The following is a 134,318-nucleotide window of genomic DNA, read 5'->3' on the forward strand; positions in this document are numbered from 1 at the left end:
GGACATGCTTCTTTAGACTCCCCCTATCTCCCATGCCTTTGCCCGACGGTGTTGGACTAACCCCCGCAGCGTCACGCCCGATCTTCCATCATGTCGACTGATAAGATCACCTTCCTTGCCAACTGGTAAGAGGAATCGGGCTTTCGTGATGCCGTGGACTGCCCGTTGACCGTGTGTTTTTACAAAGGCACGCCACCCCCTACCATGCACCATTGTACCTGGCGCAGGCCAAGGGCTACTTCAAGGACGAGGGCATCAAGGTTGCTCTCCTCGAGCCCAACGACCCCAGCGTGAGTTGTCTAAACTGGTATCAGGTCGGCGATTGACAGTTCGTTAATCATGGTTCACCTGTAGGATGTCACCGAAATCATCGGCACCGGCAAGGTCGACCTCGGTTTCAAGGCCATGATTCACACTCTCGCCGTAAGCTGTGTCGCCTCTTCCGACCCTCCCCTCCATAACTGACACAGCCTCCTTCCAGGCCAAGGCTCGTGACTTCCCCGTCGTCTCCATCGGCAGTCTCCTCGACGAGCCCTTCACCGGCGTCGTGTACCTCAAGGACTCGGGCATCACCACCGACTTCCGCTCCCTCAAGGGCAAGCGCATCGGCTACGTTGGCGAGTTCGGCAAGATCCAGATCGACGAGCTGACGTCGCACTACGGCATGTCGCCCGAGGACTACACCGCCGTGCGGTGCGGCATGAACGTCTCCAAGGCCATCATCCGCGGCGACATTGACGCCGGCATCGGCCTGGAGAACGTCCAGATGGTCGAGCTCGAGGAGTGGCTCGCCGGCCAGGGCCGCCCCAAGTCGGACGTGCAGATGCTGCGCATCGACGAGCTCGCCGAGCTCGGCTGCTGCTGCTTCTGCTCCATCCTCTACATTGGCAACGAGACGTTCATCGCCGAGAACCCGGAGCGCGTGCGCGCCTTCATGCGCGCCGTCAAGCGCGCGACCGACTACGTCCTCGCCGCGCCCGAGGCCGCGTGGGCCGAGTACGTCGACTTCAAGCCCGTCATGGGCTCGGACCTCAACCGCAAAATCTTTGAGCGCAGCTACGCCTACTTCTCCAAGGACCTGCAGAACGTGCGCCGCGACTGGGACAAGGTGACGCGCTACGGCAAGCGCCTCGGCGTGCTGAGCGAGAGCTTCGAGCCCAACTACACCAACGAGTTCCTCGGCTGGAAGCTCGAGGGCGAGTCGAGCGATCCCACCGGCGACCAGAAGCGCATGGTCGAGCTGCAAAAGGACGTGGCCTGCTGCGGCGGCTTCCGCCGGCTGCCCATTGAGATCGCTGCCGTCAAGGCCTAAAGAACGGGATAGAATCACCGTCCCGCTTCTCGCTTGATCTGGAGACTGTCGCTCGCTTCTTCTTCGTCGCTTGCAGATCTTGCCTTGCGCTACAGATAGCGTCCTTCTGAAAAGAGGATGTTGGATGCCAATACACGATGAGGCTCACTCTTGACACGCATTGGTGATGTTGAACCAGGTGATCGTGCTGAATCCGTGAGGTTGACAAGTGCAGGACTTGGAAGTGAGGAGTCAACTGCCTGTGCCTCTTATTTATACCCCAAGCATTCCTAAATATGACGACACGACAACATTTGTGCTGCTGTGTTCCCTGCCATCCAGCCTTGATACCACCACCAACAGTCGTCACTTAGCTGGATGACTGCTTCGGTAGATGCTTCAACGCCATGTTCTTAAGTTCCATGACTTGTTGATGTAGGTAAATCTCCCATAACAACCTCACCAGGGCATCATAAATGACCCGCAGCACTGACCGAAACGTCATGACGTGAACACAAGCGATGCAAAGATGGCCAGGGCAAAGTATGTTCTTTTGAAGATATATACGTCAATCGTGTCGGATGCTTCCAAAATATGTACAAGAAGTTCCAGCACCAGTGCTGTCTCAGCTCCAATCTATCTAGCCACCCATCAAGAAGGGCAGGGCAACCGCAATTTTTTTTTCCTGTTCGTCTGTCCGTCTGTCGAAGCGAAGCCTTAGACGCGAGGATGAACCGCTTAGAAAGAGGGGTTGGCGTTGCGCAGAAGCTGCTCGAAGTAGGCCTGGAACCAGGTACCGGCCTCGGGGGCACTGTGTCACTGTCAGCTACATGGTTCATCGTCAAGATAATGGAACATCAGGAAACTCACGGCTTCATGGACGAGGCGCTGCCGCAGAAGTGGTCGTAGCGGACAGCGGTGGTGTCGCTGGTGCCGTCGGCCTCACCACCGGGCTTGACCCAGACGAAGGCGTCAACGTCGGGGTGGCCGGTGTTGGAGGTGGGGCGCAGGCCGAAGCCGGTGCCGAGGGCGTTGCACCAGTGTCCCCACTCCTGCTGGCCGGTGGGCTGCTTGCCGGAGCGGCCCTGGTCGATGATGAACTTGGCGTCCCAGCCGTTCTGGCGGAGGAGGGGAGCGAAGGCATCGACGTAGTGCTTCTCGTCGTAGTTGGGGTTGGCTGGCAGGCACTGTGTTAGCTGAGGGTGCTTCAGGGGCCAGCAAAGGTCCTTGACTCACGGCTGGTGTAGGGGGCGGGGCTGGTGGCGTTCCAAGCGTTGTAGTTGGAGACGTTGGTGGCGAGGCCACGGAGGGACTTGGGCTTGCCGGCTTCCTTGTAGATGTCGGTGAAGATGGTGGCGGCCGGGCCAATGTTGGCGGGCCAGCCGAGCCAGCCAGCGTGGCCGGCATCGAGGTACTGGGCAACGTGGGGAAGGTCAAGCTTCTGGACGGCGTACTTGGTGCACTCCTTGTAGGCGGCGGCAGCGTTGGAGCACTTGGCGACACCCATGTTGGTGACCATGTTGGCGAGCGAATCGGGCTCTGTTGACCTGTTAGCTTCACACACAGCTGTATCTTTTTGCACGTGGACACATACCAATGACAAGCAGGGTGCGGATGTCGTTGTACTTCAGGAGGACGGTGCGGATCGAGTCAATGTAGGCCTTGTACTTGTTGATACCGTCGTTGGCGATGGACAGCTCACCGTTGGAGGCGGCGGCGGCGCAGTCACGGTCAGGCAGGTTGTAGACGACGAAGATACCGGCGTAGTTGCCACCGGCGGCGTTGGCGCGGCGGATGTCGGCGAGGGCGCCGTCGATCAGGGGAACCTTGGCGGTGGTGTCCCTACGGAGTGTAAGTCAAGGGACACGAAGACAGGCAAGCATCCAACACAAGAAAGAGAAACTTACATCCACTGGAAGGTGGGAACATCGGCAACCTTGGCGGCGGCGGTGGCCAGGGGACCGCTCAGGCTCGGAACGGCGAGGGAGGAGACCTCAGACCTGTAGTAGGCGTTGGCCCACTGGTTGACGCCGGCGAAGGGGTTGCCGGAGTAGGTGGCGCCGCCGGGGGGGGGAGCGACGGTGGTGCCGGGAGGAGGGGCAACAGTAGTACCAGGGGGAGGGGCGACAGTGGTCGTGGGGGGGTTCACGACGGTGGTGGCGGGACGGGTGGAAGAGGCAGCGGTTGTGGCCGGGCGAGTGGTGGTGACGGCCGGGGGAGGAGCGGCGCCGGGCAGGCACTGGCTGTACCAGGCGTTCTGAAGCTGGCACGTGGTGCCGGAAGGGCAGCAGGTAGGGCCGGACCAGCCTTGGCCACCGCACTGGCCCCTGAGAAAGGGTGTTAGCTATGACCGTCTCGTCGGGCCTTGCGGGCAAAAGAGTGCTTACCACTGGGAGGCGCAGGCCTGGCGCTCCTCGAGAGGGGCAGCGAAAGCCGCGGTGCTCAGGAGAGCAGCGGAGAGGAAGAGACGTCCAGCCATTGTGAGAGTAGAGAACGGAAGTCGTAAGAGAGATGATGGGGCTGAGGGCAAGAGAAGAGTTCGTGACAAGACGACCGAGATGCCACCGTCTTATACCAGCTCGCGAGGGTTTGCTCCCCCTTTGCTTTAGCTCGAGCCAAGCCTTTGGTCGACGGAATCACGGGAAACTTCACATATTGAGCTCGATATGGAATGAAAGCTTCTCCACGATGGCGGAGACGGAGAATAGCCATTGTCTGGGGTTCCTGGCTCCATCGAGACAAGCGGAGGGGATCCGAAGAGCCGAGAACGGCATATGGCCCATGGGGTCTGGAGGCGGCATGCGTGCCTGGTGTCGCTCACGGGCGTGGCGGCGAACATGCCGAGCCGTCACGCAGAGCCAGACTCCCCCAGTGCGAAGACATATGCGGAGGCCAAGGCACACGAGTATAGAGACAGTCGAGGGAGGGTGAGGTGAGGCAGATCCCAGGGGCAACCTTGCTCAGGTGGCCGACGGTTGCTGACCCCCCAAGCGAAGCGCAGCCCCGTTCGTCAGGGTCGGGTTGCAATATCAGACATGCCGTCGAGAGACAGCTGCCAACCAAGGAACGGCCAAGCGCTGCGTAGGCTAGGCCGGAGCTTTGGTGTAGTTCGGAGGCATGGCTCCTCCGATTTCCAGATTGGGAAGGGCGCCATGATCCCCGGGGCGCTTCGTATGTGGGGTATAATGAGGTTGTCAGGGGTCGTACTCTGGGTGTGTGAGGGGTAAAGAGGGCTCAGATGAGGCTTTAGGCTCGTGTCGTACACAGTCAAGCGAAGAGAAACACGCTCAATCATGTCCTCGGAAGTGCCGTCCGACGATGCGTGGCGACAATGTGAGGGGGGACAGCAATTAGGCTTCAGGTTTGAGGCCTCGACATTGGTTCACCGAGTACCGACTCAGCCGATCAGTGGCGTACGGTTGGATCTCGGGATAATAACCAACAGCATAGGCAGAGGTACAGAACATATGAAGTCGAGATTGCAAACCGGAGGCGTGGGAGGAAACACGGCAGGGAGAGTGTTTGCCCCTGCAATCAAAGGGGCACAAGCCACTAGGCCACTCCATCCACCACGGTTCTCTGAGGCAATCAAGAGGCATCGGCAGCACCGACAAGCTTCGATCGCCGGATGTTCAACTCTCTTGGACGACGGCGATCGACGGACGAACTGGACCCTGAAGAGCAACGGGCTTTTGGTGGTTGTGGCCATGATGGACAGGAGCCTGCCACTTTGCCATCTCAGGAAAGGCAACACTATCCAGCAGAAGCTGATCGTGTCGGAAATAGCCCATGGCGCAATTGACAGCAAGCGGTTCAGAGGCAACTTAGCCCTTCCCGGAATCGTGCATTGAGAGGCTCCGTGTCCGATGCAGCAGGAAATTCGCCGTGATGCCTGTTCCGATGGGCATGATGATCTGCGTCGTCTGTCAGCAGACAACAGGACAGACGGCTGTTCGTCCCGACTCAGCGCCGGGCAATGATGAGACAATGGTCTCTCCGTCATCTTGGTCACATGCCAGGTCAGGCCGTCGAGTCAAGGTCCCCCTGCTCTGAACCTGGATGGATGGATGGCCATTGGTTTCCGCAGGTGCTGGTGCCGGTTGGGTTGGCGAAGGCTTCACTTCCCCAGATCCCACAAGAGCTGGTCTGTGCATGTCGTCGGTCACGTGAGTTTATGTCCGATCCACAGTGGCCGAGCACCAGATCTGAGCTATCCCTCACCGCCTGCTTCATACGCCCCCTCAGGGTCGCGGCAGAATTTCCCCTGACCGAGTTCCCCGCCAGGAGCTCCAAGACGGCGACACGACGGATCACGGATCATCGTCGCCGAGCCCAAAGACGCACGCCCTCGATCCGACTCCTAGTCACGCCCCCGCGCCTCCGGCTCCTCCGACAAGATGCTGTCCGGCATCCTCGTCTTCAACCAGAAAGGCGAGAACCTCATCTTCCGCGCCTTCCGCAACGACTGCCGCCCGCGCCTCGCCGACGTCTTCCGCATCCAGGTCATCTCCAACGCCCAGGTCCGCTCGCCCATCCTGACGCTCGGGAGCACCACCTTCAGCCATGTCAAGCACGAGAACATCTATCTGGTGGCCGTCACCAAGAGCAACGCGAACGCGGCGCTCGTGTTTGAGTTCCTGTATCGCTTGATCGCCTTGGGTCGCGGCTACTTTGGCAAGTTTGACGAGGAGGCTGTCAAGAACAACTTTGTGCTTGTCTACGAGCTTCTAGACGGTAAGCCTCATCTGCATTGGTTCACGCAAAGAAAGGAAAAAAGATGGAAGAATCCGGACTGACGAGAGGACGGTTCGCGCACACAGAAATCATCGACTTTGGCTACCCGCAGAACACGGAGACGGACACGCTGAAAATGTACATCACGACCGAGGGCGTCAAGTCGGAGCGCGCGGCCGAGGACTCGGCCAAGATCACCATGCAGGCGACGGGCGCGCTCTCGTGGCGCAAGGCCGACGTCAAGTACCGCAAGAACGAGGCCTTTGTCGACGTCATCGAGGACGTCAACCTCCTCATGTCGGCGACGGGCGCCGTGCTGCGCGCCGACGTCACGGGCCAGATCGTCATGCGCGCCTACCTCTCCGGCACGCCCGAGTGCAAGTTCGGCCTCAACGACCGCCTGCTCCTCGACAACGACGGCCTGCTGTCGCTGCCCTCGGGCAACCGCCAGGGAACCAAGGCCACCAAGGCCGCCGCCGGCAGCGTCACGCTCGAGGACTGCCAGTTCCACCAGTGCGTCAAGCTCGGCAAGTTCGACAGCGACCGCATCATCTCGTTTGTGCCGCCCGACGGCGAGTTTGAGCTCATGCGCTACCGCGCCACCGAAAACGTCAACCTGCCCTTCAAGGTCCACGCCATTGTCAACGAGGTCGGCCGCACAAAGGTCGAGTACAGCATCTCCATCAAGGCCAACTTTGGCTCCAAGCTCTTCGCCACAAACGTCGTCGTCCGCATCCCGACCCCGCTCAACACGGCCAAGATCACCGAGCGCTGCACCCAGGGCAAGGCCCGCTACGAGCCCTCGGATAACGTCATCGTCTGGAAGATCGGCCGCTTCGCCGGCCAGAGCGAGTTTGTCCTCAGCGCCGAGGCCTCGCTGTCGAGCATGACCAACCAGCGCGCCTGGAGCCGCCCACCCTTGAGCCTCAACTTTAGCCTTCTCATGTTCACGAGCAGCGGCCTGCTGGTCCGCTATCTCAAGGTCTTTGAGAAGAGCAACTACTCGAGCGTCAAGTGGGTGCGGTACATGACGCGGGCCGGGTCTTACGAGATACGCTTCTGAGCCAGATGCGTGGGTGCGAAGCGGAGCCCGCAGGCAGGGGGGGGGTTAACGACGTGACGGAGGCGTGTTTGTCGATTGGTGTATCACATAGCATTGTTTGGCGTAACGGGGATTTCTGGCAGCCGGCGCTGCCCCAAAAAATATACCGACGGTTTCAATCTCGCAGTCCCTGTCCCACGGCTGGAAGTGAGGCAGTGCAGTTCGACGACCGGCAGATGCGATTCGCCAAAAGGGGTCCATTGGCTGTCCTCGAACCCCATACTCAGGTCTTTTTCCTCTATTCCTGGCGCTTACACAACAGCTCTACATGCCATTACTTCTGATTACAATTCGACCGTTTGTCCACGGAAAATCTCATGCAAACTTTTCGTTTTCCACCTTCACACGACCATGGCGTAAGCCCTGGGTCCATCGCTCCTGAACAGTTTCGTGCAGACAATTCAGATCTTGTATCGGTAGCCCGGATGCAGCCAGCCAAGCTGCAGTTCGTACTGCTCCTTCGTCTGCCCAGCAGCGACCCATCGCGCTTCGTCAAGTCGGTAATCCCGCTCACCTCGATCGCGCTTGTGATTCTCAGAGCGCATCCAGAGGGGCGTGATAATACCAATGGCTAGCAGGCCTGTTAGGCAGCCAAGATTGATAGCGTGTCCCCTGACGTAGCTGTTTCTGTTAGCAGGGTTCCACGACTGCTGCTCAAGGTGCACTTACGCCGGTGCTTCCGTCTTGATGTACGTGAAGGAAGCAAGGAACGCAGCGAGGTTTCCGACTGTCAGAACGAATCCTAATGCGATAGCACGAACGTAGTGAGGCCTTGCGTTGATCGTCATCCACGTCAACGCCAGCGGGGGCAGCGCATTCACTGACATGGCAACAAAGAACGTTCCGGTATACTGAACTGGCGCTGAAACCTTCATCAGTCCGGAGTCCGTCTGTCCACCCACGAGCAGCAGAATGAAGCCGATAATACCAAGGATGCAGCACACGTTCAGAGGAAGTGCGGTACGTCTTATGCGGCGGCTCCAGTAGCAGATACCCAGGGTGAAGAGGAAGCCGACAAAGTTGGGGGGCACTGTCATGAGACTGGCTTGAAGCGATTTGAAGCCCATAGTTTGGACAATTGTCGGAAGGAATAGGGCGTATGAGTAAATGGCTTCGATAGAGAAGAAGGCTCCGATGCTCATGATAAGGGTCATGAAGTTGAAGATTGCGCGCTTGACGGTCTTGAATTGCAGATGGTCTTTTGCTGGCTTCTCGTCAGGGTTGACTGTCGATCGGAAGTCAACATCGTTGGCAACGGACACGTTCGAGTAGTATTGGTGGTCCTGGCTGTGCATACGACGCAAGGCAAGGGTACGTTCCCGATCGGTGAGGAACCTGGTGTCGCGGGGCGTATTTGGAAGGAAGCAGTAGGCGACGATACCGAGGATCACGGTGAGGGCGCCTTCGACGAAGAAAATCCACGGCCAGCCGTTGTAGCCGCTGAGTCTTACGCGACCGAGCCCGCCGGCGAGGAGGCCACCAACCGAACCAGCGAGAGGGGCGCTCGAGTAGAAGATGCCGACCCGTGAGATCAGCTCGTCCGGAGTGTAGAAGAAGCCCAGGTATATCAGAACGCCGCCCATGAAGCTGCTTTCGGCAAGGCCTAGGAAGACGCGGGTGACGCACAGGCCGGCGAAGTTGGTCACAAAGCCGGTAAGGGTGGTGACGATTCCCCAAGAGACAATGAGCAGAGGCAGCCAGTTGCCGCCTCCGACACGCCGTAGAGCGAGGTTGCCAGGGATGTTGAAAAGAATGTTCAGAATGAAGAACAGCATCAGGGCTATGTTAAATTGGATCGATGTCAACCCGAGATCCTCTTCAAGGCCATTGATCCGAGCAAGGGCGATGTTGGCTTTGTCTAGGAAGAAGAAGAGGAAAGTAGTAAAACAAACGGGCATCAAACGGATGTCGTACTTGCGGACAAGTGATTTTCGGAGGATTTCGGCAGTGGCAGCGACTGCGTCTTCTGTGACGAGGATTCCGGCTAGAGACTGATCGAGGTGCCTGTTTCGATCCGCCTCGCGGCTAGACTTGGGGTTCACCTCGCCATGGGTCGGAGGAGGAACGGCAGCAGCATCACTACTGCTACTTTTGTCACTCTTGGGAGCATCTGCGCCGTAGGCCATGCGTTCCGTTGTCGACATGGTGGTAGCGATGATGATCGGGACGCTGCGACAATTCGTTCGGCGATTGCCTCTTGAGAAGTGAGTATGCTCGTGGCAGTCCGTATCAGATGAGAACGGGTTGGAATAAAGTGCCTATTTTTGTGTCTCTGTAGAATATGTCGCGTTGTCTCCCAGGTTCGTGACAAGGGGGAAGAAAACGGACGGCATCCAGCGCATGCTGAGTTTGGTCCGATCGAGGGGTCACAACATCAGGCGCTCAACCCGATTGCTGCCTCTTCTGATTCTGGCTCTTGCTTGTCCTACGATACTTGCTTGGCATTGGATCGTTCCTACCTCTTGCCCTGCAGTTGGCGCGTACGGCAAGTACTAATCCCACTTTGCCCCGTTCCTTCCTCCCAGCACATCCCTGGTAAACACCCAGGCAGTGGGCGTTGGCCGTCCCGAAGTCTGTTGGCACTGATGATGTAAGAGATTCCCGTCTCTTGATCTCACGTGGAGCACTCAAATTCGATTCGCGAGGTGGGCACTGGCCGGTGTTGGACAAATTCCTCGTCGGGGTCCTTTGAACGCATCATGGCATTTTGGCTCGGTGCTCCTCGACTTACATTTTCTCACAGTCGCCATGTTTTGTCTATTGGAACATAACACTTTCATCTAGATATATCCCTCAGATCTCCAGAAGCACAATCATCGTTCTAAAGAAAGGTTGCCAAGATCAACCCCAAGACCACATATCCAAACGACTGTCTGTACCCATGTCAACGGCTCCTCGCAGTTAGACCCCTGGCAGCTCCCAAGCACGACATCGGGCCCCAAGAAGTCGATCGAGTCTGTACAATAACATGGCTAGACCCGGCTGCTTGCATCTCTCGCTCGAAGGGGCGTTCGAACCAGACAGAGGACACGAGGTGGTACGACGCTTGGCGAGGAAGCTGTGCGGCCTGAGAGCCTGGCTATCGTAGAGAGATACTTGGCAAGCCTCTACACGATGGAGGACGCAGTACGGTTCTCGCAGTCGGAGGCAATTGGTTCAACACGTCTGAAACAAGGCAAGCAATTTCAGGACCGCTTGTTTGCGTCCGACCATCAGACGCCGGCACTTTTGTCGCTCTCCTTGGTTCTCGTCGGCTAGCGGCCTTCCCCCCCTTCTTCCCGGAGTTGAAATCGGGAAAGACAATGTCTCTCACAACGTACCACGACGATGTGCCTGTCTTTCTTAAATATGGTACGCCAGTGACTTGGCAAACTGATCACCTGTGAATAGTATGATCGTGCGCGGCCACGTTTCCTTGACAGGCCTCTCGTTCAAGGTCATGAGGAATCTTTCGATGACAGGACACAGCAGCTTCGTGCGCAACGGGAGATGCATGTACAGTCGTGGAGGCTCGGGACGACGCGGTAGGCAGAAGATATTAGTGCACTTCAGCTGTGATAAGACATGCTGTGGCAAGGTGCCTTGCCGCTGTCACAGGAGATTCTCAGGCTTAACCTTCCCTCCTTCTTATTTCCTAGTTTCTGGAAAAGCGGGTTAAACCCCTATCTAGACCTATCTATTAGCTAGTAACCGCTATCTCCCCCTATCAGTATATCCTCTGAACTCGGGGAGTCTCCCCTAGAGACTCCTACGAGATGCGTAGACGCCCTTAGCGCCGCGTAGAGGACCTTATAGTTTAGAATCCCTAACTAGACTACCTCCGAAGGTCTACCTTTAATACCCTTTAGATTACTAAGAAAACGCGTCGTAGAGAGCTCTCCTATACCTCCTATTATATAGAGAAGAACCGCTATTAACGTAATTAGTAGCTAGCCTTAGGCCCTAAAGTAATTACTAGAAAACTCTATACTAAGCGAAATTACGAGGCTCTAGAAAGTATAATTAATATATATATATATTAGTAAAGCTTTTATCGATAATATCGAGAAGACCCTAGAAGACTTTAATTATAACGAGACGAATAATATTATTATTAAATACTATAGTAACCTATTTACTAAGACGCTAGAGGATATTATAACTAGAAATTATAATAAACCTTAATAATAACTCCCCTTTAATAGACCGACCTATATTAATATTACTAGGAAGAATAATTATAACCCCTATTATAATAAATAACGAGGATAATATAGTATCTCCTATAGAGCCCCTAAGGCCTAGAAATAGAGTATAAAGGCTAAGGACGCTTAGAAGGCTATAATAAGTAAAGGAAATATATAAAGTAGAGATATAGTTCTTAAACTTAATAAAGATATTATTATAAATAATACTAATATATAGCTATATAATAATAGAATCCTTATCTAACTCTTAAATACTATTAGAAATATCGACTTAGTAATTATCTATTATTAAATTATTTAATCTTATTTATTCTAAGTTATAGATATTATCTAAGTAATTAGGATTTCGATTAATATTATAATTACCTTAAGAATTAATAGAATTAAAGAGGCTATATTTACTCGTAATACTAAGTTACTTAAATAACTTAACGTAATAAGTATTAAGAGATCCGAGATTTAGATTATATATATAATTCGTAATATCCTTAGAACGCTAACTAATTATAATAGCGAAACTATCGATATTAACTCTTTTATAAAAGAAAAAGTAAAGATTATTACTTTTAAAGAACTAATATAATATAGAATAATATAAATAACGATCTTTAAAGAAAAATAAATATAGATTATCTCCTTTTTTATTAATAATATACTAAAGAAACCCTTTTAATTCTTTAAAAGCTTAATTTTATATTAATTTAATAAAAATAAATTACTTTTATAATATAGTAATTATTATAATTAATATATAAGGATTTATAATAGATAATAATTATATAGAAGATATAGAAATAAATATCCCTTTAAGGGGTACTCGGGACCCCTTTAATATATTAATTATTTAAGTTTATATAAGAGTAATTATAATAAATACTTAGCTAAGCCTATTATTAAGAATAGTAAGCTTACTCGATTAACGAGGACTAGAAAAAGATAGATCTAAAGATAAAGTATTAAGATTATTAACCTAGCTTATCTTTATATTAGAGCCCCGAACCTATAATTAGCAACCTTTATAATACTAGCTCCTAGAAAGGATATATATTTTAAGATTAATAAGGATAAAGCTATTACGATCTTAAGTAATATATTAAAAGACTTTAACTACTCTTATAATATATTCCTAGGTACGTTATTAATTACCTCGCTTATTTAATAAATAGTAAATAATTTAAGATCCTCTAAGTAAATACTAGTAAAAGTAATAAGACTTATAATATTACCCTAGGCCTCGCTAAAGCTAAGGAAGCGGATATTATTATAATCTAGGAACCCTAGACGTTAATTACTAAGAACGTAACGAAAACTAACCCTTATTATAATACTTACTCTTTAGTTATAAACTAAGACTCCTTTAATATTAGACTTTACGTTATTATATATATTAAGAAAACCCTTAATACCCCTAAATCCCTTTACTTTATAAATACCTTATATTAAGATATATACTATATTAAAGTATAAGGTATTATAATCCTCTATATTTATAGGGATATAAGAAAGAGTAATATTATAGACTTCTTAGAATCCTAGACCCTATTAAATAGATACTTTATACTTAGAGACTTTAATATATAATATATTAATTAATAATTAAAAGCGCCCCTATACTTAGTAACTATAATTATAATTAATTAAATCGATAGATATCTCCTCTAAGTCCTTAATACCCTAAGTATTATTATATACTACTAATAGAAGCCTAAACTTAATACTCTCTTATTAGACGATAATATATATCTAGAAAGATTAATAATCGATCTATATATTATAAATATCCTAAGAGCGAGGATATAAATTACTCTATACCTCTATATATTATTAAACTATATAATACTTATTATTACGATCCTATATAATAAAAGACTAAATTAACCTTTATAAAGAAGACTTATAGTAGCGGATACCCCTACCTTTATAGAATATATTATAAATAATACTTAGACGCTATTAACGGACTTCTTAACTTACTAAGCCCTAGATATAGTAATTAATACTCTAGATATACTACTATAAATAGTAATTAATATAATATCTATAAATAATAAGCCCCTATAATATAAACGCTAATAAAACGAATAATATACTATATATTATAGAGACTTTAATACCCTCTAAAAGAATAAAGCCCCTATTAAAGAAATTACTATTACGAAGAAAGCCTTCTATAAAATAATTATAGAAATTAAAGCGAAATTCTAGTTTACTTAGATTAAAGGGATAGAGATAGACTAAGATCTCCAAAAATTATAGGCTAAGAAAAGTAAAAGAGCTAATTTAGCTTCCCCCCCCTCTATAATAGGGATACCTTTATATTAAGACCTACTAATAAAATAAAACTCCTATAAAAGAGGCTAATAAAGCGGATAGACGTATAAGCTAATATTAGCCCCCTCGCCCCTATATACTTATAAAGAACGCTAAACTAAGATAATAATATTACTAAAGAAGCTATAAGAGCGGCCTTTATAAGGGTTAGTAATATATCCTTAGGGTATAATACTATTACTATTAAGATATTATAAGTAATTTAACCTATAATATAATACTTTATATATAGACTATACTAAGCTTACTTTATATAAAGATACTACCCTTTATACTATAAGTAAGTTAATATAGTAATAATACTAAAGCTAAATAAGGACGCTAATAGCTATAAAAGATAATACTCTATTTTACTCCTTTCGATAATTAGTAAGGGCCTAGAACGCTTTATAGCTAGGAAAGTCGTATAAGCTATAATTAGCTAAAGTATCTTTAACCTATAAATCGTTAATACTTTCCTAAAAAGATTAATTAATAATATAATAATATTACTAATATATAATATCGAAGCTATATTTATATAGAAATAGGTTATAACCTTTATTATTATAGATATAGAAAGCGCTTTCGATATTATTTTAAAAAATAAACTATATTATTAACTTAGAGAATAAGGATAACTTAATAACCTTATTTAATAAGTCTCTTACTTTATTAGCTATAAAGTAGTATAGGTCTACTATAAAAAATATATAATAAAGATACTCCCCCTATAATATAGCCTATTATAAGGGTCCTTAGCCTCCCTAATCCTCTTCCTCCTATATATAGAGCTAATATATAATATCGATATAAGGATATATAGGTTTAGCTATATTAATAATTATATAATTCTCTATATTAGTAAAATATTAAAAGAGATAATAAAAGAGGTATAAATACTATTAAATAATACCCTCTAATAGGGATAAAATAATAATATTAAATTCGATCTAAATAAGATAGAAATTATATACTTCGCTAAAGGGTAGACTAATAATCTATTAATAATATAATATAATAACCGAATTATAACTACCTAGGCCTTTATATAATAGCTAGGGATATAGCTCGATAAATCCCTCTCCTTTAAATATTATATCGAGAAGAGAGTCGCCTCTATACGATTAATAGTAGAGTATATCTATAGATTTAATAAAGTTATAAAAAGTACCCCCCTTAAGGCTATACGAAAAGCTATTTATATTATTATACTCCCTAAAGTACTATATAGCTTAGAAATATAGTACCTAGAGCTTAATTAACCCTCTACTTTCTAAAAGAATAGGGAGTTCTTACTAGTATATAATAGCCTAATAGAATAGATTAATAAGATCTAGGTTACTATTAATATAATAATTAAGAGCGTATTACTTATCTAGAAGATTACTCTAGTCCCTATTTTACTTAGAGAATTTAATACTTTATTAATATATATATTACTAGATAAAGTATATACTTAATATATATTTAGAATTAGCTCCTTTAATATAATATACCCCTTAATCCTATAAATAATATAATATAAAACCCTTAGGAACTATAATAATACTTTATAGTCTACGATCTTTATAGCTATAGTAAATATTATCTTATAATTCCTATAACCTATTCTCCTCTTTAAAGAGTTTATAGCTTTACTAATTATAGACTTTAAGGAAGAGATAATAAAACGATTTAATTACTAAATTAATAACCTCCCTTTAATATATCTTCTTATCTTAATTAATAGATTTTAATTTATAAAGGCCTTAGGCTTTAAATATATTATCTTTAAAAGTAATTATAAAGAATATATATATAAAAGGTACTAACTACTACCTAAAATAGAAATCTTTAATATAGAAGTAGAAATAATTAAAATAAACTTAAGAGAATACTTAATACTCTATATTAACTATAATACTATTATAATTATAATATACTTAGATAATATATCTACTATTTAATACTTAAACGGAACCCCTTTAGTCTCTTTATAAGAAGTAACGATTAACTTTCGCTAATTAGTACTTAGCTTATTAATACTAATTAACGTAAAGTAATCCCCTAAATATATTAGAATATATAGAAACGAGCTAGCTAATACTTTAGCGAAGAAAGGAGTAAATAAGATACCCTTTAGAGAAATACCTTTAACCTTTAATTATATTAAAAGACTATTAAAGAAATAATAACGCTTAGACTATAAATAATAATAGGAACGAGAATAACCGCTTAGCTATATAGAGCTCGATCTTATAACTATTATAAAACCTATAAAGGAACTCGAAGCTCTAAAGAGGATAGAACTTTACTATCTTATAGCTACTAAAATAGGATATAATAACTTCGAGAAGTACTATAAACGATTCGGATATATTAATACGAAAAATACTTATTTATATAGTAAAGATAAAACCCCTAATTACCCTTTATTTTATAAGAGGATATACTTAAGAACGAGCTTATTATAGATAGGCTAGCGATAATATATTAACGTAATATTTAGTAACGATTAAGAGTTATTTATAAAGATTATTAAAGATACTAACTTCTTTAATACTATATACCCTAGATACTAAATAGCGTATATTAGACCCTTAATTATACTTTATATAGCTCTCCCGAGGCGCTAACGCTTAGTAGGGAGCTAACTTAATACTTACCGATAACTTAGTACCCGATATATTATATAATATAGAAAAACTCGAGATAGAGTTATTAGAGTCCCTAAGTAATTATAGCTACGGGGGGTCTCTAATCCTAGTAGTAGCTAGAATATAGGATTTTATTTATATAAGTAGTATATAGGGACGTATAGGCGCCCGTTTACCCTTAGGGGATTTTTAAGGCATTTAAATATATTATTATTATTATTATCATTATTATTATTAAGAGATTCTCAGGTATATCAGTATTATTAACGATATTCTATTAGCTTTAATAACCCGGTTTATCGAGACGCCTATAGTTTTTTCGTACTCTTCCAAAGGTCCCTCATCCTGCAATACTAACCTCATAGTGCTATTCTGGGGTATCAATCCTCCTGATGCATCGCTAGCAGTAAGAAAAACAGAACCCGCCCGGTTTGGCTGACTTGGAGTCATGAGTTAGTTCTTCACCAAACAGCCCCTCTTCCTTCCAACACGTCCATGATCTGCTGCTCCTTTCTCGACAGCTAAGCGGTCCTAGAGCCAACCTCGTCATCAGCCATCCATTCTTCCATGAGGATGACCTGGTTCAACGGTGTTTCCTTCATTTCTCTTCCTCGAATCATGCCGTTGACGCAATACGCTGTGCTCACGAGGTGCTCAGCTCGTTCCACCTCTTCGGCGTGGTTCTTCACGGCGCGGCGTACCCAGCGCTTGTCGCAGAGGGGAAGGCGGAAGCGCTTCTTGAACTCGTCGGTATCTTCAAGCTCAGAGCGAGCCATCTCGAGAACTGCCTGAACAAATTTCGGCGGGTTCATAGCTCTCATGTCTGCGCAAAGGTTAGAGTCGAATTCAGGGGGGCCGATCTCGACAGATGGTAACTTACCAGCTTGCTCCTTTAGTGAACCTTGTTCAGCTGCTTGGTGGGGATCGGATGGACAGCGGGCTGATGCTCCATCATAGTGAAGCGAGAGTTGACCATTGGCGTCAAGAGGTAAGTCGACGCATCCTTTCTGTACCGGGCTTACAAGATCCTGGATCTCGATTGTTGTTTCTGTGCTGGAGGGCTCACCTGTAGAGGGAGTTCTCTCCATGTTGAGATCCTCATCAGATGTCACCTCTTCCTCCTCGTCCTCGTCATCGTCTTCCGAATCTTTGCTATGGTGACTTTCAAATGTGTTTTCATACTCAATGTCACCAAGCGCAGGATCGTGCTTCTCACGAATCTCTTCTGCCGCCGTGTTGCTGCTGTCGCTGCCGGTGTGGTATGCCGCAAAGATGACCTCGTTTGTCATTTCAATCTCGTGCATCTTGTTGGCGTCCTCATCGACCTCATCTGGCCAGCCGTCCTCGGTTGTGACCCACCCCGACGGCGACGCATCGGGCACAAAGAGATTCTCAAACTCCACCGGCTCACCGACGTCCATGTTGCAGGCGAACCTATCTTCCCAGCCTTCGACATCGTTCTCTCGCATCGTCACGGCCTCTTCCATATCATCTGCCCAGTCGAATCCTGTCGTTCCGACAGGCTGCGTACTGAGCTTCTCCAAAATGCCATCTCGAATCCTGGCGGCAGCAGCAGCCTGCCTCTTCTGGCGTGCAACGGCGGCGGATCTGTGCTCCACGAGACGCTCGATTCCAGCTCGTACATTGTTACGGTTCACTCGGTAAGCTCGGGTGTCGGTGAACACACGGTCCTCGTACGGCAACGTCTTGAGGTCGTTCTGCTCGTGGCCTTTGAGGAGTTGGCGCCAGACACTATAATAGTTCATGGCGTTGTGGTGGTCTGTAGCCTCTTCAGGGGTGTCGAACAGGTCAAAGATGGCCATGTCGGTGACGCTCGGTTGCTCCGCCATTGCTTCGCGCGCGAAGAAAGTCTGGCCGATGAGGCACAGTTTGTATGTGGAGCTGCTGAAACGATGGAAAAGCGAAGCCGACGTCCTGAAAGCGCAGGCTGAATATGACTGCAGCTGCGGAGAAGTGACAGAGATGTTGAGCCAGGTATGTTGCAGAAGTTCATAAACAATGCTCGTAGCTTCGATTTACCAGGGGTGAAGATCTGAATACCAACAGCGTATGATGTGGTACGAATGGTTTGGAATTGACTCCAGGCCAGAGCGTTGACCGCGAGGGTCCTGAGGAAGAAGTTCGATTTCGAATCCAGTGAATGTCAAAGATACTGAATTAATAAGTCATGTTCCATTCATACTGGCTGCTCTTGCCTTCCCAAATGCCTGGTGATACTGGGGGCGAGGCTTTCCCAATCGCGACTTCCTCCGTCATTGCAATCTGCCTTAGACACTTGGCCGCTCGAGCAAGGAGCATGAACATGCCATCCCAGCAGCCGAGAACCGGCTTAAGTACCTGAGGTTGCTACATCTCAGAGTGGAAGGGCAATGGTCCGACCACAACAAGCAAGGTGAGGTGGGTAGGTTTCTAAAGTCATTAGTCCGCAGCCAGACTTTGCATCGCTTGTCGCTTGGATGCAGTTGCTGTATGCTTAGCAAACGAATTCCAGATGTCTCGAGAACCACCTTTCGCTTCCCGGATTGCAGCGACGGTCCAGGCCACTCCAGCAGCTTCGGCATCGTGAAGTGGTTGGGTGACGTGATCACCTGACGTGACTCAGCTTCGTCTCCATGTCGTCGGTGAGACCACTCGAGATCGGGCGACAGCTCGGAGGGCCCCACGTGACCTAGAGCACTGGTCACATGACCAAAATGGTCCCACCAAGTTTATCGCAACAATAACAAGTTGGCTTCATAACTGCGTTGCTTCGTATCAACGGCTGCTGGTGTTTGTGATCCATGGGCTTTGTTTGGCAGAATGTATGAGAACGTTGAGTATTCGATCGAGATCAATGCATCCTTGCATACGGCCTAGCCCTCCACGATGCCGGTCAACATCAGACGTGTTGGGCAAGCGTGCAGCACAAACCAGCGACCGCTGCTGGAGCAACTCGTTCAGCGAGCCTTCTTCGGATATGGCTAGATCATGATCTCCAAAAGAGAATTTGTTCATTTTGAATCATGACACACTGACTGTGCACTCACAATTTTGCCTCCGGCCAACTCGACGCTGTCGGTTGGTGACGGATGTTCAAAAGAACGCTACACCAAGAACCGTAATACTCTAAAGTATTTCGGATAAAAGAAATCATCTCTACAAGGTATCAAGGCTCATATACAAACACCACATCACGTCCTCCTCCTCCTCCTTCTCCTCCAGTCCCATGCCCCTACATCGCCTGCCCAGGTGCGACCGTACTCCTCTCCGACCTCATCTCGAACCACATGGTCTTTCGAATACCACTCTCCGGCCGCCCTTCCCTATGCTCCTCCTCCTCCTCGCCCCTGCCCTGCCCCGTCAGCGGCCGCAGGATATACTCCTCGCTGTCGCCGCGCGTGGCGCGCACGAACGCCGCGGGGTTGTCTGCGCCCTTTTCGAGGTCGCCGCCGCGCGTGGGCATCGGCTCGAGCGGAACGTCTGGCGCGCCCTGGGGCTGTTCGGACGCGGATGTCGCGTTGGACGGTGACGTCTTGGCCGTTGTGCCGAGGATGGAGGGGAAGAGGTAGGCGAGGGGCAGGCGACACATGGGCAGGCAGGCGCAGATGATGGCCACGTGAATCTCAATCATCGTCCACAGCGTAGAAGCTATGTCATCTATAGTTTCACAACGTGTTAGCAACTCGTCGCGTGTGCCGGAGCGGACTGAAGGGGTACGGGGCCACGAACATGTGGGGTCCGGGCTGCGGGTGGAAAAGTTGAGAGTCGTCATGCGCAGGATGCTCGTTACCGTGACGAATACGCCGAGGCCGAACACGCCCATGAGGGCCCGCTTGTGGCTGGTGGGCAGCTGGCTCTTCCAGATGACTCTCTGGGGCAGCAGGATGATGGCGACGTCTGTTGAGATGGAGAAGATGGCGTTGGCGTACCAGTTGTACGTCAGTGAAATGCACGTCCCCGGAATGGAGCGGTTCCAGGCACGCGGGATGGGCGTGCACTGGAAGATGGAGGACGCTGTGGTGGCGATGCAATAGAGGAGGATGACCGTCAGGAGGGCGATGCAGGTGATGCGGAACGGTCGGTGAAGGGAGAAGAGGCGGAGGTAGAGCAATAGGATGGAAGATTTGGTGAGGTTGATTGTGAGTTTGTAAAAGATTTGAGCAACGTAAAACAGCTACGGTTGATGTCAGTCCATGTTTGCACGAGAACACGTTGGTAAGTACAGCTGAAGGTACCTTCATTGCCATGATGCGATTGCTCTTCTCAATATTAAAGATGTGCTGGCCAAAGCCGTAATGAACCGAGGCCATCATGAGCACCGAAACCGTCATACAGCAGGTCTACCTCTGTTAGCCCGCTTCGTTGATCATCTCAGAAAACACTTACAAACGAGACCAGGATGGTCCAGTCATCCCACCCAAACCCTGAGCGCAGCTTGAGTCTTGACCAGATGCGCACCGTGAAGAAGATAGGCGTCAACACAAAGAAGACCATGCACGGCACTTGCACCATGAGCGCATTGCTCTCTCCGGGAATATTGCCGGGGGCGCCCATATTGGCTATGTCACTCATGTGATGTGGCTAGCGAACGCTGGCGGCAGTAGCCTTCTTGACGCTTGGTTGTGGGATGAAGAAGTATGGTCGTACGTCACGCATATCGGGACACACTGGTTTCTTGGGGCGGAGACAGCGTTGGATATATGTCCTTCACGACGTGCCCTCACATGAAGTCGGGCCCAAGGTGCTGGGCCTTGCGGAATGCATGTCGATCCGAGTTCGGACTGGGGTGCTGGGCGCTTCGAACGGGAGAAGAGGGCCAGCCAGGGTGGCGTGGGAGAAAAGACTTGGGGGAATGAACACCGGGCTTGAGCGGCCTGTCTCAGTCGACACTGGCGAAGAGAGACGAGCGGATGGTTGTCTTCGGACAGCGATATGAGTGAGGGCCTTTGATCTCCAGGGTCCAGGTCTGCAGCTGACGACGTTGTCGATCGGCTTGCTCCGGCGCAGAAGCAATTATGAGGTTGTGATAATGCACAATATGGTTCGAGGACGCGCAGCGCTTGCTATCTGCCTTCAAATGAACACCAAGACGCGCCGCACAGTCCCGACACACGAAGCAGGCAAACAACACGGCGACGTTGGTTGACCGGTATTTGCAAGATGGTGTGAGGAGGCCAAGACCTGCATTGCTTCTACGAAACATAAGACAACCCATCACATCACATCTCAGCTGTCAGGAACCTGCTGGATCGAGGCCAGTAGCTGGGGCTAGCAGAAAGCTGCCGGTAGATAGTAGTGAAGAATCAAGAGGAAAGACAGATTGTGAGGGATCAGTGGCTGGGTTGTCGGTCAAGGCATTCCTCAGCCGCAGGGAGAAGGATGGCACACTGCCGGCGTGGGACGCCTCGAGGTGGTCGGTCGGTGGGCTTAGCTGGGCCGTCCCGTGGATTCGCGTGTCGCGCGGTCAGGAGGAATGGGCAGCAGAGGGATCACTCAACGTGAGAGGCCAGCTGCGAGCGAGGTTTCGTCGATCAGGTCGGCAGTGCCGCAAGAGGTAGTGGGCGCGGAGAATGAGATAGATAGACAAAACGGGCGATGCAGTCGATGTGGGCAACTGTCTCACCTCGAGCGAAGGCGTCCACTGAACGACAGAGCAAGCTAAAAAAGTGTGCAACATTGCTTCTGGCACAGAACAAGACATTGCGAAGCTACCAATGAACCGGCGTTCAATAGCTTGACCCCACGTCGCTCAAGTTCATCTCCTCATTGAACGCCCTGTTCTGCTCATGTTTTGCTTCCTGCCTCCCAAATCAACAACTATAGAGCTGAAGGAAGACCAGAAATGGCAATTGCGCGATTCCGAGCGAACCGGCCGTGATCCAGCGCTGCGCAAGCGAAAAAGCAAGCATTCGAGTCACGTTGACCCGAGACCCAGTGTTGGTTGGACAGAATAGCGAGGTGTGCCAGTGATGTCTTATGTTTAGGTTCCGAGTGCTTGGATGTCGTGATGCAACACAGCAAGGGAATGCGGGCGAGACGTCAGGACTCGGCAAACGAAGGGAGGGATGGCCTGCAGCATGCTTCAGCATCGACATGAGAGAACGTGAGGTCCACGAGAATCTGCACTTTAAGAGTGGTGACCGAGATGTCACTCAGTCATACCCAACGTATGTGGCAGATGGAAAGTCGATCGGCACGAGGTTATCATCATTTCGTTGGCACGCATGCTTGGGGCATCTGTCTCCCAACCTTGACTGGGCTTCTTCCCTTTCAGTTCCCACAGGGCCCCCACGAGGGCCCTTTACTCTTGGCCAGTGTTGAAGAAGCAAATAAATGCACTGATCAATAGCCTAGAGTCCGTGGTCGCGAGAAGAAAGTCGGGACTTGACGAGACCATTTGCGGCGTAGGTCCCATATCGCCATTCTAGACCTGGGTGACTGCGATAGCCTGGACGACGTGGTCCTCCACAGCTGCAGGGGCAACTCCCTTTATTTTTTGTCCATCAAATAGGTAGGCAAAGGAGGTTTTTTGAATTAGCAATGTGTTTTGTTCCTCCTCCCAAGGCATCAGTGGGATTTACGCTTGAGTACTGCTTCTGGTAGGCGAATCGATCTCTGACGATTCTTCTTGTCTCGATCCATCTAAGAAATCGCCAAACTTCATTGCGAGGTCTCTCTCACAATCCTGTCCTTTCCGAGTTCCTATGTAGGTACCACTACAGTTTTCTAAGCGAAGCCATACACAGCTGACCACTCAGACATTCTCCATTTCACCATGAAGCTATCCATCCAGTCGATCATGGGCCTGATGGCCATGGGAGGCGTCGTCACCGGCCTCACCACCAACAGCACACCTGCCGGCGTCATCACGACGCCTTCAAACTTGCCGCTGGACCTGAACGGCTCCAACTTTACGTACCCCTATCCCATCAACCTCTACTCCTTCACCTCTCAGTCCGCCGCCCTGGAGATGGCCTTCCTTGACGTCCCTCCTCGTCGCCCTCGTCACGGCTACCCCCCGGTAGACCCTCCCGTCGCGCTTCTCCTGCACGGCAAGAACTTCTGCAGCGTGACCTGGCAATCCACAATTCAGACCCTCACCCGCACAGGCTACCGCGTCATCGCCCCGGACCAGATCGGCTTCTGCAAGTCCTCCAAGCCAGACGACTACCAGTTCTCGCTGGCCCAGCTGGCCCTCAACACGCGCAACCTGCTCGACGCCCTCGACATCAAGAGCGTCACCCTTATTGGCCACTCCCTCGGCGGCATGCTGTCGACGCGCTTCACGCTGCTGTACCCAGACCGCGTCGACCGCCTCGTGCTCGTCAACGCCATCGGTCTCGAGGACTACATCGCCGCGGGCGTCCCGTATCCGTCCATCGATGCGAACCTCCAGCAGGAGCGGGCCCAGGACTACGGTGCCATTCGCGCGTACGAGCAGGCCGTCTATTACCTGGGTAAGTGGAAGCCCGCGTACGATGTGTGGGCGCGCATGCTGGCGGATATCTACGCCGGCAGCCGGCGCGAGGCCTTTGTACGAGCCCAGGCGCGCGTCGTCGACATGGTGTTCACGCAGCCGATCGCTGGGGAGTTTGAGAGCATCGCAGCCAGGACACTCGTCGTGGTTGGAGAGAAGGATACCACAGCGGTGGGGAAGCCTTCGGCGCCCAAAGAGGTGCAGGCGCGACTTGGGCGGTTTGATGTGCTGGGGCGAGAGGTGGCGGGGAGGATCCCGAGGGGGGAGTTTGTCGGATTCAAGGAGCTAGGGCACTCGCCGCAGGTGGAAGATCCGCAGAGATTCCACAAGGCTTTGCTGAAGTGGCTGGCCAAAGCCTGAGGGATGAATTTGATCCTGTACGATAAGTCTCGAGGGGGTTAACGATGGCATGAAGACCTTACATATACAACAAGGTCAAAGCGGCTCTACGATATTAGCATGTCAAACATGGATGAATGGATCATGATGAAGCTTCGGCGGCCGGGCTTGTCGAGAGAAGTCGTCCATTACTTCTAATGCCATGCAATGCAATCCGGAAAGACAAGCAACGCCATCCTCAGCCCCGAAGGACCGGTTTGTTGGTTTTCCCTTTCCCTTTTGGTTTTTCCTCCCCGAGCGTTCATCATGCCTCCCCGTAACCATAAAACAAAACACAAAAACAGAAAACGTCACCGCCAGCCCGGCCGATCATTCCACTGTTGGGGTGGTTTTTCTTTCTTCTTTTCTTCTTTCACTCTCACCGTCATTTGCCTCGGAGCGCGGTCTCTTTTCGTTATTCATCGTTGTTCTTTGATTTGGTTTTGGTTCTGTATTGAGGATCGACCGACGGGGTTCCGGAGAAATGAAAATGGGCAACGAGGCACCCACCCACCCAAAGCCGGCCGCCCCGTCATTCCCCTCCCAAATGAGACCACCAGACCAGCCCTACCATCAGCTTTGTGGAGGGGCATAATTCCCTAATCGAACCGCCACGCCAATCTAATGTCGGAGGAAAAACGTGCAGAGAACGAAAACCGAGGAAAACACGCGGAAGAGTTCCCGAGACGGTGGGATAGCTGTCGAAAAAGTCCCTGTCATGCCGACCGGAGGGAGAGAGAGGGAAGAACAGCCGCGCGGGAGGTAAGGCTACCGTTTTGGGTATGTTTAGTAGCCAAAGGCCTCGAGAGCCTTCGTCGTCTTGTCGTCCACCTTGGCGCTCTTCTTCGAGTCGGCGAGCTGGCGCTGGGCGACCTTCTTGCGCTCGTAGTAGGCGGCACCCTTGGCCTTGCGGCGCTCCTCGAGCCTGCGTTGTTCAAGTCAGCACGTTTGTTCCCTCGTCTTGCTGTGATGGACAGAGAAGAGGAGAAAACCCACCTCGCGACCACGTCCTGGTACTTCCAGCCAACCTCGTGGCTGAGACGGCCGACAGTGCAGTACTTGCGGCCGGGTTGCAGCCGCAGGACACGCAGGGCCTGGGGAACAACCATCTTCTTCTGCTTGTCGTAGGGGGGAGGGACACCCTCGAAGACCTTAAGGCGCTCGAGAGCGGCGGCACCGCGGGCGGTCTTGTGGGGAATCATGCCACGGACGGCCTTGAAGAAGACCCTGGAGGGAGCGCGGAAGTGGAAGGGACCTGTAGTCGGGTCAGCGGCTGGATCGATTATGATTCGTCTAGGGCGTTGGAGGACTCACCACCGCGGGTGGGGTTGTATCGGGTCATCTTGCGCAGGTAGGCGTGGTACTTGACTGTGTGGCTGTCAGCGTCGTGGTCTTCCCATGTTTCTCTGCCGTGATTTTTCCCAGTCTAGTCGCTCGTGCTGATGACTTCGCCGTTCGACTGGGTTGATGCCACGGCATCGAGTGTGTGAATGTGTGTTAGACATACGCTTAGCGCGGAAGAATTCGCCGGAGATGTTGAGGGCCTCGGCGCGGACGACGACGATCTTCTGGCCGTTGAGGAGTTGCTTGGCAACGATAGAGGCCAGGCGACCGAGGAGGTGGCCCTTGCCGTCAATGACGACCTGTGAATGTTTGGTCAGCCATGTGTGCCGGGGGAAGAGGGCAAGACGTTGATTTCCAAGCGCTCTCGACAATCGTGGTGCGGGCGCAGCGGCGCGAATGCAAGGTGTTGCGAGACGCAGAAGCAGTTGTGTCGATGATGCCTCCCACTTTCCTCCTCTTGTGTGATCCTGCTCTGCTCTGCCCTGCCCTGCGACCCGCGCTGCGTCGCCCACGAATTGACGGATTGCCGAATGGGAATATGGCGGTGCAGCAAGACTCACCACAGACTCGAAAGACGACATCGTTCCCGTCCGTCACCGCTGAAAAAGTAGAGACGAAGAAGGTTGAACGTTCAGCTCGGAAACAAACCTCAGGGGCGATGATGCCGCGTGGAGATTTGGTGCTGTTGAGCTGGGTGTTAGTAGCGGTCGTTGCTGGGGACAGGAAGTTCGCGATCAGGGCGACGAGTCGAAATATTCCATCGACCACAGGAGGGCGGTGATTGTGGAGCCCTGCTTGGGGTTTGCGGCAAGCGAGGCACTGTTCCTGCCGGCCTTCACCTTAGGGCTGTTGAGACCTAGCAAATTCATCACGTGGAAGCATAATTCGGTGGCCGCCTCTTCCAGCTGGCACCACCTAGGTGGGGCAGCACAGAAGTGGTCACACCTGGTAAAGCCCGGCTCATCACGTCATCAACCACCCCGACAGGCGACCTCGGAAACAGGCCCGCCTCTATCAATTGCGAGAACGCAACGTGGGTTGGACAGAACCGCTCCTCGTAGGCCTAGGCTTCATTTCGCACCTGGAAAGACCAGACGAATGTCCATGTCGCGCATCGCCTGTGACGTTGATTGATCTTAAGTGCTTCGAGGCCGGAGTAGCAACATGGAGAGCCTTGTGTCCGAACGCTATCGATCAGTCGGCTCTGAGCATGGTTCTGCCGAGTTACGCCGTAGAGCATAATACGTGTGGCTTGTGCTGAGGTCAATTCCGGTCCTCATGGGATGGGTACCGTGCAATGTAGTGCAGCAGGTCGACATACGAAGAGATCAAGTAGACAACTAAAAGGCACGCGACACGCCGGATACCGAATTATAACGATTCAGTTACGAAGGGTACATCGCATGCCACCGCCTTTGCAACGGAAATCGGTTGACAAGCTACCGATGAGTTCGTGGTCGCCGGTTGCATTGCGGCTAACCGCGGAAAAATTATGTACAAATGAAACATCAGGGCTGAAAGCTTTGCATCCGTCTCTCTCTCTAGGTGTTGTAGATGCAAGTTCACGCCATGCAGTTGCGCCAGGAGTACTACCGCCGTCGTCTTCCTCTTGGGAATACATGCAGACAAACATATCCATGCCGCGTCCTCGCCTATAGGCAGGATATGGCTCACTTCTTCAGTCTCGTGTCCAGGTCCTTCAGCACGTTCTGCACCTTCTGGACAAGCTCTTTCCTGCGCGCCCGCGCGTCTGGGTCACCATTCGTTTCTACAGCGTCAAGCTTGAGGATGACCTGCATCATGACCGTTTCGGTAATCTTGCGGTGCTCATCCTCCAATTTCTTCGCATCTGTCGGAGTATTCGCCATAAAGTCCTGGCATAATGGGTACAGAGTCGTCATGAAGTGATTGTCGAGTTCATTGAGAGCCGCAATGGGGCCTGTCGCAGCAGCGGGCCGAGGTGACGACGGCGTATCCGAGTCGCGACCCGGCAGAGAGAACGTTGAAGCGCTGTCGCGCGGGCTGCCCTCGGTCTTTGACTTTCTTGACTTCTTCGACTTCTTCTTCCGACGCTTCTTGTCATCGCCCGTGCCCCCGGCACTGCCTCGATCGTCGGCAACAACGACCATCTCCTCATCTGAAGTGGAGCCGCTCTCCTCACCAGGAGCAATATCGGGTAGAACCACCATGACTTCGCTATTGTTCTTGACGCCATAATCGCGGACGGGTGCCGCCGGCTCCTTCAGCTGGCGTCCTTTGTAGAGAATCTTGGCGCGACGAGCGCGGCGGTCGGAGAGGTCAAGCTCGACGGCGATGCGATCGCGAATGTCGCAGACACGAAGCTTGCCGTCACCAATGGTGTAGGCGGGGAAGTGTACTGGATAAGTCACGCCCTTGTTCTTGAAGAGCAGAATATCATCTTCGGGCGCGGGAGGGACCGCATTGTGGGTGCGGGGTTGGTATCTTGAGCCGCCCGCGGGTTCGTGGAGGTCTTCGGAGGTGATGTAGCTAAAGTCGTCGTCTGTGATATTAGGGACGCCGCCTAACGAGGAGCCATAGGGTGAGAGGGATTCCCGGTTTATAGGCCAGCCGTATCTCGACATGCTGAATGGAACGGCCAGCAGGATGCAGCCAATGGTGGTGTACAAGACGATGTGAGGGTCGACGCCTAGTTTCTCCGCGACGAAGCCGGACGAGATGGTGATGGTCTCAGCCAGGCGAGTGAGAGACTTGTCGAGATAGACCTGCGCAGAGGTCGGTAAGAGGGCGGTGATGCTCGAGAGGGCACCGGAAGATGCGAGAAGTGGTAAGTCGGAAGCCACCTTGGCGAGATGGTGCGGTCCTTAAAGCTAAGGACGCTGCAGACTGGGAGGGGGGGTTTGAGGGTATATAGGGGCGGGGGTATGCGAGACAGCGCAGCGAAGCGAAGCGAACCGGTGCGAGGACGTCAGCGAGGCCGAACGGTGGAGGTAGGAGGTGTCGTCGTCGTGGTCGCGGGGTCTCGGCGGACAGGGACGAGCGTTCAAGGCTTCCTTTCTGGGTCTTTTTTTTTTTGCCCCTTTGAACTAAGACTTTTGCCGGCGCCTGGCGAACGCAAGTGACGATGGGCGAAGCGGGCTGGTTTGCCTCGCAGAGACGGGATCGGCGACCGTATTGGCAGGGTCAAGGGTCGAGGAACGGACCGGTGGGGGAGGCTCCTCTCGAAGCGTGAGGCTGTCGGGGACTGTCTGGAGCGGGATGCGCTGTCAGCGTTTCTCGCTTATCCAAGTTTGGAGGCAAGCTGACGGCGTCAGGAGGGGGGATGCATGAGAGATGGGGTGATGGGAGGATGGAGCCCACTGCGAATCGACAGAGGCAAATGTTCAAGGCTATTGGTGACGAATGACAGAGCGCTTGTCGTCGGACTTGTTAATTGGTCAGGTGGGGGAAGGACGGTGTTCACGACGTACCTGGGGATGGCCTATCACGAGGGCATTCGACGAAGTAGCTTGACTCAATGAACCGACTGGGCAATCTGGAGTGACGACTGATGGCAAGATGATGTGAGTTGGACGGCGCAGGTTGCAGGCGGGTGGTGCAATAGGATCGGAGGCGTGCGGTACAGGTGTGACGAGATTCGCGAAATTTGCATTCGAAGACGAGAAAGTAACTCCGGCGTGTTTCGTTTCGAGTCACCGAAGAGGCAAGATGGCCAACGCCTGCGAGGACCCCTGGGCTGGCTGCTGTGCTACAGGTAACGAGAGAGGTGGCTTCTGGAACGATCCCGCACGGCCAGCCAATCGTGCACATGACAGCCGGCTGTTGCCAGCGGTCATATGCCTTAAAGATCTGACAAAGCCCATCACCCTTACCAACAGTAGCAGCCAGTACAGAGGGATGGAGCAGAATTCTAGGTAAGCTCGCAAGGCTGGGTATTTGGAAACATCATTTGAAATCGGAATTGCTTCCCTGATCATTCAGCGTTGTCACATGTTATCAATATGCTCTGATCCCGATGCCGTCCATTGCGAGGTGAGGTGGCCGACAGCGGCAACTTGCTATATCCTCCATGCCCACTAAAGCCTGGCCATTACAGTGGACTTGCCTCGTCTTAGCGTCCTCAGCACAGCTTGGGGACAAGCTCATTACATCATCAGCATATCCGAGGGCCGGCATCTCGAAAAATGGAATCCCGAGCACAGGACCCTAAGTACATCATCTCCGTCGCAAGCCCAGAGTTCCCAGGAGTTCCCGGGTTCCAGCCTTCAAACACTCCCATTTGACACCATTTGCAATTACCGGTAAGCGCCTCTTGCTTCGATCCACTCTCCGGCCTTTGTGTGCTTCGGAGGCTCAAGGGACCGATTGCGCCATCCAAGCTTCAAGCCGAGTCGAGACGAGTACCTGACAAATCCCCGTGCAGCTCACCCTCCCATCGCCGTCACCACCTTCGGAGCCCCTCCACTAAGAGACTTGTGCCGCATATATATCCACCGTACCGCGGCCACCTGCGTCGCCAACAAACGTACCCCTCCAAACCAATGTCCTTCATCCGCCGCTTCTTCTCCGCCGCACCAGCCATCAACATGTCGCAAGCCAAGGAAACCGTCCAGAAGTACATCGACGACAACGCCGTCGTCGTCTTCTCCAAGACCTACTGCCCATACTGCAAGGCCACCAAGCAGACTCTCAAGGACCTCGGCGCCGACTTCCTGACCGTTGAGCTCGACACCCGAGGTATGTACTCCTGCTTTGCGGCCCTTTCGTGTTCTCTCTGCAAGACAATTGTGCTTACAACCCATACAGACGATGGTGCCGCCCTCCAGGACGCTCTCGAGGAGATCTCCGGCCAGCGCAGCGTGCCGAACAACTACATCTCCAAGAAGCACATTGGCGGCAACTCCGACCTGCAGACCCTGTCCAAGAATGGCCAGCTGAAGAAGCTCGTCCAGGCGGCCAACGCCATCAAGGCGTAAGAACGTCTTTCATAGCCGTACAGTACTTGGGTCGGCGCTGATGGGAGGACCAAAGATCGAGATTATAATATGAGCGGTAGAGAGCACCTCGCTCCTCGTGGCAGATGCTTGAAGTGTGTGGAATAGACTTAAGATATCCGTCAACCATGCTGCCACGCCATTGACATGTTGTACATTTCTTTCACCTGGTTCCCGTGCAACCTCTTTCTGAATAGGTAAATACTCCATACATCCACTTTTACAGCACCTGCGTCGCAACAGTACCGACCGGCCGCTCCACAAACTCCATGACGCCCTCGATGATGTTTTTCCTCGCCACCTCGGACGCAACCTTCTTGCCGGCGAGGTAGTTCAACCACAGCAGCCTCGACACGCGCTCATCCTCGACCCGTCCCACGGGCTGTCTGCCCTTGCCGTCGTCGTACAGCACGTCCAGCGCGCCCCTGTCGTCCCGCAGCATCAGCAGCTCTCGCGTCTTCGGCAGCTTGCCGCGGTTAAAGATGGCCTTGAGCGTGCGCACCGACTCGCCAAAGGCCTCGTCGCCAAATTCCTGCGGCCTGGGGTTCGAGCGCGTCTGCACGGCGCGGACAAAGGCGTCGCGTAGGTGGTGGAAGTCGGTGTCGCGGACGGGCACGATGCGGAAGGCACTGCGGCACTGGAGGTCCTGCAGCAGGGCCGTCCACGTCGCCTCGCTCTCGGCCGGATCGAGGAGGGACTGGCGTAGCGTATCGCGCTCTGACGGGATGAGAGTCGAGGCGATGGGGTTCACCTTTTTCACGAGGTGGTGTTGCAGCTTGGCGATGTCGGCTGTCGCAACGTAGAAGCCGACAATGTAGACGCCGATCGAGAGGAAGCTGACAGTGCGCAGGCCAAGACCGACGAGGGTGTACTCGACGCCGGCGTCGTCTTGGACCGTCGCGGCGATGGGCTGAGCGGCCTGGCTCGCATCGCGGGAGGAAGGCACGTCGAGGTGGCGCGGAAAGTCGGGCACAGTGCTGTTGCCCGTGGGCACAATCTCATATCCGTCCTCGTCGTGCACGACCACCTTGCGCTTGACGCCGCCGTCGGTCGTGAACGTCTCCGAGGGCACGGTGGGGGCGTCAAGTTGTGTGACTCCCGCCGCGGGCTCGCCGGCGGCCTTGCGCTTCTTGTTGTTCTCTGCCTGAATGGCCTTGTAGAGCTTTGTACCCGTGAATACGATGCCAATGGCACCGGCGAGGGCGCCAGCCGCGAGGAAGTAAGTACGGTCGCGGTCGTAGTCGTTGCGAGCGCGGGATAGGCGACCAATATCCAGTCGTTCAAGGGGGCGTGATGGGTCGCGGGCACGGAGGAAGGTTCGGCGAGGGGCACTCCGGGTATTCGTGCGAGCGGTAGCCCGAGGAAGGGCGCGGAGAGGGGCGCTGCGCATCATACTGGGCTTAATCGGAGGGTGTCAAACAAGGTGTGAGAAGAGAAATATTCCGGTAACAGTGGGCAAGAAAGATCCCAAGGCAGGTAAAGAGGTCCGTCGTGGAATCCCGAGCCGCATCGGAAACTAGGTGGAAAAGACCCGCTGAGGTGGTGTGACAGGCGTGCTGATGGACGGCGATTCGAAAGCTTGGGCAGACAAGCTCTTCCCATGGTTCGATGATCCACGCATCGTCGAAGAGACGGACCCTTGCCGAATGACGTCGTGGTCATGTGACCTCTAGTAACGTTTACTACCCTCAGCCCCCCAACATCATCAACATCGCTGTCGAAGCTTCCCTGTGACGTGGGCAATGGACTGAAAAAATACATTCCCTTTAGGAGGATTATGGACTTCAATACTATTATATTCTTCTTGGGAGGAGGTGTTCTCGAAATATTCGAAATCTCAAGCGATACCCAAATCTCCTGCATATTCAACACCCATCGTGAACACATCAAAGAAAATGACCCTTAAGAAACATTCGGAAGCAGCACGCATTCTTCTTTTTCTATATTTTCAAAATCTTTCCGTGACTCTCTTGTGGTTTGACGATTTCCCTGCTTCTCTTAAGGCCAGGTGCTTGGAAGTGTACAATCCCGACAGATACGTACGAGTTGTGGAGGTTGGCTCAGTATACAGCTATCGTCTTGCGTCCTGGGATGACCACACCAACTGCTGCATTTTGCAATGACTGTTAAATTATATTAAGTCTACTCAATTGTGCTACTAAACGAATTTCCCCGAGCTTCCGGTTAAAACTCGCCTTGACAGGTGAGCAGGACCGGGCAGTATGAGGTCGCTGACATCTTCCCGGTGTTCAACGTCTATGGTAATTTTTATGATAGACTGCCTGACACAACTAAATAGATAGTAATCTTTTTTTTTCGGTTTCCCTTTTGCCAGAGCTATCATTCTTCAGTTGACACTTGAAACAACCACAACATATGAACAACCGTCATATGTGTCGAGCAAACAAGGGGCTTGGAAACAATGAGCTTTAAACACAGCCATCAGTCAACTGCATCAGATACAATAGGTTTGACGTTCCTGCAACTTGAAACGAGACTAATGCTGGCTTAGTCAAGCACTTGAAGGAAGCTCGGAGTATAAGTCTTTCATGTCTGGCAGACGGTCAAGTTTTGGATGACGAGGATTATGTGATCCAGGCCATTGATTGTCATCCTCGTTACACATGAGGCATGAGAGACTATGAAGATGTCATGTTTGCTATCTATTTTACGGAACTACTATACTCGACGGCCAAATTACGAAGCGGTCTCGATTTTACGTGTCGATGCTGCGAAAATATTTTTAATCAAGAACACATCGGCTACCTTGATTCAATCTGATCTCGGGAGCATGGTGTGTAATACTTAACGACTAGGTGTATGTAGTGTAAGTTTGAAATCAAATTCTGACGACAGACTACGCTTTCATCGCTAAAAATCGCGATCTCCAGCAAAGCGATATTCGATCACAGTCCATCTCTCCAGATACCTGTCATGGCTTCGACGGGTTAGCGCATCCGTAAAAGGCCTAGCGTCGCTGATTGCACCGCATAGTCATCTCACGATGGAGTCGCCGGTCGGGAAGCGCAGGTGTCGAGGCCAATAGAGATGACCCCTCATGTGGCTTGACTGGTGGCGGTTCGTCCCGGCCTCCACGGCGTTGCATCCAGGTAACTGGGCTGGGCTGATCGCAATGTCGATCTGGCCGGCATTCTGCCTGTAAACATGCCTTGCAATCCCCAACGGATACTGAAGGCGAGACAAGAAAAAAAGCACACTCGTCACTCGAAGTGGTCGCTGGAAGTGCAGTCATCGGACTCCGGGGGTCAGAACGGCGTCTTACTAAAGTCTACCTACCGCGGATGCATGTACGCCATTCGAAGCAAGAGTCGCATTAAAAATCGCCATGGAGATGCTGACATACCCTGACGGCTTGAATGCTTCGTCTGCACTCTGGCGGGACGGCATGAACTGGAACAGTCGTCCCAAAGCAGAGACTCGTGATGTGTAGCCAGGTGACGGCCGGATTCAAACATGACACCCCCTCTTGAGACATGGGCCCTTCTTCCGTCATCGTCAAAATGCTCAGCAGTCTGACTGCCCTGCTGACGGATGCTATGGTAGGTACCTAGATAGTCACAGTCCTGATGCGCTGCGAGCACTTCTTGTGGTGGTTCTCATTGCAGTCGCGTCCCGTTCCTACCTAGGTACGCTGCTAAGTAGGCCGGACCGACCTGCTTTGGCCAGGTGCGGGTGGCCAGTGTGGAGCGCAGTTGCTTCGATCCGACGGTGAGGGAGCAGGCGCCCTTCCTGTCTCGGCGTGGCCGGTGCCACTGTCATTGCCCCTGCCCTTCCGCCGCTGACCCAGTCCCTTGCCTTTACCGACTCGTCAATGTGTACTTCTCGTTGAAATCTAGACTGCACTTACTCGCTGGCCCCGGAACTTGGTACCGATCGTATCATCCACATCTTTCGCGAGAGGAAGGAGTGAAAATGAGAACAATTATCAGAAAATCCGTAGCCATGTAATTCGCTCTCCGAGGACCGTGGCCCTCTTCTCCTGGCCAAGCCAGATGCATCTGCACTAAGGGCACCACTGATTGTGATTCACTGCGTTCCAGCCCGCACCTCAGGAGATCAACAAAGAGCACATAGTGTACGTACCACCTATTAGTGGACGCGAGGCTGAGGAGAGCCCCACGTGTGTCGCCCGGGCGTTTACCCACTGACTCCGCCAGGTTTCGCCTGCCGTCCCTCTTCCTGGCAACACCACACAGCCCAACCCACGATCTCTCCCGTACGACTCATCTTCTTTCTGAACAGAGAGCTCAGAAGCTTCTGGTCCCGACGCCTCTGACCACCGATAATCCAAAAGCACCGAGAGATAACCAACCTCGCGCCCGCTGCTTCGTACGTGCAGCTATCCCTGACGACAAATACCGATTTCTCGATTCCCCCTCACCTTGCCTCGTCTGGACACCGACAGCCCCGAACCATCCACAACCTCGACATCTTCTTGGCGCGTTATCCTCACCAGGACGTCCTTTTTTCTCCGGCTTTCGGATCACTTGTCGAGTCTGGCTGGCATTTGATTGCCGCCACCCGAGTTTGCCCATCATGCGGCCATCGGCTCCATCCCTCGATATGATAGCCGCCCAGTCGTCGGGCAGCGGTGGCGCGCCCCTCCACCCAGAAGACTCTCGATCTTCTTCATCGACAAACTCGCCTGCTCCGGCTGATAACGAAGAATCCGACTTTTTCCATGGCGGAAACGATTCTGTATCCTCCCTCGGCGTACCAAATATCGAGGACATGCAGGTCAGCGACGTGGATGACGAGTGTCTCACTGGCATAGCCCTGCTGCCCAACGAGATCATCATCAGCGTCTTTGCCAAGCTGAACACCACATCCGACCTATTTCATTGTATGCTGGTCAGCAAGCGTTGGGCCAAAAATGCTGTCGATCTATTGTGGCATCGCCCCGCTTGCACCAACTGGAGGAACCACTCGTCCATCTGCCAGACCCTGCAGCTGAAGAACCCATTCTTCGCATACCGCGACTTTATCAAGCGGCTGAACCTTGCTGCCAGCGGTCTCGCTGATAAGATCAACGATGGCAGCGTCATTCCGCTCTCCGTCTGCAGCCGCATCGAGCGCCTCACGCTGACGAACTGCCGCAACCTGACCGACCAAGGCCTTGTGCCTCTCGTTGAGAACGCCACGGCTCTCCTGGCTTTAGATGTTTCGGGGGACGAGAACATCACGGATGCCTCTATTCGAACCATCGCTCAGTACTGCAAGCGACTTCAGGGCCTTAATATTTCCGGCTGCCGTCACATCACGAACGAGAGCATGATCGCTCTGGCAGAGAGCTGCAGATACATCAAGAGAGTAAGCCTACCCTCCTCTGCCCATTCATCGCTTCCCCGCCCGAGACGGACGCTAATCTCTGTGTTTCACAGCTTAAACTCAACGAGTGCGCCCAGCTGCAGGATGTCGCGATCCAAGCATTCGCCGAAAACTGCCCTAACATCCTCGAGATCGACCTTCACCAGTGCAACCAAATCCAAAATGAGCCCATCACTGCGTTGGTCGCCAAGGGCCAGTCCCTCCGCGAGCTGCGCCTGGCTGGCTGTGATCTGATTGATGATCAGGCCTTCCTGAACCTGCCCCTCGGCAAGACATATGATCACTTGCGCATCCTAGATCTGACTTCGTGCGCTCGCCTGACTGATGCCGCCGTAAGCAAGATCATCGAAGCCGCGCCTCGTCTTCGTAATCTGGTCCTGGCCAAGTGCCGCAACATCACCGATGTCGCCGTACATGCCATCGCAAAGCTGGGTAAGAACTTGCATTATCTGCACCTGGGTCACTGCGGCCACATCACAGACGAGGCAGTAAAAACCCTCGTGGCGCACTGCAATAGGATACGATATATCGATCTCGGATGCTGCACGCTTCTGACCGATGATTCCGTCGTTCGCCTCGCCCAGTTGCCCAAGCTCAAGCGTATCGGTCTCGTCAAGTGCAGTAGTATCACAGATGAGTCCGTATTCGCGCTTGCCCGCGCTAACCACCGCCCCCGGGCTCGCCGCGACGCCTATGGTGCTGTCATCGGCGAAGAGTACTACGCGTCCAGCCTGGAGCGTGTGCACCTCAGCTATTGCACCAACCTTACCCTCAAAGTGAGTTGATATGGGACAACCTAAAAGAACGATACCTGTACTGACAGTTTGCAGAGCATTATTAAGCTACTCAACTACTGCCCTCGACTTACCCACCTTAGTCTGACGGGCGTCACCGCTTTCTTGAGAGAGGAATTCAGTAAATTCTGCCGACCTCCACCGTCAGGTACGTTTTTTTACCGTCATACTTGTCAATCAGTTTGCTGACATTTTTTGGCTCTTTCAGAATTTACTGAACATCAGCGTGGCGTCTTCTGCGTCTTCTCGGGCGCTGGCGTTTCTCGCCTCCGCGACTACGTCAACACGGATGATGAATACGCATCGTTGAGAGAGTGGCCCCTTCGGTTCCAGCGCAGCCACGCGCCGTCGGCCTCCCGCATGGCAGACTCTCATTCCAATTCCCTGATGAGGCCCAACGTCGGTGGCAGCTCCACATTACTTGGTATCGAGGGTCCCTACGGCGAGATTGACGAGCAAGAGCGTGAAGGTACTGAAGAAGAAGAGGTCTTGGATGCCGACGGCAACGAGATGGGGGCGGATAACCAGCCTCCGACGATGAACGCGCAAAACCTGGTCAATAGCAACGCTGCTGCTGGCGTTCCTCCGGCTCCCCCCAGTCATCCCGTGCCATCTGCCAACATGCCGACCCCACCGCCCAGCTACCAACTCCCTCCGCACAACCAAGCCAATCCGGCGACGTTTCAGCACATCATGAATGCGGTTGCCCACTCGAGACCATCGCAGCCAACGGCCGTTTCTGGATACGATTCCGCAGGTCTCAGCTCGGCTTCATCTTCACTCCCCGCAACGATGATTTCGCCCCAGGGCACCAATGCCGGGCAGAGCGATTCGACTGGTCGGCAGGCGTCACCCCCGGGGGCAAGCACCGCCTCGTTGACCAGCCCTCACAACTACGGCAGCGGAAGTGGCTCTCAGACTGGACCTGCTCCTTGACCGGTGCGCATCAATGCCTAGCAGACTGGACGAGGAGCGACATGATGTACGATTTTATGCGAAATGCTTAGTCTTTACGGCGACTTGCGCGATGAAGCCCCCTTCAGAGGGAGCAGACTTTACAGACAGAGATACCCGGATTAAGAGGCAATGAAAGGTTTACGGAGACAGGGTCCGTGGGTAGACGGGCCTCACAAGGACACGGGGTGGAGTGGCACGAAGGCAACACGGGAGACATGCACTCGCGCGAGCGTTGAGCGCAGCGATATTTGGAGCAGCACGAACTGCTATGGCGTTATCGGACGGGGTGTGCTTGGTCTGCATGGTGATGACCCGATTTAGCGTTTGTAGGACCGTTGTTGTATCCCTCAAGGTTGATCTCGCTTCAGCCGAAGGAACGCCTCGACGGGAATGCCTCGACGGCAGTCTGGTTTTGTTTACCTGATTTTCTTTACACTAGCCAGAGGCTGTCGCCAGCGGTCTTTGGCTTGACGAAGATGGCAAGCTGATGCGGACGTGAATCATATAGTGATGCGGGTGCCGTATGGCTGATTCGACGTGCGACCTGTTCATATCAGTTCTTGGTCACCGCTGTCATTTAGTCGCACAAGTCTGTATCATGGCACTGATGTGGGAGACCGCATAGTGTAATTCTAGTCGGGACGGCAAAACACGACCCACTACTTTCGCCACAACTTGTCTTCCGCCCAGCAATCCCTCTCACGCCCCCAATACCAACCAAGTTTGATCCACCGGCTCTATTTGTCCCGTTCCAATGCTAGCCCTCAAGCATGTCTCCTAATGGGCCTGGAGAGAGTGCGAAATGCCACAGTCCAGCGTTCTTCATGTTTCTACCGCACGAGAACAGACTTTCAGGCGCCTGCGCCCGCAAGACCCAATGCTCGGCCTTCGACGACGTTGGCCAACACTCCTGTGCGCAAGCCAGCCAATGGGGCCGAAAACGTCTGAGGCTGAGAGCCTGGAGGGCTATCACCCGTTGCACCCATGTTCTCTCGAGCTGCGATACCGCGGAGGTCTCAAGCCTGGGCATGGCGGACGCGCGCCGATGCGGATTGATAGCGATAGCTTCTGACCGAGATACGTCGCCGCCAAGGCGGACACCCAGACTCACCAAGTCATGGACTACCCAAGGAGAGCTGGTTGCCGCACACTCGAAGCCAGTGGTTCGCGGACAGTTTGCAGGAGCGGCGGCATGAGGCAAATCTGGTCTTGTCTGGAGAGGAGGGAACGGCCAGTATGCTCAACATGGTGAGGGCACGACGCCTCTTCCGACTGAACAGCGGCATGGTGCTCAGCAGTTTTTGAATCATGCTGGACGAGGAAACAAGTTGATCAAGCTTGATCGACTACACCCCCGGAAGCGGCCGATGGCATTTCTCGAATCCCATTCGAAGGCATCGTTATCCACCCAGTTGAGTCACTTCGTCAGCTGTACGAGAGCTGCCTGCCAAAGCACCTCCGATGCCGTATTCCAGGTGCCACCCAAGACAGTAACGATCTGGACTGACCATCACATCAGCTACAGCACGCAGCAGCCTGAGTACACGACCACACAAAGAACGAGGGTCTTCGATGAGAGCACCTATCTTCGATTGCCATTGAACATAGACCGTCCTATCAGCGATCCGATTCAGCTGCAACACGCTCGGCATGCCAATATCGAAACCGTGTGCCAGGCATGTCACGCCGAGCAACCTCTCACAACCCTAATAGGTACAATAACCGCAGTATCCACAACTCTCTGTGCATGCAGTGAAGTCGTCGTCATTCTCAACCCAGCTTAATTCAACCCCCTCATCATCCGGCCCGTGAGCGTTGTCTTTTTTCTCGATTCCGCTGTCATCGCCGTCGCCGGCCAACCAGGCCTTCCATCGCGCCTCGCAACCAGAGGACAGCACGCCCGGCAGCCCAGGCGTCTGTTCCCTCACGTGTATGGCCGTTTCTCCTTCGCCGCGCGTGAGCTCGAGTCTCCCATCGTGTCTCTCGCGGGCGAGGACGAGCACCCGACGCAGCAGCACGGCAAGGAGTCCCAAAGGCTCTGCAGACGCAGCCTCCCACTCGGAAAGGCGAGAACGGACGTCGAAAATGGTCACCTTCTTGAAGACACCACTCCTGTGGTGTGCAAGGATGAAATTCGGCGTCTGGGACAGGTAGAGGCGGGGCAGCTCTTTAGCGAGATGGTCCACATCGATGCTCTTGACGGAACGAGTTTTGAGATCAAACAGTGCCCTTTGGGGGATGGCCCGGCCGGCTTGTTTGACGGTCAGGGGTCCATCTACGGGAATGGCGGGTGAGATGGCTTCTGTTGAGAGGCTCGCAGCTAAGTCCTCCACGGGCGAGTGCCCTGAGGGGACTGTTGTCGACTCCTCGGCAGCCAGGCTGGCTGGCCCGGCCCTTGTGGCTACGGCTTCGCCTGCGAGCGCGGACAGGTAACCGTCGCCTTCGTGTCGTACGAGACAGCGCAGACCGCCGAAACAGTAGCCCAGTATCCGCTGGTGCGATGCCGAGCCTCGAGCCTCGCGGTCCAGGGTTGTGTACGCATCAGGAAACGTATGTCCGTACCCACGTATGCCGTCAATGGTCTCTTTGGGTGAATTTTCACGGCGGATCAAGTGAACGGTGGAACCCACGACGTTGACAAGCATGCGAAACGCCTTATCATCACCACTCGTAAAGCGGAGGAGGTTGCCCAGGGTGCTGCCGCACGCGACGATGTCGATGGGCGTCGACGAGACGGCGGCGAAAGATGGCCGTGTAAGAAGGATGGACTCGATGGCTGGCTCCATCGGGTGCAAAGGCAAGCGACTGGCATTACGATCTCGGTAGAAGACCCCTGAATCTTCCTTGAGTTGGGGAGGCTCGGAAGGGGGATTCCACCGAGGAGGCAAGCCGGGGATGATGATCGTAGGTTTGGGTTTGTCGAGCCAATTGTACGATGCGACAAGCTGACAATCGGATACTCGTGCTTTTTCGACAGGTATGGCATCGTCTTTGGCTAGTTTCGCGACCGCAATGCAGGCGATCTCGGGCCCAAGTGGAAGGGGGGGATAGCTTGGTGCTGGTGAGGCGAGCGGCATGGATGGACCCCGACGCCAGCCATATCGGCCGCGGTTTGCTCCCCGACCTCTGAAGTTTGAGCTGTAGCCTCTATGATTAGCTGACATTGTGATTGAGTAGACGGGGATAAGATGACGGGCGACTTGAGGAGGAAGAACTTGGAGCTATTTCTCGTGTCCTCAGTGACCCTTCACATCCGCAATTACACCCAAGGTTGACCTTTTCTCTTTCTTCGTCAGGCTGCCTGCGCCGACGGACAGCACTCATGGCGTTCGTCTGTTGGCTGCAACATTCTGCCTGTGATGCGCCTTGCGGCCATTCAGGAGGCCGAAATTCATGCGGGAGGCCTACCATGATCTGCTACGTTTGGTGTAACCCGCGCCCAAGTGGCCGATGCCTGACCACCACCCTGCCGGCCAGTCGACGACCAACGGACCAACTTGTCACGCAATGCTCAGGATGGAAGGTCTGGTCATTGGCCACACATATCTTCACCTACTGGTCTATTTTTTCCATTCAGACATTGGCGGGACTTTCGATCCCCAAGGCGTTTCCTTCATGAATTACTTCTTCTCGGAAAGCCATCAACAACGATAAGATCAACACATCCTTTCACCGTCTTAAAGAAGGACCTTCCCCACCAAAGCGAGCCATCTGTTCGTGTTGGACGTATCGATTTATCGATTGCAAGGCCTCTGGCGTTTTCCTTATATTGCCACAGTCCTTCTCTACCAGAAGTTGCTATCCACCACCGTGTTGACCAAGCATTTCAATGTCCCATTCGGTCAGCATGAAGCCTGAGAACATCGACCCAGCTCGTACGAGACGTCTCGCAAAGACCTTTAAAGACATCGTCGCGGGGCACCGTACCGTCTCAACTGCCACCGACGCTCGCCTCTACCTGGAAGCTGTGAGGGCTCAGCCGGACCCATCGGCTTGCATCGAGACCATTGTGGCCAGCGAGCACGGCATTCGTGGTATAAGCACAAGCGTCCGAACCGATCCCTCACCCGTGTTTCTGACTGCCCATGTCGTCCCCTTCTTGGAATACCTGGCAGATCCGGGCATCAGAGCCATCCACGAGGGCAGTCTTCTACGCCAAATGCTTTTGGCGATTGTGAACCCCCCGATTGCCTGGAACTCTCTCCTGACGCTATGGCTTGATGACACGCTTCAGGACGGAAATGCCGAGGTCTTTGCCTGGCTGTCTCTCGAAATTGTCACTCTGCCTGGGCAGGAACTCGTCTCCATTGTCGAAAGCTTGGTCGCCGCCGTGGAGAAACGCTCATTCCTCCATGACACCAACCCCAAAGTCCGCGAGCTTGGATATCGGATCCAAAGGGCTCTCAAAATCAACTCTGCCGTCGAGTCAGGACCCATCGGGGAGGCGCCGGGCGGCCGGCATGACAACGACTGCGCAAATTTCAGAGATATCTCCGTCTATCCGACAAGCGACGAGTTTGCCTCTTCCCTCCGACCTTTTCTAAGGCTTGCAAGCGTTGTTGCTCAAGCCGAACCCGCAACTCGGCCACAAATACACCTCGACAACCAATATCGCCTTCTGAGGGAGGACATGTTGGCCGAGCTCAAAGAAGACATACATGCTGTGATGGGCAAGACGAAAGGCAGGAGACGTCCACAAGTCTTTGGCATGCTTCAGCCTATCAACATCGACACTGGAACCGAGAGGCGAGCCCAAAAAAGTACACTCCTCATCAAATGCGGCCTAGGACTTGAGATGCTGGATAAGATGGATTCACAAAAGCGAAAGAAGCTGCTCAACGACGACAAGAAGATCCTAGGTCATCAAAGTTTTGGTGCTCTATGTAATGAAAAGGAGATCATCGGCTTCGCCTTCACTGTACGTGACGTCGACCAACTTGCAGAGAAGGTACTTGGTCTACAGTTCGCTGGCAACGACACGCTGTCGAAAGCTCTGTCAGCCTTCCGAAACCCTCAAAACCTTCGGTTCGTCCTTGTAAACACCCCTGTGTTTGCGTATGAGCCGGTTCTTGAGAGACTCAAGACGATCAGGGACATGCCTCTCGAAAAATACCTGCTGGTACTTCCTGATGATGACACTTCCACGAACGACTCTTTCACTCCTAGCCCAGAAATTGCAAAATTGTTGAAGACTCTTAATAAGTCGAGCGCATCCATTCAACTGAGTTTCCCGAAGGGACTCAAAAGAATCCTACTAGACGAATCACAGACGGCATCGTTGAAAAACGCCTTAGAGAGCCCACTCTCCATCATTCAAGGACCTCCAGGTGTGTGCCACAGGGAAGCTAACGTCTCATGTATGCCACAAGCCAACTAATAGTATCTTCCCTAGGCACGGGAAAGTCTTTCATCGGGGCCATAGCAGTTCAGTTTCTCTTGGCGAATAGAAACTCCCGGATCCTCATCATCACCTATACCAACCACGCTCTGGACCAGTTTCTGGAAGACCTCACTAATGTTGCCGGAGTATCGCAGGAGAAAATGATCCGTCTCGGTGGGAAGTATACTGCAGCGACTGAGCCAATCCGATTCGACTCCCTCTATCGCAATAGCAAGCATTACTTGAGCAATCATTGCCGCGATAAGATCAGAGGGCTGCAAGAAGAGGCTATGAGCCTTCGAGCGGAAATCGAGCAAGCCTGCCGAAGCATTGGGCGCAATGCTATTTCTGCTGATGACGTGCTCTCTTATCTCGAATTCTCGGAACAATACCAACCACACTACGACGCATTCCTCATGATGGAGCGTGATGACGGCTTCGTCACGGCTAACCATCAAGGCAAGGCCGTTTCTAGAGACTATCTCCTCCGACGGTGGAGCACAGGGGCTCAAGCTCCAGAGCCGAGATCGGCGTACGTGCCGCCAACCCAACATCTTGTATGGGGGATGCCTGTACCCCAAAGAAAGGTTCTTTACAGCACATGGACCAATGCTGTATACAGAGAAAAGATCGAGAACCCTCAGACACTCACCGACCAATTCGACGATATTCAGAGACAAGTGGATTATCTCTTTGCCGAGGCAAAGCGTAATTTCATCAAGACGAAGCGCATCGTAGGCTGTACGACAACTGCAGCTTCTATGCACTCATCTCTGATTTCGGCGTTTGCCCCTGATGTTGTCATGGTCGAAGAGGCCGGAGAGATTCTCGAGGCACATATCCTTGCGGCTCTCCAGCCTTGCGTTCAGCAACTCATCCTGATTGGGGATCATAAACAGCTGCGGCCCAAGGTTAACAACTACACTCTCACTGTTGAGCACGGTGGCGGTTTTGATCTCAACCGCTCTTTGTTCGAGCGACTCATTCTACAGGGCCATCGGCACACTACTCTCTGCAAACAGCATCGCATGCACCCTGACATCTCGCAGCTTGTACGACAGATGACGTACCCAGAGCTGCTTGACGGAGACAAGACGAGTGAGCATCCTATCATCCGAGGTCTCTTGGGTCGAGTTATGTTTATCAATCACGACAAGCCCGAGCTTGACGGAGCTGGTGCCTACTCTCAAACCGATGTGGACTATCGTGCAAGCAAACAAAATCCGTTCGAAGCAAAGCTGGTTCTTAAGTTGGTCAAGTACCTGGGCCAACAGGGGTATGGAAATTCACACCTGGTTGTGCTCACTCCCTACCTCGGCCAGCTATGCCTTCTTCGCGACGAACTGAGCAAGGAGAACGACCCACTGCTGAACGATATGGACTCTGCTGAGCTCATCAGAGCTGGTTTGATGACGACCGCGGCGAGCTTGGTTGCGAAGACGAAAATCAGGCTCTCTACCATTGGTAAGTTGGTGAAGGATACGCAATTCTTGATTCGGCGAGACACATGCCCCTAGATTTTGGACCTCAGCTGACGCGACTAAGATAATTACCAAGGAGAAGAAAGTGACATTGTCATCGCGTCACTAACGCGTAGCAACGCCAGAGGCGATATTGGGTTCATGAAGGCACCCGAGCGACTGAATGTCTTGGTATCTCGAGCACGGAATAGCCTGATCATGATTGGAAACTTGGACACATTTATAAAGTCTACCCAGGGTCAACGTGTGTGGGTGCCGTTTTTCAACATTCTGCGCGAGAAGGAATTTCTCCAAGATGGTCTTTGGGTTCGCTGTGAGCAGCATCCCTCTAGGATTGTCATGTTGGCTGGACCTGAGGACTTTGAACTCAAGTGTCCGGATGGCGGGTGCTCCGAGCCGTGCGGAACAAAGCTGAAATGCGGATTGCATACGTGCCAACGGCGATGTCACCGTCTGTTGGACCATAGTGAAACGCCGTGTCGCCAATTGGTGACCCAATTTTGCGGCAGGAAGCATAAATTCGAAGCTCCATGCGGTTCTGGGACCGAAAGCTGCCGGAAGTGCCTGAAAGAAGACGAAGAACATCGTCAGAAAGAAAAGGAGTTGCAGAGAAGGGCGCAACGCAACTTTCAACTTGAGAGCGAACGACTCGTTCGAGAGGCCAGCTATCGGGCCCAACTTCAACAACTCGACGAAGATATCGAGGCTGAGCGTCGTATGCTTCAATTCGAAAAGACGTCGCAAGAACAAGATAAAACGCTCGAGCAGCGACGCGCTGATCTCCAGGCCCTGAAGCAGACGCGGGCTAGACGAGAGGCCATTGTCGAGACCGAACAGAAGAATGAAGCCGCTTCTGTGGTAAATTTAGCGTCATCCAGCAAGCCTAAAGCTGGGTCTGAGATCGAGAACACAGGCGCCCAAAAGGAATGGGAGGGAATGAAGCGGGTTGATCACGCGAGATGTGATGCTTTGGACACATTGATGAGCCTAATAGGTCTCGAAGGGGTCAAACAGAACTTCCTGTCTATCAAAAACAGGGTCGACACATCAGTCAGACAACAGATATCTCTCAAGGTTGAGAGATTCAGCTGCAGTCTGTTGGGGAACCCGGGAACTGGTGAGATTTTGCAGGCCGTCACAAGACCTAGAAGCCTGACTGACAACCCCCCCTCAAGGCAAAACAACTGTGGCCAGGATCTACGCTAAATTCCTTACCTCGCTGGCAATCATTGCAGGCAGTGAATTCGAAGAAACCACAGGCTCGAAGCTGGCTTCCATGGGTGTGACTGGTTGCCAGACTCTGATTGAAAAGGTTCTTGAAAACGGAGGTGGCGTCATCTTCATTGATGAAGCGTACCAGCTGTCTTCAGGCAACAGCCCAGGAGGTCGCGCTGTTCTCGACTTCCTCCTCGCCGAGGTCGAGAATCTTACAGGAATGATTGTTTTTGTCCTTGCTGGCTACACCAAGCAGATGGAGACTTTTTTTGCGCATAATCCTGGCTTCCCTAGTCGATTCCCGCTGGAGATGAAGTTCGAAGACTACGATGACAAAGAACTCTTGAGAATATTGGAGCGTCAAATCAGTAAGAAGTTTGGCGGACGAATGACAGTCGAAGACGGCCTGCAAGGGCTGTTCTGCCGGATCGTTGCCCGCCGACTCGGGATGGGCCGTGGTACGGAGGGGTTCGGCAATGCTAGAGCTGTCGAAAACGCGTTCTCCAGGATTTGCATGCGACAAGCCGACCGTTTGCTGAGCGAGAGACGCAAGGGACTGCGACCAGATGACCTTAAATTGAGTAAGGAAGACCTCATTGGGCCACAGCCGACCAATGCGCTTGAGAACTCTACAGCATGGGGGAAACTGCAAGGTCTGGTTGGCCTTTCTTCGGTCAAAGAGTCTGTACAAATGCTTTTGGACACCATCCAGGCGAACTATCAACGTGAAATGGCTGAAGAGCCTGTAATACAGTTCTCGCTCAACCGCGTCTTCTTGGGCAGCCCAGGCACAGGGAAGACCACGGTGGCGAAGATTTATGGTCAAATTCTAGTCGACCTGGGGCTGCTCTCCAGTGGAGAGGTTATTGTCAAAAACCCCTCGGACTTCGTCGGTGCTGTCATGGGCCAGTCGGAGCAGCAGACTCGAGGTATCCTCGCAGCCACGGTTGGCAAAGTCCTCGTCATCGACGAAGCATACGGTCTCTACGGCGGAGGTGGTACGCAAGGTAGGGGAGCTACAGACCCTTACAGGACTGCCGTCATCGATACCATTGTAGCTGAGGTCCAGAGCACCCCTGGTGACGATAGATGTGTCTTACTCCTCGGATACAAGGATCCACTGGAGGAAATGTTCCAAAACGTCAACCCTGGCCTCAGCAGACGCTTCCCGCTGGCGTCTGCCTTTGTGTTCGAAGATTTTGACAATGACGATCTTCGAAAGATCCTAGATCTTAAGTTGAAGCAACAAGGGTTCAAGGCCACGGACCAAGCAAAAACTGTCGCCATCGAGGTGCTGGACCGGGCCCGCAACCGACCCAATTTTGGCAACGCTGGCGAGATTGACATACTGCTTGACCAAGCCAAAGGGAGCCACCAGAAGCGATTGTCTCTCGGCCAAACAAAGCACAGAGTGACTCTTGGAGCTGTCGACTTTGATGCGGGCTTCGAGCGCATGCAACGTAGTCAGACAAACATCCCAATGCTGTTTGAGGGCACTGTGGGCTGCGAGAAGATTGTCGCAATCCTACAAGGCTATCAAGACATCGTTCGTACGTCGAGACTTCTGGGAATGGATCCAAAAGGGCAAGTTCCATTCAACTTCCTATTTCGAGGGCCGCCAGGGACAGGCAAAACGTCGACGGCTAAAAAGATGGGGAAGGTCTTCATGGACATGGGCCTTTTGGCTAGCGCAGATGTCCTCGATTGCTCTGCCACGGATTTAATCGGACAGTATGTTGGGCAGACAGGGCCCAAAGTGCAGCAGCTCCTTGACAAAGCTCTGGGGCGCGTCCTTCTGATTGACGAAGCCTATCGTCTGGCAGATGGCCAATTTGCAAAAGAAGCTCTCGACGAGTTGGTCGATGCCGTCACCAAAGACAAGTATGAAGGAAGGCTAGTAATAATTCTGGCCGGCTACGAGAACGATATCAACCGCTTGATGAGCGTCAACCCTGGTATGACAAGCCGCTTCCCTGAAACCATTGACTTTTATAGCCTCGACCCAGGCAGTTGCCTTGAGCTATTGACGAGAACGCTTCAAAAGCAGAAGCAAAGGCTGAAGGGAACCAAGGGTGATCTCAATCTCGGCTGCTTCGAGCGACCGTCAAGGCGGTTTGAAGTGGATGTCCTGCGCTTGTTTGACGGTCTGTCAAAGCAAACATCCTGGGCGAGCGCACGCGACATCGAGACCCTTGCCAAGGCTGTTTTCAATGTTGGCCTCCGGGGTCTCAAAGAAGGCGGCGGTCACTGTATCCTAGTCTCAGAGGATGTCGTTCTCGGCCAGCTGCAGAAGATGCTGCACGAACGTCACAGCCGTGAAAAGCGAGTGTCCCATCAACTCACCACAGGATTAGCAGATCTCTCTCTCCTTTCTCCACCAATCGCGGAGCCGACGTTGATGCACCAGCATGAAGAAAGGACAACGGAGACATCGCAACAGGGCGCCAAGGAGGACGACTTGACCCCTCCTTCGAGCCCAGAGCCCAACCTTCGCTTCCAGAATGACAGCATTCGCGATGCTGGCGTGAGCGATGAAGTTTGGGAGCAGCTGCAGAAGGATGCTCAGGCGGAGGGCGACCAGGAAGAACAGTACCAGTCGATGCTCGAGGCGAAGAAAACTGCAGATGAAGGAGAATTGGACCGCATCATGGGTGAATTGATTGGAGCAGAGAATCGCCGCCGGCAAGAGGCTGAAGCCAGAAGGAAATTAGCGCTTAGTGGGCGTTGCCCTGTTGGCTACGCCTGGATCAAGCAGGCCGGAGGCTACCGATGTGCTGGGGGGTCGCATTTTGTGCGTGATTTGGAGATGGCATGATCCCTAATTATTTGACCCGTTAATGAGAAAGCAGGAATAAGGTGGTTAGATCACACCATACTGCTGGATGTGCAGTGCCAGTGTCATCGGCAAGGCTCTTTCTTCCTTGGCGAGGCGGGTCATCAGAGTTTGTGCTACAGGCCCACGCGAGACGTAAGAATAACGAGTCTTGGGTTAGAAGCCCCCGTAACGATAGTCTAGACAATGTCTATCAACGCCACCCGGAATGAATGCCAGGCCCTTGCCGAGTGCCTTTCCTCCTGGGGCTCGGGGCTCTCGGCTCTCGGGGCTCTCGGGAGTCGGAACTTCAGAGCGCGGTGCACCCACATAGGGCCGGCCGGCCCAGTCATACGAAGCGCACCCAGGGACTGGATTGATGACTTAGTAGCGAGCATCACCATTGTGTGTTGCCATCGCGCGCGTAGAAAATTGAATAAAAACTTGCGGGGGACCCCATGGGGAACACCAAAGGCATGTGCATGCAAGACACCTTCTGTCAATATCACAAGAGATATATTTGAGACACGATTGTAGAATGGCCACCAACGCGAAATGGCACGAGCTGCCTAGTGAGAACCCGCCCATACGATGTTTATTTGACGCGGCTTGTCGCTGACTTATTACCAGACAATACCAACCCCATCTGGTACAAGGATGCAGGCCTACGTCGCAACGTAGCCTTTGGTTTGGGACTTTGTCTCGTTATTGCCACGAATGTAAGTTGGTAATGCGACTCTCGGTAGCTAAGACTTGGGACTGACTATTATCGCTGTTAGGGATGTAAGTTTAAGTGCCGTATACGCACTTGCTCTGCCCATCACTAATCCACTTCGAGATCAAGCAAGTCTTTTGACCGGCTTTCAGGCCATGCCCTCTTGGCAGAAGTAAGTGCTTTCTCTGTGCGCTGTATTCAATGACATCGTGCTGATACTGTTCTCAGATACTTCAATCGGCCAACTGGTGCCCTGCTTGGTATCTACGCTGCATCGTTCTTTTTGCCATCAATTTTCACTTCATTCATTGGTGATTATCTCTCCACCAAACTGGGCCGACGCTGGTGCATCCTTATTTCTACGGTTGTTTTGATCATTGGGGCTCTTGTCAACACATTTGCCAATTCAATTGGCATGTGGTGCGGCGGTGAGATCTTCTCCTGTATGACCCCCTTGTTCACATCGATACTGATTGTTCAGGCCGTGCGATTATGGGAGCCGGTGTCGGAATGATCAAAGTCGCGACCCCCGTGCTCATCCAAGAAATCAGCCACCCGCGTCTCCGTCCAATTCTCGGCTCTTGTTACCAAACCTTTGCGTATTTCGGCAGCTTCTTCTCAGCTTTGATGACTTGTGAGTAGGAATGAAGGCCTTTGTCAATGAAGTGAGGCCTAATTCTCTTATCCAGTCGCTGGCCTGTACGTTCCTGGCAATTGGGGATGGCGCTTCCCTTCGCTGCTGCAAATCCTTGGTCCTATCGCCGTCATGGTGGTTGCAATTTTCTGCCCGGAATCACCACGCGTAAGCTCAATTCAACTTTTCATTGTACCATTCTAACATCAGAAACCAGTGGCTCATCAAGAACGATCGGGCGGAAGAAGCTCGGAAAATTCTGGCCGACTTGCATGCTAACGGCGATGAAGACGATGCCCTCGTGAAGTTTGAGGTGGAGCAAATCACCACGGCTTTGCAGCGCGAAATGTCCCAACGACAAGCGGGTCTCTTGGACTTTTTCCGCTCTCCTGGAAACAGGCGACGACTGGCTACGCTCGTTGCTCTCGCATGCTCTTTGAACTGGGTGGGAAATGGCATCATTACTTAGTAGGGTTTCCCAGAGTTCTATCATGTTCTTGGCTGACCCTTTAGTTATCTCGCCCCCATTCTGAGGTCTGTGGGAGTAACTTCTCCCGTACAAATCACGCTCATCAACACGGGTCTTGGTATGTCTCCCTCCATCACGGCTGGTACATTCACTGACTTGTCTACAGCTATATGGAATCTAATACTCGCTGGTATGGCTTCTGTTTATTGTGATAAGGCGGGTCGTCGACCTCTTTTCCTGATTGCTACTGTCGGCATGTTAAGCTCGTACGCCATTGTTATGGGGTTGTCTGCTGGTTTTGCGAACACCAAGCAGCGGTCGCTTGGGACAGCCGTTATCCCATTTCTTTTCATGTGAGTTGACTCAGAAATCCCGAGTAAGGATCTCCTGTCAAGCTATCTTACGCTTATACCGCCGCTAGTTACTTCGGATTCTATGACATGGCATACACCCCCCTGCCCATCGCTTACACAGTCGAGATCTTACCCTTCGACTTGCGTTCCAAGGGCATGGCTCTATTCACTAGCACCGCCACTTTGGGTAATGCCTTCAACCAATTTGTCAACCCAATTGCTCTCAAGAGCATTGCATGGCGCTAGTAAGTCTTGCACCAGCTCAGTCCGTGTTCGGCCCAGACACTGATCATCTCGGACTAGCTATGGTGTGTATATTGCCATTCTTATCTTCTACTTTGCTTTTATCTACTTGATGTTTCCGGAGACCAAGCGTCTTTCTGCCGAGGAAGCTTCAAGAGTCTTTGATTTTGACAGGAAGGGCCGCCCTCGCGACAGGACCCTTGATGTTGAAACCGTGGCCAAGAACGACCTTGACAACGAGAAGCTGTCCAAAATCACATCTGAGGCGGAGAAAAAGGCGTGAAAACTCAAATCCAGTGACTCTCCACCATAGTCCATGGGCTCTGCAGACAACATCAAGATACAGTTAACAGCTGTTTGTCTGCGAGAATGCAGGCACCAGCAGCATTAATTAGTTGAGTACGAAAGCTTGCTTTTCGAGTCATTTGACTATGGCTCCCATCAGTTTGAAATACACTTCATCATGTCAAGATTACCGCAAGATAGAAATGCATCTTCAAAGTGCCGTACGGCATGACGTACAGTAAGCATCATCGACGTTGTTGGTCACAATGGCGGAAGTATGGAATGTACATCTTAACACTTCTATGGTGGATATTCTACTGGTAATCATACTGCATGGTCTCATGAAAATGATATGCGGGCAGGTGCTAAACATACCACGAAGACTGCCGAAGTAGCGGATGCTCCTGAGCGATATGGTAGCCTCTTGGGACATGGCACTTACTGCTGTTGCTCCTGAGCGATATGGTAGCCTCTTGGGACATGGCACTTACTGCTGTTACGGTCGGCCCCAAAAGGAGCTCAGTGGCAGCCCTTACACGGTCGTGAGTGCCTTGCTGGCAAATATCCAATTGAGCTAAAAGAATACGTGTGGAATCAACGTCGTTGATTCAACTGGGCTGCATTCGTAGAGGTATAGCCCACAAGGCTATACAACGTCACCGGGTCTAAACCGTAATAACTGCGTACAGCCCAGTCTGGCTGCTCCGATATTGCTATGTCCGGCAGTGACTTTGATGCTGAGATTCAAGTAGTGACGGCTGAATCCTCCCCGAGACGAGTGCCACTGCTAACGCCTTGACTAATCTCAACTCCTTGTTATAAGACCATTTTCAGGCCATGATCCAGCCGACGACCTGATGCCATCCGATCCATCGTCGAAGTGCGTACTAGATAGTCAAGTTCATTGCTGTCGTGTGACACGATTACTAACGTACCTTAGACAAGGTGCAGTTTGATTCCCATGGACATGACGTCTCGGGCGTAAATTGCGTCGCGAGACCCACGCCACTCGTCTCAAAATCCTGAGCCTCAACGAATAATGATACCGGTTTGGGATTAGCTTTCGGACCTACCTGCAACGCCACTTATTCTCGGCCAAAAAACGGGGAGCTTGTGGAATGACTAGGCATCGCTGATACTCGCCTCTTCGTCTCGGTAATAGACCAAGCTGTGTGACAATATTGTAAGCGAAGCTGGCGGGATAGTCGGGGCAGTCGGGGGCCAGGTCCTATATGTGGAGGAATCCCGATTGACTTCTCTTCCCCCACTTCCCCAGACTCACTCAACACAATCTGTGGTCTCCGGCAGCCGCTCACCTGCCCGCCATGGTCAACCAGATTCCCGGAACGCACCAGCGTTTGCAAATCTGCTTCCAATGTCGGAGTCGCAAGGTAGGACAGGCTTCCTGACCCCGCAGAGAGTAGGATAACCGCAAACTGAAGCCAAATTAAGCTAATGCAACCTTGCCTCGTGGCCGCAGGTTCGATGCGATGGAACTCTTGGCGGATGTCGAAATTGCAGCCGCTTGAATTTCAAATGTTCCTTTACTGAGCCGACGGCTTTTGAACATCTGGCGCAAAGGTCTTCCGACCAGTCGCATACCCCCGGTGCGGTCCTTCGACGACGAGCTCCGAGAGCTTGCCTTCCCTGCCGCCAGAAAAAGGTTCGCTGTCAAGGGACTCGACCTCCTTGTGAAAGATGTCATAACTTTGGGATCGATTGCGTGCCTAGCCCTAGTCGACGCGCGCGCCAGACACCTGCAGGTAGTGGATCCCGCGAGCCAACTGTGATCACTCCACCACACGATGCTTCGATCATGATACCTAGCTCCATACCCGCTGTCTCACCAGAGCAGAGAGAAGCTTCTACAGCAACTGACAGCGAGACATCTCGTGCTGGAAATCATGTGCTCAATGAAGCAACCAGCGTCACCGCCGAGACACCCCCATCATCCGAAGCTTTGACACCCCCGGGCAGCACGACGCCGTCGCTGACCACGATCATGAGGTCAGTGAACTCGACAGAAGCAACGAAAGCCTTTCTTGCGCTGCGATCACATTTCAAACTGACAGGTGACCAGCAAATCTGGACTCCATCATGCCATCATCAAGCAGCACCTCGACGTGTTTTTCGAGTATATACACCCCATACCCGGTTTAAGTTTCATACATCAACCTTCTCTTCTTCAGACGTGGCTTGATGGTAGACATAATCCTAAGCTCTTAAAAGCCATATGCGGTGTCGCATCACGATTTATTATCCAGCCAAACTCACATACGCCTTCAGATGGCCAACGGTGGATCGAAGAGGCCGAAAGACAGATACTTCAGCAGGACTGCAGCCCTCTGCGAACAGACATTGCTGCACTGATACTCATTGCTTTCGATCATGCCAGTTCTCGCAGGTTTTGTAGGCTGATTGGCGTCATCTCTTTTGCTACGAGACTAGCGTATACTATGCGCTTGAACCACGAAGAGGCATCGAAAGGCTTTTGCATACAAGAATGGAGACGACGTATCATGTGGGGCCTCTGGATGATGGACCTGATATCTCTTGATGGTAAGACTGAGCTTTCGTGTTGCCGCAGTGAGAGTATGTGGTTGAAGTTGCCATGCAACGAGCGATCCTACAATTACGAAACGTCTGTTGAAACTGGCAGCCTCCGACAGCCGATCAGAACCTTGAATAAGGAAGGCGCGGGGCTATACACCTACATTATACGGCTTCTTGATATATATCGACGAATTAAAGAGTAAGTGAATACTTTTTCCAACGGTGTCATTTACTTTGGAACTAACTTAAGAGTCAGGGCTGAATCAACGACTGGCGAAGAGTCCTATTTACAAGCCAATGCTGGTGGGTTCGAGCACGAGCTATCGGAGTTCATCTCATCACTTCCCGAAGGCTATTCAATCAGCGCACGAAACATCTGCCGTCGGATATCCTCACCCTCGCGGACCACCTTCATTATGTTGCATGTCTGGTGGTACCACGTGAACGGCCGTCTCTACGACATTCTTGACGCCCAAAACAGGCGCGAAGACAATGTTTCGGGGTCGCAAGCGTCACTTGTCACAGAATTGAATTACTACAGCGTTCGCGGTCTTCAACAAGCTATTTCCTTGGCGTCTTTGATCACAAGCGTTTTGGAAGTTGATGCCGGCGTCTTGATAACTGATCCAATGCTGGGATTTTGCATCTTGTCGGCCACTCGGCGAATTTATCTGCATCAGCGAGTGCTATCACAAGTCCCAGCATCATTCCATGCAGACCTAGTCTCTTGCCTACAACCATATGTAGACATTCTTCGCTGCCCTGCCGAGGTGTATCCAACAGTAAGGCTCGCGTATGAGAAAATTTCCAATCTGTTGAACGAGCAACAAAAGGATCAACGGGAGCCTACAGAATCTACCTTGTAAGTGATCATCTCCCTCAACCCGATGATGTGATCATCTCAGCTGCTGATTCAAAGATCTGTTTGACAGTGATGGCTTCGCCTTCAACATTGACGAAGAGCTTGCGAGTATCAAGTTCTTAAGCGAAGACCCCGATAGAGCCCACAACGACAAGGAATCTCGTCAAAAAACCGTTGTCCTTCACCCAGAAGTAGAGAAGCGAAATCGGTCAGATGCCCACAATACGGACACAGAAGCCCATAGGGCAGATGGTCCCCAACGGATGCTGCAACGTGTGCCGACGGTAGCAACATATGGTACCTGGAATGCCAACGACTTCACCATAACGGATGTTAATACGCGGTACGCACGCATGGACTCAACTACTCCCTTGATTGGGGATGCCGCAGACACTGGCTATTACGACGAGAGTTTGTGGTCGATGCCCGGGACCGAATATCTGCTGGGCGCTGGCACTGAAATGTACCCCTTGAATGTATTTGAACACTCCATAGTTCAGGACGACGCGTAGTCATTGCGGTGAATGATACGACAGTTTCCATACGCTTGGCTGTTCTTACTACTTCCTCGAGGTGAAGGCTGTCGCTTGATATTTTTGCTACCTAGGCACTACGCCAGGATGATGTTTGCAGCCATTTTAAAAAAATGTATATTTGTATGTGTATCTGTTCCACGTTTGTGCTTCACGGGATGCACTGTGTCATAATGGAAGCTGATCCTCATTCTCGAACTTCAATATCGACCTCGTCAAAGTCGGCGGCGGAGCTATTGCCGATGTAGCAGCGGTACGTTCCAGGGTCGACCCTCCAGGATCCTTCCTTTATATCCTCCATGCCATCACCAACATCAAACCACTGAAAGACCTCACTTGAGATTTTGATGTTGACTTGTCGAGTTTGACCTGCTGCGACAGATACCTTGTTAAATCCGCCGAGGGCCTTGTTGTATGACTGCAAACCTCGGACTGAGATTTCTGAAGATGGCGGCACGTATACTTGGACAACTTCCTGGCCATCACAGGGCCCAATGTTTTGGACGCTAACCGTAACTATAGCCTCGGAGTTCTGCGATGCTGACACAAATCCAGAAACTCGTGCTCCAAATAAGCGGAATTGCGTGTAGGACATGCCAAAGCCAAAGGGCCAAAGGGGAGTAATTTGGTGCTTGTCGAAATGACGGTATCCAACAAGAACCCCCTCACCATACTCGGTACGGTTATTCTTGGCGTCTCCAGGGAAATATGGAGAGGACCCGTGGTCTTCAATACGTACCGGGAAAGTCACAGGAAGCTTTCCCGAAAAGTTGTGCTTCCCGAGCAGAACGTCAGCAAGAGCATTACCGTTCTCCTGGCCCTGATACCATGCTTGTACGATGCTATCCACCTCGTGGACCCAAGGCATCCCTACAGAACAAGCCGATTGTACGATGACCGCTACGTGTTCGCCTCTCGAAGCAACTGCCTTGATCAATTTGTTGACTCGCTCTGGCATCTCAAGAGACGAACGATCCCCACCTTCCTTTTCTTCGTCGGGATCTAGACCGACAACGACCAGAGAGAGATCAGCTTTCTCTGCTGCATCACAAGCTCTTGAAAGCATTTCGTCTTCGTCTTCAGGTGCCAAAAGACCGATGCGGGCTCCTGAGACCTTGTGAAAAAGAGTGTTATCGTAAGCCTCGACCGGGGGTGGCGTAGCGATATAGTCAACCCGCAAGCGGTAGACGCGACCGTTTTCCAGCGACACTTGAGCAGTCTTTTCTCGGCTTGCGCAGCCCATGAAAAGCCCTGAAGTCTCTGTCCATGAAGTATTGTCAATGACAACCTCGTCGTTCAGGTAGAGTCTAGCCTGACCGATGTTGGCCAGGCTGAATGTGTGCATCCCAGATACGTCAGGTACCAGGGCGCCAGAAACTCGGAAACAGTAGTCTCTGTCAGCCAACTCTGCAGGCACATCACCATCGCTCATAAGATAGACAATAGAGTCTTTCCAGTAAGTCGTTTCGATGATGTTGCCTTCAAAGTTATGCCCGGCGTAGAAGTCTGCTCGCAACCCTTGGCCTGCAGCATTCTGGAGGCGGTCTCCCAGCAGGGGAGGAACATCGGAAGTGCGAATGCCTTTTTCATATTGGATATGAATATTAGGATTCTCTGACAGTAGGGCTTCGCTCAGAGATTCATATGGTGAAGATACGTAATACGGGTTGACGGCAGCGCTCCCGGTACCCCCCGCTGTTGGCCTTTTCGCTTGGGGTCCCAGAATGGCGATCCGTTTCAGGTTCTTCGGTTTTATCGGGAGAATGGTCTTGTTCTTGAGAAGTACGAGGCCCTCTCTAGCAGCTTGACGAGCAATCCTTCTGAACGAAGCGTCTGAATCATCCTCGTGCTCCCCGGCCACAGAGTCGTGATCCTCCGGTCCATTCACTTCAACTCTCGAAGATGAGGTTGGTGAAGAGGGGAGGACGCCAGCCCTTTCGATAGTAGTCAATATGCGACGTACAGACTGATCAATCTGAGTTGCTTCATCAACATCTCCTTTCTTCACTGCCTCGAGGAGCTTTTTACCTCTCCGGACTGCAGGACCGGGCATTTCCAAATCGGTTGTGGCAGCCAGGCTTTTGATGGTGTCGTTGAGTCCTCCCCAGTCGCTCATTACAAGTCCGTCGAACCCCCACTCGCTGCGAAGAAGGTCCTTGACAAGACGAGAGCTTGCATCGACATGCTCACCCAAGATCTTCTGGTAGCTCGTCATGACAGTCCACGGGTGGGCTTCCAGAGCAAGCTTGAAGGGTCTAAGGTACACCTCGCGCAGGGTTCGGTCATCAATCTTTTCGTCCACATTGTACCGGTTGGTTTCGGTGTCGTTGGCGACGAAGTGTTTCATACAAGCCCCAACGCCCTGGCTCTGGATGCCGGAAATTATAGCAGAAGCCATTCGGCCTGTGAGCATTGGGTCTTCGCCGAAGCTTTCGAAATTTCGACCGCCAAGTGGCGACCTGTTGATGTTCATGGTAGGTGCTAGGAGGATAGAGCAATTTTTAAGTCGCGTTTCCTTACCCAGCACCTCACCCACCTCTTCGATCAAGGATAGGTTGAATGTTGCGGCAAGCGAGACGCCACACGGGATGAATGTCGTACGTGAGCCGCCGCTCCAGATCTTGCCCCTAACACCAGCTGGTCCATCGGTAGTCTTGAGGCTTGGAATACCAAGTCGATCAATGCTGGCTGTCTCCCACATATTTTTTCCGGCGAGAAGATCAATCTTCTCTGGGAGCGTTAACTCCTCTAGAAAGGAGTCCAACACGCCCCGGTTTCCGTTCATTGTTGGGATGCTGCGGGTTGTCGTATATGGCGATTGGAAGGTTTCGAGTACGTGAAGAACGGAAAGATGCAAAGAAAAGCGTGTACAGATAGTGCACAGCTGGTTCTGGCAGAGTGCAAAGAGGGTTCGACGAAGCTATGCCAGCTTTGGGCCTTGCTGCGGAAATTCGGGCTGTGAGATAAGAGCAGTGAAGGCCATAGATCTTAGAGGAGGCTATCAGGAATGTGTTAATCTCATCATGGACATATATGGTCACGTTACGATATAAAAAGTGCATGGATATTTTACAAGTCGGCAATCAAATGCCAGACTTTACCTGAAGTAAGAAGTTCGCTAGGCCCCGACTGCCCCGACTGCCCCGACTGCCCCGACTGCCCTGAGGGCCGGAGGCGAATGGTCACGCAGGATACTTGTCAGTCCACTCAATCATGATGAATCTCTGCATCGATGTGAATTTGTCAACATCAGGTGAAGGTCTATCGTTGCGCTTCTAAACGAGGCGGCGCCATCCAGAGAACTGGGCCGACGGTGCCCTTGTCTGGAGTCGAGGACTGTTCAAGTGCGGAGGATACTCTGCGCCCCGGAAGAGGAATCTGGGGATTGATTTTACACGAGCCGGGGCGCCCTTGACGCCACCCCTATTTGGTAAGTTCATTTGCAAGGTTCTCCACGTCCTTTCTGCTCCCGACCTAAGGCGGAGAAGAGGGGGTATCGTATATAAGTCACAGGTGAATGGAGGAACAGCCGCTCTTTAGACACTCCTTCTTCAATGTGCTTGTGTTCACGTAGCTCAGCATTTCGCATTGATGAGACTCTGATATTCCATCTGACCCTTCTTCCATCATGTTTATGCTTTCCAACCACTACATCGTCAAGCATTTTAACAAAACTTTGGCCCTCTCATCTCTAGTCATTGCCATTTCGACACTGAATTATGGCTTCGACAACAATGGTTACACAACAACTCAGGCGATGGAACCGTTCATTCGTCATTTTGGTTCATTTGATACGAGAACCGGCAAATATGAACTACCAACCGCATGGCTTTCAATGTTCAACAGCTTGAATTACATTGGTTTCGCATTTGGTCCGTTCTGGCTTTTTGGACTCGTGAACATGATTGCTGACGGCAACCTAGGCGTGGTGCTTGGTAGTCTAATCAGTGAACGCTGGGGTCGACGATGGTGCATGTTCTCCATGAGTGGTCATGCTGTCGTCTGCGCCGTAATAGCAGTGACATCAACTACCAGGGAGCAAATCATGGCCGCTCGGGTCCTAAATTGTATGTTCAACTCGCTTTGATGATGCCCTGCCAGTTAAGTGGTAATTTTAACCCGAGTCTTGTCTTCAGACATATACATCGGAATGGAGCTAGCAGTCATCCCTGTCTACCAGGCAGAGATCATACCCACACCAATTCGGGGGTTTGCGGTAGGCTCCTACCAGTTCAGCATGATGGTAAACAGCCAATTTCCGAGACTTTGATCTTGGACCTCCGCTGACCTTGTCCTACCGTAGTGTGGAGGACTTATCATGAATTGCATTTGTCGCGGGACAAGTACTCTATCCACAAATGCAGCCTGGAAAGTCCCCTTAGGCTTCTTCTTTATAGTCCCCATGATCGTTATGTCGACCGTGTGGTTAATTCCGGAGGTCAGTCTACTTCTTTGTAAAATCATTTACGTACAGGACTTTGCTCACCTATCATCCTAATTTCAGTCTCCTCGTTGGCTCTTGACGAAAGGCGAAGTCGGAAAGGCTCACGGTGCGTTGCTTCGTTTACGCTCCGGAACCTTGAGCCCTGAAGAGATCGAATCTGAATTCGCCGACCTCCAACTTGCCCTTCAAATGGAAAAAGAGCAGGGACGATACATTGAGATATTCCAGGGTATCAACAGGAAGCGGACTGCTATTATTGTGGCACTTAACTTCCTGCAGCAGGCAACGGGCCAAGCGTTTGCAGGCTCCTATGGCGCTATCTTTGTGCGGAGCATTGGAACCGTCAACCCTTTCAACATGACCATCATTAATGCATCAGTCAACCTGCTGATGTGTGGCGTCTCACTGTTTCTCAACGACCGGGTTGGCAGACGGTAAGTTGTGACCGGCTCCCTGACCGCTTGGTCAAACGCTGTGCTAACATGTAAATCGTCTGATAGGCCATTGCTCATGGCTGGCGCAGCCTGGCAGGCAGCTGCCATCATAACCATGGGTGGCTTAGGTACTATCAGCAATCCGTCAGTCGCTGTCAAGAAGGCCACAGTCGCGATGCTGCCGCTCTTTGGCGGTGGCTTTTGCCTGGGATGGGCACCTCTAGTATATGTTGTGACGACTGAAGTGACGTCGCTCCATCTCCGGGACGCATCCCAGCGTACTGCTGCCATTGTTAACGTTGTCACTGCGTGAGTTGTGCTCTGTAATAACCTGCCGAAGATGCTCCGTGCTAACACTACCTGTCCTCATCAGGTTTGCCGTCAACTTCTCCATTCCTTACCTCCTCTTTGACCCTGTGAATCTCGGCAGTCGCTTGGGATTCATCTTCGGCGCGGTTGCAGTCGTGTCTGTATGCTTCACGTGGCTGTTTGTCCCCGAGTGCAAGGGCAAGTCCTTGGAGCAGATTGACCTTATGTTCAACCAAGGCGTTCCCCTCCGTCGTTTTGGGTCTTACAAACCAGCGGATGTCGAATTCGTCGAGGTGGAAGCAAAGCACGACGATTAGATCCAGGTCACGGCCAGGACATTCAGTATTTCAAACACGCAGGGATATTCCTTGACATTTACTCAACATTCCATGAATGTGGCCGCAAGATGCAGGGCTGGTATCAAGCTAGTGGTGCGTCGAGACATCGCGCTGCAAAAGAATTGCATGACTGAATCACAAGGTCCAAGTAAATATTAGGGCATGTGGCCAAGATCATCAGCTGCCGCCAGGAGCAGCTCATCATAACGCTGATCGAGGACTGTGGTCAAAATCTCTCAACGCCCATCACTTTTCGCAGGAAACATGAGCAAGCACGAACATCACACCAGATCGCGGGGCCTTGCTACTACATCGTTATTTCGATGCACCAAACGAACCCCACCAACTTGGCGTTTTAGCTCCGGTGCGCGTCCGAGCCAGCGTTCAAGCCAATAAGGAAGCCATCTTGATGAAAATCCAGAACGAATCTAGATCACTAATACTCGCCGACGATGACGTCGCTTGGTCAGCCTCCGTACCTTAAGCTTACTCAGTTCACCAGCAGAGATCGAAAGACGCTGACGCCGCTGATCGGAATTGTTCACTGCTGTGGAAAGTCCGCACCAAAGTCCGCCGCAGACCCCACCAGCTCTTGAAGGCAGTGAAATTGATAAAAAGCCCCGCGAGTTGATGCAGCATTTCGTTGCAAATGCAGTACAAATCTGAGTTAGTATCATTTCCAAAACAGTCATGACGATCCCAACCGAAGCCAAAGTATTCAGGCGGACACACGGTGACCTCCCACGGACCGTCACGCAGGTCACTGAGCCTGTTCCCACCCCGGGCGATCTTGGAGCGCACGATGTCCTCGTAAAGATTCACGCCGTATCGCTCAACTTTCGCGATGTGGCCATGTTAAATGGCAGATACCCTGTCGAGGTCGAGGATGAGGGCATACCATGTTCCGACTGCGCCGCCGAGGTTGTTGCTATCGGTTCCTCTGTTGGCGACTTCGCCATTGGAGATAAGGTGGCGCCCATCTTTGACATCAACAACTTTACAGGCCTGGAAGAGGATGAGAACTGCGCGCTTGGAGGCTCTACGGCCGGCGTCTTACGGGAATATGCGGTCTACGAGGATAGAGTGCTTGTTCATCTTCCGAAGCATCTATCCTGGGAAGAGGTGAGTCAAAGGCCCGGTGGAGCCCAGTAGCGATGCGAGAAACGTGCAAAGCTTTATGGGACTTACTGGTGCTGTACAGGCTGCCACCCTCACATGCGCCGGCGTAACGGCATGGTCGTCTCTTAACGGCCTTGAAACAAGCCGAAAGGATCCCGTCGCTCTGATGCAAGGTAGGTCAAAACCTGGCGAACGTTTTGGATGCAACACATCAATCTTTTGTGATTGATGCTGACAAGAACGACTAGGAACCGGAGGTGTTAGCCTGTTCGCGCTCTTGTTGTGCATCGCCAACGGCTGGAAGGCTATTGTCACGTCTTCGTCAGATGAAAAGCTTGAGGCCATCAAGAAGATGGGATCCGATGTCCACGGCATCAACTACAAGACGACCTCCAGCCAAAAAGAGGAAATTCTCCGCATCACCAATGGGAAAGGTGTCGATGTCGTGGTTAACAATACAGGTCCGTCGTCCATACCCGACGACATCAGTTCCTACGATCGAAAGGTGGCACCGTCTCTCTCGTGGGGTTCTTGGCTGGGTTTGGGCAAGGATGGGAGCCAAGTGCCCTGCTTGCCTTGATGGGAAAACTAGCCAAGGTGCAGTAAGTCGCCCAATAAGCATAATGAAGGTCCATCGCTCGTCCGTTGCCAGGTCTAACACATCATAGGGGCATCGGCGTGGGCTCGAAGCTTGATTATCAGCGCATGAACCGTTTCATTGAAGAAAATAACATGTCACTCACGCCCATCATCGACAAAGTCTTCACGTTTGAGGAGTCTGCTGCTGCTTTTGATTATCTGTACTCAGGACAGCATGCTGGCAAGGTCGTCATCAAGATCTAAGCTGGTCTTGGGGTTCGTGCAAGTGTGACTGTACACTTGCGTGGGAGACACGAACTCATAAGAAAAGAGTGCAGACGAATATAGGTAGATCTTTTCTTTCTCTTTTAAAAAAAAAGACTGATCGAGCTTGTCCTGATATAGTCCCTTCATCCGTCAATAAGCGTCCAAAATGTTTTGTTTTGAGGTGAAGTCTCGGTGAGGCTCGGTCAGCAGTGAACCCACAGGAAATTTCAATCACGCAATTGATTGAACTTCATCCGCCATCGTTCCTCACAATCCCAAAACCACCGACTTTAAGAGGCGTCATGCCCCCGTCTTTGCTGGAGCCAGAGCAGCCGAAATTTTTACTTGACAGGCTACTGACCCTAATCATCACGACGTCGCCTACTCCGTCAGCTCCCACGACAGATCTCCTGTCGGCCGTGATCGCCTCCTTCCACGCTCACTGCACGGCTTTGCTCAATTGCCCCGTCATTGTCGTATTCGATACGTACGACCATGTCGTCGAACGAGCCCGCCTGAAGAAGGGTCAGGTCACTCCCGAAGGCGCACGGGTGTACGACGCCTACAAGGAAAATGTGAAGGCTCTTGTCACGCGCGAGTTTCTGAGCCAGACGCTGCCCAGCTTGCCCTCCCTCGATTGGGAGGTCCGTCGTGCCCGAGCAGAATATGGATCGCCCGGCGGGCGCTCCAGCGGCCATTTGGTTGACATGAACATCCACTGCACCAGGGACCGACGCATTACCTTCATGGAGCCCGAAAAGAGACTCGGTTTCGGCCTGGCTGTGCGTTCAGCCCTCCGCGAAGCCGACACACCGTATGTCTGGATTCACCAGCACGACTGGGCGCTCGACTCGCACATTCCCATTGCGAATCTCCTCGACGCCATGCAGGCTTCCACGTCAAGCACGACAGCTCCAATCCGCTATGTCTGTTTGCCGTCGCCACGGACGGTCGAATACGAGGCTTCGATGCATGTCGCCCGGTTCCCCGTCCTGCGAGACCTGTCAGCCGCTCTGACGGGAAGGTACTCGGCGCCAACAACTGGAGAAGTCGTGCCACTGACGCCCTTGTACTTCTGGCACGACAAGCCACATGTCGTGGAGAGGAGGCATTACCTCGAGAGAGTATTCCCGAGCCAACTGGCCATTGGGAGGGGCATGTTCATCGAGGACTCTATCGGCCAACGCGCAAGGAACGGTATGAAAGAGGGGCAGTGGGCGCGATGGGCCTGTTGGCTTTTTGCACCAGGTGATGGAAAACAGGTTTGCGTAAGGCATCTCCATGGCAGGGTATGGAAAGGAGAAGAGGACCGAAGGGAGAATGAAAAGAGGTGGGATGCATTGAAGAGCGGGAAGCTGGAGGAGGTTGCGAACGAGGAACCATACCAAGATGAAAAGGAGTGGAACGCGTAAGAGATGCATTGTCGTGGTCGATGAACCTTCCGCGGCATTTCGATGATCGCAATTACTTACGGCACGGCCATCCGATGTCAAGCACGTCAGTATACTATCGACGTCAGTGAAGCCTGACAAGCCAGACCACGGTACGAAAGGATCACAAACAAGACTGACCAACAAATCTTTCAAGTAGGTTCTCTCCTGGTCAGCCATTCGCGCGTCTGCAAAGTCCGGGGGAACATGTCCTCACAAACAAGCAAAGGCATCACATGGCCATCAAACCACGCTGCCTCGGTCCACGCGACAGAGGAGGTAACCTGGGGACCCCAGATATGAAGATCGGCGCTTATTACAGCGCAATTCGGCCGAGCTCAATACCCCGCCCGGGGCATTCTTTCTGTCCGGGGGTGAAAGATCGGAGTGATGTCCTGGCCCCCGAGGACATGAATGGCACGGCAAACGACAACAACTCACCTGGACCCGTCACCTCGCCTCAAGGTACGATTCCTAGACACATATCTGAGAGTAATGGGCAGGGCCGGCTGTGCTGACTGTGGTGCCTACAGCAACAACGCAAGGTTGCATCATGCTTTTGGTCTTTTACCCCGGACGTGCCGCCGTCGAATCAAACTGGAGAGCGCCCAACCCGGGCCTGGCACCTCAGGAAGGTTGTCGGCCATCCCACCCACCAATATGCAGGATCACCTTGGCAACTCGGCGCTTAAAAGCTGCGCCGCACGTCGAATACGACGGCTAAACTCGTCCATGGAGGATAGTTCACGGGAAACAGGAAATGCCAGTTTTGACAGTCCATCACAAGACGAGATATTCATCACGATTGCTGTTGTCTCATGGACAGACGCATTAACATTATTGTATCAGTCGGTGTATTTGCGAGACAACTACAGGTCCGAGTGAAATACTATTTTTTGTCCAACACTGGAAGGACCGCCGTCCCCGGTCGGAAGACCGATGACGACGAATCCTCATGCCATTACCACAAATGAGTTGTATACAATCCTTTGTGCTCCCATTCGTCTCCGAACAGGAGAACGTGTTGCCGTTGCCAGCAATGCTGCCGCCGCGAGCGTGACTCTTTCTCAGTGGAGAAGAGAAGACGCTTACAGGGCAATGGCGGCGAGACCGACCATGGCGGCAACGCCCATGAAGCCGAGGGAAGCGGCACCGTCAACCTCGACGTGGGTGGGCGCGGGCTCGGTGGCGTTGCCGGTGTGGCTGGGAGCGGGAGCCGCAGTGGTCGAGGGGTGGGGAGCGGCAGAGGAGACCTCAGGGACGGGGTAGCCGGAGGGAGCGGCCGACTCGACAGCGGACTCGACAGCAGACTCAACGGCGGACTCGACGGCGGACTCGACGGCGGAGGGAGCGGCGGTGGTCTCAGCAGCGGTGGTGGTGGGCTCCTCGGGGGAGGTGGGGGGGTTGGCGCAGAGAGCCTCGGTGGCGGGGATGACCTCGTCTGGAAGCGCTTGTTAGCATGGACGACTCGGGAGCAACGTGGACGCAATATGGGAGCACATACTGAGGGCAACGTCAACACCGCAGGCGTCAATGACGCAGCTGGTGGCAGCGGCGCGGATGGCGGCGTTGTTGGCAGGCTCGCAAGAGCAAGAGTAGTCGCCGAAGGTGCAGTCGGTGGCCGAGGTGGTGGCGTCGCGGATGCAGGGAATGGCGCACTCAGGGAGGCCGGAGGAGCTCTGGGCGGCCACAACGGCGGCGAAGGCAGCGATAGCGTAGACAGACTTCATTTTGATGGTTTTGGGGGGGGGTGGTTGTTGTGGTTGGAGGAAGGATGAACCGGTATTAGCGAGGTATGGGGATTATTGGTACAAGAGCGAGTGTACTGTATGATGCCAAGCGAATGTGGATGAAGAGAGAAGAAGAGAAGGGCGGAAGAGAAGCTGGAGGACGAGGCTTCTTATGGACGACGGAGGAGGTGCGGGCTTGGTGCGATATTGCTCCGGGGGCGGGCGAGTTGACGGGAGCGCGAAGCATCGGGACATCGAACAGACGCCCCAGGAACCTGCTGGAGAGGCTGGCAAGGCACAAGCTTGCTACCTTCCTTCGGATGGGTTGCATGGAGATGGGACGGTTGCTGGTGCTGGAACTTGGACCTGGACCTGGACTGGGCGTGGCACCCATCCTTCCAGCGGCGACGGCGACCCCCTGGCCAGGTCTCGACTGCGTGAAGAGCAAGGATGAGGAGACATGATGGCGAAGTACCCCGGTTCAAGTCAGGGCCCAGATGTGTCCGGGGAAGGACGGCGGGCCAGAGTGACTGGGCGGACACCAGGGCGACAACCTGGCGATGTATCGGCGCGGGCCTGACTGCCAGAAGCGGACGACCAGTCACCGGGATGTCAGGTTGGTGCAGCAAGCCACTTCTGCCCGTGCGGAGCTCTGAGGGGGGTGTGGACTCGTCAGGATTCGCTTTGTCTTTGCTAGTCTACGGCCTCTAAGGTTGTCTGGCTACGTCGTGGGATTGCCCGTTGCAGTAGGCGGTTCGGCAAAGCAAGGCAGAGGCAAGTCAGGGCCAGGGGCCACAGGGCCGTCTGGTGTGGGAGATGTCACGGCATGTGAAGATGGTCTGTTGGATGAGCCACGTCGGTGGCTCGACAGAGGTAATTTCGGCTGAGACGCTACTCAGGATTCTAGTCGCTCTATTCAGGCCCTTTGTGCTTTCTGGCAACGCTCCATGCATTGTGCTGCCGTTCGCGGTTATTGCTGCAATGGAGAAGTCAATTATCATTCGAGAAGAGGAGTAATTGACCGACGCCGGCGCTGTAATGTCTCTCTTTTCCTTCCGTCCCACCCCATCTCCGTGCTGGTGCCGTCTTCCATGGGCTTTCCTGCTGGGGCCCCCTTCGACGCTCCTCAGCGGGTTCGAAAATCCGGGGTTGGGCGGCCGAGCTGGTTCTTGGCAAGGCGAGGTAAGGAGAGGCCTGGCGAATGACTGCGGGTACAGTACTGACTGGCCTTTGCTCTGGTCTCCCCAAGGGACCTGGGGAAACCAGGAAAGACAGCTCCATAATGGCAATCAATCAACAAGTCAATCCATTTCATCCTTGGTAGCTTCGGGGTCTGCAGATACGGTTCAATACTCGTATCTTTGCGTGACTCAATAAGCTCTTTCTTATTACTCCTCGAGCACTGCATTCGGGGAAATTCATGGCTGTGCCCCCTTTCCCTGGCCTGTTGCATTGTCCACTACCTTGCCTTGCCTTGGGTCCTGGCATCAAAAGCACATGACAAAAACTATTCGGAGGGACGCAGGAACGCTGGACCAACCGCGACGCACAGCCGAGATGGTGTCCTCGTACTGGACGCAACCTGACGATCGCCACAACCATACAACTTACCACTCCGATGACAGGGGTGGCTCAGCAGCCATTTCCGTTGGTCACTCGCCCGTCATGGGCGGCACCCTTGGCCGCCTCCCAGAAGCAGGACATCAGATCGGGCAGAAAAGAAGGGGGGAAGGGCCCACGACCAAGGGTGTCCCCTTGCTGGGTCAAGCAACTTAGGGCGCCAACGGCGACGCCCACCCTCTCCCCCTCCTTTCCTAGGTCCTACTCCTCTCGATTCGCTGGGCATAGCAAAGTCTGGGGGTGGGCGCCCTGGCTCAATCTCCCCCGCACCAAGCACCTCATTCACAGGCTGAACGGCAGACACGGTGGAATGAGACATCTGACGCACTCATTGCCTGGCGCTGGGAGCTGGCGTCTGAGCAAAGCCGAGGCCATGATCAAGCCATGGGGCCCTTGTGTCGGCTGTCAAGTGTCAGTCAGAATTTTGGCTTGTGAAGAATAGCCTGTAGCGCCACGAAATCGATCGACCAAAAGAGCCTGCCGCGATCAATACCGATTCCTTTGTTGTTGGTCAACATGAGGATGTACCTGAATCCTACTGCGCCGGAAGCGCATTTCGAGGTCAATATCCACTCTTCATTTCATTGCTCCCCAGAAATCTGCACAATCTGATCCGATATCCGCTGGTGCATCAATGCAACTCCACGAAAAGGGCATGGTCCCAATTGCCTCCTATCTCTTTGCATTCTCCATTCGCCATGACCCTGTCGCCCAGTTTCTACCTGTAGCCATGTGAACCCGCGCGCAGTGCACCGTGACTCCATTGAGACCAGTCCAGAACCCAGAACCGCGCAGCTCCGCCAGCTGCGCCGGGCCCCCCCTCCGCAGCCTTCATCTCCGACCGCGAATCTGGTTGGGCGTCCCATAAGCTTGTTTGGGCGGAGGTGAGCAGCCGCAAAAAGCGTAACGAGTGGGAGGGGGGGGGGAGCCACACCGGACACCACCCTCGTTGTCAACGACCACACCGGATCGCCAAAGCGAAAGGAGGCTCCACGGGCTGACATTGCATCAGCGCGCATTGGGTGCTGTATGCATCCTTTCTGCACGCAGGTACGTGTTCAAGGTACACAAGTGGATTATTGGCGGGCCATATTTCCCATTCCCCTCTATCGACGGGTTCAACATCCTGGGGAAGCGTGCTCGTGAGCTTGTGGGATAAAGGGGGTTAGGCGGGTTCCGTCCGACGGCGGGTCACCCAACTGAATGAGGAAGGCAGGCCGGGTGGAGGGCGTTTTTCTCGCCCTTTTTTCACATGCTACTTTGGGAATGCCTTGTTTTGGGGGTCGTTATTTTGATGGAGCATTAGTCGTTGCAGTGGCGCTGAAAGGATTGACTCAGGAAGTACATCTAATCTCCATGCGACGTCTACTTTCATTTCCAACGCGCGCGTCTTGACGTTGCTCTACATTTGGGGCGCTCAGTATGAGCGATCTTCAGGGGATCTTCTGTCAAGGCCCGAGGCAGCGCATGTGATGCCTTCGAAGAGCCTCTGGAAACACCGCCAGGATTGTTGTCATGAGAGTGCTGATCCAGCTTGCAGCTCGATGCACGCTATGGAGATATTCTCGTCCGATAATATGTCGATCACTCTGACGGCAGTTTCATTGGCGCCGGTGAGCATACCACATCGAACCGATATCTTCCGTGCTATAGGGACGAGCGGTGAATGAAGAAGATCGAACGACATGGAGAGGCCCCCAACCAGTACAAACTACCTTGAAACGCACCATTGAGCATCAACCAGCCCGGCACTCGATCATTTTGGTCAGATCAGAGATTTGGAGGCACGGTGACGGTTTTGAGGACCTTGCTACCTCCGTCTCTCGTTATTAACCTGACGCGCAAGTTTCATCGGACTTTTCGCTGGGCAAGCAGGCCACCACCCCTTGACAGACTTTCGATTCCAGCTACGATTCTGACTACCCATCTGCTCGAGGCACGAATGAAGATGTTGGCCCTGCTAGTATCTGCTTGGCCACAGTGGCATGTGACCTGGGCAATAATCGTCGAGTGGGTGTAGCAGAACGACGAGAACGTCTCTTTGGGAAAGCAACAAAGCGTCAGTTGCTATTAGCAATCGATTTAAACCAAAATATAACGAGCACTTTTGTTTTAGGCAGCCTTCGTTTCTCTGTTTCTGACGCTTCGGAAGGCAGGATAGGGTTCTTGCCGCCCTTGCTGCTGCCAGTTCTCAGGCACAGTATCACCTCGGGGATCACCGCCTGTTCACTGTATTATCCACAGCACTTGGTTGCAAATACAGCATCCCGCATGTCTAGAAAGAGCTGATATAACCACTGATAGGAACTGCAGCAATTGTCTGACTTTCTTCGGACAACCGGCAAGATTCGAAGCGACCCGAGTTTTACCACCTCGTCCTAGTAGGGTCCAAGGGCACCGCAATACTGTTGTTCCAAACCGTCCTGCTCTCACTATCCAACATTCAATAAACGACTACCTCCGAGAAGACGCGCTCTACCTACAGAGATAACCTGAGCGATTCATCATGGACGACTTGAATGATCGTCTTGAGACTTTCTTCGAGGAAAACGAACGCCACCGAGCCTGTATATGGACTTTCGCCGTGCCTTCCGCTGAAGACATGGCTAAGGCTGGCTTTTATCTTTCTGCAACAACAACGAATCCAGATACAGTGAAGTGTCAATCTTGCGCAATTGTCAGTTGGGCCTAGGAGGCCAGCGATGACCCTTTCCAAGAGCATCTCAAAGGAAGCGACAATTGTAGTTACGTCGAGAGCGAACTATTCCGCACTTTCCAAGCTGCGTACGTCGCCAAGGTCGAAAAGCTTCCGCGCCCCTCCCCGTCAACGCCAGCCAAGTCAGGATACCACCTTGGCACTCCTTCTCGGAAGTCGCGTGCGAAGCGTATCACGAGCACCATGTCGCAGATCATGACCGTGGCGAACCTTGAGCCCCAGCCTGAAGTGGTTGAAGCCCCTTCTCCGATGTGTATCAGCATCTCAGGCGCTGGCATGTCCATGGAATTGATGGTCAATACGCCAGACACTCGTAAGTAGTCTGAATCTACGTTGCATGGCCCGCAAATAATCTGACTTTTTCTGATGGCAGCTTCCAAGAAACGCCGATACGCCTAAAGTCCACGCTTGGGGCCCATCACGAAGACGAACGGCATTGCAGAGTGGCTGACGTGAGTGTTATGGCTCAAAATTATCGTCGGATGGGCTGTGATTTCTAACCGAGGACTCACAATAGGCATTTATGGCTTGCACATCAGTTGGCAAAGAGCTCGCTGTCTGGCTATTGATTCGCGATGTGTATTCATAGACCAATATGGAGACAACTCCATCTTGCTGACGCTCCGTGGAACATCAAACAACAATACTCTCTGCCTCCCTTCCTATTCATAAGCAAACAGCAAAGACAGGATTGGCACATCTGATCACCGTTGCTCTCAGTCGAGTTTTTCATGTGGACCATTTCTGATCGAATATCTTTGCCAGTGCGATCACGCCGTAGTCTCTGTGTTGAGCCTTGATAGGTTGACGGAATCTCAGGTCTAGGAACCTAAAATTTTAACCCCAAGGTCGTAAAGGTACAACTTGTCATGTTCAAACAGGCTAGAGCGGCCTGCGGTCGATCTTTACCCAGAGCTTTGTCGAGTCGTGACAGTTTTGTACTACTGTTGTACCACTTTTCGTCGCTCATGGGCGTAGTGTCAACAAATGAATGCGGTTCTGTCATGAAAATGAAGATGAATTGCGCAGCCATGGATCGTGTTATAGTAATGAAACAAAGATCTTGTCTCTATGTTAATTATGCAAAACGCAAAATGCCATGGACAAGATAACCTGAGGACTTCAGCTTGTAAGTGCATGCATCGAGGACTGGTGTCAGATTCAGAAGCTTGTGGTATTTGGCGCTGGTGACTAAGTACATGTTCAGTGTAGGATGAAAGGCATCGCATGGACGGCCTTGTATATGTGCCGCCGATAAGGAAAATTGCTTTAGCAAATGGTCTACGCAAAGAGCTTGATCGAATCGACCGTTGTTCTCATTGTGTTCTACAATATAAATGTCAATTAGCCGCGCATATGCTTCAGTCTCTTATTTCTCAGATCCGATTTTTGTCGTTAGTGTTGTGCCAGGTGAAGCAGCGGTGTTTGAACCCCAAACAGGCAGCAGAGTACTCCAAGTGCCCTTGTACTCAGGCCTTGACTGAAGCTGAACAAATTTATCACCATCGTCGTACTCGCTGTATGCTATGCTGATGCCCTCCTTGGTTGGTTGGCGCAGGGAATGCTCCACGGCAGCCACAAACGAGCCAAAGATGGCAAAAAGGAAATCAGCCTGAACTTCGGCGATGGGATGCTCCTTGTGCTTGCAGAACGGATGCTTGTACAAGCCAGCTGTCTCAAGATTGATGAGAATTATCAGTCAACGCGAATATTAAGCTCGCCAAAAATTGCAGAGACCGTGGGGCAACTCATTCATGTGGTTGGTTGATCCAATATTTATTATGACGAGCGATACACCCCATCGCCACAGCGATATTCTGCTGCTGCGTGATTTCGTGGACAAAGGCTGGCTAGGAGGTAGAGATCATGCCGCAACCGCCGACGTCAGCAGTGATCTGAGTGTTGATGAGTGCATCTCAGTTGGAGACGCAGGTTCCGCCGAAGAGCATGACATCGATTCGGACGAACAACATCGAGCACTTAGTCCAGCACATGACAAACGGATGCGGACTCGGGCAATTTCATAAATGACAAAGGCTGCATGGCTGTCCAGCCGCCTATGTATTGAGTTGTTGAGACCTCGAATGACTCCATCACTCGCTTGATACGGGCGACCAGAGTGGGACTCGAGTGTCCTTCGATCTCAAGGAAGCTGAAGAGCAAGGCCATGAGGATCGCAAAACAACCTAAGCGACCAGAAACAGGGCATATGAAGAGAAGATATAGAGTCTCCGCATCACGCTCGGGTGGAGGAACAGCAAGTGAACGAAACTGGCTCCCCAGATGATAAACGCGATTAAAGGATTAGATCCTCGACAATCACAGCGATGAAAGAGAGATTTTCCCATCCCTGAATATAGTCACCCATGAGAAGAGCTGACCGAGTGAGATGACGTTCCAGCGAGCTTCGACGTTTAGTGAGTGATTGGTAGGTTGTAGATAAATAGACGACGGCATGTGCCGTCAAGGTCTCCCGTTTTGTCTCATCACCTGGGCGAGGTTCGATCAAGACAAATGAGGATCAAATTTGAGTATAATATTCACTGACAGCTGGTCATACCCCCTCTCTTCTAACGCTATAGTTTGTTGAAGAGTCTCAATCGACCTACCAGCTGACCCTATTCCCGGACGAGAGTTCTTATGATTGGGGATTGACAGAAGATATACTAGATGAAGGCCCTTGTTACAAAATTTTACTGGGCATTAATATTAATGGGAAAGCTTCAATGTTGGATACCACAGCTCAGGCCTCTCTTTACCTTTTTCACGAATTCTACAGAAATCCGACAAGCTGTGTAACATCGAAGCTCGTTCTTATCCCACAGCTCTATATCGAAGCTTGGAATCTACCCAGTCATCGCCATCCATCTGACCAGAAGGCCATCGCAGCCAGTTCTCCCTAAGCCACAAGGGTCTACAGCTTAAAGAGAAGGGATGTCGCGGTTGGCGGCGTTGCTCACTCTCCTTACCACGCTCGAACGCCTGTACTGGTTGATTTACTCTGCGATGTTCTCCGAAATTTGTATGGTGAACATATGTAGCTTCTCTGTCCACCACCAAACCCCTGATCTATGACTCTTACCTCATTCGATACTGGCTCTTTCATTCTGAGATCTCTGGCGCGACCAAACTTAACGTAGGTGGGCCAACAAGATTAACCCCGGAAAAAAATTGAACGAGATGTTAGTTTGGGTTATCACTACCCTGGAGTATCATAATATTGAGGGTAAACATCGTCGCTTCGTCGGCAGATGTAGGAGGGCGCTGCGAAGACCATGCTCATGAAGAGAATCGAGGCTGGGTAGGAACAAGTCCCATTGGAATAGGCACTCGTTTCTTGAATGAATGCAGGCCGAATCTCTTCGGACGATCAACATTAGAGCGCGGATGCAAGCTTACTGTAGATCAAGGAGCTGCATGCACTGCATGCCAGCCACTGAAGGCCGACTCGAACACATCATGCCGATTGACAAAGCAGGACTTCAAGTCAAATCAAGCGTCCGTGCCGCATGACAGCAGGGAACCATCGTAATGCGCCCCCACCACTTCGTCTCGATACACCATCAGTATGTCGGGCTGCCAAGGACAAGGCACGTTCGAGAGGGAGGGACGGAGTGACTACAGGATCCGCGTACAGGTCGGCCGACCGAGGATTAGAAGGATTACTAGTCCGGGCTGGCCTGGTGCCTGATTGAAGGCCAGGCGCAGTCGTCTGGTGATGATGTACAGCCCGCGCCCGGTGACGCGAAGCAGCCCAATCGGCGACGAGGCAGATGGGCGCCCTTCTACTGAAAAAAAAACACATATAAAGAAGATTCCTCTCGAGACAAATACGAACCACCAAGGCACTTGCAAGCGCAGTCGCAGCAAGATTGTAGGCCTCATTCGCACCGTCAAGCGAAATGAATTCGACACGACGAGATGACACCTACGGGGACGACGCCAGACGGCAGTCGTATTACGACTCTGAGTACCCACCGGAAATTCATTCGGCCCGTTCCCATCAAAGACAATACTCTGAGTCCCGTGAGGTGCGTGAATACGGACAACGACACCGAGGGCCGTTGATGTCGGCCTGGCGGGAGACATCCGAATTTTGGGATGGGGTTTGCGAGGTTGTGGGACGCGCATGGTTCAAGCTGGGAGGGAGATGAAGATGTTCGACATAAAATCCGCTCAAGCAACAAACACTGCACAAAACAGGCCGGCAAACGATTTCGATGAAACAAGCGACAAGATTAGCATGGCCAAATCAGAGGCACCAGGCTGAACATTGCAACAAACATACAGACGTCGCACTTGCCCGTTTCAACCCATTTCGACGCTTGAATGCGATGGACGGGGAAAATGACGTAGAGAGCCGGGCCGGCGAGTCGCTCGCCATGTCGGACGTGTCGATCATGCAAAAGGCGCGCAGGATCACCAGACTACATACAGACGTTTGACTTGCTGCGAGCTCAAGGGCGACGGAGCATGCACGGGAGAGTGGTGCGCACCGGAATCTGATCTCTGATCTGATGGATGTCTGCGACGACAGGGCGTTTGAAACTTGCGGGCCCAGAAGGGGCAGTGCAACAGGAAAACTGGGCCAGCATCTCGCGACGAAGCGACCAAGGTCGAGTGAGTGACCAGGCGAGGAGAGACATGCGAGGAGAGAGGGGCCAGGCGGAATGAAGATGATCAGGGGAGTCAATGGCGGCGGTTCCAGTCGGGCGTCGGGCTATTCCCATCCAATAGATCGCCTCGAACGAGCCTCCAGACGGCTGGGGTGCGCTCTGGTGCTTGCTCGCTCAGTGGCTCGTTCCAGTCCCTCGCCAGTAGCAAGCAATTCGATCGCCACCACACCACAACCATGAACAGTGTGTGAAAATACGTCTCGGTCGAATCATGGACTCCTTGAAGGGGGCTCGAGGTATGGTCCAGTGCGGCGATGACGGGCGATGGTTATGTCTGAACTGTCTTGACAAGCCGACGTCGTCCGTGATAGGCGTCGTCATCATGGTGGGGCATCCTATGTTGATCTGGGCTGTGGACCGGATGCCCAGTGATGGATCCCAAAACTTGAGCTGAAGTGTCAATTAAGCTGCTTCGAAAGAACCAAGATTGACGAGACGGTGTGAGGCCCTTGGGGCCCTTGGGGCCCTTGGAGCCCTTGGAGCCCTTGGAATCCTTGGAGGGTAGGGATGAAGCGCTGACGTCTGATTGTGTTTGGTGTCTCGACACGACGGGTTGTCTTGGTCCCGACCACCCCATATCAGGATGCCAGGAGTCTTAAGTTGGAGTGATCTTCTGTTGCACCGCAAAGGTCATCGCATCGCCTGCTCCCACTGCCTAAGTAGGCCAGTGAGCACCTGGAATGGCGGGGCGATAGACGATGCGTGGTTGGAATCTGGAGCTGGTGTGATGAATGGACTGCCTACCTAGGTGCCTTGAGGTGCCGTAGAGTAGTAGGTGGTACCTTTGGTAGGTGGCAAGGCTGACAATGCGAAGAATGCGAAGCATGCGAACACCGAACGGCGTGCTCATCCATCTGCTCGCCCATCATGTCTTACCTACCCGTCTCGCAACTCTACGGGCCCTTGCTCTTGCCAGTGGGCAGGTTCGTCACGACCAGTACGAGAGAGCAAGTGCAGGTGTTAGGCTGACAGCGAAGATGGAGGCATGAAGGGTGCAGTTGCAGGGGGTGGAGATTGCCCCTTTCTTTCCTCGCGGCCCAGAATCAGGAGACAAGACGCTAGGCCCTCGCATCGCTCACTGTGCGAGATGACGATCAGTGCCAGCCGCCTGACCTGAATGGGGAGGCTGTGGCAGGGATGATGCCAAAGGCGTGCGCTTGTCACTAACAAAGGCGAGCGTGGACTCCAGTGCTGGCCTGTTAGGGCTTCTCGATGAGCTAACAGATTTTCCCCTGAGCATCAACCATCCACCCCCTGGGCGGCGCACGTTCTGGCACTGTGGTCCTTCCGCTCCCATGGGTGAAACGAGATGAAGATGGAACCTCTGGCAGATGAACCGGTACCTGCAGCTCGGCTGGCCCAACACCAAGACTGGCAGGCAACACACACGAACTCTGGGTACCTCTGCCATCCTTCATGACTGCGCCCCCTTGACTGCCAGGCGCCTGGCCAAACCTTTGGCCAATGGGCCCCTCGTAGCCCACAGGTTCCTGCTTGAAAGGCAGTGTAGTAGCGGTTGCCAATCGCCAGGTCCAATGGCCCAGTGCCAGTAGATGATGCTACAGTGGCCATTGCGCCTGGTCGAGTGCTAGGCGGGTTCGCATTCGGCGTGCGGGGACGCCTACCGTCCGGTGGATACGAGGCAGGAGATCCAGGACGCTCAAACCAGGCGAGAAGGAGAGGAGCTAGGAGCAGCCAGGAACCAGGAGGCGGCAGCTAAGGAGCCAAGCCGTCCGACAAAACCACAATTGCCCCCTCCGGACGAGCCGCGACCTTCCTCTCCCTTCCTTCCTTCTCCCATCAACGTCAACACTTCGACATCTCGCCGTCCTTCGTTTTCTGGAGAGAGAGAGTCTTCGAGCCTGTCCTTTGCTCGTGCGCTTTTTTATCATCACTTTACTGTGACTTCACACTCTCATTTGCAAACCTCTTTACTTGTTTTTATTTTGTGAACCCCAGTCTGTCCCTCCCCATCCAAAACCAACCCTCTCCAAGATTTTTGCGCCTCAAGCCCCAAACGCCTTCGACGAACATTTCGACTCCGCAAGCCAAGCATCCAAGGTCTCAGCCCAACAGCATTCCAACAACGAGAAACTAGTCTCCCTCGACAGCCTTCCACGTTGATAACCTGCACCCTCCCACCCCATCTTCGGCCTGTGTCTTTCTGCCTGTCACTTCGACCAACCGAAACTCACAACCAGTCACCATGGGCAAGTTTTCCACCGCTGCCGTTTCGGCTCTGCTCCTCGCCAGCAAGGTTGCTGCCCTCGACCCCATCGTCACCAAGGTACGTCGTCCCTCTCGCTGCTCCAATGGATTCACTTGACCTGATTCTGATCTCTTCTCTTTCCGCAGGGCTCCAAGTTCTTCTACGAGAACGGCACCCAGTTCTTCATCAAGGGTATTGCCTACCAGGAGGACCCCTCGGGTCTCGGTGGTGAGAACGAGGACGGAAAGTACATCGACCCCCTTGCCGACGACGCCAAGTGCAAGCGCGATGTCCCCATCCTGTCTGCCGCCGGCACCAACACCATCCGTGTCTACGCCATCGACCCCAAGAAGGACCACACCAAGTGCATGACCCTGCTCCAGGATGCTGGTATCTACGTCGTCGCCGATCTTGGTGAGCCCAACACGTCCATCAACCGTGACGACCCCCACTGGGATGTCGCTGTCTGGGACCGCTACACCGCTGTCATCGATGAGCTCGCCCAGTACGACAACACCATTGGTTTCTTCGCCGGCAACGAGGTCTCCAACAACGCCAGCAACACCGACGCCTCCGCCTTTGTGAAGGCTGCCGTCCGTGATACCAAGGCCTACATCAAGTCCAAGAACTACCGCTGGATGGGCGTCGGTTACGCCGCCAACGACGACCCTGATATTCGTGGTCCCTCTGCTCACTACTTCAACTGCGGTCCTGAGGAGGAGGCCATTGACTTCTGGGGCTACAACATCTACTCCTGGTGTGGCGAGTCCTCCATGCAAAAGTCGGGCTATGACAAGCAGGTCGAGTTCTTCAGCAACTACTCTGTTCCCGTCTTCCTTGCCGAGTACGGCTGCAACGTCCCTGACGGTGCTGAGGGCCGTCTCTTCCAGGACACCACTGCTCTGTACTCAGACGAGATGAGCGAGGTCTTCTCCGGCGGTATCGTCTACATGTACCACCAGGAAGACAACGACTACGGCCTCGTCAAGTTCAAGGGTGATAGCAAGGCTGAGGTCATGAAGAACTACAAGGTCCTCTCTTCGCGCGTCAACGCCGCCACTGCCTCCTCCACCGCTAGCGCCAACTACGAGCCCACCAACAGCCCTGCCGTCTGCCCCGACCTGGGCGAGAACTGGCAGGTCAGCTCCAACGGTCTGCCTCCTACTCCTGACCAGGAGCTTTGCGAGTGCATGTTCAACAGCCTGTCCTGCAACGTCAAGTCTTCCGTCAGCGTCAAGGAGTATGGTGAGATCTTCGGCAACATCTGCGGTAACAACCCTGCAGTTTGCGCTGGCATCTCTACCAACGCCACCATTGGCGTTTACGGTGCCTACTCCATGTGCAACGCTACCCAGAAGCTCGGCTTCGTCATGAACCAGTACTTCGAGGCCCAGAACAGTGCCGCCAGTGCCTGCAACTTTGACGGCAACGCTGAGCGCATCTCTTCTCCTTCTGCTGCCTCTTCTTGCAACAGCAAGCTCTCCGCTGCCTCCTCCGTCAACGCTGTTGCCGCCACTGCGACCGCCGCGCCTGCTCGTGGCACCAACGGCGGCAGCAGCAACGCCGACGACAACGCGAGCTTCGGCCTCACCAACCGCCGCATGGAGCAGGCCTTCTCTGTCGGCGACTACGCCGTCGGACTGTACGTCGTCCTCGCGGCCGCCGTCGGCGGTGCCATGGTCGTGCTCTAGGCGCGACTTGTGCACCAGGGAAGGGTTGCCACGCATGTATACAGATTCCCCCGCGGTGGCTGCCCGATGGCGATCAAGAATCAGTTGTTTAATATAGCTCTGCATTGCTTTCGGCTTTAGATGGCTACCATGGTTTGGTTAGCTGGGTCAATCGGTTCATGGTGCCATGTTTTGTTTTCGGCCTGCGACAAGGTCGGCGTCGCGTAGACGCTTTCTGTTTTGTTAGCATGGGGTCATGATCGTGATCCCCAGGTGTTCGTTCAATAGAGTATGATTCAGATGCCGTGTCTGCTCCCCGTCGCGTGCCTATCGTGATGCCCGCGTAGGAAGGCTTAGTGCTTCACTATAGTACTTCCGCAGCCGGCCCACGTGACTTTCTCCACTGCAGCTACATGTACGTCGCAGCACATAACACTGAGGCAAATAAAATTATTGTGTTGAATGTAATGTGCGAAGCTTCTTGCCGAAAAGCCAATCGCATCCCTGCGTCATCCATCCACAACAGAAGACACCAATTTGTGCGATCTGTTGTGCAACGGAGTCACTGCGCCGCCGCTGTACTTGTTCCACGGGGTGCTTACACTTGGGTGTGATGCCGCTGGTAAGTCTTCGCTACCCCCTTGACGATGACGATGGATTGAGCGGTGGTGCCGGTGACCGACGGGTTTCTCGTGACACTGTGGCTCGCGGTGTTTTAGGACATGATCAGTCTGGACATGCCGGGGCTTTGCGGTCTTTTTCTTTTCTTCTTTTCTCTTTTTCTGAGTTCTTGCCAGGGTTACACAACGTTCCATGCCGCATGGTAGCCGTTGCCGCATAGAACCACATGCGTCTCGCCCTGATCGGCTTGTTCCTTTGAAGGTTCGGGATGGACTTGAGACGACGGCATTGTTGTTCTGCTGGAGAAGGCGTCTACAAGCTTGTATGCCTGGCCGGGGAACGAAGGAACCAGAACAACAGAACACTACGCTGAACCTCCTCAATACAGAGACCAGCGTTGTTTTTTGGTCAGCTTTTTCGGGACTGGTAGCCATGCAGAGTTGGGATTCTGGTCGTGATTGAGGGGCCGGGAACTGGGAGGTCCTGTGCATGATCCCTTGAACGGCACGCGGGAACATGTCAGCCAGACAGATTGTGGGAACGAAAGCTGGGACTATCTCTGGACCCTAATAGTAAATATTGCGGCCGCGGCCTCTGCATGTCTGATGTCAGTCCACTGAATTCGATGCATGTCGTGACGCATCATATACGTTCGATTCGATTGAGTGCTGCCATGCCTACATCAATGGCAATGGTGGCAAGATGCGCGGAGGTCTGATCTGAGGAAATATGACAGAGAACTCCCTGCGAAAGATATTGTGGACAAGGTTTTGCGGAACGTGGTATCGACTATATCTGATATTGGCTTCGGGCTTGATTGCGCTCGATTTCTCGGTTTCGCTTGGAAACCCTAGCAAGGGGCAAGCTTATCCTGGGTATGACAGCACCAATTAGTTTGATTTGGCACAAACATAACGCCCTGTCGATTCCATTCAGGCCTGGAAGAGGGCCATACCCAAGATGCATCTCATGTGTGAGCGGCGAGCTGATCCTCTTCCCCGCATCATGGACCCCGTCCTGATCGCGTCCCCCCCCCGGAAATCTCATCTGACACGACTGGCGCCCATGTGATGCACCCTTTCGGCCAATACTGTCCGCTTTGAGATTGTTTGCCCGGTGGCCAAGCCAACAACATGCACCAAGGGGGTACATAGCCACAAAGCTTGACTCTGCGAGGGAAGGTGCATCGTGGTTCAGAGCTGGGGCATGGCATACGGGCGTCTCGGGACCGCTGGGACGGGTTTGGGTTGCCTTTTTTTGATGCGTCCCCGGATGACAGCCGCATGAGGTTGGGGTCGTATCTAAGGCTCGTGGGGTACTGGCGTAGCTGTATAGTGAAAGGGCTGCTGGATTTGGGACAAGATATTGAAGTGTATAGCAGATTGTATCACCTTTGCGCTACGTCGACACCATTGCCGTCTTTTTACAGCAAGGTGGAAGACAAATGCAAGAGGCAGGATCCAGATCGTCGGGATGAGCCAGAGCTTATCATTCTGGTCCGGCTGTTTGAGAGATTCAAAGCCTTCCTACGGCCAGAAGACACCGGAATGGTGGACCGCCTCGTGATGCATTTTGAGATGATGCGAATGAACCGGCGGCAGCAAATGGAATGCACGTAGTAGTAAAAGTTGGGAGGAAGGCGAAGTTCATCAGGCAATGAAGGAAGAAAGAAGAAGCAGAAAGAGCAGCATCGATTGAGCGAGGCGGGAGCTATGATCTCCCAAAACAACACAGAGAGTCAACGCAACACCATGCCCGGCCGACAACCGAGGCCATCACCAAGCCACCAAGACTTCATCTCTCGGCCTTCAGCCTCATGACCCGACATGTCCCGCAGGATGCACACCACTCAGTCGCCCGTCAGGAGTATAATAGAGATCTTCTGAGGATGCCTCGGCTGTTTCACTCGGTGTGATGAGTCTAGATTCAGCCCAGCGAGGCATATGTAGGGTCGAGGTGACGTGGCGTGGGAGACTCAAACAGGAGTCTATCACGAAGGATCGAAAAAAACAATTTAAGCAGAAAGAGCTCTAGGAGTGGCAGTCAAGAACGTTTCTATCGTGAGCATTGCCGCTTTGAGCGAAACTTGCGAGGTGATTGTAAGCCGCACATGTGAAATTGTTGGCTGGCAGTCATGAGTTGGATCGCCATGGCGTGGCATGCAGATGTGGCGGACGGTAGGCACATCGTGGTGCCCACGTTCAGCGCGTGGCATGCAGCCTCTTGGACGTTAGAATTACCTTAGCTCAGGATTCCCTGGGCGTGAACGCACGCGTCTTGTCAGCTAAGGCTGGTTTGCGTTGTCAAGGTTCTGACATGGAGGGAAAGGGAGAGATAGATGTGCGGGGAAGGGAAGGGCTGGGAAGAAGAGGGAGATGAACCAATGAGAGGATGAAGGAAGAGTAGAGTTGCCGAGGCACGCTCTATATCGGGCTTGGTGTCTGGCGTTTTGGAGAATCGCCAGATGGCGGGGGAATGAACAGTCTGTGGCGTCGGACGTTTCTTTCGTACTATCGAGAGTCAAAGGATTGCAGTGAGCAGTGAGCATGCAAGTTGATATGAAACGAAATGACCACGAGACATGCAACCGGTGTCTGAAGAAGATGGAGACGACCCAATATTGGGAAACACACGAACGAGAGAGCGCCCTTTTTGTCAATGCCCTCTGTCTGTGCCTTTCGGGGGACAGGGTCTGGCCTGGCCTGGCCCGTTCTCCCCCCATAACTGTCTCTTGACAGTGGCCAAAGTCGGAACTGGCCGCATCGCGATCATGCCCTCAACCTCAGCACGCCCCTCCTCCGTTCGTGCCGTGCCATGCGTCCTCCCCGCGCGCCTACGCGTGAGTGCAAAGAGGAGCAAAGAGGAGCTGGTACAAGAGTTTGAACGGCGCAAGAGGCTCAGAAGGGTATGCGCTCCGGATATGGTAAACACGCCAATGTGTCACCGACCATGACGATGAGCGAACAGTCGACGACGCACCACATGCTGATCCATCTTGAGGAGGCCCCCCAGGCATCCACAGCACCCACCGTATCCATGCGCCCCCCTCCGTCCTCCGGGGAAGAACAGCCTTCTGACGGGGTCATACAAACGCAACCAGACGAGCGAGATGCTCATGGATTTTCGCATCTAGCACCAAAACGGGCAATGAACCGTTGACTGGACCAATTATGGCGTCGTGCCAAGAAATCGGCCGCACCAAGTACCGGTTGGCTTTGAATGAGGGCGGCTTTGGAGGGGGGAAAGGAAATGGAGGAAAAGGAGGGGGGCGTAGCAGCAAAGCAGCAGAAGCAGCAGCACGAGCATCATCAGCTGCGGTCGGTCGTGGGCCCTGACTGGGGCTCTGGGGCCACCCCTGGTTCACTCCACCTCCCTGCTTCCCCGTATTTCTCCTCTCGCACTCTGTGTGTCTCTCCGCTCCTCTCAGGTGTTTGGTCGCTATCGGGGTTAACTGACTCTTGTGCGTCCGGCTTAGGTTCTACCCCGCAGCCGGGGCGAGATGGGGGCACTCGGGTAGCCCACATTCCCCAGATTTGTCGTCCATTGCGGCGCCCTCCTCCCCCCCCCCCTTTTGCACGAGACGCTCGAGTTTATCTGCCCCAGACAATGTGCTCCCACTAAGTCAGACGGTTGGCCAAGACGCTCATGGCTGTCGAAGACCGCCACCCTCGGCATCTTTGCTCGCTCTTCTTTGTCTGATTGGCTCTCGCAACCGTGTCTGTGTGCTTCTTCCGAGCAGCGCCAGAGCGGCTTGTCACCCCCCTTTCAAGGCAGGGCAACGCCAGGCAAGGCAAGCCCAGCCAAAGCTGGGGAAAGGCGCGTGGAGCTTGCCGGGTGGTGCAAGGTGCTAGGTCCGTAGTGCGTGATGCGTAATGGGGCCCCCATGAACAGGTAGGTGAGGGTGGAAAGTGATGGGAGGGGTCCCGATCCCATGGTATGGGTCTGGTGTGGCCTGGCCTGGGTCTCGTCTGCTCTGGGACACGTCGCCGGTCGATCTACAAAAGGTCTGGGTGAGAAGCTTTCCTGGCATCCGATGCAAGGAGAGAAAAGGGTAGGCCCAAGACTCTCTCATCCCATCATTCAAGGTCCCAAAAACGTCTCGGGGTGCACAAACGACGACACGACAGAACCAAGACCAGTATCTCACCAGCTGTTTCCCGAACAGCTTCATCCCATACTCACCCGCTCACACCCTCCTATCCAGCCTGCCCATCATGAGCACACGCGATCGTGAGCTCGAGAAGGAGGACTTCGAGACCGAGCACATTGGCGACAAGGCGAACCGCGTCGACTCGGGCGATGGCGTCCGCACGCCTGGTTCCTCCGCCCCCGACCATGGCTTCACGCCTGAGGAGCAGCGCAAGATCATCAGGCGCGTCGATCGTCGCCTCGTCGTCATCGTCGGTTTGATGTACTGCGTCTCCCTCATGGACCGAACCAACTTGTCGGCCGCCGCCATTGCCGGCATGAATGTCGAGCTCAACCTCATTGTCCAGAACCGATACGTATGCAATTCCCCTAGTCCCTCGACGTCAGTGCCTGTGAATGGGTACACCTTGGCTGACCACTGTGGGATACTCACAGAGCATCGCGTCGCTTGTCTTCTTCATCCCCTACATCCTCTTCCAGCCGCCGTCGACCATCATCGTCCGCAAGCTGGGACCTCGCATTCATCTCGCAGGCATCTGCCTCATGTGGGGTAGCGTCATGATCGGCATGGGCTTCTCTCAGAACTTCACCCACCTCGCCGTGTGCCGTGTCCTTCTTGGTGTCCTTGAGGCTGGTTTCTTCCCCAGCTGCGTCTACCTTCTCAGCACCTGGTATACCCGATGTACGTGTGGCCCTTCGATCTTGTTAATGATGTTCGTCGCAGTTGATTGAGTATCATACTGACGTCTCGGCGTAGTTGAGGTCGGCAAGCGGTACTCTGTCTTCTACCTCCTCGGATGCGTCGCCTCCGCCTTTGCTGGCATTCTGGCCTACGGCCTCATGCAGATGAACGGCCTCGCTAACCTGACCGGTTGGCGCTGGATCTTCATCATCGAAGGTATCATCACCTGCCTTCTCGCCTTCCTCGGTTACTGGCTGCTTGTCGACTTCCCCGATTCGAGACGCAAGACTTGGAACTTCCTCGGCGAGCGCGAGCTCCAGTGGGTCGTTGACCGCGTGAACCATGACCGTGGCGATGCCAAGACGCCCCCCTTCAACGCCCGCCGCTTCTTCGCTGCCGGCGCCGACTGGAAGATTTGGGCCTACGCGATGATCTTCTTCAACACGACCACCCTGTCATATGCCCTCGCCTACTTCCTGCCCATCATCCTCCAGATCAACATGGGCTTCACCGTCGGCGAGGCCCAGTGCCTTGTCGCCCCCCCCTACGCCTTTGCCGGCTGCGTCATGTTCGCCACGGCCTGGCTCGGCGACAAGTACCGAGTCCGTGGCCCCATCATCATCATCAACGTTGTCCTCTGCCTCATCGGCCTCCCCATTATGGGCTTCCACCCCAACTCCAATGTCCGCTACTTTGGCGTCTTCCTCGTCACCGCTGGTGCCAACTCCAACATCCCCGCCGTCATGGCCTACCAGGCCAACAACATCCGTGGCCAGTGGAAGCGTGCCTTCTGCAGCGCCACTCTGGTTAGTTTTGGCGGCGTCGGCGGCATCGCTGGCAGCCTGCTCTTCCGCCCCCAGGACATGCCCCATTACCGCCCCGGCATGTATGCTTGCATTGCCTGCTGCCTGCTTACTCTCATCCTTGTCGGTATTCTGAGCCTCGACTTCAAGAGGCAGAACGGCAAGGCTGAGCGCGGCGAGAAGGAGCTGGAGAACAACGAGGTAAGTTCTTTGTCCCCGCTCTCCTGCAACCAACTTTGGTGGTACCCTGAGACTAACAGAGCACAGGAGGACTCGCAGCGCGGTTTCCGCTACACGTACTAAGCGTGACGAGTCAACGAGCTGTCGGTGGAATGAGCGTGACTTTTATGAATGGGAATTAGCGATAATTGCTGGATGTCGCTGCTGTGACTCTTTTCTGTAGGAAATGATTCTGTAGCTGGTCTAATGAGGATATGAGACGCAGATTAAGAAATCCTTGCCGAGGCGTACTCATGTTTTTAAAGTTGTTCAAGTGAGAACATTTGATTAGAATATTCCGCTGGCGTGCCGAGGTAGCGCACGGCAGTTACTGATACGTTGCGCCGATGCGGGGCCGTGCCGTTCTTATTTCGAAGTAGGGGTCACACCTGACAGGTTACTGCGTCCTATCATTGGCTTCCGCGCGATTTCAAGTGTGATTCTGTGCCACGGCATGTCATTCGGAGGCGCGGATCTTGGTTCCGTGCGTCGAACTTCTTGTGGTGGTGATGGTACTTTTGGTGTGGTGGCTGCATTCAGATTACCCCTCATGTCCATGCGTTATGGCGGCCTCGGCACGATTACCATGGCGACAAATCACTAATAATCACATAGTCAGTTACTGATATGAGAGAATCGAATGGTATTTTATTGTCATTTGCGTTTGGATTATTAATGCTCTGTGCGTGGACGTTAGTTCCACCTCCTCTGCGATCTTTCAGGGAAAATAGGTGGTGGCTGTGGGTTCTTCGATTGTTGCCAATAATGCTTTGCTGGGAAATCCTCGCGTTTCCTTCTTGTTCTTTTAAAGGCGGTGATTGAACACAAATCTGTTTTTTTCAATGTCGCACCGGATCCTTCACGCTGTTTGATATGCTCTTATGTTGGGCCTGTTTGCTCTCAGCGATTCGAACGCTGCCTAGTAACCTGCTTAGGCAGTGTGCTTGATGATGTCCGACAGTCTCTCTGCTAAGGCATAGATTGTAGAGGTCAGATGTCCACTGGTCTGGATGGGCATTACCGATGCGTCGACGACGCGAACGTTGGCTGTGCCGTAGACCTTCAGCTCTGGGTCAACCACACCCCCTAGCTCCCTCGACATCATGGAGGCTGTGCCGATCGGGTGTGCATTGGGAACAGCTGGGTCAATCTTATCAGATCATCTGTTGTTCCACAATTGTCATGAAGGCTCACCGTTGTTTCGCGCCCACGTCTCCCATTGTGCATCAGTGGCATCATCGGGCAATGTCGCAGCATCTGGCAAAACCTGACCGCCCACACTAGCAGCTACCGGCTCTGATTGCCAGAACTTCTTGGCCAATCGTCCTGCAGCGACAGTTGTTTGAACGTCGAAGTCTGCGAGCATGAGACGAGGATCAAAAAGCGGCTTGTCGATGCTTTCTTTAGACGACAGGTGAACGCTGCCCCTGGAAAAGGGAAATAGGATCCAGTAGTCCGAAAATTGAAGACCCACTGCAATGATAGTGAGGATCTCGGCAATGGTGGCGTTCTTCTTGAACATGAGGTCGTGCTGAATCGTAAATAGTTTCTCGATCACAGTCACATTCAGCGCCCCATCTCCTGAGGCATTGACTGATGCCCTAGCAAACTCGGGGATGCGAGCACGAGAAGAAGCCTCCACGGCTGCCAGCCGGTCACCGAAAAGGTTCTCTGCAGTTAGGTACGTATAAAATGCGTTGGTCGATTCTTCAAGGTTGCCATCATACACGAGCGTATGATGAGGTTGTTCCAGAAGGTTCTCACCGACGCCTGGAAGATCGATTTTGGTCTCGATACCAAGAGCTTTGAGTATCCTGCCGATTCTCCCATCAGTTTGGACCAAATGCGAACTCTAAGACGGATACTTACTGAGGATTACCGACGCCTGAGCCTTCGAGCACACCTGGCGTCCGGATTGCCCCAGCAGACACCACGACCTCTTTTGTGGCTCTAATGGTTTTCATCTCACCTGCTTCGGTCAAATACTCAACCCCATTTGCGACTAACCCTCTCCCCTGGCATTTTGTCTGCTTGCGCGGCTGAGGAGCCCACGTAATCCGCTTAACGGTGCCTTGCAGAATTTGCAGATTGAGACGGTGTTCGACAGGATGTATGTATGCTCGAGAGGAATCATATCGAACGTTGAGCGTCGGGTCCAAAGTTGATGGTGGATAAGAGTACCCCCGAACGCTGCCGCTGTTGAAGTCGGGGTTGCGCGGGACAGAAAGGCTCTCCCACGCCGCGTGTAGACGAGGCGAGGCCGAAGTATTGGTGAACGCGGGGGCCAGACCAACATGCAGTGGGCCTTTGAATCCGTGGTGCTGCGGTTCATAGGATGCACCGGCAGCCAACTGGTCCTCCCGGGGGATGAAGTACTTCTCCGACTTTTTAAAGTATGGGAGCATAGTGTCCCAGTTCCACCCAGGATTTCCAAGTCCTTCCCAAACATCAAACTCGGCGCGATTGCCCCTCACATAGGCCATACCTGCAAATATTAGTCTGGCGCTCGAACATGCGATACCGTCTTGCTCTTACCATTGATTGCGCTGGTCCCGCCCCAAACTCTGCCTTGGTGCAGTGTCACGGACCTGCCGCCCGCATGGACTTGCGGTATAGTGGTGTAGTTCCAGTCGAGCCGAGTGTCAAACGCCTGGGCGAACTGGTCGGTCCCCTTGATGTGTAGATTGTCTCGTTCATCCGTGCCAGGTTCCACGACGACGACATTCACCGACGGGTCCTCCGAAAGACGATTCGCAACTACCAACCCAGCTGTTCCAGCCCCAACGATGATGTAGTCGTATGACTGGGCAAGAGCTAGTGACCCCCCTAGAACTGCGATAACGGCTAGGTAGACCCTCATTTTAGCAGCCTATTATGTCGACACAGCTGGATGATCAAAAGTTCGTGATAGCGGCCTGGGTTTTCTTGGAGTGTCTTTTTGCATATCGAGGCCGTAGCAGGTTTTAACGGCCACTCAATTTCCGATGCGTGCTAAGTGGCATGCGGGCCGTCGCACTTCGGACACAATTCGAATCTTCGGTCCCGACGGGTAGCTGTGCTTGTTGCATTGAAGACGTTCGCTTAGCCTTAACTGTCAAGGGTCTGTCGGGAAAGCGATATTCTGCTTCGTTGAATGATATTTAGCCGAAACTGCACCCATGTGAATGAAGCCTGCTGCTCGATTGATTGCCTTCCAGGTTGCGCCACCATCGTGCATGGTCATCTTTATATGCTGTCCAATGGCAGATGACTCTCGATTCGCGGTTCATAATTTCGACCGTCGTTCAGGATGAGGTCTTGAGAAACTCATACTTGAAGGTTTTTGGAAATACTGGCAGTCTGGCCCAGGGCATACATTGAACCCCGACAAACCTCCAAGTTCTCGCCAAAAGCATGCGAAGTATGAAAAAGCTGCGACGTCAGGAAGATAATGGAGGAGGGCCAGTGATGACCTCAATTGATCAGGGCAACGAAGCAGTCACTTGAGAAAAAGATAGGTCATTGAATATGTGGTGTAGGGTTAATGATGTGTGCCCCTTAGGGGTCCTCACAACGAGTCTAGCTGATGTCCGTTTACCTAATCAGCCACTCTTCATCACCTTGTCGCTGAGCCACACACTTCTGCCCTGCCCGGTTTCAATACGCACTAAGGTCTTCTGCAACCTTTCTGGACTACCTTTCTAGCCACTATGAACACTAAAAGATTGAATATGGCTTGGAAGTGTTTTATCCCAGGATAGCCGGGATTGACGCTCTGCCCTGTGGATTCGAGGCGTCTGAGTGCAGGTAGCACTCAAACAGTGCATTGCATTGAGAGCTCAAAGCCTCCGGAAGGTTCGCTACGATTATTTCGCCATTCACTCTGATATTGTTTGGGCTGAGCCTGGGCTAAGCCTCCTGTCGACTGATGCTTCATTGAATATAGAGACACCGAATCCATAACAAGCTTCAATCCGTTCTCCAAACTATAGCTTTCATCTCCTCCTAGAAGTTTGAAAACAAGGAGACTCGATACAAATGCTCCTGCCTGAAACTGAGAGCCACCATCACAGATCTCCCTCCAGCAGGGGTGGGCCGTGGAAGTGCTGCCGACCGTACGCAAGATACCACAGCAAACTTACACCTGCGAAGCCTGCGAACACGACGCTGGCGTAGTTCATCGTCGACGCATCCACTGGCAGGGCCACAGGCATGCAGAAAATGACCATCGAGAAGGCGATCCATATGATGCAGATCATGTTGATAGACAGACCTAACCTCCCAAGGCTGAAAGGGGAGTTAGCCACGGCGCGTCGGCCTCGCAACACACTAACAAAAACCGGGAGCCCATATGAGGTGGATAGACAGACGGTGCACACTCCTGTAAAGGAATTGAAAGCAGCCGATGAACCGAAATAGATGCATGCGAGAAGGGCGTTGACCGCGGCCGTCAGCATGAGCGACCAGACTGGGACTCCTAGTCGCCTATCTACGCGGCTCCAGATATGATGTCCAGGAATCGCTTTGTCGCGGGCAAAGGCGTAGGTAATCCGGGAAGCTGCAGTGATGGCGCCAACACCAGCAAACAAGAGAATACCCAGTAGAAGGAACAGGAGACCGAAGCCGCCGGCAGCTGAGCCGGTAACGATCTTGAAGAGAAGGCCGATGGGTTGACCGTTGGCGACGGAAAGTAACAGCGACACTTCAGGGAGCACAAAAAGGATAGGAATCAGATAAACCAAGCCGGTTATGCCCGCGGCGAGAACGGAGAGGACTAAGCCCTTTGGGACCTCTCGGTGAGGATTCGGTACCTCTTCACACATTGAAGCGACCATACCGTAACCGATCATGGTGTATCCTCCTGTAACCTTATTAGCCTTGAGAAGAGGTCAATGCAGACAAATTTTGACGTACCTTGAAGCAACCCTACGAAAAAAGCCCAACCGGTCGGCCAACCAGATGCAGAAGCGTCATAGTGAGTAAAGACAAACTCAGCACTCCGCCGGGCATCTGCCATGACCAGTACAGTAACCGAGATGATGACCACGGACGCTATAGTCCAATAGATGCAGATTTGATTCAGGGTGTTGAGAAACCTGGTGCCTAGCAGGTTGAACGCAACACAAACGACGGTCAAAGCCCAGAAAGTAAGGACTGTCTGCCACTGGTTTGGCACGTAATCCTCTTTCCAGAGAGTAATTGCACTAAGGATGACTTGGGCACCGGAGAAGTTAATGCTCAGAGCCGCGGTCCAGTTACCGACAAGGCCAAGCCAGCCATCTATCCAGCTCACCAGCGGAGCCCATTGACGTGTGGACAAGACGGCTGACCAGTAATAAACACCACCGGCTGTCGGGTACACGGCGCATATTTCGGCCATGGACGCAGCAGTGCACAAGGACACTATGGAGACCAGTAACCAGCCGTAGAGGGCTGTCACTGACTGTCCATCTGTCAACGAGATGTACATGGTTGTCGAGATGCCCAACGGGACAGACATGATGGCGATTGATAAGCCGAGAATACTCAGCATGCCCATATTCCTGGGCAGCTCCGCGGTATATCCAAGCTGGGCAAGTGCCTGATCGGCAGTGACCTCCCCTGCCTGCTCAGTCTTCTCCATGGTCGGCTTGTTACTGGAGATTGCGGCAGGAGATGTTGACATGGTGTCGGACGTATATGGTGGATGTCTGATGTGAAGAGGTCGCAGTTGGGTGCGGTTGATACGGTTCGAATTTCAACAAGAGAAAACAGGACCGAGTCACAAGATTTCGATTTTCGACCAACAAGTATCACAGAACTCATAGCATCGAGCCCAAGTCAATATTTGATCTTCATACAGACTTATATGTTTAAAGACAAAGTTCGCAAGTAGTGCGTACTTTATAACGTCAAGCCAGCAATCGAGTAGCCCGACTCATTCAAGCGCTCGCCTGAACACCAAGCGGCCGCCACCGTGGATATCGTTTAACCCATCGGGATATTCAATAGCACGGTGGTCATGCGGGGATACTCGTTCTGCTGTGGCTGAACAAGTCACTAGTCCTAGTTGGGCATCACACCGCGCTTATCATGTCCAACCCTTGGAATGATACTTCATGATCTTTGACAGATAGGAGAATTGTCACTAGTCCTTGTCGGGCAGCACACCGCGCTTGTCAACGTCGCAACTTCAGGCCGCATGCCATCCAACCCCGCACTCATCTCAGGTCGGCGTCCAGTAGGATTATGATCAAACGAGTGCTTTATCTCCCTGGTCATGCTGACTGGTAGTGACCTAGATCTGCCGAGGATGTGCTGGGCGGGGTCATGTATCATTTGACACGGTCCACCCCTTGCCAGAGCCAACCTGTCGGGTCGGGAAGCGACAATCCCCCGCTGACCGTGTAGTGTGCGAATTCATTGCGGCAGATCGAACAGTTGCAGCTCCCAGTCATGTGGTGTTCGGCCAGTGGAAATAGCGGCTTGGAGAGTTCATGGACCGATGACTAGTCCGTATGACCTAGAAAATGATGTCGCAAGGGCAGATCGAAATGTCGTTGTAGTGTTCGGGGTTTTGCATCGGTATAAAGCTTTGCTATCTTGAGATGCCGTTGATGCACTGCGGGTTGTAAGAAGCCCCGTGGACATCTCGCTCAGGCAAACCTAACTGAATGAATCGCCTCAATACCATCCGGAATCACTTGACAATACCTAGTGAAGTCGGCGCCCCCATTTTATCACCATCACCCCTCATACACGTCCCGGCATCCCCGTCAACCATGGAAAACACACACATGCCTGATCTATCTAGCTGGAAGATGAATCACACCATGATTCGGGTCAAAGATCCGGTGAGAAGCATCGCGTTTTATCAGAAATTAGGGCTGTCGTTGATCGATAAACTTGCAATGCCGGAGAACCATTTCGACCTTTACTTCCTTGGCTTTGATGTCAAGGGGCAATCATCTTCAGCTGGGAAGATACGATCTGATCGCCAAGGTCTTCTAGAGTTGACCCACAACTATGGAACGGAGCTCGATGAGGGTTACACGATTTCCAATGGCAACCAGGAGCCAAACTTGGGACTCAAACATCTTGGGATTACAGTGGGTGATCTTGAGCAAACAGTCGCCCAGCTGGCTTGCGTTCCAGTCACTGAGCAGGGTGAGATTGCTGGGAGCAACGAAGTTCAGAGTGTTATTGTCCAGGATCCTGACGGATACTGTATCGAAGTAACCTCTTCGGCTGCCGAACCCAGCAACTTTTCCGCCGGTGTCGAAAACAGGTGCTTCAACTCAACAGGACTGCGCATCAAGGATCCGACCGTATCTCTGCCGTGGTACACAGACATTCTTGGTATGAGCCTTCTCCTACGATCCGATAAACAAGGTCAAACCACGTACTGGCTGGGCTACCTCGACGGTGGCTCCAATCGCAGCATTCACCAGAGAGAAGGGCTTGTGAAGCTCATATGGACTCATGGTTCCGAGTTGGAATTAGGCAAGGTATATCACAATGGGAATGATCAGCCGCAAGGGTTTGGCCATCTCGGTAAGTTCCTCTTCCCTGGCACATGTGTTGATCTTATGTAGATTCCAGACTGACATGCGGGTAAATAGCACTGGCGGTCGACGACATTACGGCCGCGTGCGAATATCTCGAAAGTAGAAAGGTGAAATGGAAGAAGCGCCTAACGGATGGAAAACTCAAGTCGATTGCTTTCATCATCGATCCGGATGAATATTGGATCGAGATCATTCAGAATGTGAGGATCAAGGAGCCGCTGGGCATTCAATAAACTGAGGCGGTTGAACGCCTTGGAAGAATACATGACTCTGATTTCTAGAAGGACGGCGCTTGAATGAGCTTGTGGGTGACTGGTGATGTCTCTATCCAAGTATGAATCTCCCTCCTGTTTCGATCATAGCCTCTGAGATGGTGATAGGCCGATCAAATTCAAACGTACGCACCCTCGACCATATGTGTTCCAGCACCAGTCGTGAACGGGTCATGTTTGCAAACTTGAATGTCGCCTCCATGCCGAGCAAATAATCCCGCACCATGTTCCTACGAAGCGGCAGAGTAACATATGAGCCCAAAACAACAATCGGCCAACACATTGTCGTGACGATTTGAGATTGCGCGGGGAGCTTTTCGAGGAGATCCATGAATTCTGCCACTACTGGCGCAATAAGCCGGTCCAGGTTCGATGCTGGTTCCCGGCCAAAGTCACCAGAGGTAGTCTCGTCTAGTTCATGAGGCGCGAACTGCGTGGCGATGTTGATCCAGTGGGAAGCTTCCAACAGGATGGCTGTCAGTGCGAGTTGGAGAATCCTCCCGCTAGCCTGGAAGGTATCGTCAACTCCAAGGGGTGCTTCCCACAAGGACACATTTGCCAAAAGCAATGCAATTCTGGATCTTAGCATCGCCATCTCGTCAAATGGTGAGCTTTGATCCGAATCTGACAGCTTTGCCGGTGAAGCGGTCGAAATGAGAATGGCAAGAGGTATTGATCTCGCCTCATTCAAGAGAGCGACAGCTTGCGGAATGAGGCGGAACAGTGCATCCGAACAGCCGAAGAGAGCACCTGTATAGCCCGATGCTGAAATTTCGTAGTAGACGGAAGCTGACTCGTCAATAACGCTGGCGTCGGTTGTGTCCGCAGGATGACAGATGCACGCGAGAGCCAGGAAGTAGGCGTAGAGCTCTCTGCCAAAGACTATAGCATTTTTGTAATCCCGAGGTACTTCGTCCAGGCGGCTGAGGATGTTGGGAGCTAGCTTTCGAAGGGCAGTCAGATGTTGGAATGAGCTTCCACTTTCGCCGCCGTTGGCAAGCTGTCAAGGTTTAGTTGCCTATTAGATAGGAGGTCTATCAGAAGGTCGGGAAGGCCGGACGCACCTCTACACAGCAAAGTAACAGCATGGAAAGAAATAGCGGTATCCCAAAGTCCTCATCCCCACGAGAGTACCGAGTGATGCCATATTTGAGGCTTCGTAGAGCGAGAGCCTGCTGCTCCAACGTGTTCACCGTGGTATTGCTAGGGCTGCTGGCCGCGAGGTGAAAGGAACTGAAAGTCAGGACGGAATCGAGCAGCATATCAGATGCATGAGCAATAGGCAGTAATGCATCGGTGAAGGGCGTGTAGGTGCCGACATGAGCAGATGCCATTTTGCCCGTCCGGTGAAGGTAATGGTCGAGGAGAAACTTTGACTCAGGTCTCAGCGATCCATTAGATGGCAGGGTTCGCGGAATGGAGGTCAAATCTTCTTTGAGAAGCCTTGCACATCGCCTTGCCGTTTCAGACTCATTCTTCGCCTGGGTGTGCTTCTGTAGGTGATCCTGGGGCTCGACAGCAAATATGGTCAAGGTGGAGGAGGGCTTGGGAGTTGCGCGTCAGCACAGGTACACTGTCATACAAGCACACAGTTCCATTCCCCGGCAACGATAGCTGTAACAGGGGACTCACCATCCCTCCTTTGCGAGGCGGACGGACCTGCTGTGTCGGGGGCCAAACACAGACGAGGTAATTGCGCTGGCAGCCCCGGCAGATCGGCTTTGCTCCATCGCACTTCTTCTTGCGCAACTTACACGGCAAACATCCAGCACTTGGATGCATGTTGAAACTTGCACTTGCTTCCACTTCGACGCCAGTTCGAGGAGAGCGATTTAGTCTGGTGCATGGCGTTGGGGAGCTGAGCATCCTGGATTCGCACGTGGGGGCGTGCAACGTTTAAGTGTGAGCATGTGGTCTCCTGACTCCAGAATTGCGATTCAGGGGCACACTAGCAATCTTTCCCCGCATCCCGTATCGCTTGGGTGGGTTTCTGTTGGAGAATCCCTTGATGGGGATGTACAAGGCCCGGCCTGGTTTGGAACCACGCGGAGCTGGGATTGTGGCTTAAATTAGCTTGCCATAGTCGGCCACGCTGGGGTAGTACACTCTGGACCCCTGTCCAGCCAGGACGTTTCAGCATCATGCCGGAAGTAAAGAGGATTCCTGGCGGGCGTTGAGTTCGAAGATTGTGGTTTGTATGTACTCTCTCTGGCTCTTTCAGAATGGCAAGGAAGGCGGGAAAGGGAGGCAGAGCGGTAATTGCAACTGACAAGTACAGCAGTGCTAGTATCAACACTTGCTTTCTCCTAACGATAGGCCATTAAAGGCGAGGTTGAAGCCCTTCGAGATGCTCTGCATCTTGTAATGACTCAACGAGATGTTCCTTGAAAAGGATGATCTTTTGCCGTTCCGCATCGTCGAATGGCTAAGACCTTTGGGCAGGTTGTTCTGACAATAATATACATCGATTATGGTGTATGATTGGATTTTCCGTTAGATACTGTGATCAGTTGAACTCTTGCTGTTTAGAAAATCTCTGGGAACTGCGTGATATCTGGCCTTTGCTTTGCACTATTCCCTTCTCTGCTGAGGTGGTTACTAGGTATCGGCGAGGCTGTCTGAAATACGATGCTACGGGCTTTAATTAAAGGTCTGAGCGCTTCCTCTGCTCTGGGTGCGTCATGCCGATGGACCTGCAGTCCCTGCAGCCCTCTCACCACGCTTGTCATGGCACAATTAAGGAATAATGAGTTGAGCGGGAAGAAGTGGTCAGACAGTCCAAATTCAGATCCAGGTCTATTCAGTTTCAGTCATGTGGACGTCAATATGTCAAGCACCAGGGGTTCGTGTCTATTACCAACAGATCAAGTCGACAATATCATAGATCAGCACATACCTCGGCTTCCAACAGACCACATGTTGCAGTCAAGTTTGCTATATGCCAGCTTCTCCTACGACTATGACCCACAACCACCGGCTGATTCCCTGAGTCCCTGTACATGAAATCTGCATTCATGATACCACCCCATTTTACCCCATCGCAACATGGGTGGCCCAAAGTCCCAAGTCGCGGAAAGTCGAGGAACGCTGGCAGCTCTGACACGTTCGACGAAAGCATGGCGGCGCCAGACAAAACAGGCAACGCACGAATTCTTGAGTCACCAACCGATGGCTTAGTTCTAGACAGCCCGCACTCGCCAATGCTCAACATGCCACTGGAGATCAAATCACATCATGTAAGACTACGAGTCAGACCACTTTGCTCAGGTATTTCTAGTAAGCCACGCTCTCAACACAGCTATTACGTACGATAGAATTACGTTGTATCCGAATAGTAGGCCGATTGAACAAAGTCCTCGACTTCTCCAATGCACTGGGGTTGGTAAAATCCTGTACACATTCGACGTCTATTTCTTCCTCGTCGAGCCCATTTAGCAGTAGAAGTCAAAAGTACATCATGCATTTCCTCTCTGATATAGCATCCATTCTCAGTTACTACAATATGAAATTTGTTCATCTACCTGCCCAAGCTCTTGCGTAGGCGCCGATGCTCCATCACACATTAACACTCTCTTTGCTGGGCGCACAATGACAACCATCCTTTCCTTGTTGAACTTGGCTCGGCGTAATGGCATAGGAGGGGGGAACTAAACGAAAAGGTTAACGAAGTGAACGACCTGTGGGGCTTGACCTGGTGCCTACTATCCATGCAAGGATTCCTCTCAAAGAAGTTCCTCGGCCGCAGCAGCAGAGTGATCGGCTCGGCTGGCATGACAGGATAGTCTTCGGGGGCAGGGAAGTGTGTGATCCCAAAGGTATGCCAAAGCACGATATCCGTGTTGGCGATATTCTCATCGGGGTTCTGCATGATCCATTCGGGAATGCCCTTGGACGGGATGCCTGAAGTCTGGGTGACATGACGGCCCGCGGGGTAAAGTTGATCATCTTTGTCTGGTTTGCGCGCTGTATTTAGCCGAAGCTCTGCAGTATGGCATGTAGGCGGATCAAGGACGGAATATGGGATGCACGTGCACTTACACTTGGTAACATGGACTGCATGACGCGCAAACCCGGCCCTGTTCCACACCAGGCCGCCCTCGGCGGCCATTAGTGGAGCGACCTCTCTACTCACTAGCTTGTACGACACAGGCTTGTGGCTGTGCTTGTTAGCCTTGGCCTCGTTGGAGATGTCCCAGGTCCTGCTGGTCGAGCCGTCGTAGTCTGCTTGAGCCTCGCCCACCGTCTTGTACTTTGTCTTGGCGGCGAAGAAGGCATTCCCATGCTTATTCTTTTCTGACCCAAGGGAGTGCGGAGATCGTGCGGCGTCCACCTGGAAGACGGTGTTATCCTGGCCATCCAGGTTAGGGTCCACGCGCAGGCAGAATAGATGTTGGTGATTGTGCGCATTCACACCGCTGTACACTTCGGTTCCGTATCCCTCTGTATCGTCGCCGGGGTTGATGCTGGCCGTGTTGAGAATGCCTGTAAGCTTGATCTCGAGTTGGATGGTGCCATCCTGATGAAACACCCAGTAAATGCAGTATTCGTAGTTCGCGGCGGTGAAAATATGTGAGATGAGAAGTTTCCTACCGCGAGTGACTATGGTGCTATCATCTCGAAAGTCGGTGTGCTTGAACAGGATGCCAGCATCCTCTTCGTGGATGCATATGGCGTTCTTGATGCTTCGAACACCACCAGCTTGGGTCGGGAGGTGAGCATCCATGTAGTGAATAGCTCCCTTACAATCACACCCGAGCGCTAAGGAATTGGTCATATTTCCGGCACCATACTCGCCGATGTCGAAGGCATGCTTTCGATGATGGGGGTGATCTGGATTCCCATAAGGCACAACCATCTCGGCTAGCGAGAGGCGATAGAACAGAGGCCGGGCTTTCCCCTCAAACTTATCGAAGAAGTTGATATCGTTGAGCACGATGCCCTCACGATAATTAAAGCCCACATGAATAGACCAATTCTGCCAGCGGATGACGCGGTTTTGCACAGTGAAAGAGACTCCCTCTGGCTGCGTGATATTGATCGGCTTCAGATCTGTACGGAACCCTCCCTCCTTCTCAATGTCTGGTATATGGTAGTTGTTGGGCTTGGCAAGGCTCAAGGGGCGTCGGACAGGCGGGATATCTATATCGATGACCTCTTTTTTGGCCACGTCAAAAACGGGGTAGAAGTCGAGTGGAAAGCTGTATTGGCTGTCGTCGATATGGGGACGATAATAGAGGAGAGCTTGCTGCGCGCGGACTTTGGTGCCGTACTTTTCATCGTGCGTAATGGTCCATGGGTCGCAGTAGACCTTGTCCATATCTTCGGGGGCGATACCGATAATCCTACACTGCTCGATGACCTTGGGGTCTTTGCGTAGGATGTGCTCCACGTTGATCATCTCCTCAAGTATGATCATCGGCTGCACACCGTCAAGGGCTTCCCATTTGGTGATTATTCCTCGGTCGAGATCAACCAACACATCGTAGACCTGTCCAGATCTGTCGACGACAACTACGTCGGCGACTCGCATTGGTACAGGGGCGGTGGCGGGCTCGGCTAGCCATTTCAGCATGTCTTGCTTCCGCGGTTCGTGGAGAGTGACGGTGTTGAAGTGAGCATTGCCTTTCTGCGAGCGGACGATGGATACGACGTTTTCGATCTCGTACGCATCGAGGGGATCAAGTGGGTGCTTGGCAGGTCGGTTGGCGCTCAGATGCCTGGAGAACTGCTGGATTCGATAGGAAGCCATTGTGTGAGATACGGATTCCAGTGTAAATTCTTCCGAGACTCAATCAATTTGGGGAATATGATGGGAGAAAACTGAACAGCGAAAGCGGAGTGTGGTCAATCTGTGGTCAGGGCTGTTGCTGAGACCTTAACATTGAAGTCCGCGATCCAGTGTCATCCTGACGTTTTATCACCCAGAGACTGTGGACTAAGGACAACATGAAGGAGAGCAGCTGATCTGTCATACGCGTGCGGATGCGAGAGACGGCGGCATCTTGCCTGATCAGTTCAATAACTAGCAATGATTGCTTGAATCGCACATGATCGAGCTACACCACGGCTTAGTTTTGCGTCCCTCGCTTGCCAACAGCATTCGCCAGTCTGAAAGAATAGTGTAGTTCAGCTCAGCTTGGAGTTGCTCACTGAGCGCGGGGTGTTACCAGATGCGGTTGGTAAGAACATGACTCGCCACTGGGGTTTACCCCTCCTCGCGTCAAACATCCGGCGGCGGTGGCCCCAGTTCGACAGCGTGGGGAGTTGCATTGGCCCCCACCCCACACCCTCTGAGGCTGTAAGCATGCTCGAGATGCCATGCGATAAGGGCGGTCTCAAAGCCTTTTTCGTCAGGAGCCACGTTCGGCGCGAGCAAGCACTAGCTTCAGGAGGGGTTCAGTTGAACGCAAGACACCAACCTGCCAGGAGCCGGCTGCTTACCTGATTCGGTTAAGTCGAATTGAGGTTCATCACGGCGGGCTACTACTTCAAGAGGTTGGCTCATCCCAGTCTCGAAGATCCGTATCCTGCTTTGCATTGCTATGGCTGATGCACTATTGAGCCCAATCTCACTTAACAACGCCCCGCCAAAGTTCGTCAGAGAAACTAGAGTAATGAAAGCTGATGAGAGCTCTTAAAACAATGCTCTTATACCAATAAGATCGGCTTCAGATAGCTAAATCTTTTTTGATGGTCAGTAGGTGCAGTAAATATAGTAGAATGTATCAATCAGGCAACAATTTATGTGGTCACTAGTGCCTGATGTTTCCGGGCCACTAGGCACTATGAATCATCGCATGTTTCCCGCACGGCTTGACCTGCATTGTCTGCCGCTGCGGTATGCATTTTCTATATTCTCATGAGTACTGCCAGCCAAAGAACTCTTCTCATAGAAACCCTAATTACCACAACCGAGGTCAGCTCATCACAGACCAGGGCTGCGATTTCAAGACCGAATCAAGTTCGTCCATCAAACAGGCCCCTTGATCCACGGCGCTAATCCACAAGCCGACATTCAGGTTGGAGGTGGGTGTGTCTTTATGTTGACTGTAAGGGTGTCGACAAAGCCTGAACGACCCTGCCTTACTTACCTACTAATACGGTGTCGTGGGCTGCATACCCCCTCCATTGCCTCGCCAAGTACTTATAGTTCCATCTCAGCTTCGTCAGACATTCGAACGTCAGACATTCGAACATTGCGCCGCAGACTTCACCGCCTTTCCTATTACAACGAGATGCCTTTCAGCAATGTGGTCGACCAACTTGCACAGCTTCAGGATTGCGTCTCGCCCCTTGCTGTGTAGGTTGCCGGCTGGTATGACACCGAGTCGAGCTTTTTCGTTTTGCAAGCGAACCTTGTTTTCTGGAAGCGAGCTGCCAAACAAGACTAAAGGACCTCCTCCGTTCCAGGGCGAGACCCCAAGCAGCATTCCGCAATGCTTGGCAAAAAGGTCGTCAGAGCTCGAATTGTCTTCAACTGTTCATGGAAAGACCGCCAGCAGGCGTAATATAGTACTCACTTCATGTAGGGATCGAATCCTTCTTGCACCTTACAACCTTCCTGCAACGCTAACATATATCAAGCTATGCTCATCACAATAGGCATAGCTTACTACTTAGGTAGAAAGCACCAGCCTTCACCTACGGAGAATTCAACTTTGCCCCTCGCCCACACAGACATGCCGACGCACAGGACCGATGAGGAAAACCTCATCGCTGCCCGGACGGAGCTTCTAGGGGTTGTTCATGAAGAACAGATCAGCGTCAGAACGTCGGACCTCGAGTATCACTCAACGTCCGAGTGGTCAACACACCCAGCCAAAGATACTGAGCGCCCTTTTATGGTTGTATTTCCGCATTCGACCGAGCAGGTTTCCGGGATTTTGAAGATATGTCATACACGCCGGATTCCTGTAACCGGGTATAGCGGTGGTACCTCACTTGAGGGCCATTTCGTACCGACCCGAGGTGGCGTATCAATCGACTTCGGACGTATGGACCAGATCCTATCGTTACATAAGGACGACTTGGACGTTGTGGTGCAGCCTGGAGTCCGATGGGAGGCACTTAATGAAGAACTGGCTCGGGATAACCTTTTCTTCCCTCCAGACCCAGGCCCTGGCGCCATGATTGGTGGTATGGTAGGTACGGGATGTAGCGGGACAAATGCATATCGCTATGGCACGATGCGTGAATGGGTGCTATCACTTACGGTAGTGATGGCTGATGGCACAGTCATTAAAACACGTCAGAGACCGCGAAAATCATCTGCAGGGTACGACCTGACAAAGCTCTTTATAGGGTCCGAAGGCACTCTGGGAATGGTAACTGAAGCTATACTGAAGGTGGCCGTCTTGCCCCAGTCAACATCAGTGGCTATATCGACATTCCCATCGATCCGGCATGCTGCCAACTGCGTGGCAAAGGTGGTTGGTGCAGGCATCTCTATCGCAGCAGTAGAGATCCTCGATGATCTCCAGATGCGAGTCATTAACCAAACAGGCAGCACGTCGCGGGCATGGGAGGAGGTGCCAACGCTGTTCTTCAAGTTTGCCGGTACTCCGGCTGCTGTTAAAGAGCAAGTAGCACTGGTACAGCAGCTATCGAGTGACTCAGGATCGCAAACATTCGAGTTTGCCAGCAGTCACGATGAGCAGCAGGAACTTTGGAGCGCGCGAAAGGAGGCACTTTGGAGCACAATGGCTTTGAAGCGGGACGGCGACCATGTCTGGACGGGTGACGTGGCAGTGCCCATGAGTCGATTGCCAGATATCATCGAGGAGACAAAATTGTCCATGGCCAATGCGGGCCTATTTGGAACAATTGTCGGTCATGTTGGAGACGGTAATTTTCACATTATCATGCTTTACAATGATGCCGAAAGAGAACGGGCTGAACACGTGGTACACGACATGGTCAAGAGAGCAATTGAGTTGGAAGGTACAGTTTCTGTGAGTACTACAGACCAAAGGTTGAAGATTATACTGACGCGTACCAGGGTGAGCATGGTGTTGGCTTGGTCAAAAGAGACTATCTGAACCACGAACTTGGCGAGGCGACCGTTGACGCAATGCGACAGGTGAGTCGTTCGTGTTGGTCTTGGCGCTTTCTAATATGATGCAGATAAAAAAAGCATTCGATCCTCTTTGCCTCTTGAATTGCGACAAGGTGATAAGGATGCAAAGACCTGGTGCTGGGGAGGTTGCCGAATGGTAGATCAAGAGTCACAACTTATCGGGATTGATAAGACAGCGATATAATTGCTCTAGGTATCGTGTGTGTACAAGCTGCTATTAAACATCAATACTCAAGTCCAGCATTTGATCTGCCACACATACATGGAAGCATATTACAAAGAACTATCTGAAGAAGCATCTATACAATCATTGTCACAACTGATCTTCCATCTATTTCAGTGATCATCTTGTTCTCCGCGATACCCTAGCATTGCAATACGGAGTGTGTATGCTGACACTATTGACCTGCAAATTGGAACGTCTCTTGATTATTAGTGGTATGAGTCTGATGACTATAGTCGCCCTTGCAAGACATCGACGGTTAACTTGCCGCCTCACCGCTTCATCCAAATGAATCATGGTCTACTACCAGGATAAGGAAGTCTGCGTCAGAGCTCGCGGCGCTTGATGAGATAGAGCTGAGTCTTACCTGATCTTTCGCGCGAGCACGTCGTGCTAAGTGACCCCGCTGGAGCGGAGTGCCTATACCATATAAGTCTCTTTATGGGGAAGTCTTGCAAGTCTTCCCTTACAAGTTGTCTCAGGCGCCGGGTTTACGAGTGACGTCAATACCGCTAGATCCTTTAGTCTGTTGTCCGAGGATCTATTCCTCCCTCTTACACTCTTTAGGGTCTTCATGTACGGCCATTATAATAGTAAGGGAACGGTAGCGGTGTATCTTATATTGAAGAGAGGACTGACGAAGTGAGGGGCTAAGCGTTAAAAGGCTCTTCTTCCAAGGAGGGATGTAAGCGTATGGTACGAAAAGGTATACCTAGAGATCCCTTAAGAGATGGATGATTCTTAACGTGAGATTCTTCTGGCGATGGCCTACTACTCAATAGAAAAAGGTGTAAATCTTCAGCCAGTATGAGTTGCAATTCACACGGATAATGACTGTAGATAGCGCGGCACCGTGAATGCAAGGTTCGCCTCCCGACATTTGACTCGGTCATGCATTCTAGACGAATGTATTTTTGGATTCTCAACGCTGGGTGTATGGATCATGATGCTGGCCATAGGTTGTCCCAACTTGACGATCTCAAGAATGCAGCCTCGAAAACACGTCTGGGAGCTATCCGAGACCGAGTGTTATTCTTAGTGGCGGGAAAATTTCCAGACGAAGCTACCAGTTGCTGAGTCCCCGACGACGCATCGGAAACAAGAATTCCACCATTCACATACGACTTGAGATCCATATAAGATGGGGACTGTTGCTAGGAATCTAGTAATGCAGCCATCGGATGGGTTCCGTCGGGTGCCGACATCCAGGGGCTTGCGGAGCCTGAGCTGAGGTGGGGTCAGTAGTGGGGTCGGAGCGGTCGACACACGGCGGTCGGAAGCCCGCAGTGCTGCCAACCCGCTGCGACGGCCGGGACTCGTTTGGTTTGACGGGTCGTCAGAAGCCGCGATGATGGACAGGGAGAGTAACCCAACAACTCGTCTCGGCGCAGGTCATCTCTTGGCGCAGCATAATTTGGCGGAACGTCTGTGGCTTCAGGATTTACCCAGCAGATTATCCAAATGGCGTCTTTGTGCTGTTAGTGGGCATCAATGTTACCCATCGGAACGATGACCGCTACTCGAACGTGGCATCCCACTGACTCGACTCCTCCCCCAGGATCAGCCGATGGTGATCGCCTACCAACCAAACCAAGGTTTCGACTCCACAAACATCTGACTCGACATTGGAGGCGACTGACTGGTGCTGGTCAAGAGTTACATATGTATAAAGAAGTCATTAACCTCCTGCGACAAGCAACCCGCAGTAATCTACAATTTAGTCACTTGAACACCAAGAACCAACCACGCAGCTGGTAGAGAAGAGCGTCAGCATGGCCGACAGTAAAGACATTGCAACAAAGCCCACCGGCGAAGGAAGAAGAAGTGGTGTCGAGCACGTCGAGGAGGAGCTTGGGAAGCCCAATGTCATCAGCGAGGATGTCAACCATCCGGACCCTGAGTTGTACATCGAAGCCCTCGCAAGGTACCCCAACGATGAGTCGATAGATCAGGTGGCCGAGAAGAAAGTACTCCGCAAGATTGACACGCGAATACTGCCCCTGTTAGGCATATGCTACTTCTTCTACTATGTTGACAAGACCACTCTGTCAGTAGAACCCTTTCATCCGAAAAGTACGCGCTCTGACAAGGACAGATCCTATGCGGCCATCTTTGGCCTCAAAGACGATCTCAATCTCAAGGGCGACCAATACTCCTGGCTCTCGAGCAGCTTTTACTTTGGTTGGCTGATCTGGGCAATTCCCTCGAACCTCATCATGCAGCGCTGCCCGCCTGCTTGGTATTTGTCCTTCAATATCTTCATGTGGGGTGCGTTGCTCATGGCACAAGCTGCAGCTCGTAACTTCTGGGGTCTTCTAGCCCTCAGAGTTCTGTCTGGTGCTTTTGAGGCAATCGCCGATCCTGCTTTCATGTTGATCACTTCAATGTACTACACTCGCGAGGAACAGCCCTCGCGCATCTCAGCTTGGTATGCGTGGAATGGCATTGGTGTTGCTGGAGGAGGATTGATCGGTAAGCTACAGCCGTCCCTGGTTCATTCTGCAGCTACTGACGGTTTAGGCTACGGCATTGGACACATCAAGGGAGCATTGGAGTCATGGCGCTACGAGTTTCTTGTCGTCGGTGCTTTCTGCTCATTCTGGGCCATCATCCTCTGTTTCATGCTGCCGAACTCGCCTCGCACTATCTGGGGCTTCGACCGAGAGGAGAAATTAATCATGATCGCTCGTATGCGTCGCAATCAGACGGGAATAGAGCAACGGAAAATCAACTGGGGCCAGATCAAGGAGGCATACTGCGATTACAAGACCTGGCTCTTCACTCTGCTTGGTTTCGTTGCTAATGTTCCCAACGGGGGCATTTCCAACTTCTCCACCTTAGTGATCAAGGGCCTTGGATTCGACACTCTCGAGACCGCTTTGCTCGGCATTCCTCAGGGTGCTCTGGTGGTCGTCTGGATTGGCCTGGGTGCTCTGGCCAACAGGTATATGCCTCGCAACAGTCGCACTTTGGTTTGCGCAATCTTCATGATTCCGACTGTTGCTGGATCTCTAGGCTTCCTTCTGGCCCCCAAAGACGCCTACGTTGGACGGCTGGTCTGCTTGTATGTATGAGGAGCCCTGACTTTGTAGGCTGGAAGCTAACAATCATTTTCTAGCTATCTCACCGGCTCGTACCAGGCATCGTTTGTCATTTCTCTTTCTCTGATCACCTCCAACACGGGCGGTCAGTCGAAGAAGATGATTGTTTCAGGCATGATCTGGTTCGGCGCCTGCATCGGCAACATTGTCAGCCCATTCTTCTACCTCACTAAACAGGCCCCGAGGTACCAGCTCGGCATCGGCTCTATCCTTGTGGCGAACTGCATTGAGCTCGCTCTCTTCTTCGTGTTCCGCTATGCCTTCAAGTGGGAGAACAAGAGAAAGGAAGAGAAGCGTGCCGCCATGCGCGCGAACGGCAACTTTGTGGCCGACGAGCTCAACGTCACTGCCTTCACAGATATGACGGACAAGGAAAATCCCAACTTTGAATACGTCTACTAGATAGTTGGGCGCAGCTTACGACAGCGCAGCGCGATATTTATCCCGCGGAGCGACCTGTCTTCTGCCAGGGCTCAAACCAACGAATATTCATTCGAGTCAAAGTCATTGCTAGAAATCATTAGTTCTTTATTCAATTTCGCGTGTCAAAACGATTTGATTTGGTTGAGGTTGCCATTTGTGACGCGATCGAGGCCATCTTTGGTGTGGCTTCAAGGATGGCACTCGTCGTGATACGGCTCGAGTTGGTTGTCAACGAACTCACGCGCCACAAACTTGGAAACCCGCAGCGTATCGCTCGTCATCGGCTAGAGCTCGACGCGTTGCACTCGCTGAAAGCTGTTGTTACACTGGCAGGTAACACAACATGTTGTAAATTTACAGCAAAGGGCTGCGTTTTTGATGTGGCGGTTCAACATTCCGGGCGAGATTAACCGACACAACGATTTTTAGCTCTGGCCTTGCAGAACAGGAACCTGGGTGTCGTTTCGCGGCATTCCGAGGAAGTCCGGAACCCCGCCTCGAAAGCAACGCTCTGGACCTGCACAGGCGGTGCATGCCCCATAAGTACTTAGCTTGAATCGATCGCATTCAATCCAGAGAATCCACAGCCTATGCTCGCCTTCGGTATCCTGCACCAGCGCCTCACTCGCCATCATGTCCACCATCAAAGGCAAAGCTATCGCCATTACAGGCGCGGCCTCAGGTATTGGCCGCGCCACGGCAACCCAGCTCGCGTCTCTCGGCGCTCGACTGTCTCTCGCCGACGCCAATGCATCGCTTCTTGAAGAGGTCAGAGCTGAACTGGCAGAAGTCGCCGGCCCAGAGAATATTCACTCGAAGCAGGTTGATGTGCGAGACCGGGGAGCCGTTGAATGTTGGATCCACGAAGCTGCTGATAAGTTCGGCCAGCTGGACGGCGCAGCAAATCTGGCAGGCGTAATTGGAAAGCAGCAGAACATAGCTTCCATTGCCGAAATCGATGACGATGACTGGGAGTTTGTTATGGGAGTTAACATCAAGGGCGTATTGAATTCGTTGCGGGCACAGATCCCAGCACTGAAAGACGGCGCCTCTGTGGTCAATGCTGCATCGGTGGCAGGAATCATCGGCTTGCCGAACAGCGCTGCCTATGTCACAAGCAAGCATGGTGTTGTCGGTTTGACAAAGACGGCTGCGAAGGAGCTCGGGTCGAGACACGTGCGGGTCAATGCAGTTGCTCCGTGAGTGATAACGCTATATGTCCGGCCGGAAGGGAATATGTCACTGACAATGAGTAGCGGCCCCATTGAGACACCTCTCTTAAAGACATCAGTACAACGTCTGGGCGAGAGACCCACGTCTTATTCTATGGCTTTGCCAAGACAAGGCCAACCGAACGAGGTCGCCGCACTGGTTGTGTTTTTGCTGGGAGATGAGAGCAAGTTTATCACAGGTTCAGTGTACCAGGTTGATGGCGGATTGGTGTGCTAGACGCCATGAGCCGAGTCCTCGAATATCCTTTTACTGGTCATCAATCGAGTATCGTGTTTGCGAACAGGTGTTGCGTTGGTTCTGTGAGTGCGGATTGACCCGTAAGCCCCTACAGCAGACACTTGGCTCCAGTGGGAGTATGGTCTGAATAGGATTTTTTTGCTGGCCACACTCAAGAGGAGTTTCCAAGGCGTTCCGACTGTGGTATGCAGAGTGACGACTTTCCTGTCACTGTGAATGAGCATTTGGGTAAAATTGAAAGCTAGGGTATCCCGATGGATGCGTCATGCTATATCGCAGCTATTGTCATCCTGCTGTTGATGATTCCCTTAAGCGCGTCAAGGCGGCGAGAAATCGTACGGCGTTGCGTGTGAGGACAGGTCAGCCCGCATAATAAAGAAAGATTCAAGCCACTTTCTTCAACGGCGGCGAACGGAACACCTTACATGTTGCACCGGGCCTTCTGCGTCTGCACATGTGCAGAAAAGCGCGTATGGCGAATCGAAGAATACGGGGCACCAAGCAGGAGATACGCCCGCAAAGCCCTATGGACCAGCGGGCAAGTGCCAGATCTCTGGCAGACGAGTACCGCAAGCCTTTGCCAAGAGCGATTTGGGAGGGGGCGAGCGCCCGCAAGAAAGCAGGGACAAAAGTCTGCCGAACTCGATCCAGGTCGAACGATGGTAGCAGTCTAGAAGAAGGGAGCTTTAAGGCTGTTATGAGATCCGGCAGTTGGCACCTTGCGGGCGCTGAGAAGCAGGGACGCAAGCGTGGGCAATGTGGTATCGATCGCGGAGCTGCATGGTAGACGACCACCCGATTTCGAGGTGGCATGCACCCAAAAAAAAGGAATAAAACGACTCAATCTAGGTGGTGAATCTGACACGTGAGCTTTTGCTATGATGAGAGTTGACGGCCTGCTCCTCGTAGATCAGCACGTGAATAAGACGGGGGATCGGTTTGACCCTGAGCGTGTAGGGTCTGCAACGCCTTCCGCTTGGCGGTGCTGCGTTCAAGTGTAGCGGCAAAGAGTGCATTTTGCCTATCATCAGGGTCATGGCGGCAAGCCAGCGACGTGGTGCGGCCGACTGGCGGCTCGTTAGCAATGATTATCTCGATATCAGCAAGTAGGGTCTGGTTCGCCGTCGTATTTACCGGTCACTAGGATTATCTCTCTCTAGTAATTACTAGTATCAAGCCTCTGCTCCGGTATCAGGATCGAAGCTGGTCAAAGACACGCTGAGGGAGGTTGACGGTGGGATGGCGGCTGGGCGCTTGGCGGTTGAAGTTGTTAGCAAGCGCTAACACTAATGGAACACGATTGATAACGCAGGCTGGTCAGACAGGCACTCCTCCAGAACCTGGATGCCGGAGCCGTGAGCAGTGTTCGCATTGCAGTTTGCTTTGTGTTTGTCTGGCCCAGAATCCGCTGCATTTGGCGTGTCGTTGGCGTTTCCAGGCAGGCTCGAGATGGATGGCAACGTCAAGGAAGGTCCCGCAGGGATCCCCTTATCTCGCCAAGCATGTGCTGCAGCCACCGACCCACTATGCCGAGAGATAAGAGAGCTCCCAATCAGACGTCATTCTTGCCGAACAAGCCCCAAGGTGTATACCTCCTCTTCTCTCCACGACCACAAGGCTTCCTTTGATGAGGACTCCAAGCCTGTCGGAAAGCACGATTGTCTGGAATGCAAGAAGAAGACTGCAGTCCAAGTCATCTTCATCTGGTAGTCCGACCATAACGAGAGGCAGTCTAGAGATGTCTCGGGTTGGCTCAAGCACTTCTCGGATGTATTGACGTCTGGCACTGTCGTGCTGTGACATGGTTGACCACCCTAATTAATACCTGCACTCGCTCATTCGCTCATTGCCCTGACAGGTTGGATGGCCGCAGGGGAATAAGGTGCTGGCGCAGATGACAGGCAGGGGGGGGACAAACCCCTTCTTTCGAGGTTGTAGCTTTGACTCCGTTGGTTCCGACGGCACGGAAGCCCTGGCAGATAAGCAGAAAGGATGAAGAACGAGGTCACGCCAGGCCAACTCGTCAGGACTGCTATTTCATTCGGCGACCGAAATATCCTGTAGTGGTCAGATGGCCCTAGACCTGTGTTCTGCCTGATCATGTCTTTCACTTTCGGGATTGCCAGTCCCACACGATGCTCCCCATACACTAGTGCAACGATCGAGTCTACCTACACTCCAAGTTGCATGGTGCCTGGGCGATACTGACAGTGGTGCAACGAGCGGAGGGATCATGTCAGGCGGTCAGCGATTGAGGAATTTGATTTCATCGACACCAAGCATATCTATCGGCGAGAATACCCCGGTCGGAATGGCACTATGTTCGGTTGATTGACGCCAGTGATGAAGGACGCATGGGTTGGTAGGTAGGTCTGTCGAGGTGTGGTACATGAAGGTTTGGCAAGGTGGGTGCATTCACCGAGGCACCAGCCACATGCTCTGTGGGGGTCAATCCTAACGTCCTACCTTGGTGAGCAGTCGCAGACGCACGTTGAAAATGCCAGCCGCGCAGTGCAAAAGCAGTTGGTTTCTTTCTTTTTCATTTTCCATTCTCAGACAGTCCTGCAGGTGCCTCATTGTACCCTTCAGCGTGTTCGATGGACGGGTCGATGCAACGTACGAATGCAAATGATCGTCCAACAGGGCCTTCGTACCTGATACCCTGGCACTAGCCACTACAGCACGTCCACACGCCAAGCACGTGCCCCCCATGTCCCCCGGCGCGAGCCATGTCCTTATCAGTTCCACATCCATGTCCGAAGCGGCCATCCGCCTTCTGTCGCCCGATGTGGCGTGACACGACTCGTCTTCCCTTCCCACATGAACACCAACCCGTCCAGGCTTCGACGCACCAAGGCTACCTTGTCTCATATTTTACCTCTGCGTCGCAGTATGTGCCTCCAGAAGCAGACACACGGCGTTCCTAGCTTGCTCCGATCACTGTCCCGATATCTTGGCACCCGCGCTCTGCACCACTGTGATGCCACCGCGCGTCGACACCATTGATCCGGGGAAACAACCCTCCCTGGTGTGACTCTCTGGTGTCGTTCCCTGTTCGCTCGCCGATCCACTCAGTCTTGTCGCTATCATGAGGGATCCCCGTGCTCCCAAGCCGCCATCCCATGCCCAGACCGACCCGGCTTGCTCAGCTATCGACCCTCCATCGTTACGGACAGGGGTTCGCTTCCCGTCTGTCCACCTACCTTGCGGTACTTGCTTCGCTATCAAAAGTCTTGTCTGTCATTTGTAAGTGCAGGAAGGAGCGCGCCTTGCAGCGAGAATGGAGATCACGCCTTGGTCCGTAGGTTCTTATTTAGGCTGCCTTTACCCCCGGCCTCTGTGTGACTGCAATCTGTTCTCTCATCTTCGTGTCAGCTGTTGATCAACAATCCTCTGTCACTTTTCCTCCGCGAGTGCTCTGGACGCATCCAAAACGAGGCCTTCCGGCGCCGAAGCAGTACTGAAAGCATCGACAACAATTTCCTGCCGCCATGTCTGCTGGCCTCTACACCGAGGCCTACAACGGCACTGAGGGGGCGGCCGATGATGGCACCTCAGCTGGCGTTGCCAACATGAACGTCTGGTACGAGGTGAGCAGATGACAAACCACGTTCTGCAAACATGGCGCTGTGCTGACTGTTCTCTTCCTCTAGTCTGGTGATATTGCTTGGATGTGCACCTCCTCCGCCCTCGTTCTGCTCATGATCCCCGGTGTCGGCTTTTTCTATGCCGGTCTCGCCCGGCGAAAGTCGGCACTCTCGCTCATGCTCATGATCATGCTTGCGCATAGCGTCGCGACAGTACAATGGTTTTTCTGGGGCTATTCCTTGACCTTCTCGCAAACGGGCAATGCTTTCCTCGGCAACATGGACTATATCGGCTTCCGTAATGTCGTCGCCCAGCCAGTTGGCGCCATCCCAGAGATCATGTTCGCCATCTACCAAGGTCTCTTTGCTGCCATTACGTGAGTCTCTCTCTGACGAGTCTTGCAATCTTCTTTCTTACAGGGCCACAGTCCCGCCATTGCCATCGGTGCCATCGCCGACCGCGGTCGCATCCTCCCCGCCATGGTCTTCGTCTTCATCTGGGCCACTGTTGTGTACGACCCCATCGCTTACTGGACATGGAACGCAAACGGCTGGCTCCTCGAGCTCGGCTCGCTCGACTTCGCCGGTGGCACTCCTGTCCACATCAATTCTGGTGTCGCAGCCGTGGCCTACTCCCTCATGCTCGGAAAGCGATCTGGCTACGACCGCCTCCACGGCCTCCCCTACAGGCCCCATAATGTCACGAATGTCCTTCTCGGCACCGTCTTCCTTTGGGTGGGTTGGTTTGGCTTCAACGGTGGCTCGACCCTCGCCTCAAACATTCGCACGCCCGTCGTCCTCTTCGTCACCAACCTGGCCGCCTGTATCTCCGGCCTGACCTGGGTCCTACTCGACTACCGCCTGGAGAAGAAGTGGTCTACCATTGGCTTCTGTTCTGGTGCCATCTCTGGCCTCGTCGTCATCACCCCTGCCGCAGGCTACGTTCCCATCTGGTCCGTGCCCGTCTTTGGCATTGTGGGCGGTGCTGCGTGCAACTTTGCCACCAAGCTCAAGTTCCTCGTAGGCATCGACGAGGCCCTCGACGTTTTTGCCGTCCACGGTGCCGGTGGCATTGTCGGCAACCTGCTGACCGGTATCTTCGCTGCGTAAGATGCCCTCACCTCCGCGCCTTCCTCTGCGATTTCCCTGCTAAACTATGCACAGTGACTACATGGCCGCTCTCGACGGCGCGACCGAGATTGACGGCGGCTGGATCCAGCAGAACTACGTCCAGTTTGGCTACCAGCTCGCCGGCACCGTCGCCGGCATCGCCTGGTGCTTCGTCATGACCTGCCTGATCTGTTTCGTCCTGAACCTCATCCCCGGCCTCAGCCTTCGCGTGAATGTTGATGAGGAGGAGCTTGGTCTTGATGATGTGCAGTGCGGCGAGTTTGCCTACGACTATGTCGAGGTCACGCGCCACGTGTCCGACATCTTGACGGGTCAGGACCCTCATGCTGGTCTCGCGGGTACCTCGGCCCACAGCTCTGAGCCTGAGAAGGCTGCGCCTGCTGCTTCTGCTTGAAATTAGCCGTCTGGCGAGGAACACTGCTGCGGCATGTCAACAAGGGTATCGATGGGGGAAGAGGGTATCATCACCAGCCTTGTATTCATTCTTCGCTCTCATTTTAATACCACATCATTCCTCTTTTAGAATATTTCCCAATATTGATTAGCTATCGAGTCATACCCTCAACCCCTTTTTAATAGTCCGGATAGTCTCCATTAATCAACAAAGAGACGATGTTGCCACCATCCTGGCTTGCACGTAGAGCCTTCCGCCGCATGCGAACAGTCTGCAACTCCGTCAGCCCGTTAATGAGCATTCCTACATCGACATCCGCCCCCAGGAGTTCTTGTAGCCAGGGAGGATTCTTCGTACAAGCAACTTCAAAAAGAGGTCATCTTGGAACTCTGACAAATCTGTTTGCGCCCGCTTTTTGGTTTCGATACAAATCGTTTAAAGGTGCGAAGTGACGGACTGAAAGATGGAACGTCTCGAAGTCGTCGTCCTTGATGAAAAGCCCTAGCAAGGTTCCGCCGCCATGCCAGCGGAGGTCCAGAGCTGTTCGGCAGCGGGACGCTCTATACCATTGGTTCAGTGAGTAAGTCTGTTCGCCTAGTACTGCGACGACGCCAGGAGTTTAGTTCGCCTCGACAGCGATCATCAACGGCGAATGTTAACCATGATCTCTGTTTAGACTCAGCTCGAGAGACGTCTCTTCAGTATCCTGCGGATAACACGAATCTGCCCTACACAATATGAGTAGTTCTATGATCTTAAGCGAAGGAATCAAGATGTCCGATAGATAACTGGAGAGAAACACGTACGGCAGCCTAAACGCCGTTTGCTATCATATTTTGCGATCCGCCGATCAATATGTCGCCTGCTTTGGTGAAGGCGTGTATTTATTCAAAAACATTAAGGAGTCTTTGCCACAGGACCACCGGCTCCTGTGTAAGCGCTGGCCGCCTCAATTGATCTCTTCGGTAAGTCAAACGATGTCATGAGCAGTGGGCGAGCTGGTCAGGAGGTTTTTGAACGTGGCTTTCTGCTTTCTGAGATCTGACGTAGAGCTGCTTCGAAATTGGAGATAGCGCTCACGAGACGTATTTATGACTTGAGAAACTCAGATTGCGAGATGATGCGCAACAACTCCATACGTACTGTTCTTTCGGTTTCTTCTATAGTGAAACATGAGCTCTAGAACCGAATGATCGCACCACCATAAGGATGTTTGTTCCTACCCAAGCAGGCTGTGTAAGAGGCGTTAGATCCCGTGACCAATGGACGTGCTTTCGGGCTCCTGCCAATCATTATGCGCATCGCTGGCTCCCGGCTGCACCAACCCCTTTCAGGTGCGCAACCGACTTCGTGTTTTTGGTCGAAGACTTTATGTATCGTGTGCTCTTCTCAACAGGATCTTACCTTCGGTACGTTTGCCCTATAGGATACAGAGGGAAGAAAATTAAACAGTTTTGCCAAAACGTAGGTGGACCTGCTGGTCGTCCGCAATTGTTTTGAGGAAACTACTCGACCACCCTCCACGTACTGTCAACTTTTTCAACCTCATGGAGTAAGACCAAAATTACCAATAGTTGAGAGGCGCTCGCTCTAAGCCAGTATATGAAGACTGATTTGGGCACCACCGTGTACGGCCATGCAACGATCGAGTCAGGAACGCTTTTCTTAAAACAGGTACGGATTTAGAAAGGCATGAGAACAAGACTACCAGACCCAGCAGCTCGACTATCACTGCCAAATTGTGATTGACAAGCCGAAAAAAGCCATGCTCACAGCAAGCAGAACCTCACCACCACGAGAAGAAGCCGCTCCAGAGCCCACGTTGACAGGGGCGGGGGCACCACTGTCAGCGGCACAAGTCAAATTGAACCTGGCCGTTGTTTTGAGGTTCTCTGTGATCCCAAACTTCTCCGTAATCGCCGGGTTGGAATCCCTGATGTTATACCACCAAGTGTTCACTCTTCCGAACAGCCTATCACATCCGACAAGCTGCCAGTATTGTGCCGCATTGGACACACTGGCAATAGCCTCCCCAGAGTTAGGACCAGACACGGGGTACCCAGTCTCGGTGACCCAGACAGTTTTGTTGCCAGCGAAGGCGAAAGTCTGGTTGTATATGTCCTCGAAAACAGCTGTTGTGTTGCTGAATGCGTTTCCTCTGTCGGCCTCGTAATAGGTGTACACGTCGGTTCCAATCCAATCAACTTCGTCAATGACGTCGGTGTTGCTTCTGTTTGCCCATGCGCTCCACGAGTCCACATGACCGATGGGTTTGTTTCCCAAGATCGTGCCATTGATGGCGGAACGGACTTCGCGAATGAAGCGCACAATGGTGTCGGGGCCCTGTCCCAACCCAGCATTGTTGGCAACGCCGCTTTCGGAAAGACGGTACATGTCCTCGCTTCCAACAGAGATAGCCACCACAAGGTCGGCAAAACGCTGGCCATATTGTTCAATGGCGCTGTTCATGGCAGCGATCTCTTGGTCTATCGACTGGGTGCCGGAACACCAAATTCCGAGAAGCATCGAAGTGTTGGTTTTAAGCGCCGCTGGAAAGGCCGAGATGGGGCTGTTCGTGGTTCCCGCTTGAATCATGGAGTACAGGCGCACGCTGTTGAAAAGCCCAGGGGAACCGCGGAGTCCTTGAGCTGTCTTGAACTCATCCTCAAAGTCGGACTCAACTTTCGCTTTCGAATCAGCTTTTGTGGCTCCAGAGTTAAACCCCAAGACACCTTGGGGTAACTCCTGGCCCACGACGCCGATGGCCAGGAAGGACAATAACGAGAGACTAGTGAAATACATTACGACAATAAAGGAGTGAAATTGGCTGAGAAAGGAGAATCGGACTTCAGAGGAACGGAACGGCCGTGATAGGACTGGCCGCGCACTATATGCTCTATCGTCTGGACTGAGTAGCAACTCTGTCGGATGACCCGGCAGGGACAGCTGCCGTTGCGGAAGCAGGCTCACGCAAAACGATCGTTGGTTTCAAAGGTTGTATAAGCCCCTTAGAGTTATAGTGACGTGCTGTCTTGGCCGCCATTCTGGTCAACGTTGAAACTTTAAATAACTGCCGGTCAAGCGTCCCTCGAATGGCCAGCAAGAAAAGCCTCCGGCTGCGACGATAACATTCAACACCCGGAATTGAAAGCTGACATTTTGTCCAATAAGAGCCACAAGTACACATCTACGGAAATGTTCGAGCCCCGTGGCATACTGCAGACCAAGCAAAGTTCAATACTGCCTAACAGGCCACTCTTTTAATAAGTTGCTCGGGTACCTGATGCCACCCACCTTCCGCCTTCGTGGGATGAGCATCTTCTGCGCCAATCGCATCATGGTGTCGCATCCATGCGAACGTGCCGACACAATCAAGGCGATTGTTAACTGAGAGCGATTTCAACATGTGACCTCGAAATCCGTGCAGTTAAGGACCTTTAAACAAATGCCACGCAATTTGAGCGATCGCAAAGTGAGCCGACTTTCATGCCTCCCTGGGCAGTGGGTACCCGCAGTCATGGCTCACCACATCTGCTGCAGTTCCTGAATTCGTTAAGTCCTGAGACCTCGAGCCCCGGGAAACGCAAAACACCGGCCGTCATGTCGCTTGAGTTCTGTAGAAGGTCCTTACCTCGCCTGGGCTTGCTCTCAGTTGCCGATCGGTGAGCTCGGTGAGGCTTATCGGAGATGGCTACAATTTGCTTATCAGCTCCACTAAAAAGTTTCCCATCCAATTCTTCTCCCCCCGCCATCCATACCGACAAATCGACTTTCTGAACCTCCTCAGCTTCTATAACTAGGCTCCTCGACGTCGCGATCACCCTTCTCTGTCGATGAGACCACTCGAAAACGTTTACTCATAAACCACCCGACGCCATGGCTCCCTCCGCCAAGAACCTCGCAGGCACCTCTCGCCCACATGCCCACGCCAAAGCCCGCAAGGCCAAAACCCAGCAGGCGCGCGTTGCTCTCGCCAATGCGAACCGCGTCGCAAAGCGCGATGTCAGGCGCGGCGCCCGCCCTGGACTACTTCCCAACAGCGGACCGCAGGCAGCACTGAGCCGCAAGAAGGCGCGCAAGGTCGAGAAGGCACTGGCACACGCTGCGAAGAGGCGGGAGGAACAAGGGGAAGTTGAGGGCTCGGACGAGGACGAAGAGGCGGACGAGGAATACGTTGACGCGGAGGATGAGGAGGAAGAAGCCGAGGTTGAGATGAAAGGTGGGATTGTTCTCTGACCGGATATGTTGCGCACTTGCTGACTCGAATACTTCAGATGCTGTCGAGCCCAAGGCGTCCAAGAAATCGAAGAACTCGAAGAAGGGGAAGAAGGCTGCTGCAACAACAACGGATATGGAGGTCGACGATATCGCTTGAACGCTCTTCGTGAAACGGGAGCGCTTGTAGAGAGGGAAGCGAGTCCCGGATTGTACTCATCAAGCCTGGGGCTCGCTTTGATCATAATGATGTGCGCCCAAACATTCTACTTGTCCGTGTTCTTACTAACAAATGAGCAGTGACGAAATTGGAATGCGGTTTATCGATTCGTGCTGCGGCACCTTCAGATACTTGGGCGAGACTGTTTTGGTGGAGGCCAGCATGATTGAGCGCTCGATTGCGTTCAGGAGTGCAACCACAAAGTGTGCGGAAATGGCAAACCGGACAGGCAAAGATCTCGGCAAGGCCGACTCATCTGTAATCGACGGCAACACCATGTACCATTCATTACGATGGAGTGCTGCTATGGTATCTACAAAATTCGAGCATCAATGCCTAGTCGCACCAGATTTAACCACACCGCGTCCCCGTCGCCTAAATACAGAGCACATACAGTCACCTCCGCTAGCGTTTTCAACCGGTGTCGTCGTGATGTGCCTATTGGGTATTTTCGAATGCCTGAGGTATGGCGCGTAGAACTGGCAGAACTTTGCCAGTGAGACATATATTGGCGTCCTGAGATCCTCGCACGTATTCACATGGCACACACAGTGCAGATCGTTGGCCGGGTTTCGATCCTCGTTAGGGCGTACTGTCATAGCTCTTCCCAAAAGACCTAGCAATGGGCGGCACGGGAACGTGGGCTTTGCATCTCGGGAGCACCGGTGTATCAAGCCTACCTGCCTGACTTTGACGAGGTCGTCTTCTCCCCTGGTGCCTGACACACCATCCAATCGAAGTTCTTGATGGTGGCGGGGGCCTTATCTTGGTTGCATGATGTGGGCTAGGAAGTTCCTGGTAGGTAGCGGGCCGCTGAAATGGAAGCTCTGAAGAACATCCTTATCGGAGGCTGGGCGGAGGCATTGAGTTGTTCATTTCATGGAGCCCACTGAAGGGGCTTCGGGCAAGGCACCGAGACAAAGACATGCTGTGCAAATTGACTTTGGCCTGTGCTTGTCCAGTCTTCGACGGCGCTCCATGGCTGCTGATCAGCCATGGGATGAAGACATGATTTGCACTGCTCATCGCCCATGCCCAGCATTCCTGTTGCAAAGACAGAAGAGCTGTTCTTCTTTTTGGCCATTGACTCGCCGTATTCCACCTGCAAAGGCAACGACTGCCTCGACACTACACTATCGAGCTGATTCTTCGTGAACCCCTGTAGAGATGGAGAAGCACAACGACCTGCCCGAAACGGCACTTGATCCCCGCATCTCAAGGCTAGGACACGCGGGCGTGGAGCAGATTGCAGGGCACGGGACGCGACTGGGTCCAGCAGCTGCAATGTAATTCCGCGATGCGCGCATTCTGGATTCTGCCCAGCAGGGGGAGCCTGCACGTCGCAAACACCCGTCCATACGACCTTGAACTGCTCCATAGCTATCGAGCTGCCCGAAACAGAAACGCCATACGGTACGGTGACGCCAGTGATGAGCTCTAGTCAACAAGCCCGGCTCGGCAGACCCAATTAACCTTGTCAGACCTACGGTAGCCGTCGCCGACCTGTCGCACTGTCGCCAGGCTGCCCTCTGAGATCACTTTTCGTGCGACGCTACGGGCTGTCGTAGATGCCACTGAGCCTGCATGCCAACAAACGGGGAGGGCCGCCACTGAAATGAACCCTTGGCATACGATCGTCTGTGTCTCCCCAGCACGCGTATAAGAAGGACCGATCCGCTACAATGGATCTCGGCACTGCCTGTCCTGGCCCGTTGATCTGTTGATTCGTTCCTCGTCCCACCAGTGTCCTCCTGTCCAGAACCGCTGCCCATCATGAAGACCTTTGCCACCGCCGGCGCCATCGCCTCGCTCGCCCTTCTCACCGAGGCCTGCATCCTGCCCGAGGAACTTGCCAATGGCGGCGAGGCCGTTGTTAAGCGCCAGACCGGAAACACAGGCTTAGCCATTGGCACTGGCAACCGGTTCGCGAACGGCACCGTTCCCCGCGGTCTCGGCACTCAGCCTCCCGGCACCAACCTCGAGACCCTCCTCAATGTCGGCGAGATCACAGCTGCCGTCCAGGCTCTCGTCGACGAGTACGATCTCGAGTCCTTCGTCGCACCTGTCAAGACGTACGAGGGCGCCGAGATTGTTGGTGCCAAGGTCGGTGGCCAGAAGAACTGCTCTTCCAGCTACCACGTCTACTTCAACGGCGCCATACACGCCCGTGAGCGCGGCTCCTCCGACAACATCATCTACTTCATCTCGGATCTGCTGTATGCCAACAAGCACAACACCGGCCTGCAGTACGGCGGTCGCACTTACACCAACTGCGACGTGCGTCGTGCCCTTGCCGCGGGTATCGTCTTCACCCCTCTTGTAAGTCAATGCCGTCCTAGAGCAATTCCATGCGATGAGATACACCAATTTGGATCTAACCAATGACTTACAGAGCAACCCTGATGGTGTCGCTTGGGACCAGAGCACCAACACCTGCTGGAGGAAGAACCGCAACCCCGCGGCCGCCGTGGCTGGCAACCCTGCTTCCGTTGGCGTTGACCTGAACCGTAACTTTGATGTTGTCTTTGACTTCCTGAACAAGTTCCACCCGGAGGTCGGCCCCAACGTCGCCTCGAAGAACCCACGTGCCCAGACCTACCAGGGCGCGTCTGCCTTCTCCGAGGCCGAGACCCAGGCGATCAAGTGGGTCATGGATGAGCACGAGAACTTGCGTTGGTACATGGATGTCCACGCCTATGCTGGTGTTCTGTGAGTGCCTACTCTAAATCGTTCCTCTGAGATTGTACATGTTTTTGCTAACCCAGCCGAACGTAGGCTGTACGCAAGCGGAATCGATGAGCTTCAGAGCCGTCACCCCGAGCAGAACTTCCTGAACTCGACCTACGACAACGTCCGCGGCCTCATGCCCGACGACCCTCAGAGCGGCGCCGTCTACGGTGAGTACATCACACAGAAGGACTGGTCCGACAAGTCGTTCGCCGCCATGCGCTCCGTCAACGCCATGGACGCCGCCACTGGTCGCCACTACGAGGCCATGTCCGCCGCCTACCTGTACCCTACCTCCGGTGCCTCGGATGACTATGCCTGGGCCCGCCACCAGATCGACCCCAGCCTCAACAAGCTTCACGGTTACTGCCTCGAGTTCGGCTTCGGCAACACGGCGGCCAGCTGCGCTTTCTACCCCACGAGCGAGATTTACCACCAGAACGCGCTTGAAACCGGCGCTGGATTCATGGAGTTCCTCCTGGCTGCGACCGAGATTGGCTTGGGCGAGGAGGGCACTTGCTAGATTTGAGGAACAAGAATTCTTTAGGGACCTTGACTCCAATCAAGGCGCGGCCTGCATAGCGAGCCTTACATACCCGAACATCGGCTTTTGCAGAGAGAAGCATGCCGTGGTCTATGATGAGAAGGGTCCACAATGACGAGATGAGCGACGACGTAGTGTAAAACTTAATGTAATCCCACTTCCGGGCAATGAGCACCTCCCGTTATTAAAAAATCTCATGCGACTGCGATTGACAACCGCAGCGATCACCTCCGACATGAAAGATCCAGAGGAACAGACGGCCACACGTGCCGCCTTCCTAAAAACGAACGGGAAGTCCAATCTTTTGGGGAGCCAAGCCGTACGCTGGCCTGAAGAGGTGATTGAGATGTCGGTGATTGCAAGATATGCACTGGCGCCGAATCAAGCGCGAAGCACGCAGGCTTGACCAAAGACTGATCCCGCACATTGGACTGGCGTTCAACGCCAGGCAAGTTTGCACACAAGCAATGCAAAATTGCAAAACATACAACACCAGGTATTCGCCGGTGGTCACCCACCCGACTACTAGTCCGGCCTTTACTGGTTTATCTAGGGGAGAGCGGACGGGATCCCGAGGTTTCCAGTAGGTATGGTCGTATGTACTGGATTATAGTGCTTCTGGTATTCATATTGACTTGATCGTGTGGGCTGGGGTGCTGGGGGAGGGCGGGTTTGAGTGTTTAGTATTCCGCAATCCTGTGGCTGCAACAAGTCGTTATCTAACTACCTGCGGACCTTATATCAGACCCCTTCACTCTACCCTTAACTACGCACTAATACGAAGAAACCCGACGCAGACCTATCGACTCAAATGGTGGTCAGGCACAGATCAGAAGCCTATATGTGTTTAAAGAAAGCTTACGAGAGCACACGGATCTTTTCTGAGGATAATCGTAACGGGAAGATATCTTGGAATTCATACTAATCAATTTCGAACAGCATTCACTCTACCCCTCCAATACTGCCTGATACCACTGTCAACATCCCTCAGCGGTGTACCAACGCTCCATTGCCTTGACTCGTCTTCGGCAACGCCCAGCCAAACCGGCATCGCCTCGTCTCGGTTGCCCAACCCAGCAAAGTGCACCAAGAAGTCTCCCCTCCTGGCGTGATGTTCCTCCAGCAACTCAAGGTTCGCCTCGTCAAAGTCCTCCTCCGGCCTCGGGTATGCGTTGAACCACCATTGCGGCACCCACGCAACCTGTTTCGCGAACTGGAATTCCTGCATCAGCATGGCCATCGCGCTTTGTTCTGTGAAAGGAAGTTCCACGCCGGGCCTGAAATATCTCAGTGCCAAAATGGCCGCAAACAGGTCAACGCTCCAGCGACTGACGCGCAAGAGGAAGATGCCGTTATTCAGACCATTCCAGTCCTTCGTCGCAACAAGGTTGATTTCGGGCCGCTCAACTCCATCAGCCTGTTGAGTGTCTCCACTCGGAGGCCATTTTGCTGCCGGAGGGAGGAAGCTTGAGGCCGATCGGCAGTTGTCGAGGATGATGGTGTCCCTGTCTACCCAGAATAGCCATTCAAGGCGCTCGTCTTCAGGCTTCTCCATTTCCGATAGAAGGAGCTCGAGAATAAAAGCCGGCTTGTTCCACAAGTCGTCCACAATCTCGGCACAGAGGACGTGGACTTCAGACTGATGCACCAGACTGTGTTGCAGATGTGTGCGCAAGGCGCGCTTGTAGTGGTCCTCCGGCTGCCCAAATTGCGCTGTCACCGTCGCCACCCGGAGTTGAGCCCCATAGCGCTTCTCGGGCTGGTTCTGACATATCTTGATGTTGGTGTTCAGGTCCGATGCGTTCATTGATCGGATATCGGGGAAGCAGTCGTCATCGCCATAACAGTGCAATTTTGTCTCGACAAGGCTTTGTCTTCGAAGTGATATCGTAGGCAATGATTCCCGGTACATCCAAGTTACTTGCAGGAGGACGACCAAAGGAAAAACAATGCTGAACACCAGCACAAAAGTGCGGCGGAAAGCTTGGACGCGCATTCTCAGCTCGCGAAAAAAGGTGGCAGGCCCAAGGCATTGCACGCGCGAGGGCCCTCTTCAAGCACCTCGTGGATATATATGTTAGCATTCTGGACTTGGCGCATCTTGACACGGGTCGACGGGATGAGACATGTCGAAGACTCGCATGAGTGGCACCATCCTTCGTGAGAATGAGGTATGCGGAGGAACAAAACGATTCTAGGTGTAGAAAGTTCGGAGACGGATACTCCATGTTCCTCAATCCGCCAGTGTGAAGCGAGAAAAGCGACATATCAGGTTAGAGCAGGCTGAGAGGCGTCGCTTATGCAGTCAGAGTGGGTGTGGCTGGTTGTGCAGATACAGGTGATACAGGTGGCGGGGTTGAGTTCTAGACGCAACTAAACAGCCATTTGCTTATCATTGCCAGCGCAAGAAACACAGCGTGTTTTGTACCTCATTTTGGAGTACGTGAAGATGAGATCTCTGGGTAGAGGTCGAAGTGGACTATTGGGAGATGAGTAGAATGACACGTAGTATCTTGCGATAGTGTTGCCAACCCTCCATTTGAAAAGCTCAAGCCTTCGTGCACCGCGTGACATTACACCTTGCAGATGGCGAATATTTCGCCAAATCAAAGGCCTTAGGCTTTATGTCGATGCTTGCAGGGTCTCATACTTCAAGCTTTAGGAACGAAGAACGTGTGTCCAGTCTTGACTCAAGGCTACGATCCGGATAAACAAATCGAAATGGCAAGTCACTGCAGGAAAAGCTCAATTGGCTACAGCAGTCTACACTGCTCATGTCAATATAACGCTGGGTGAATGGCTAGTGCCTTGTGTTTTCTGGTCAAATCAAGGCCAACTCGTTGGCTGACCAAGGCTCGCCAATTTGTCATGTTGTTCTTAACACGCCTGCGTATAACTGCATCGTCTTAATTCGACACTTAGGGGTCTCACATGAGCCCTTGTTGAATTGAAGTTGTTCAAACCAATGTAAAGACTTGTATCTGTGTCGCTAGTCAACTCATTGCACTGTCTATGATGGTCATGATAGTCACAGCCCGCTTCAAAGCGAGTATCATGTCCACGAGATTGCCTTGGAGTAGTTTCATGGCTTTGAGGCATGGCAATGAGGATGATTGATGCTTGAACTGATTCTTGTCATAAACGCTTATCCGGTATGCTTCCACGGGATTGATCACATGATAATGTGTAACAGCGACGGTCGATTCACACCTAATTTTCGACTTACCACGTACGCGCCAGTCGGGAATGGGTGAGCCTTTCATCAACCTCTACCAAGGACGGCAAGCGTTCCCAGAGGCTATGCTTCGCAATCGAACCAAGTAAAGACCTTGCGGTTCATGACGCTACGTCCCGGAAATTTATTTAAACTTTTTCACAGGATTTCGTGCAGGCAAATGAGGCGACCGACTGTGTTGAGAAGAGGAAGAACAGTTCTGGCGAAAGCGAAAGGGCTCGTGTCATGGCAACGGATGGCTCCTATGATTGGCATCGTAGCGTGGCCGCTCGATGCAGAGAGTTGCCCAAACCGAGTTGCACCATGAAGACAATTGACCGCAAATTGAAAACGAGTTGTTCCATGCGTATGCCTCGCCGAATCGTCAAGTGAAAAGGGGCGTGGTGCATGACAAGGTTAACTGAAGGAAATGACGGAAAGTGGGCGCCGGATCTTGGAGGCCCCGCCAAACACGACAAGCCTGGACCAACCATGGACCCCCTAATTGACATGCTGCAGCAGATGGGGTACGTACCACAGCCGCGCCAGCTGATGACACGAACGAGATAGGCGAACGGAAAGAAGCGCCAGCCAGGCGCGCCCGAAGCCTCCGAGGGACAAGTCTGTCTCTCCCTTGCCCTGCTCTACTCGCGACGCCTGCAAAAAGCAACTGATCCGCGAAGCCATCGACAACCTAGAATCAATCCATCAACACCATCGCACACGGCCAGCCGCGCCTCGGCTACATCCAACCACCACTTCGGCTCCTCCCGAAAAGCCGTTCCATCGATCGAGTCCGCGCTACGGCACCTGCTACACGATCCTGACCAAGGGCCCGGGCCCCCCTTTCCCGAAACGCCGCCATGACTTTGTCCACCACCAGGCCATCACGGCCTTTGAGCAGCATGGCCTTGCCTTCGATGATACCGTCCCGCATTCTACAGTTTGCTTCAATCGCTGCATTTCTTCCCATGGCGCTGGGACACGATCATGGCGTCAGCCACATCGCCGAGGGCGAGTCCGTCTCGCCAGAGCCAATTGTAGGGACTCACAGCGTATTGGATATACCGAGACGGCAAGTTGACTGACGGGACAGGACTCGACATTGTGGGTTCACATCTTCACCATGATGCTCGCCTTTGGCATCATCTTCCCCATCGGAATGGTGCTGGGAGTATGTACTTTCCCTCCAACTATCCCATCATGAAGTTCGCACGCTGATCATGTTCCTTGCAGATCACCAAAAACCGATGGCACGTCCCGACCCAGGTTCTCGGCACCGTAATCGCTGTTGTCGGTTACTTCATTGGTCATGCCCACGGCGGACGCGAATTCATTCACAACAATGTTCACGCCAAGTTCGCGAATCTCCTCATGTTCATCCTCGCCGCCCAGGTGACCCTCGGTGTCTACCTTCGACTACATCTCGAAAAGGGAATCCACGGCCGCATCCGTCGCATCGCCCGCCCCTTCCACGGCGTCCTTGGCAAGGCGATGCCTGTAATCTCCTGGGTGCAGATCTTGTTCGGTGGCATCACGGCGCTTGGTTTCTGCCAGGGCGACCATCTCGGACAGTGCGCTGCGCATTTCATCATGGGCTCGGCCTTCATCGCCTACGGCATTCTCTTGACCCTGCTCCTGCTCGTCGGTCAGATGTGGCTGCGCAGGACAGGGCGGTCGCAGGAGTTCTTTGACAGCGTGGTCATCGCCGCCTGGGGCTGCGTCAATACCTTTACCGAGCACCACTGGGGCACTGCCTGGGTCAAGAACGACTGGCAGCACACCACCATGGGCATTGTCTGGTGGTGCGCCGGTCTGGCGGGTGTCTGGTTGAGCAGGGATCGCGATGGCAACCCCAAGCGAAACTTCATTCCCGGTTTCGTCATCTTCATCACGGGCTGGGCCATGTCCGCGCATCCCCAGGAGCTCCACGTCTCCGAAGCCACCCACTCGATGTTCGGCAAGACGTTGATGGCCGTTGGCATCACCCGCATCATTGAGATTGCATTTGTGGTGAAGGACGAACACGGTCTTTCGGAGGACGGGCGGACGTACAACAGCTGGCAGCTGATTCCCGCATTCGTAAGTAACACTCTGCTGGCGATCTGAACAACCAGGCTAATGTACTGCCAGCTGCTCTTTGCGTCTGGATTCCTATTCATGGGCGCCACCGAGGAACAGATGCTTCTCGTCGACCAGTCGTCCATGGATCACGTCGCCTACATTCTGATTCTCTTCTCCTTCGCCTTCCTCTTGTTCCTTTTCGTCAACATGCTCATTAGCCTCTACGAGCGCACGTCGTCCGCCGAGGGCAAGGTGGTCCTCCCGAACGGCAATACGCACGGGGCCGAGTCGCGCCAGCTGCGGGATGCCGAGGAGTTCGAGCTCGAGGGTCTCATGAGTGACGATGATGAGGAAGATGGCAGGAAAAAGGCGAGGCGGGGTGATGAGGAGAGGGGCATGTCGAGCCCCAGCACAATCGGCAGCACAGTAGGAAGCAACAGCGATCGTGTGGCGCGATAGAATGGGAGCTCTGAGTCCAGTCCGATTCGTTAGGTTGGTGCATTGGGCGGTGTTTTGCTCTTTTGTCATAATAGTACTGAAAATCCAGAGTGCCAAAAATGGCATCAGTCACGTACGACGTATCCTGGCAATATTTGATGTACAACAAGGTGCAGCAGCGGTGCAGCAGCATCGCTGCGCTGCACCAGTGACTAGGTACCTAGGGAAGCTTGCTATCATCGACACGAGTTCACCTTTTGCATTACTCCGTCATTCCGGATCTTCTCCGTCACTTACCCCGCGATCCGGAACGCGATGCTGCGCTAAATGGGGTATGACAAATGGAGATCTGTGATGACGAAGATGATAATCTGACGACCGGGCCCGAAGAGGGCATGTTTGCTTGGCGATGGCAAGATGGCACTATGCCAACAGCAATGCAGCCTCGATTACATGAATGCCATTTCACGAGGCCCGCCGTGCCTCGCATGTGTGACATTTCCTCATCCTTCGTATCGGGCTCACCCCCCTCAAAGCACCACAGACTCCTAAGATCGAGGCAACAACCACAAAGACGAAGCCGCATTCTGATCAAGTTAAGCGCCGCGCACACATACGATGCTAAAGCCTCACATCCTCCTCTTCTCCAAAACCGCCGCCTATCGACACACCTCCATCGAGCCGGCTGTCGCGGCCCTCCTCGCTCTGGCAACAACCTCTGGCCTCTTCACGGCCGCGCACTTCGAGGACGCAGAGGCCAGCTTCGCCGCCGAGTCCCTGCGCGCCTTCACGGCCGTCGTCCTGCTGCACTGCTCGGGCGAGTTCCTGACTTCAGAGCAGCTAGGGGCGCTGCAGGCGTTTGTACGCGGCGGCGGCGGCGTCGTCGCCGTCCATGGCGCCGCCAGCGGCATGAAGAGCAGTCTGTGGTACGGCGAGCTCGTCGGCGCGCACTTTGACATGCACCCTCCCCCGGAGCCTGGGACTGTCGTGGCCGAGGGGCGGCATTACATTCTCGGGAACGCGACGGGCAAGGAACATTGGATGGACGAATGGTACAACTTTGTCACGCACCCGCGTGATCGGCAGGGGCTGCGGGTTCTGCTGAGGGGGGTCACGACCAGTTTCCACGGGGGCAAAATGGGGGACGATCATCCGCTCGCGTGGGTGAGAGAATTTGAAGGTGGCAGGTCGTTCTACACGGCGCTGGGGCATTTTGACGAGGCGTACAGCGATGAATGGTTCATGGGTTTGTTGACGAGGGGCATACTGTGGGTGTCACGCGCCGAAGATACATGGAATCCCAAGACTAGGGCGACGGGAACGTAGTTCGATGGGCATGCTGTGATTGGGTATCAAGATGAATAGTACAGGCTAGATATACAAACATGGGACAATCCTCACTCCGATCTGTATCGCACGTCCATCCGCGTGTTGAGCGCACCTGACCATATGTCATGTTCGAATCCCGGTACGTGGAGCAGGATGCCCAACTCCTGGCTCGTGTACCAGCTCGCACGATCAAGGTTGCCGGAGCCGAGCATCAGGTACTCTCTATCCACCAGTGTCATTTTGAGATGCGAAACCACCGGCTCGTCTGGGCTTTCGGTGGCTGGGCGGTAGTAGTATATTTCAAGACGACCAGGTCGCTGACGTTGGGCCTCCATATCAAACGCGCGCGAAGTCCAGGTTGACGTCAGGGCTTCGTAGCGGTTTACGAGGGACCGTATAGTCCACTCAGTCGTCGTGCAGGCTGTGACGAGCTGCTCGAACAGCATCATGTGACGACTCGTGCGAATGCGAACATTGACGCCACGGGCAAGTGATGCGAGGAGCGCGTCGACAACGGCGCGGCAGGTGAGGTTTGGCGTGATAATATCAATCTGAGTATGAGCCGAAGCGAAGAGGTCGAGAAGAGCAGCATTCAAAGGAGTTGCCGGGGAGGTCTGGCGGCCGAGGAAGGGGATGTAACGGAAGCTTGGGTTGACATGATGAGACGATGGGAGGATCATGGTGGGCGTTGGCGTTGGGTCAAGTAGCCGCTTCTGGCTCGCTGAGTCGGGCGCGTTCCGGGTTGGCTCGATCTGTGGTGTCGACTGGGCATCACGGGCCCAGCTGTCGTCCCAGTCGGCGGCCTGCCGTACATTGCCGTCCCACACGCTTGCATAGAACCGCAGCAGCTGCTCAACAGCTGGGCCGGTGAATTCGACGCATCCCTCAAACCACACCTCCCAGCTAATGTTGCAACTCGGCATGAAAGCGCGCTCACGGTCGACGATGACAAACTTGGGGTGCATGACACTGAACGGTAGGAAGAAGAGGCTCTTGACGGAAAGATCGATGCGGGCCGCCTTCAACACATCGTCGGGCGGCAGACCCAGCTTGGCCCAGGCAGAGGGAGGGTAGGCGTGACCATCGCGAGACCATGGGTGGAATATCTTTTGGAAGAACGAGCGCGAGGAGAAGCCGATGCGGATGCGAAGGCGTGGCAAGGCGGAGCGGTCAGCATTGAGAGCGATGGCCTCGCGTCGACGTTTGGCCAGCTCGTGAAGCGTCTCGTAAAGCGCTCGCAGGGTGTCGGATTCGGCCCAGAAACAGGTCACAAGGATAACTTCATGATGAGCTGTAAGAATTGCGGGCAGCAGTGTCTGCTTGTAGATAGACACGCCACTGCCGACAGTGATGGACTGGGGGGTGCTTGTTGTCACGAGCTCCTCCGGGTTCGAGAGGTGGTAGTTGGGAAAATCATGGAGCTGCTCATCGCGACGCGTCTTGATGCTTCGTGACCAATGATCAACGAATGATGATGGAAACATGGTCGATGGCGTAGTTCTTCAATATGGAACGCGTCAGCAACAGCTCATTCCCATGCGGTGCTGGACTGGTTACACACAGCGGCGGGCGTGTCCTGTGGTCGTCTCGGTTGTGGCGGGCTGAGTTGAGTTGAGTTTCAGGGCGAGATGCTCAGCCTCAATGTATGGGTCGTAGGATACGAGACCGTATGATCGATTGACTTCAGATGCCGAATATTCGCGCGTGATGTCACGAATGCCATGTCGATCTGGGCACGTACTCCATTGTCACGAACTGGAATGAAAGCCTCTTCACGTACCGTGCATGCCCCTGACAGCCAGCAAGGGTTGAGAAGATGAACCTGGCGATGACGACAATGTTGAGATGCCAATGTATCACCAGCCACAAAGGCCAGTCCCGAAACGCGGGTCATTAGCCACACTCGCTTCTCGAAGAAATGGCTGGTGTTTTTCTACGCGTGAGAGCAGCGGCTGGGGTGTACATCCTGGGCGGCCAATGGGCCACCACCTACCAACCAGCCTGAGTAGCACGACACACCACCACCCCGTTCTGGCCTTCTGCCGAACTCCGGGCCGTCGTGCCAGAAAACACCCCCTCCTTTGGAATTTGCGTTTTGGTATTTTCGACATGCAAGCAGGGCCAACGCATGAACTCCCTTGCGGATGATTCGGATCATCAGACTCGGGTGCTGTGGCAAATATTCTTTTGACTGGAGCCGGCATTTGGATCGCTTCCCTGCTTGCATCACACGATAGAGACCTGACAAAACACTTGATCAACAGGGCCTTTGCAAGACAGACCTGACACCAGGCGCTGGTAACCAGCACCGGGAGTCGCCGTGGCCAGTGCGACAATGTCTTGTACCTCTTTCGATCGACGGCCAGATCGGCAATGTGCAACACCGTCTGAACAAAGGACCCTCTTGCCTGCCCTTCCGCTGCTCGTTTGCCGACCTGGTTTGGCAGGCGATCAGCCTGATGGCAGGTGTCCGTCCATCAGTGCCAAATCATCCTCAACGCACACGTCGTACCATCCTAGGATCATCCTAGGATGGAGGAAATGTCGGGGTGACCTCCGCGATGGCTTGCATCGGGTCACCAGAGAGGCTGGGTACAGTGATCAAATCTGGTATCATCCTCCGGCTCCCCGCACTCTGCACCATCCCAAAGTCGTAGAATCGGAGGACCCCGCGATCGCAAGTCGTGACCAAGCTCTGCGGCTAGAAATGCACCCAAAAACACACCATAACAGACCAGTTGACATTTTGCTCGCAGACGGCAGTTCCGCCGGCGGTCCAGGAGCGGTCTCGAACTCCTTAGGCTAACCCACCTTGCCCACCTACTGCGCAACGACCACGCCCCCCAAACAACGTGGGCCGTGTGTCAGGCGTGAAGCGTGGGAGTGTGGCCGCGGAAAACTGGGCTACCCTCCGTGCGTAAAGATCGACTCTGCATGCCCAGGAAGGGGGGGGGGGCAGGGGACGGATGGCAAATGACAGGACCTTATTGTGGGAGAGCCCATAGAATGCCGTCAAACGTTGGTATTTGGCGCTGACACTGGGCGGCTCGAGACATGCCCAACCGTCTGCCAGAAAAAGAATTGGATACGAGGCTGGGTAAACCCACACTGGAACCCGAGGATCGATAGGGCAAGAGGTGAACAAGCACGATGGCTAAGCAAGTTAGGTGGAACGAGAAACGTGAGAGAAAGAAAGGACTGGCGCTTGTTGCGTCGTTTTTGGGTCTTCGCGGGCTTCGAATGAAAAACAGGAATGTATGACAGACGCGGGTAAAGGTGGAAAAAGCTCTACGACCCGAGTCAGCGCTGTTGTTTCGGCGTGATCGTCTTTCGACCTCTCGTTCCTCCTTTTCTCGCAGCGCACACACAGGAGGACCAAAGTGGGTGCGACGGCCCCAACGATTTTGCTTGAGTGACGAGCTAACCATATGCCCGTTGACACTCGCTGCTGCCGGTACATGCCTGCCTAGGCACCGAGATACCTTACTTACCTGCCCAGGCAAGGTATTTGATAGTATCTACTCTTGAAAGCAGTGGAAAGAAGGCTGGCTCTTGCTTCCGCCAGCGTTCGATCCAACTTCCCCAAAAGGCAGGTTCAATGGAAAGCAGAAAGGCTTGCAGGAGGAAGGCCCGCGGGCTCACTCTACCGTGCAGCCGGAAAGACGTGATGAGGGGCGAGTGCGTGAGGCGTTGAGGGGCTGCGGAGGACGAGGGGCAACTACATGATGCCAGCCAGTGGGCTTGCCCTCTGTAAAGTCGTGGCTGCCCCCTAATGCAGCCCGATAAGACCGCCAGTGGAGCCCATCTCTTATCCTCTCCTCAGTGAGCACAGTGAACACAGTGACTCGCAGGGGCAATGGCAGGGGCCCGGCCACCCATCGGAGGCACCTTCCATTTTGTGGGGAACACTGAGCACTACAGTACATGGTACAGCATACCCACTCACCCGAGATGCTCGTTCTGCCCGCGCCCAAGACATCCCTGGGCCCAGCCAAGGCCTGTTGTTACAGGTCTCTAGACCTTCCCGCCGCCATGCGAGCCCGGCCAAGCACTAACATGGCGGGACCCAAACAGCCACCTCGTGCGTCTAGCCCCTCCCTTCCGACCCTTCGCACCCACCCCCTTCAGGTACGGAACCCACGTCAGGGCCCCCCAACCACAAACCTCCTGGACCAGGCTTGGCTTGTGGGCTGGCCACGCCGAGCGTGAGGACTGACCAAAAACGCTCTCTCGCCAGGCCATTATGGATGGAGGGAGGTCTGGACGGACTGGAATCAGGGAAAATCACGAATGGAGACAGCCCCGACAGGTCGGATCGCTCTTCCTCTGTACTGCGAGCGACTCCTCAGACGCCGACTCGGATACTTAACGAGCCAGATATTAACTGATAAAGTGCCTTCCACCCAACCCCCGGCTCGACCCTTCACATCCTATCCCCTCCCATCCACCCACCATCTATCCCTCGCGCGCTCTTCAACCGGGGTATCGCTCCACCATTCCCCTCGCTCGTCCCCTGTCTTGGCCTGCCACCCGCTGCCCTGTCCGTTGAATCGCTCAGGAGTGACACCCCTGTCTATCGACTCCAACCCCTCCAAACCTTGCCGGACGCCAAGTTGCCACTTTGTTCACTCTTTTAGTACTGAGAGCTCGCCCTTCCTCTTGGCTTTTGGATCTTTTTGTATACCATTTTTTTTTTGCCAGCTGGACTGTCCATCGCCAACACACAAGACATACGCGGCGGATTCCCGACTGACGCCTCGATTGACATTAACATCTAACGCTGCAACACGAGCGCACCGCCCCAACTCATTCATCATGGGTCTCAGCAGGAAAATCGACCGTGCCTTCCAATGGGCTGGAGAAAAGGTCGGCGGCGAGAAGACCGCTCATTCGGATGAGTTCAAGAATCTCGAGACCGAGATGAATTTGCGCCATGAGGGTAAGCAGCCTGCTTCGGCTCCCAGCTGCCGCAATCAATGCATACTGACCAATCTCGCAGGCATGGAGAAGCTCCAAAAGTCCACCAATGGATACGTCAAGTGGATTTCTCGCCGCGGCGAGGCTCCCGAGGACAAGGAGAAGGCTGTGCCCATTGGTTTCGTCGGACGCATGATGGCTACTCACGGCGAGGACTTTGAGCCAGACTCGGAGTTCGGCAACGGATTGATTGGTATGTTGACTTCTAGTCTGTGGTCTGTGGACCACTGCTGATATTTGAACAGCTGTTGGTCGCGCCAATGAGCGCATTGCCGAGACCCAGGAAGCCTATGCTGCGGAAGTCAACCAGAACTGGCTCGAGGCTATTGAGCGATCCCTCGCCATGATGAAGGAGTACCAGGTTTGTTCACACCTGTCTCGAGTCGATGGGGGCGTACCAGTGCTGACATACTTTCTCTCCAGGGCGCCCGCAAGAAGCACGAGTCCCGCCGTTTGGCCTACGATGCCAGTATCAGCAAGATGAACAAGGCCAAGCGCGACGATTACCGCATCGAGGAGGAGATGCGCTCCAACCGTGCCAAATTTGAGGAGAGCGGCGAGGATGTTATGCGCCGTATGCAGGACATCAAGGAAGCTGAGGCTGACAACATTCGCGACCTCTCCAACTTCCTTGACGCCGAGCTCGAGTACCACGAACGTTGTGCTGAGGAGCTCCGTCGGGTCAGACAGGCATGGGCTGCCAATGTTAGCCAGACGTCACCTAACCGTCTGGACCGCATCAGCTCAATTGAGCGCCGCCCGACAGGTCGCAGCCGTGCCAATACGGCGCGCTCCTTCAATGACTATGCCCCTCGCAACCAGATCTACGAGGAGCAAGAGCCCGAGCCAGAGGCGCAGCCCGTCCGCATGCCATTCCGGTCTATCCGCTCCGAGCAGCGTTTCGCATCAACACCAGAGCCTCTCGCGCGCCCCTCATTCGCCCGCTCGCAGACCTTCCAGGGCCCGGCAAGTGAGCGCCGCGCATCCGCGATCCCTAGCATGCCCAGCATCAGTGCCCTGCGTGGCAGCGCGCGCCCGACTACTCGCACCAACACCAACTCGCCCTATGCGCGTGAGGATGTGTTTGCTGACGACTACGACGAGAGCACGGCTAGCGGCAGCGGCAGTCCTGACTGGGGCGCTCGCAGTGCCAGCCCTGCCACCAGCATGGGGAGCCTCACACGAAGCACAAGCAACCTGGGCATCAAGAAGGCACCTCCTCCGCCCCCGCCCTGCCGCAGCAAGAAGCCGGCACCTCCCATCCCTCCCAAGCGCGCCTCTGAGGTGGGATACTAGAGGACATCTTCTTGGATACGCAATGTTTATTATTTATGATTCTTTCTTTGGTATGATAGAATGGGCTGGGATTGACCTTGATCGGGAGCATGGCGTTTGGTGTCGCATGGGCGTCAGTCTTCCAGCTGGCATGTAGTTTTCAAATATTGGGGCCTCGAACAATGACTGTTACTAATGTACGTACAATTGTTGACTATCACTGCCTTGGTGCGTGCATCAAACTCTGCCGCACTGATCGTTGAATTACAAGCTGTCAACGGATGCGCCCCCAACTTTCTCTCCGAAGAGCCCGCGTACATTGCGTCAACAGCGGAGTTAAAATCAAACAAATGGTCCAGTTCGATGGAGCAACGTCACGGCGGAAGACGCGATGGTGCAAGTGAAGCTTCGACAGTCATTTGCTGCACGTGATTGGACCCACAGCTTATCGTCGGCTTATCTGAAAGCCGAGTCAAGGGTTGGCAAGGTGGGAGCTTCAACATCGTCTTCGATATCCAACCTCTAGTTGGCAACGAATACAGAACACACTCTTCAGATCTGCTTTTCTGTCATTCCCACTGTTTTAAGTTCACATATTCACATATACAGTACGTCTTTCAGCAAGAATGGCGACAGAAGATGCGCGCTACCGGCTGTCCAGCCAGTTTCGCCTCTGGTCTTATCCGTCACCCAAACTGGCCGACCTTCGCGAGAAGACAAACGCGCTCGCCGCGCAACAGATCAGCACACGCCTACGCGAAACGAAGCCCGAAGATCTGCTGCCTGAATTCCTGACTGCCGCCGAAGAAACTGTACTGCTCAAGTTTTTTACGGTCGAATTGATCCGCGCTGCCATCTTTTGCGACCTGCCGACCGAGATACGCGCCACTGCTGCCGTGTTCCTGAGGAGGTTCTACATAACGAATTCCGTCATGACGTATCCGCCGACGGATTTGTTGAAGACGTGTCTGTTCTTTGGGGGCAAGGCTGAGGGGTACTTTGCAAAGCTGTCGAAGTGAGTCTTGTC

The 134,318-nt window shown here is 53.0% G+C and overlaps 42 protein-coding genes across 42 annotated transcripts in view; 24 read left to right on the forward strand and 18 right to left on the reverse strand.

Annotated features, from left to right (window-relative positions):
- Positions 1-90: 90 nt before the first annotated feature.
- On the forward strand, positions 91-1,312 carry NMT1_2 (glycylpeptide N-tetradecanoyltransferase; the record flags this gene model as incomplete). The annotated part of the gene is made up of 4 exons (XM_028640559.1): positions 91-125; positions 188-290; positions 355-423; positions 482-1,312. The coding sequence occupies 4 exons, from the start codon at positions 91-93 to the stop codon at positions 1,310-1,312; spliced, it is 1,038 nt and encodes a 345-aa protein (XP_028495195.1).
- Positions 1,313-2,029: 717 nt separating this feature from the next.
- Positions 2,030-3,770, reverse strand: CEL6A (1,4-beta-D-glucan cellobiohydrolase cel6a; the record flags this gene model as incomplete). Its single annotated transcript, XM_028640560.1, has 6 exons — positions 2,030-2,102; positions 2,162-2,468; positions 2,528-2,830; positions 2,886-3,133; positions 3,199-3,618; positions 3,679-3,770. The coding sequence occupies 6 exons, from the start codon at positions 3,768-3,770 to the stop codon at positions 2,030-2,032; spliced, it is 1,443 nt and encodes a 480-aa protein (XP_028495196.1).
- Positions 3,771-5,688: 1,918 nt separating this feature from the next.
- D7B24_006431 (uncharacterized protein) lies at positions 5,689-7,088 on the forward strand (the record flags this gene model as incomplete). Its single annotated transcript, XM_028640561.1, has 2 exons — positions 5,689-6,025; positions 6,112-7,088. 2 exons carry the CDS (start codon positions 5,689-5,691, stop codon positions 7,086-7,088), a joined length of 1,314 nt encoding a protein of 437 aa, XP_028495197.1.
- A 440-nt stretch (positions 7,089-7,528) lies between these two features.
- D7B24_006432 (uncharacterized protein) lies at positions 7,529-9,271 on the reverse strand (the record flags this gene model as incomplete). The annotated part of the gene is made up of 2 exons (XM_028640562.1): positions 7,529-7,748; positions 7,797-9,271. The coding sequence occupies 2 exons, from the start codon at positions 9,269-9,271 to the stop codon at positions 7,529-7,531; spliced, it is 1,695 nt and encodes a 564-aa protein (XP_028495198.1).
- Positions 9,272-16,784: 7,513 nt separating this feature from the next.
- Positions 16,785-18,113, reverse strand: D7B24_006433 (uncharacterized protein; the record flags this gene model as incomplete). Its single annotated transcript, XM_028640563.1, has 2 exons — positions 16,785-17,086; positions 17,144-18,113. The coding sequence occupies 2 exons, from the start codon at positions 18,111-18,113 to the stop codon at positions 16,785-16,787; spliced, it is 1,272 nt and encodes a 423-aa protein (XP_028495199.1).
- A 1,382-nt stretch (positions 18,114-19,495) lies between these two features.
- Positions 19,496-20,835, reverse strand: D7B24_006434 (uncharacterized protein; the record flags this gene model as incomplete). Its single annotated transcript, XM_028640564.1, has 3 exons — positions 19,496-20,437; positions 20,499-20,603; positions 20,650-20,835. 3 exons carry the CDS (start codon positions 20,833-20,835, stop codon positions 19,496-19,498), a joined length of 1,233 nt encoding a protein of 410 aa, XP_028495200.1.
- A 2,203-nt stretch (positions 20,836-23,038) lies between these two features.
- D7B24_006435 (uncharacterized protein) lies at positions 23,039-24,100 on the forward strand (the record flags this gene model as incomplete). Its single annotated transcript, XM_028640565.1, has 1 exon — positions 23,039-24,100. The coding sequence occupies one exon, from the start codon at positions 23,039-23,041 to the stop codon at positions 24,098-24,100; it is 1,062 nt and encodes a 353-aa protein (XP_028495201.1).
- An 804-nt stretch (positions 24,101-24,904) lies between these two features.
- RPL16B (60S ribosomal protein L16B) lies at positions 24,905-26,043 on the reverse strand (the record flags this gene model as incomplete). The annotated part of the gene is made up of 5 exons (XM_028640566.1): positions 24,905-25,043; positions 25,115-25,373; positions 25,433-25,486; positions 25,626-25,761; positions 26,023-26,043. The coding sequence occupies 5 exons, from the start codon at positions 26,041-26,043 to the stop codon at positions 24,905-24,907; spliced, it is 609 nt and encodes a 202-aa protein (XP_028495202.1).
- A 1,089-nt stretch (positions 26,044-27,132) lies between these two features.
- Positions 27,133-29,617, reverse strand: D7B24_006437 (uncharacterized protein; the record flags this gene model as incomplete). Its single annotated transcript, XM_028640567.1, has 3 exons — positions 27,133-28,206; positions 28,645-28,689; positions 29,591-29,617. 3 exons carry the CDS (start codon positions 29,615-29,617, stop codon positions 27,133-27,135), a joined length of 1,146 nt encoding a protein of 381 aa, XP_028495203.1.
- A 365-nt stretch (positions 29,618-29,982) lies between these two features.
- On the forward strand, positions 29,983-30,417 carry GRX1 (Glutaredoxin-1; the record flags this gene model as incomplete). The annotated part of the gene is made up of 2 exons (XM_028640568.1): positions 29,983-30,178; positions 30,248-30,417. The coding sequence occupies 2 exons, from the start codon at positions 29,983-29,985 to the stop codon at positions 30,415-30,417; spliced, it is 366 nt and encodes a 121-aa protein (XP_028495204.1).
- A 238-nt stretch (positions 30,418-30,655) lies between these two features.
- Positions 30,656-31,828, reverse strand: AIM18 (Altered inheritance of mitochondria protein 18 mitochondrial; the record flags this gene model as incomplete). Its single annotated transcript, XM_028640569.1, has 1 exon — positions 30,656-31,828. One exon carries the CDS (start codon positions 31,826-31,828, stop codon positions 30,656-30,658), a length of 1,173 nt encoding a protein of 390 aa, XP_028495205.1.
- A 3,164-nt stretch (positions 31,829-34,992) lies between these two features.
- On the forward strand, positions 34,993-37,514 carry D7B24_006440 (uncharacterized protein; the record flags this gene model as incomplete). Its single annotated transcript, XM_028640570.1, has 4 exons — positions 34,993-35,766; positions 35,838-36,560; positions 36,615-36,726; positions 36,787-37,514. The coding sequence occupies 4 exons, from the start codon at positions 34,993-34,995 to the stop codon at positions 37,512-37,514; spliced, it is 2,337 nt and encodes a 778-aa protein (XP_028495206.1).
- Positions 37,515-39,241: 1,727 nt separating this feature from the next.
- Positions 39,242-40,699, reverse strand: D7B24_006441 (uncharacterized protein; the record flags this gene model as incomplete). Its single annotated transcript, XM_028640571.1, has 1 exon — positions 39,242-40,699. The coding sequence occupies one exon, from the start codon at positions 40,697-40,699 to the stop codon at positions 39,242-39,244; it is 1,458 nt and encodes a 485-aa protein (XP_028495207.1).
- A 665-nt stretch (positions 40,700-41,364) lies between these two features.
- On the forward strand, positions 41,365-49,652 carry D7B24_006442 (uncharacterized protein; the record flags this gene model as incomplete). The annotated part of the gene is made up of 10 exons (XM_028640572.1): positions 41,365-42,560; positions 42,983-43,447; positions 43,538-44,379; positions 45,572-47,161; positions 47,306-48,262; positions 48,567-48,579; positions 48,961-48,995; positions 49,054-49,142; positions 49,291-49,310; positions 49,367-49,652. 10 exons carry the CDS (start codon positions 41,365-41,367, stop codon positions 49,650-49,652), a joined length of 5,493 nt encoding a protein of 1,830 aa, XP_028495208.1.
- Positions 49,653-49,722: 70 nt separating this feature from the next.
- Positions 49,723-50,516, reverse strand: D7B24_006443 (uncharacterized protein; the record flags this gene model as incomplete). The annotated part of the gene is made up of 3 exons (XM_028640573.1): positions 49,723-49,893; positions 49,969-50,213; positions 50,471-50,516. The coding sequence occupies 3 exons, from the start codon at positions 50,514-50,516 to the stop codon at positions 49,723-49,725; spliced, it is 462 nt and encodes a 153-aa protein (XP_028495209.1).
- A 165-nt stretch (positions 50,517-50,681) lies between these two features.
- D7B24_006444 (uncharacterized protein) lies at positions 50,682-51,120 on the forward strand (the record flags this gene model as incomplete). Its single annotated transcript, XM_028640574.1, has 2 exons — positions 50,682-50,839; positions 50,898-51,120. The coding sequence occupies 2 exons, from the start codon at positions 50,682-50,684 to the stop codon at positions 51,118-51,120; spliced, it is 381 nt and encodes a 126-aa protein (XP_028495210.1).
- A 4,137-nt stretch (positions 51,121-55,257) lies between these two features.
- On the reverse strand, positions 55,258-57,855 carry D7B24_006445 (uncharacterized protein; the record flags this gene model as incomplete). The annotated part of the gene is made up of 1 exon (XM_028640575.1): positions 55,258-57,855. The coding sequence occupies one exon, from the start codon at positions 57,853-57,855 to the stop codon at positions 55,258-55,260; it is 2,598 nt and encodes an 865-aa protein (XP_028495211.1).
- A 1,260-nt stretch (positions 57,856-59,115) lies between these two features.
- On the forward strand, positions 59,116-60,574 carry D7B24_006446 (uncharacterized protein; the record flags this gene model as incomplete). Its single annotated transcript, XM_028640576.1, has 5 exons — positions 59,116-59,137; positions 59,468-59,508; positions 59,575-59,948; positions 60,015-60,257; positions 60,322-60,574. The coding sequence occupies 5 exons, from the start codon at positions 59,116-59,118 to the stop codon at positions 60,572-60,574; spliced, it is 933 nt and encodes a 310-aa protein (XP_028495212.1).
- A 711-nt stretch (positions 60,575-61,285) lies between these two features.
- D7B24_006447 (uncharacterized protein) lies at positions 61,286-62,557 on the forward strand (the record flags this gene model as incomplete). The annotated part of the gene is made up of 5 exons (XM_028640577.1): positions 61,286-61,717; positions 61,797-61,887; positions 61,963-62,175; positions 62,307-62,316; positions 62,383-62,557. 5 exons carry the CDS (start codon positions 61,286-61,288, stop codon positions 62,555-62,557), a joined length of 921 nt encoding a protein of 306 aa, XP_028495213.1.
- Positions 62,558-62,862: 305 nt separating this feature from the next.
- On the forward strand, positions 62,863-63,972 carry D7B24_006448 (uncharacterized protein; the record flags this gene model as incomplete). Its single annotated transcript, XM_028640578.1, has 1 exon — positions 62,863-63,972. The coding sequence occupies one exon, from the start codon at positions 62,863-62,865 to the stop codon at positions 63,970-63,972; it is 1,110 nt and encodes a 369-aa protein (XP_028495214.1).
- A 1,106-nt stretch (positions 63,973-65,078) lies between these two features.
- Positions 65,079-65,720, reverse strand: D7B24_006449 (uncharacterized protein; the record flags this gene model as incomplete). Its single annotated transcript, XM_028640579.1, has 2 exons — positions 65,079-65,431; positions 65,495-65,720. The coding sequence occupies 2 exons, from the start codon at positions 65,718-65,720 to the stop codon at positions 65,079-65,081; spliced, it is 579 nt and encodes a 192-aa protein (XP_028495215.1).
- A 4,519-nt stretch (positions 65,721-70,239) lies between these two features.
- Positions 70,240-70,455, forward strand: D7B24_006450 (uncharacterized protein; the record flags this gene model as incomplete). Its single annotated transcript, XM_028640580.1, has 2 exons — positions 70,240-70,369; positions 70,430-70,455. The coding sequence occupies 2 exons, from the start codon at positions 70,240-70,242 to the stop codon at positions 70,453-70,455; spliced, it is 156 nt and encodes a 51-aa protein (XP_028495216.1).
- Positions 70,456-76,938: 6,483 nt separating this feature from the next.
- On the forward strand, positions 76,939-78,632 carry GAS1 (1,3-beta-glucanosyltransferase gas1; the record flags this gene model as incomplete). Its single annotated transcript, XM_028640581.1, has 2 exons — positions 76,939-77,019; positions 77,088-78,632. The coding sequence occupies 2 exons, from the start codon at positions 76,939-76,941 to the stop codon at positions 78,630-78,632; spliced, it is 1,626 nt and encodes a 541-aa protein (XP_028495217.1).
- Positions 78,633-83,446: 4,814 nt separating this feature from the next.
- On the forward strand, positions 83,447-85,169 carry D7B24_006452 (uncharacterized protein; the record flags this gene model as incomplete). Its single annotated transcript, XM_028640582.1, has 4 exons — positions 83,447-83,737; positions 83,817-84,063; positions 84,139-85,067; positions 85,134-85,169. The coding sequence occupies 4 exons, from the start codon at positions 83,447-83,449 to the stop codon at positions 85,167-85,169; spliced, it is 1,503 nt and encodes a 500-aa protein (XP_028495218.1).
- Positions 85,170-86,016: 847 nt separating this feature from the next.
- Positions 86,017-87,945, reverse strand: D7B24_006453 (uncharacterized protein; the record flags this gene model as incomplete). The annotated part of the gene is made up of 4 exons (XM_028640583.1): positions 86,017-86,225; positions 86,280-86,899; positions 86,955-87,570; positions 87,621-87,945. 4 exons carry the CDS (start codon positions 87,943-87,945, stop codon positions 86,017-86,019), a joined length of 1,770 nt encoding a protein of 589 aa, XP_028495219.1.
- A 1,186-nt stretch (positions 87,946-89,131) lies between these two features.
- On the reverse strand, positions 89,132-90,729 carry D7B24_006454 (uncharacterized protein; the record flags this gene model as incomplete). Its single annotated transcript, XM_028640584.1, has 2 exons — positions 89,132-89,925; positions 89,979-90,729. The coding sequence occupies 2 exons, from the start codon at positions 90,727-90,729 to the stop codon at positions 89,132-89,134; spliced, it is 1,545 nt and encodes a 514-aa protein (XP_028495220.1).
- Positions 90,730-91,954: 1,225 nt separating this feature from the next.
- Positions 91,955-92,844, forward strand: GLO1_2 (Lactoylglutathione lyase; the record flags this gene model as incomplete). Its single annotated transcript, XM_028640585.1, has 2 exons — positions 91,955-92,597; positions 92,666-92,844. The coding sequence occupies 2 exons, from the start codon at positions 91,955-91,957 to the stop codon at positions 92,842-92,844; spliced, it is 822 nt and encodes a 273-aa protein (XP_028495221.1).
- Positions 92,845-92,935: 91 nt separating this feature from the next.
- D7B24_006456 (uncharacterized protein) lies at positions 92,936-94,665 on the reverse strand (the record flags this gene model as incomplete). The annotated part of the gene is made up of 3 exons (XM_028640586.1): positions 92,936-93,883; positions 93,948-94,427; positions 94,516-94,665. 3 exons carry the CDS (start codon positions 94,663-94,665, stop codon positions 92,936-92,938), a joined length of 1,578 nt encoding a protein of 525 aa, XP_028495222.1.
- Positions 94,666-96,438: 1,773 nt separating this feature from the next.
- D7B24_006457 (uncharacterized protein) lies at positions 96,439-98,632 on the reverse strand (the record flags this gene model as incomplete). Its single annotated transcript, XM_028640587.1, has 3 exons — positions 96,439-96,530; positions 96,586-96,834; positions 96,922-98,632. The coding sequence occupies 3 exons, from the start codon at positions 98,630-98,632 to the stop codon at positions 96,439-96,441; spliced, it is 2,052 nt and encodes a 683-aa protein (XP_028495223.1).
- A 2,245-nt stretch (positions 98,633-100,877) lies between these two features.
- Positions 100,878-102,099, forward strand: D7B24_006458 (uncharacterized protein; the record flags this gene model as incomplete). Its single annotated transcript, XM_028640588.1, has 4 exons — positions 100,878-101,024; positions 101,229-101,834; positions 101,882-101,962; positions 102,007-102,099. 4 exons carry the CDS (start codon positions 100,878-100,880, stop codon positions 102,097-102,099), a joined length of 927 nt encoding a protein of 308 aa, XP_028495224.1.
- A 1,855-nt stretch (positions 102,100-103,954) lies between these two features.
- On the forward strand, positions 103,955-105,685 carry D7B24_006459 (uncharacterized protein; the record flags this gene model as incomplete). The annotated part of the gene is made up of 4 exons (XM_028640589.1): positions 103,955-104,229; positions 104,278-104,654; positions 104,703-105,246; positions 105,301-105,685. 4 exons carry the CDS (start codon positions 103,955-103,957, stop codon positions 105,683-105,685), a joined length of 1,581 nt encoding a protein of 526 aa, XP_028495225.1.
- A 654-nt stretch (positions 105,686-106,339) lies between these two features.
- On the forward strand, positions 106,340-106,909 carry D7B24_006460 (uncharacterized protein; the record flags this gene model as incomplete). The annotated part of the gene is made up of 1 exon (XM_028640590.1): positions 106,340-106,909. One exon carries the CDS (start codon positions 106,340-106,342, stop codon positions 106,907-106,909), a length of 570 nt encoding a protein of 189 aa, XP_028495226.1.
- A 3,758-nt stretch (positions 106,910-110,667) lies between these two features.
- On the forward strand, positions 110,668-112,288 carry D7B24_006461 (uncharacterized protein; the record flags this gene model as incomplete). The annotated part of the gene is made up of 4 exons (XM_028640591.1): positions 110,668-110,766; positions 110,830-111,140; positions 111,192-111,869; positions 111,928-112,288. 4 exons carry the CDS (start codon positions 110,668-110,670, stop codon positions 112,286-112,288), a joined length of 1,449 nt encoding a protein of 482 aa, XP_028495227.1.
- A 1,728-nt stretch (positions 112,289-114,016) lies between these two features.
- D7B24_006462 (uncharacterized protein) lies at positions 114,017-115,090 on the reverse strand (the record flags this gene model as incomplete). The annotated part of the gene is made up of 1 exon (XM_028640592.1): positions 114,017-115,090. One exon carries the CDS (start codon positions 115,088-115,090, stop codon positions 114,017-114,019), a length of 1,074 nt encoding a protein of 357 aa, XP_028495228.1.
- Positions 115,091-116,164: 1,074 nt separating this feature from the next.
- D7B24_006463 (uncharacterized protein) lies at positions 116,165-116,663 on the forward strand (the record flags this gene model as incomplete). Its single annotated transcript, XM_028640593.1, has 2 exons — positions 116,165-116,507; positions 116,563-116,663. The coding sequence occupies 2 exons, from the start codon at positions 116,165-116,167 to the stop codon at positions 116,661-116,663; spliced, it is 444 nt and encodes a 147-aa protein (XP_028495229.1).
- A 1,833-nt stretch (positions 116,664-118,496) lies between these two features.
- D7B24_006464 (uncharacterized protein) lies at positions 118,497-119,973 on the forward strand (the record flags this gene model as incomplete). The annotated part of the gene is made up of 3 exons (XM_028640594.1): positions 118,497-119,042; positions 119,116-119,432; positions 119,499-119,973. The coding sequence occupies 3 exons, from the start codon at positions 118,497-118,499 to the stop codon at positions 119,971-119,973; spliced, it is 1,338 nt and encodes a 445-aa protein (XP_028495230.1).
- A 946-nt stretch (positions 119,974-120,919) lies between these two features.
- On the reverse strand, positions 120,920-121,990 carry D7B24_006465 (uncharacterized protein; the record flags this gene model as incomplete). Its single annotated transcript, XM_028640595.1, has 1 exon — positions 120,920-121,990. The coding sequence occupies one exon, from the start codon at positions 121,988-121,990 to the stop codon at positions 120,920-120,922; it is 1,071 nt and encodes a 356-aa protein (XP_028495231.1).
- Positions 121,991-124,179: 2,189 nt separating this feature from the next.
- Positions 124,180-125,731, forward strand: D7B24_006466 (uncharacterized protein; the record flags this gene model as incomplete). The annotated part of the gene is made up of 4 exons (XM_028640596.1): positions 124,180-124,248; positions 124,305-124,382; positions 124,445-125,290; positions 125,342-125,731. The coding sequence occupies 4 exons, from the start codon at positions 124,180-124,182 to the stop codon at positions 125,729-125,731; spliced, it is 1,383 nt and encodes a 460-aa protein (XP_028495232.1).
- A 597-nt stretch (positions 125,732-126,328) lies between these two features.
- D7B24_006467 (uncharacterized protein) lies at positions 126,329-127,036 on the forward strand (the record flags this gene model as incomplete). The annotated part of the gene is made up of 1 exon (XM_028640597.1): positions 126,329-127,036. The coding sequence occupies one exon, from the start codon at positions 126,329-126,331 to the stop codon at positions 127,034-127,036; it is 708 nt and encodes a 235-aa protein (XP_028495233.1).
- Positions 127,037-127,107: 71 nt separating this feature from the next.
- Positions 127,108-128,826, reverse strand: D7B24_006468 (uncharacterized protein; the record flags this gene model as incomplete). The annotated part of the gene is made up of 3 exons (XM_028640598.1): positions 127,108-128,539; positions 128,597-128,768; positions 128,820-128,826. The coding sequence occupies 3 exons, from the start codon at positions 128,824-128,826 to the stop codon at positions 127,108-127,110; spliced, it is 1,611 nt and encodes a 536-aa protein (XP_028495234.1).
- A 3,028-nt stretch (positions 128,827-131,854) lies between these two features.
- Positions 131,855-133,312, forward strand: D7B24_006469 (uncharacterized protein; the record flags this gene model as incomplete). Its single annotated transcript, XM_028640599.1, has 4 exons — positions 131,855-131,978; positions 132,039-132,209; positions 132,262-132,377; positions 132,440-133,312. 4 exons carry the CDS (start codon positions 131,855-131,857, stop codon positions 133,310-133,312), a joined length of 1,284 nt encoding a protein of 427 aa, XP_028495235.1.
- A 605-nt stretch (positions 133,313-133,917) lies between these two features.
- The window catches only part of D7B24_006470 (uncharacterized protein), a gene marked incomplete at both ends in the record, with an annotated part of 1,260 nt that continues 859 nt past the window's right edge, over positions 133,918-134,318 (forward strand). The window contains one exon of the mRNA XM_028640600.1: positions 133,918-134,306. Within this exon, the coding sequence (XP_028495236.1) occupies positions 133,918-134,306 (389 nt within the window). The remainder of the gene's footprint in view (positions 134,307-134,318) is intronic.

Source organism: Verticillium nonalfalfae, assembly GCF_003724135.2.
Source record: "Verticillium nonalfalfae strain VnAa140/NRRL 66861 chromosome Unknown scaffold_46, whole genome shotgun sequence".
NCBI lineage: Eukaryota > Fungi > Ascomycota > Sordariomycetes > Glomerellales > Plectosphaerellaceae > Verticillium > Verticillium nonalfalfae.